At 51.8% G+C, this 141,795-nt stretch overlaps 3 protein-coding genes across 6 annotated transcripts; 2 read left to right on the top strand and 1 right to left on the bottom strand.

Moving 5' to 3' along the window:
- Positions 1-19,051: 19,051 nt before the first annotated feature.
- On the bottom strand, positions 19,052-30,513 carry LOC121442594 (tsukushi-like). 3 transcript variants are annotated; one of them, XM_041647544.1, is made up of 2 exons: positions 30,317-30,513; positions 19,052-21,482 (listed from the first exon to the last, which is right to left on the bottom strand). In XM_041647544.1, the coding sequence occupies exon 2, from the start codon at positions 21,472-21,474 to the stop codon at positions 20,410-20,412; it is 1,065 nt and encodes a 354-aa protein (XP_041503478.1). In that variant the 5' UTR covers positions 21,475-21,482; positions 30,317-30,513; the 3' UTR covers positions 19,052-20,409. The 3 variants fall into 3 exon arrangements, with proteins under 3 accessions (XP_041503478.1, XP_041504685.1, XP_041505467.1); XM_041648751.1 differs by lacking the exon at positions 30,317-30,513 and adding an exon at positions 29,347-29,580; XM_041649533.1 differs by lacking the exon at positions 30,317-30,513 and adding an exon at positions 26,732-26,762.
- Positions 30,514-82,105: 51,592 nt separating this feature from the next.
- Positions 82,106-124,313, top strand: LOC121452679 (guanylate cyclase 2D-like). Its single transcript, XM_041658872.1, has 23 exons — positions 82,106-82,112; positions 83,597-84,352; positions 86,854-87,149; positions 88,176-88,530; positions 90,442-90,526; positions 91,027-91,123; positions 91,211-91,339; positions 93,057-93,137; positions 95,346-95,522; positions 96,047-96,203; positions 96,431-96,580; positions 99,528-99,676; positions 101,588-101,751; positions 102,848-103,040; positions 107,663-107,837; positions 108,022-108,120; positions 108,877-108,971; positions 110,608-110,693; positions 113,082-113,133; positions 116,544-116,578; positions 122,504-122,818; positions 123,714-124,006; positions 124,099-124,313. Exons 1-23 carry the CDS (start codon positions 82,106-82,108, stop codon positions 124,311-124,313), a joined length of 4,161 nt encoding a protein of 1,386 aa, XP_041514806.1.
- Positions 124,147-136,157, top strand: LOC121453515 (transforming growth factor beta activator LRRC32). 2 transcript variants are annotated; one of them, XM_041660366.1, is made up of 3 exons: positions 124,147-124,256; positions 128,230-128,324; positions 132,439-136,157. In XM_041660366.1, exons 2-3 carry the CDS (start codon positions 128,238-128,240, stop codon positions 134,341-134,343), a joined length of 1,992 nt encoding a protein of 663 aa, XP_041516300.1. In that variant the 5' UTR covers positions 124,147-124,256; positions 128,230-128,237; the 3' UTR covers positions 134,344-136,157. The 2 variants fall into 2 exon arrangements, with proteins under 2 accessions (XP_041516300.1, XP_041516307.1); XM_041660373.1 differs by lacking the exon at positions 128,230-128,324 and having other exon boundaries at positions 124,219-124,256.
- The last annotated feature ends 5,638 nt before the right edge of the window (positions 136,158-141,795 follow it).

Below are 141,795 nucleotides of genomic sequence, written 5' to 3'. Positions count from 1 at the left end.
AGGGTGCTTGCAATGTGTACATGTGTACACCACACACACACATCACACACATACACATCACACACATATACATCACACACACACACCACATACACCACACACACATCACTACACAGACACCACGCGCACACACACACACGCATCACACATACACATCACACAAACACACCACATACATCACACACACCCCACACACATACCACACACACCATACACAGACACCACGCGCACACACACACACGCATCACACATACACATCACACAAACACACCACACACATACCACACACACACATACATCACATACACATTACACACACACACCACATGCACACACCACATACACCACACACACATCACACACACACACCACACACACAGACCACACACATACCACTCATACCATACACAGACACCAGGCACACACACCAAGGGAAAACGTTTAGTACGTAGGCTTCACCAGCCCCTTGTCTCTTCCATCCACCTTCCCTTCTGCACGGGGCAGTGGGAGAAAGCAGACAGGACGGCACACCAGACACCAGGGTCCAGCCAGTTCTTATTCTGCTCAGAGTCTGCTTAGCTTCATCCTTCTGAGGTCAAAACACAATTATTCAAACAATTAATTATCACATAGTGAAAAAGTATCCATATGATGAACTGGTATTTTCAAACTTCGTTGTATTTGCTAGGTTCAGCAATATCCCTTGAAATTTTGGCCTTCCCCTACCCTGGGATAGGATACGGGAGGCATCTGGGTGGCTGCAGCTTAGTGCTTGGCTTAGTCCCCACCATCTGTGAGCCCAGGGGCTCCGCACTCTCCACGACAGATAGGAGAAGGCGTTCCTGATGACATCACTTTTGTCCTGGGAACCTCCTCATGCTCCCAGATGTGCAGAGCTTCGGGGGAAATGCCTGCCCTGTTAGGTGGGGCTCCTGGGTCACAGCCCCATTATTGTGACCCAAGTCCCCTGCAAATACCCAGAGCTGCTTATAGCTTCGCATTCTTATTGGTGACTCACTGGGGTTAACTTACTGAGTGAGGGTTGATTGTGTTCTTGGGGAATTGTGCCAGACTAGCCATGGACAAAGGAAACCCCAAATCAAACACCACTTGGGGTAATGGCTGTGTCTTGGAACTGCGATGTTGGGACCACTTGGGGGAGGGGACAGTAGTGTTGCCATGCTGGGCTCTGAACCTGGTTCCCTGACCTAGGCCAGGGTCTGGTTTCACTGCTGTCTGCATCTGGGGAACCAAATACTCAGAACCCTACAGAGACTGCCTGGCAAGGCCTGGGTGGCAGAACAGACTGGCCCTGCATCTCCTGACATCTGCTCTGGGTGCCTGATTCTGGAATCAGTTGTGAAATTTCTTCACTGACACCTCAGGCCAGGCTACTAGGAGGTCACAGTATTTGAAGGGACTGAGAAATTCAAGATGGATAATATGGCATGGTGGCACACCCTTATAACCCCAGCACTAGGGAGGCAGAAGGGTCAGGAGTTCAAAGTCAGCCTTGGCTATATATCTAGTTCCATGATGACCATGGTTCCATGAGATTCTGTCTCAGATAAATAAACAAGCACAGTATAAGGCAATGGAATACAGTGGACTCCTTGTTAAAATTCCTCTTTTTATTAAGTAAGTCACGTGTATTGCTGGTAATGCAAACATAGATTAGGCCAAAGAAAAGTGTTTTGACCCTTCGTTTTGGTCTGTGGTATTAAAAAAAAAAGTCTACCATTCTATCTAGTCACAGGATTCCCAACACACACACACACACACACACACACACACGCGCGCACACACACACACACATGCACACACTCCCTAACCTCAGACAGCATAAAGAAACTGACTGAAATCTTAGGTAGAATGTCCAAACTAAGTTCTCCCTTTATCTGAGAGAGAGAACTGAGGGGCAGAAGTTCCCAATCCTCCTAACTCACAGCCTCTGGGAACAGAGGTAAAACCCAGATTTGCAGGCCTCACCCCAGGACGCTGAGTCAGTAAACCTAGGCTGAGGTTCGGGCTTTTCAGCAAGCACCTAGATGGCACTAACAGTAGCTGCCAGGGCGCCTCACCCCAGGGGACACTGTAGAGAAAGGTGGCAGAACACTATTGTTCCTCTGGAGCCTGCAGACAGCTGACCACAAACAAACCCCTCTCAGGGAGTTGGGGTTCATCAGACACCTGCCCTGCAGCCGAAATAAAAACCCTCTCTTCCTGGGAGTGTTTAGGCTGTGCTGACTTACTGTCTACTCAGTACTCACTGGGTCTACTCAGAAAGTTGGGAGATAAGTGACTACCAAGGAGGAAATCCTCCCTTTCCGCATTTGCACACGGGGCCACGTCAATATCCGAACGAGGGTCCCAGATTTCTGTGGTCGTTTCTTCTGGGCTGTTCCTAGGGACACGGTCTTTAATAAATCATAGCTGACAGGGCCGGCACTTTGAGCTGTGTGGTTCCTGCACGCAGGGATTTAAATATCCGTGGCCCCCCGTAGACTTCATGTTGAAAAATTTCCATCTATAAGTGTCTCCTGGTAGGCCTCTATGAAGGGATTAGGCCAATGCATCTCTTCAGATGCCACCCAGGAGGCTGAGGGGTCGCCAGCTCCGTGCCTCAAAGCCTCGCAAAATGAGACTCAGATGTGAATGAAGAAGTTGTACGTAAGCCTAAGTTACACACTTTCCCAGATACCTCAGGCTCTGACTGGGACTCATGCACTCATGAGTAAGTCGTGTGTGTGTGTGTGTGTGTGTGTGTGTGTGTAAGTCAGAAGTCAATGTCAGTTGTGTTCCTCAATCACTATTTTATTTGTTTGTTTGTTCGAGACAGGGTCTCTTGCTAACCCTGCCTGGAAGTCACTGATCCAGCTAGACTAGCTGGCCAGCAAGTCCCAGGGTTCCTCCTAGTCCTGCTCGCTCTGCTGAGATTACAGGCACACAGAGCCAAGCCTGGCTTTTTTTTACATGGTGCTGGGGCCCTAACTCAGGTTCTCATACTTGGCCGGCAAGCACCTGAACTGACTGAGCAATCTCCCCAGCGCCAGTGATTCAATTTAAATCCTTATCTCTCAGGCGAGGCCCAGGCCGGGAGCTGAAGCCGCAGTGGTGTGGAGCAGAAGGAACCAGGACGAAGGGCAACGGCTCAGAGACGCAGAGAGACGTCGGCTCAAATATCAGGATGACTAGACAAGAGTTGGTCCGGAAACTGTGAAGCACCAGCAAATCAAACTCTGCGGGGTGGCTAGCAGTTCCCAGGGCCGGCAGCTAGAGAGGCCGCCACACTGAGACCAGATAACACGAAGTAGGCAGACTTCCGGGAAAGGAAGAACATTATTAATAAAGCTTCTACCGGGAAGAGGGCTGGCACTTTTCACCAATTTCAATTAAGGTCAGAATAAACGCATAGACCTTCCCTAGGTGGGTGTGAGACTGCGCTCTGGGTCCGCAGACTAAGAAAGAAAGGCCCCCCTCGGTCGCAGAACTTGGCTGACTCTCAAGTAGCCTGTGTGCGTCTTACCCAACGGACCCTGTCCGAACCGAGCACCATTGATCTGGGGCAGTGATAACCACGACAAGGCATGGATCTCAGTAATTTGTTGGTTTTTCAAGACAAGAGTTTCTCTGTGTACCCTTGGAGCCTGTCCTGGAACTCGCACGATAGACCAGGTTGGCCTCGAGCCCACAGAGATCAGCCTGCCTCTGCCTGCCAAGTGCTGGGATTAAAGGCGTGCGCCTCCATGGCCTAGCTAGTAATTTCTTTCCGATTCTGTTTTAGTTTAAAACTGTTTGAACAAAGTCCCAGTGTATTCAAAAGATTCTCAAAATCGCTTCCCATCCTCAACCACCCAGCGGTCTTTCTGTTTGTTGGCGACAGAGGTGTGAGACAGGGTCTCAGTTGGCCCAGGTGGGCCTTGAACTGGTCTTCCCATCTCTACTTCTTAAGTGCTGGGGTTACAGGCATGCACCCCCATGCCTGGTTTCAGCAGGTTTACCGTGAGTAGCTACTGTGTGGTCCCGTGCCAGCTCAGATTACCTCAATTTAATCCTTCCTTTTCTGGACTTTCGGCCTTTGCCAGTCATTTTTATCCCGCCTGGAGTAAGTTTGTGAGCCCTTCTAGGTCAGAGGTCATGATGCAATTTATTTCTGGCTTTTGTCCCAGCTGGGCCAGGGCACGAGAATCCAGAGGAGTAGATTATCCGTGAGCCCACAGGGCTATCTCCCCGGTGGCTGTACACCCAGAGTGTAGGCATCTTCTTGGACACTTGTTCAGACCCTGCTATGAGAGACTGTCCATTCAGATTCCAAACCTTTACAAGTCTGCTACGTCAACTTCCCATTGGGGCATATGCTTTTTTGTTGTTATTTTGTTCATCTGTTTGTTTGTAGACAGGGTTTCTCTGTGTAGCCCTGGCTGTCCTGGAACTCGCTCTGTAGACCAGGCTGGCCTCGAACTCAGAGATCCACCTGTTTCTGCCTCCCAACTGCTGGGGTCATAGGCGTGCGCCACCGCCTGGCCGAGAGGTACATTCTTAATCTTTCTTCAAATCCCATCCCGAAACCACTTCCTCCATCAGGCAGACCTTGTGCTGTGCGGGCTGGGTTGATTCCATTTCTCCCCACTCCCAGCTTCATCGCCACTGTCATGAGTGCTCCTGGGAGCCAGGCCCTGGCTGACTTAGCTCTCTGACCTCTATCCAGAAAAGAAGGAAGGAAAGAAGGGAAAAGAGAGGAAGGGAAGAAGGAGGGGAAATTGAGGGAAGGAAGGGTGATCATTTTACGGAACAGTAGCCTCTGTCTTGCTCTCTGGTTTTTGTCAAGGGCCTCATTTTCTCCTGAGTCCTTTCCCACCCCTGATCCCTGCATCAGCTATGAAGTGGTTTAGGGTAGAGACTCGTCACCCTGCCAAGGAGGAAGCTGAGGTCTCAAGAGGAGAAGTGACTTGCACCAAGTTGCCTCTGGACTCCCACTGGGACCTTCTCCTTCTTCTCTCCCCCTCCTCCCCAGCTCCTCCGCACTGGCTTCTTTCCATCATGACCTTCTGTAACATGCTATGATCGTGGTGTAACATGCCATGGTCATGGTGTAACATGCCATGATCGTGGTGCAACGTGACATGATCATGGTGCAACGTGCCGTGGTCATGGTGTAACATGCCATGATCATGGTGTAACATGCCATGATCATCATGTCACAGAAATAGACACAGGGCCTGGGGGTGTAGTCCAGACTAGTCTAGAATTAGAAATCATCTCATATCTACCTCTTTTTTTTTAAATATTTATTTACTCATTATGTATACAATATTCTGTCTGTGTGTATGTCTGCAGGCCAGAAGAGGGCACCAGACCTCATTCCAGATGGTTGTAAGCCACCATGTGGTTGTCAGGAATTGAACTCAGGACCTTTGGAAGAGCAGGCAATACTCTTAACCACTGAGCCATCTCTCCAGCCCCTCATATCTACCTCTTGAGTGTTGGAATTAGATCCATGAGTCACTATGCCTGTATTGTAGCCTGCTTTCATTTCCAATGAAAACACGTACAAACATTCTAAGACCCTTACATACTTTTCTGCAGGTCTAACACTTTAAAACACCCTCTGAGGCTGATGAGATGCCTTCACGAGAAAAGGTGCTTGCTACCAAGCCTCGTGATCTAAGTCCAATCCCTGGGACCCACATGCTGGAAGGAAAGAGTGGAATCCCACCAATTTTCCTCTCCTATCCACATGGGGTCATGACACATGTATATGAGGGGACACACACACGCACGCACACACACACTCAGAATTATAAATGTTAAAAAATTCACCTTTTATTGAAGCATAAAAGAGTCATTAAGAAGGCTCATGTAAATATTGAGCCTGGTTGGACACGCGTGTAATCAATCTCAGCACTCAGGAGGTGGAGGCAGGAGGATCAGAAGTTCAAGGTCAGGGTTTGTGAGGCGGTTCGGCAGCTAAAAGCATCTGCCACCAACCTTGATGACCTGAGCTTGACTTCTGGGACTCGCCTGATAGAAGAAGAGACAAAAGAGAACACAAAAGTTGTTCTCTCACCTCCCCACACATATGTGCGCGCACGCGTGCGCGTGCACACACACACACACACACACACACACACACAAATGTAACTTTAAAAAAAGTTCAAGTCATTCAGAGCTACATACTGCTTGGGCTACATAGACCTTATGTCAAACAACAGCAATATCTAAACAAAAACACAAAGGGCTGAAGAGACGGTTCAGACACTAAAGGCTACGTTCACCTCCAAATGACAAAAACAAGCAAAGCCCAGCTCATGCGTCCTAAGCGTACAGCTCATCGCATCTTCATGAATGGTGTGACCAGCCCCTAGATCATCATCGCCGCTATCTTGGCTCACAGTCTCAGAGACATGAGCCCATCATGACATGGCCCTGTCTCTGGGGCCTGTTGTGAGACAGAATATCATGGTAGCAATCCCGGCGAGAGAAAACTCTTCACCCTTAACAATCACAAAACAAAAAGAAAAAAGAAAGGGGCTCGTACCCCCTTCAAGGGTGCACCCCCCCCCTTAGTAACCTATCTTCCTTTGAAGAATCTGCCCCTCTTCACAGCACCACGAGATGGCGACTGAACCTTCAACACAGAACACCTGGGGGGGGCGGTACTTAACTTCCAAATTAACATGGTTTTGATAAGGATCAAGGGGAGTTGTTTGATTTTGCCTATAGGAAGTTACATTTTTTAAAATGATCCACGTGACAGTTAGGTTTAATTGTCAGCCTGACACAACCTATCACCTGGGAGGAGAGATTTAATTAAAGATTGTTTACATTGTGTTGGTCTGTGAGCACATCAATGTGGATCGTCTTAATTAAGTTAACTGATGTGGGAAGACCCTGCCTGTCGTGGGCAGCACCATTCCCTAGGCAAGGGGTCCTGAGCTGTATGAATGGAGAAACCAGGTTGGGTTTGAGCAAGCAGGCAAGTATATTGTGTCTTCATTTCTCTCTGCTCTTGACTGTGTCTGTGACGGACTAGACGTCTGAAGTCCCTGCCTTGATGTCCCCACAGTGATGAACTGTAACACACAATTGTAAGCAAACCGTGATAACTTCTGACTCCTCAAGCTGCCTTTGGTCAGAGCGTCTTCATCACAGCAACAGAAACGAAACCAGGACAGGCTGTCCTTCCAATATGAAGTCTAAAAGGCTATTCTTGCTCAACCCTTGATCTTAAAAACTTTTTCCATATTTTTTTTCCCTAAGAGTTGTATTTTTATATAAGGTATGAGGTTTGGATCAAGGGGAGTTGTTTGGTTTTGCCTATAGGAAGCTAATTGTTATGGTTAGGCAATATCCTATCTCTATTGCTCTGTAAGTTACTTAAACAGTTATGCTACTGGTAAGTATTTAGATCATTTTTAATGTTTTTGTAAATAATGGAAATAAATATTCTTGCCACTAGATTTTTTTTATCTAGCTGTGATGGTTTCATAAGAAGAGGGTTTTGCTGTTTTTCTTTTCCTTTTCTTTTTTCTTTTTTTGGATTTTTTAGAGACAGATCTTACTAAGTTGCGCAGGCTGCTTCAAACACCTGGGCTCTCAACATCAACCAACTCATCTTTCCCAGTAATTGAATAGCTGGGACAGCAGGCACGTGTGTACCATGCACACGTGTGGAGGTCCGAGGACAGCATGTTAGAAGTGGCAATACCGTTGTCATTTGGGGACCACGGGTTCCAGTTTTGGAACTGCTCTTCAGCAGAGCTGTGCCAGTCCATGCTCCTGCTATCTGGGTCTGGAATCGCCTGCTCTCACCTCCATGTGCAGGGTGTTTCCTAGAAATGCAGGGAAACGCTGCAGATGGGGAACCCCGACTCCCAGCATCCCTCCGAGACCCCATCTCCTTCCTTCTTCCTGGTGTCTTTCCACCCACCGCTCTCAGAAGGCTAAGTTCAGGGCCCAGACCTGTGCTTTCTGCTCTCCTGTCTCTCCTGGTGTGTAACCCTAGACCACCAAGTTCCCTTTCAGACCATGGCTGGCCTCATCTACAGGGAGCTAGCAGAGCCAACAATGCTACTTCCTCACACGGCTTTTAGGGAAAATCAAAACCTATCATGGATGTGCAATTACTCTGCAGGAGACATGCCAGCATCACGGGTTTCCTCTTATATATGGAAACGAGATTTAAAATGGCTTCTGCGTGTGTGTGTGTATTTATACACATGTATCTGTTTATGTGTATGGACGGGTCATGAAACTAGAAAAGGATCACAAGAGACGAGGAAGAACTCTGGAGGGAGATGGGAAGTTCAGTGGGTAATGGGGTACGTGTCATAAGAAAGGAGAAGGGGGACCAACTTGGGGGAGGAAGGGAATGAGTTGGAGGGCGGAGGAAGATGCCCATGGTGGGCTGTGGGGGAGGGGAACCAAGAACAGTCTAATGACACAGATGTAAAGGAGGCTGCGGCGAAGCACGCGGCTTTTTGTGCTCACCTAAAACATTAAACAAAAGAAACAAGGTGGGCCAGGCCTATCCTAGCCCTTGGGAGGCAGATGCTGGATTTATGTGAGTTCAAGGCCAGGTTGGGATACATAGTGAGTTCCAAGCCAACCAAGGATACCCAGAGACCCTGTTTCAAAAGAAAGAAGTGGGGCAGGGGAGGGGAGAGGAAGGAAAGGAAAGAAAGACACCATTAACTGGAGTTACTTTTCATGCATTTTCCTTGCTCAGTTTCTCCCTGCATTTGGGGTAAAGGGTATTTGGTATTGGCACCCCCGCTGACTGTCCACAAAATAATGGCCAATCCTAACGAATCAGGGTGGGATATGGCTCCGTGTGTAGGGTGAGGTCACTGCATCTGAGTTCCCTTCTCCAGGAAGTGTCCCTGCAGGGTTGGCTTGGCTTCCATCCAGACCTCAGCCCAGATGTGAGAGCACCGAGCCCCGATTCAGTCCTGCGGGCATCCCTTATGGGCCTCTGTACCGTTCTGGCAGCATTTATTGCGGTCTTGTTGACATGTCCAGTCAGGGGACTACAGTGTAGCCCTTCCCCATTGGATGCCAACCTCTAGGACATCGGGTACTTTTGGTCACTCCTCTCTCCCCAGGACCCATCCCTGGGTCTGGGCACAGAAAACAGAAAAAAACCAACTATGTATTAGGAGAAGCTGGATTAATGTTTCCAGTTCTGTGAGACAGAGAGCGAAAGTTCTTGCAATACAGGGGATAATGTGACGGCAATGGAGTCCCTGGTAACTGTAAGCTGCTCATCAAACACGCGCACGCTCCTGAGTTTGCCCTCTGCTCTGGACCTCCTCCTCCTCACCTCTTGCTTCCACCAAGTCCGAGAGGAGAGCAGGACGGTCAGGATCTACCACCAGAGTAGGAATCACAGCGCCACCTGCCGGGCATCTGCTCCCAGTCCCGCCCTCTCAGACCAGGTCCTCTGGCTTCTTCACGAGACAGGGAGCCATGGGCCAGGGCTGAGACCGGCCTCTTCCTGGGTATCCAAAGACTAGCTGTGGGGTCTCTGCTATATGCAGGACTTTGAAGGCCGGTAGGGGAGGCATCCAAACCCACAGAGGGCTGAGCCCACCGCATCCCCCACCCTTCTGCCTTAAGCCATGAGTCACTCGTAGATGTCTGTCTCCTTTGTCCTGGAGTTTTATTATCCTCGTCCTCTCTCACAGGTCCACTAGAGAAAGGGTTTACCCTAAAGAGTTGACTTCCTGCAGGCTGAAACAAGAGCTTCTGGTCGACTGTCAGCTACATCATCTTAGCGTCCTCTATCTCCTCTCCCTTCTCTCTTCATTCATTCATCCTTCCTTCCTTCCTTCCTTCCCTCCCTCCCTCCCCTCCCTCCCTCCTTCCCCCCTCCCTCCCCTCCTTCCCTCCCTCCCCTCCCTCCCTCCCTCCCTCCTTCCCTCCTTCCTTCCTTCCTTCCTTCCTTCCCTCCCTCCCTCCCCTCCCTCCCTCCCTCCCTCCTTCCTTCCTTCCCTTCCTCCCTCCCCTCCCTCCCTTCCTCCCTTCCTCCCTCCTTCCCTCCTTCCCTCCTTCCTTCCTTCCTTCCTTCCTTTCTTCTTGCCACGTCACTCAAATCACTCTAAGGAGAGAAGAGGGAAGTTTGGGTGGGAGCTGACGAGTCCCTACCCTGCCTTCCTCACTAAAAGTTGTGTAAGAGCTGTGCAAACTCCAACTTCAACCACCCAATAGAATCCTCTGGATCTGTTTGTTTTAAGACCCAAACCCCGCCCCACTCCCACCCCATCCCACTCCCTCCCAATCCCCACCCATGGGAAAGTTTAAAGATTATGTAATCCTGCAGTTAACCTGCGAGGCTCCTGGGAAAATACAGTGGTTTCTGGGGCCTTCTGGTGACCGTGACGGCAATTGCTCTGGATTTGTTCCCTGTGCCTCTGCTACAGACAGCCTGGAGCTGGGGGATTACCATCCGAGCAGGAACAAAGATATTCTACCCTGTGCCCGCTCCCAGCCAGCAGATGATTGAAAGGATGGATTCCAAGAAACTAGAATTTCCCCCAAGAGTCTCATGCCGGGAAAAGGAAAAGGCAGGGGCCCTGATACTAGACACAGGAAGAACTTGTCCCCAAGAAGAGGCTTCCTTCAGTTTTTACAACTTGTCTGGTGATGTGGGATTCCCCTCTGTATACTGTGAATGTGTTTTGATAATGAATAAAGTGGCTTTGGTCCTATAGCAGGGCAGAATAGAGCTAGGCAGGAAAACTAAGCTGAATGCTGGGAGAAAGTAGGCAGAGTCAGGGAGATGCCATGTAGCCTCTGAAGGAGAAAGACATGAGCTACCAACCGTAACCTTACCTGTAGGCCACGAACCTCGTGGTAAAATACAAAATAATAGAAACGGGTTAATTTAAGAGCTAGCTAGCTAGCTTAAGTGATTGGCCAAGCAGTGTTGTAATTAATACAGTTTCTGTGTGATTACTTTGGGTCTGGGTGGCCAAGAAACAAATGAGCAGTCTCCACCTAGAAATTGGAGGGGCAACATGGGCCAACTACATCCACATAAAGCCTGAGAGAGCTTGATAAGGAATTCTAGACACACACACACACACACACACACACACACACCAGTTAAGCGCAGCTTCTTAGTAGCCCTATTTTTTTTTTTTCAGATGGGCTCTGTTTGCTGGTGGGGAGTGTGGGTGCTGTGTCTTCCAGGGGCTGGAGAGATGGCTCAGAGGTTAAGAGCACTGACTGTTCTTCCAGAGGTTCTGAGTTCAGTTCCTAGCAACCACATGGTGGCTCACAACCATCTGTAATGAGATCTGGTTTCCTATTCTGGCCTACAGGGATATGTGCAGGAAGAACCCTGTATACCTAATTAATAAATAAATCTTTTTTTAAAAAATATCTTTTTAAAAAAAGAAAAGAAAAAAAAGAGGTCTTCCTTCCAGGGGGCTGGAGAGATGGCTCAGAGGTTAAGAGCACTGACTGCTCGTCCAGAGGTCCTGAGTTCAATTCCCAGCAACCACATGGTGGCTCACAGCCACCTGTAATGAGATCTGGTGCCCTCTTCTGGCCAGCAAGCATACAGATAGACAGAACACTGTATACATAATAAATAAATAAATAAATAAATAAATAAATCTAAAAAAAGAGGGGGGGGGTCTTCCTGATTCAGCATTAGCAGAAAAAAAAAAACAAAACCCTGTATGGTTTCAAAACAGTGGCTTCCTGGTTTATGCTGCCAGCATGAACTCTGGCTCTTTTACGAGGCTGAGCATTTGAACGGGGTTTGTAAGCAGAGGGCTACTACTTGCTTACTGGCAACATAGACCTGCTGTGTGCCTGGAAATGGGGCTGTGAGCATGGCTCGCAGACTGAACAGACCTCCACCATGTTGGACTGGGCAGAACCAAAAGGCAAAGTAGCCTTAGTCCTAGCCATGCTGCTTAGCATTTTAAAAAGCGGTCCTGATCAGAAAAGGATTACAGATATGCAATAGAACAGATTCAGACATAAAAAAAAAACCCTGAATGAGACAACGTGTGTTAAAAAAATATATACATAGGTTTGGGACAGAGAAGAAAAAGAGTATAGAGAGTTATAAAAAGAAGTAAAGCCTTTAAAGAGACAGAGAGTCATAGATTAAAGGAGTAAAGAAAAAATAAGCCACACAAAGATAGAATATACACAAAGGGCCTGGATTATGTTTATTATTGTGTTTTCTTTACATTTTTGACTGTGAATGAGCTAAGTAGAGAGACATTTTATCATATGGGCTGCTACACTAAACCTATGAAATCTTGACTTCGAAATTTGGGTCTAAGGATATTTTGCTTTGGAAAAGAGGTTCTGCTTTTGTTTCCACAGAGGATAAAACCTGCAGATTTCTTACGGGCTAATATAGTCTGATGGAACAAGACCCCCTGAAAGGTCTCTGCGAACCCCCAAAATTACTTCACCCAACAAAAAGCAGAAAGCAGTTTGGAGAGAACTATTCCCTAAACAATTGTTTATAAATGTCTGTTTACATTTAAAGGGGGATATGCTTTAGAAATGAATACTTTGCATTGGTATGGATCTTGGTTTATTGATATAAATTTAAGGTCAATTTTGTTATATGTATATTTCTGCTCTTGATTAAGGTATCATGTTTCTGCAGCTCATTTAAAGTTGTATTGTATAATTAAGAAATACAGGTTAATAGAGAGTCATATATAATAGTCCAGCTTTGTGGTCATGTTAGTTAGGTTTTCTAGATGTACAGAGATATATTTCAGATAGATAGGAACTCTTCAAACCTTTCAAATACTAACAGAATATGGCATTTAAAATGTTTTAAGAACTTAGGACTTTTCATGACAATGAGAAACATCTGCTCCTGGCAGCACCAATCTACTTCAAGAGCAAGATGGGCACCGAAGAGGCTCCTTATGGAGTTTTTTAGCCATTTGGGCAAGAAACTGCCCTTGCCTGGACTGCTTGATGGTACGCTGTTTGAACTGGACACACAGGACCCACAGAAAAGTGACTGCTGGACTTTCCAAAAGATGAGTTGATCCTTCAGGGTTCCTGCTTTACAGAGGAAACTGCCAGACATTCTGCGGGACACAGAAGAAAGCAGCTGACGAACTCTGCCAGGATACGGCATAAGAGATCTTCAGAGTTCCTGCTCCATACAGTCACCTGGAACTGGAGTTAGGGGAGACTGCGAACCACCATATAGGTGCTGGGAATCCCTGGTCCTCTGTGAGAGCAACAGGTGCTCTAAACCGCTGGACCATCCCTTTGGTCCCTCTTGCTTTCACGTGTTTTTTTTTTTTTAAGATTTATTTATTTATAATGTATACAACATTCTGCCTCGATGTAAGCCCGCACGCCAGAGGAGGGCGCCAGATCTCAGTACAGATGGTTGTGAGCCACCATGTGGTTGCTGGGAATTGAACTCAGGACCTCTGGAAGAGTAGCCAGTGCTCTTAACCAATGAGCCATCTCTCCAGCCCCTCACTTTTTAGATTTCTTTTTATTTGTGTGTGTGTGTGTGTGTGTGTGTGTGCATGCGCGCAAACATGCAAGTGCCCATGAGAGCCAGAAGAAGACAGAGGACCGCCTGGATCTGAAGCTATAGATGGTTGTGAGGCACCTGACGTGGGTGCTGAAAACCAAACTCTGCAAGAGTAGGAAGCACCCTCAACCACTGAGTCATCTCTCCAGTCCTGCAAAGACTGGTTTCTGCCCCAAGCTTACAGTTCAGCTTTGGGAAAGCCACTAAACCTCTCTTGACCCCCACCTAACCACCAGCAACTGGTGTGTTTATTAATTCACCAGATTTGTATGCCACCACCTGCCTATGCATCAGGCATGAGTGTTAAGGGCCCTTTAGGGACTGACAGCGGCTGTCTTCAGTATATGGAGGAAGCTGGACAAATAACCAAAGAGTAAGTGTGAGGAACACCACCCTGCTGGGAGGAGGCGGCCAGGAGGCTGAAGCAGGAAAGGAAGGAACTAATCTGGCTGGAAACTTGTAAACAGTGAAGCACTCACTGCCCCTGACCCCAGACCTCACGGGGCTGTCTTCCTTCACAACGTGCCAGCGAAGTGAAGGTCTGTGTAGACGCCACCCCTGAACATACTCAGAGTGCAGAGCCCTTCCTCCAGCCGCACAGGTCACCCTCATGATTCTGGAGTGTGAGACAAACTGAGTGACCACAGGATATTCAGAGCTTGAGCTAAGTATGACTTTGATCCTATCTGTGGGAAGCAGAGAGGCTTTGACTTTGCCAGGGTGCTCTAGGAATGGCTCTGGGCTCTGACAAGCGCCCCTCCTCCCCCGTGCTCACTTGCTCTTTGTCCTGTCCGACCGCCAGGAGTCCCTCAGAAAGTCCCTGGGTGTGAGAAAATCTCTGGGCAGGGTGAAGACAGCCAAACAGAACAATGGACTCTGGTCAGCCTGGCAGGGAGAGGAGACAGATAGGGCGGGGCGAGGGTAACAGGTGCTCCGTCTGGAGCAGGGGTGGGGAGGGGCTGAGCTTGCAGGGTGGTTGTGATGTATGCAGGCAGAGGTGAGCCTCCAGCTGAGCTGGCCCCTGAGACACTTTAAGCCATCATCCAGGTATGGCTCTTGACGATGGCAATGTTCCAAGAGCATGTCCTTTTCACCTAGAACTTTCTCTGTATCTTCAACCACCCCCTTTCCCATGGCTACATCAACAGGAGGGCAGGAATGTGGCAGCAGGCTGGGGGTCTCCGGGGGGGCTGTGACTTGGGCTGAATTCATTATGGGCTATGCTAATTCAGCATCAGCCTAGAACAACAGCCACGTTATCTGCTTTTGATTCTGCAGCAGGGCAGGGATCCCCTGGTTGGCCCTTCGGTTTTTGCTGCCATTGGAATGAATTCAGCTGGGGCCTTCCACTTGCTTGGAGAGAAACTGAAGTTTCTCTTTCCCTTCACGTAGTTTTGGGGCCTTTCTATATGTTCTCAGTAGAATTTGCAAATGGCAGTCCAGGGCTGCCAAGGTAGCGAAGTCAGATCCTTTTAATATTTAGGTTTTATGCTAAGAATACACACACACACACACACACACACACACACACACACACCACACACACACACACACAAACACATACCACACACACACACACACACACACACCACACACACACACACACACACACACACACACACACGTATCAGTGGTGGGAAATTTGCATGTTCCAAGCTCCAGCTTCAATTCCCACAAAATTAAAAGTTAAAGATAAATAAGTAAGTAAGAAAAGACTTAGGTTTAACATGTACCTGCTTCTACAGCATCCTGCATTTAAAGTACATTACCCTGAGCCAGGCAAGGTGTCATATGCCTATACTCTCAGCACTCAGGAGGCTGAGGCAGGAGGCTGGTAAACTCCAGGCCAGTATGGGCAAGATCAAGTAATGAAACACGGGCCAACACAAAACTCAGTAGGGAAAGGTGGTTGCCACTTGACGCCCTGAACTCCATCCCCAGGACCCACATGGATGGAGAGAACCAGCTCTTGCAAACTGTCCTCTGATGTGTGTGAACACACACACACACACACACACACGTGAAAATAAATTTAATTTTTTGCAAAAAAGAAACAAAATGAAAATACACTGTCCTAATCAAAGCCATAGGCTCAGCCCAGATTCAAGATGAGTGTGAAGGCCTGGCTGTGAGACCCAGGCACCGGGGTTTCCTGGGACCACTGGTTGGATGAGGATATCTCATCGATAGGAGAGAGGCCATACGGGGACGTGGCCCTGTCATCCCACCACCTTCTCTGCGGGCCTGGCCCTCTCACCTCCTGTGTTTCAGTCTTCACCTTAGAAAGCATCTCTAGGAGCCGGGCGATGGAGGCGCACGCCTTTAATCCCAGCACTTGGGAGACAGAGGCAGGAGGATCTCTGGGAGTTCGAGACCAGCCTGGTCTACAGAGCTAGTTCCAGGACAGGCTCCAAAGCCACAGAGAAACCCTGTCTCGAAAGAAAAAAAAAAAAAAAGAAAAGAAAGCATCTCTAGGGACCACACACTTTGACAGGGGGCAGACACCTTTTTGGAGCCTTTTAAAAGGGAGAAGGACAGGGTTTCCCAATAGTCTAGCGCATAAGCTCGAACTCCTGTGCCCAACCAGAGAAGTCCCCACGTCTGGGGCTGCTTCCCATGTTGTCTCCCCTGGGCATTGACAGTCCCAAGAAAACACAAAGAAGGTGGAAGAGGAAGAGGAAAGTGAGGAGGAGGAGGAGGAGGAGGAGGAGGAGGAGGAGGAGGAGGAGAAGGAGGAGGAGGAGGAGGAAGAGGAGGAGGAAGAGGAGCAGAAGAAAGAAGGCTTATAGATTTGGCCAAGGTGTGTGTGGGGGGATTCAAAAGAAAATATTTCACAGATATAGCATCTAACCGTACTGCGGCGGATATAGCATCTAACCGTACTGCGGCAGCATGCTAAAGTTTGCCAACATGACCTCCCTAGCAGGAGCCACCATCACTTTTACAGAGAAGAGACTATGGCTAAAAGACAGGGTGGACGAATTTCTCCAGGACTCAGAAGTGCCAGGCTTTGAGGCCAGGTGACCTGCTTCTGGATCCCAGGAGCTACCCAGGTCCCCTGAGTCACTGTCCTTGCTTCATTGGGGAACCCAGCTTTTCTTTCCTCCTCTTTTTTTTTTTAAGCCCTAAGTGGGGCTTTCCACCCTCTGTCTTAGCAGGAGAGTCAAGCCTCCCTGTTTGTCACTCTGCTTAGTAACTGCTTCTAAGAATCAGTTAATTAGAAAATCATCCTTAACTTGATCCTTCAAGTCTTCAACCAGTATCTCTTCTGAGTCTTCCTGTATCAATGTACACAATCACCACACACGTGGTACACACACACACACACACACACACACCAAGAAGCGTGGCATATGCTTGTCTTCCCAGTTTGGAACATTTTGTCTAATGAGTATGTGACCTAAAAAGACAAACAGTGCTGGGAATCAGAGACTAAACACAGGAGGAATTTCCCCTCCAAGCTCCTGCTGCGGCACGGAACCCTGGCACCTGTTGCAGGACAGAACCCGGCTCCTGAGTCTGCACTTAAGAGCCTTCAGTCTCACATCTGTGAAAAGGGGCCAGGGGGAAAATGTCTGTAACTTTGACCTTGGCCTTTTCTGCTCTGATGGGACCCACTGAGAGCTGTATGATCTCCCTGATTCATTTGCAACAGAGAAACAGCTTCAATCTAGTGGCTTTGGGTGTTTCTCCTCTTGGACTCTCGGAGTGCAGTGGTCCCCCTCAGGAGCAGTGACAGACAAGGAGGGAATGGTGGTACCCGACAGAGGAAGCCAGCCCTGGGCTGGTTTCCTCGTTTATGTGGTGATAAAAGTACTCGGTGTGGTAAGGAGAGAAGAAACGGCACTTCCGGGGCATCTTATTTTGTGACCGGCACAGTTTTTGATCCTACACAAATGTGACTTGATTCCCTCTTGTGGACAGAGGCATTTTCATTCTCGTTTCTCAGGCTCAGGTGAGTCACACAGTTGGTTTGTGATGAATCCTAAGAATTCAAAACAGAATCTTGGCATGAAACTGGAGAGCGAATATTTTGAAGTTCTCCTCCTAGGTGCCAGGATCTCTGGAGGGAGAGTAGGACCCTGTGGGTGTTTCTGAATGGCGGAGAGCAGAAAACAGCATTCCCGGACCTGTTCTGCCCGCCAGCTCCGACCTGGGGTGTATGGCCACCAGGTGGCGCTGTGGGCCAGATGCCACGCCAGAAGCACTACCCGTGAGGCTTTGGGTCTAAGGCAGGCAAGAGGCTATATAGACAAAGTTCTGATGTCTCAGGTCACAGGGCAAGGCCGTCCCCTCTGTGTCCCCATCCTCACCCCAGAGCCTCCATCCCTGGCCCGTTTTTTGATTTTTATTTTGTCTAACGCATCGCAGGCTCACCTCCAACCTGGCTGCCCCAGACCATCACGACAGCCATGATCCTGGCTCTGCCTCAGGAGTGCCGGCATCACCGGTGTGCACCACCAGCTTCCCTGCTCCAGTTGCAACCCGAGTGCTGAGATCTTTCCCTACCCCCTAACCCAACCCCACATCTAGGCTTGGTCCCTATCTTTAATTTTTTTTATGTGGCTTTAAAAAAAATTTTTTTTATGAGGCTTCCCTCTTCCCCACCTGAGGAAATACAGGGACCAGGACCCTTCCTTCTCAGCTCTTTCTGCAAAGAGTCCAGAACAACAACGGGCATCCATCCAGGGAGTTAGATAGATATTCTTGCCAACGCAGTCACCATGGGAGATTTATTAACAAGAAACCCAGGACTCTGGGCCATTGACCCCTCACCCATGACCTTTCCTAAGTTAAACTTTTCTTTAACTAGGGATCCTGTGTGACCCCCGGGTCAGAGACCCCAGGGGTTATACTCTGCAGCTCAGTGCACTGCCTGGCATTGTAGGCATCAGCAACAGACGGCTGTCCGTGGAGATGACAGTGGTGGATACCTCTCTAGACTGGCCAGTCTCAAGAACCAACCTGCCGACAACCCAAAGCCCCTAAGGAGCCAGAAGTGAGCTGTCACTCAAGTGTGAGGTCACTGGAGGTGTGCAAACAGGAGTTAGAGACCACAGCAGCTCAAGGCCCGTGATGGCCAAAGCTGACAAGAGGGAGCTGAGGGAGACTTTGGAAAAGCTTCTAAGGCACGTTAGGAACTGGATGTCCTAGATGAGAGAGAGTTGAGGGACAGGATAAGGACAGAGTTCCACAGCTACAGCCGGAACCAAGACAAGGGTGTGTGCCAGGGCCTCACGGCTGAAGATGCATAGACGGTGGACAGGGGTGGGTAACTTGGATGGGGGTGGAGAAAGTGAACAGCGTGCAGGCTACAACGCGAGGGTTACCTACCCAAGTACCTGCCTCCCGTATCACCATACACACCCGACTCTGGAAGACTCTTGGCCTTTTAGGGAGAACAAGCTGCCCAAAGTGGGGTCTAGCTTGTCCTCGTAGCCCCAGTCCTGGTCCAGCGATCGTCAGCAAATTCCGGTGCAATGATGGGACAAAAAGCATTCTTTTATGTATTTATTAAACCAAGGACCACTCAGGGGCTGGGCAGAGCTAGTGTGGGAAGACAGAGCTCTCACTGCCTCGTGAGCATCTCCAGGGCCAGCCCCAGTGCCCACGTGGTCACCGATAGCTGGCTTCTTCCCAGTACCCCCAACACGAGCCCGGAAGAGTCTTACAAAAGTGAGCAAATCCGTTTCTCTTCGTTTCCATCCCTGGCCAGCAGAGGTGGGGGTTAAAAGTGACAGTTGGTGAAGAAAAGGCAATGACTCTTACAAGATGAAGAAGACAAAGGAAGAAACCCAGGGCTGGAGAACTGAGATGCGACCCCGGGGATAAACACAACGGGAAGGGGAAACCCTGTCTCTCTCTGCCCCACTCCTAGAGGACTGACGGGCCCTCAGCAAGTCCACAAGTCCCCTTGGAGCGCACGGCAGGACAGCCACAATTCCACAGACTTCTTAGGAAGCATCTTGAGGCAGGGTCTCTGGGGAGAGTCTGCACCTTTCCAGTCTTGATGCTATGGGGCCCCCACCTGAGAAACTGACGGGCTTGGGACTGGTGTGTCCCGAGCTTCTGAGGCTCTGAAGGGTGGACTGACTTTGCTCGTATCATAAACTGGCCACTGGACCTAGAGTCCCACCTCCCCCCCCCCCCCCCCCGTGACCTTGTCACATGAAGGGAAAGAGCACGGACAAGGTAACAGGGTGCCCAGCGAGGAGGAGGGATGGATGTCAGAGAGGAAGTACACAGCCCCCAACCTCAGCAGGAGGCTGGGCTCTCCATGCCTCTAAAGACCTCAGGTGAGCACATTTGCTGCTCCCGGTCCCTTATTCCCATCTGTCCTCCGAGGAGGCCGGATTTGATTTTCTCTCTAAACCCTTCTATATAATTAAGAGTCTATCCATGATTCCATGAGAATGGGGAAGAAGCTGGCCTCACGGGCCCAGAGCACAGACAATGTGAGGAGACACTGCGCTCAAAGGAGCCCTCAGTCAGACGACCCGAGTCAGCATTTGCAACGGTGGAGCCCACCCACCCTCTCACACCACGGGTCAGGTCAGCCCGGACCAAAGAGAAGGCACTTAGGGACAACTAGGGCAGGGGCACGGGAAGGGACCAGAGTCTGGTTGGCATCAATGTCCCTCTGCTTACAGTTCCGGGAAGTGAGCCACTAAGACAAACGGGAAGATTTCGCTACTGGGTATAGGCCCCAGGTAGTAACGCTATCCCTGGCCCACAGCTTTACTGAGATGACGCCACACAGGCCTGTGGACCCCCCACAGGCATTGGCACATTAAAATATAAGTTAGCTGGGACCTGAGCGAGCCCAGGACGACAGTCTGTCCAGTGGCCCCAGGCCACGCCATTTGTCACAAGATGTCTGGGCCCCTGGCAGCAAACTCCTGAGTGTCACCACAGTGTAGGACTATCTTAGGGCTGAAGCCAGGCTGCCGGGGGTAGGCACCCTCCCGCACCAGGCGCCGGCACTGCACATCTTGGCCCACACTGACGCTCTGTAAAGCAGGGAGGTGATGGAGCAGCATCTCAGGTAGGGGTACCAGGTTGGTACCCGACAGGTCTAGTTCCTGCAGCAAGCCCAGGCCCGAAAACACCTCGGCTCCTGCCCACTTGAGCTTAGGGTTGCCTGACAAGTCCAGGACCTGCAGGCCTGGGAGCTCCCGGAAGCCATGGGGTACTAACTGGAGGGCACTCTGTAGGCTGGCCAGGGACAGGTGGATGAGGCCCTCCAGCCCCATGAAGGCACCTGGGTTGATGGCAGCCAGGGGGTTCCCATCCAGGCTGAGGTAACGCAGGGGCAGGTCTCGGAGATCGGGCACAGCGCGGAGCCGGTTCCAGGCCAGGTTCAGGCTTTGAATGGTAGGTGCAGACAGGCTGACCCGGGGCTGATGGGGGAGCAGGCGGTGGATAAGGTTGTGGGACAGATCCACATGCAGTGCCCGGCCCTGGCTGTGGGTGGAGAAGGCAGATATGGAGACCTCCCGTAGTCGGTTATGGCTGAGGTTGACGTCACTCAGGGAGGTGGTGGTGAAAATCTCAGCCGGCAGGGCTGCCAGGCCATTGTGGCTGAGGTCGAGAGACTCCAGGTAGCGCAGGCGGGAGAAGGCAGTGGGTGCAATGTTGGCGAGGAGATTGTGACTGAGATCCAGGCCTGCCAGCGTGGTATAGCCCGGCCCCCCCAGCACCAACTCATTCACTGTCTCCAGCCGGTTGGAAGACAGGTCCAGGTGGGCTGTGTCCAGAGGGATGGGCACAGGCACAATGTGGGGGCCCAAGCTGCTGCAGTCCACCCGAGTCAGGCTGAAGCTGTCAAAGAGGCCGAAAGTCTCCTCCTCACACTGGCACCCGGGAAAGCATGGCCGGGTGGTCCGCACTCCGCCGGCAGCCAGGAGCAGCAGGAACAGGGAGCGCCACATGGCGGCACCTGGAAAGAGAGCCACGGGTGAGGGGTGAATGTGCCAGACACGCTCATCCTGCCCTGTAAGGCACAGCTGGGATGCACCCCAGCTCCTGAACACTCCTAACTCCTACCCTGATCATCTTTTTTCTGGCCTCAATCTCCACACCTGCAAGGTTAAAGGGGTTAGGTCAGGGGGGCAGATCTTCAGCTGGGAGCATCAGATGCAAGCGGCCTGCTCTGGTTGAAGGGAGGGTACCTGGACATCTTGCCGTGAAACCTGCTGATCCAGGGCTCAGAGGCTGCTGGGGACCCAGGTATGCCGGAAAGGCGTTCACAGTACAGGGGCCAAGTTAGGGGGGCTTCATTAGCTTTGACCGAAAAGATGCCACAGGCTAGGAGCTGGGTCACCTCAGGGCACGGTCTCCTCCAACCCTCACAACCATCTACAAGGCGGGGTCCTGTCTCGATCTGACAAGAGAGAACTGAGCCTTGAAGGGCTGGAGCAAGCCTGGATGCAGCTAAGCAAGGCGGTACCAGGTGGAGCAGACCTGGATGCAGCTAAGCAAGGTGGTGCCAGGTGGAGTAGACACAAGAGCCAGGATCCTTTTCTGTCAATGGCAGGGAATGAGCCCACTCCTCCTGCAGTGACTGCCCTTATACCTCCCACCTTAGCATCTTCCCCTCTTGGAGACCCGGTGTCTAAACTCCCAGAGAGGCTCGCGGGACACCCATCACCCTAAGCCCCTGATTTCCTGCCTGTGCCCTACTCCTGGCTAACAGCTGGCTGACCTCTCTGTCCCTTTCCCCTTTAACTGCGAAAGGCAACTGGCTTGTTACCCCACTGTGCAGAAGAAATGGGGCTCAGGAAGAACAAGGACCTTGCCAACAAACAAGCACAAAACAGTCTTGAATTACACCTAGGCCTGCTCAGTTCTTCTGCCTCAGTCTCTTGCCTCCAGCAGGCCTGGTGGGAAGCAGGGCAGAGTCCAGGAGGGACTTCCCTCACAGATGCTGCAACTCAACCCACAGACCCACCCCTCGACCTCAGTTCCTTCTGTGAGATTACATATGCCTGACACTATGTGTATGCTGTCACATCTAAGGGTTGCATAGGTCAGGCACACTCAAGGTCTGCGTTCACGTCTAGTTAAAGTCTTGCGGCACAGGTGCCGCTGTGAGGTTTTAGCATGGGCACGCACAAGAGGGTTATGCAGTGAGGACCTCTATGTGGCCCCCTCCTCTGCTAGGCAGTCACTCAGGAGATAGAAGGCTCTTCACTGGGTGGCCTGCCCTCCTGCCTGTTTCCCTTTCATGGGCCTCCAGGGAAGAAGATAGGGTGAGGTGGGAGGGGTGAGGACCTGCCCACCTTCTAGACTGGGGGCAGGGGAGCAGCTGGGTAACACTGCCTGCCTTGCATGAAACTTTAAAGGGGCAGACACTTGATCTGCACCCTGGCTCTGTCCTGGGCCAGAGAGAAGTGCAGCTGGGCTCTTCTCCCTTGCTCCACCCTGGGGCCCTTCTCATCCACCCCTTCCTTTCATAGAGACCAATTCGAGGATTAAACCCTGCCCAGGTGCATCCTGGGCCTGGTCCCAGCCAAGGCAGGACAGAGCGTTCCAATGTTTGCACCATGAGGAAAATATTAAGTTGCTCCAGGCCCCTTTTGTTCCCCAGGGAGCTCTTCAAGTGTTCATTACCACCACCCCTACCCCGCCCCCCAGCTAAGCGGATCTGTTCTTACCCACCCTCCCTGGGGGTTTAAACAAACAGCACAAAGGGTCCAGAGATTACCCTTTGGTTCCCAGAGGTGGTTATACAATGTGTCCACAGAATGCCAAGCTGCTTCTCCCAAACTCTAGCTTATATAACCGGCCGGGCAAACAGGGCACAGATGTTTCTCTCCTCCAGGCCCCAGCCCTGTGCTCCACACGGGACGGCAAGGTCTGTCCTGCCAGCCACACACAGGTCCACAAAGCCCCGCACACCGTATCCGTGAAGAGCCGAGCACATCCCTCCCGGATGCAGAGGTCCTCGTGCTGAGATAATGGGGGCAGGAGCACAAGCGGAATCCCACCTGGGCCACTTGGCTGATACACACACTAGGCCAGGGCCTTGCTCTGCTGTGCCATGGACATCTCCCAGAGCCACCACTGTCGTACTTAGACCCTGGGGAACTCTAGTGGGAAACAGGAGGTGACAGCCAGCCGCTCTCACAAAGTCTGCCCAGTGAGACCAACTGTCCCATCCCTGGTTAAAGGATCCGAAGAGTCACTTACTTGCCAACCTGTGTGATTTGGAGACCCTACGGGGGCAGGGGTGGATGACAGTTCTTCTAAGAGCTGCCGTAAGCACTCTGTGTCTTCCTACAGGAGACATTCTCAGTACAGCCAAGGCACTGACGGATATACAGAGTGGGCCGCTGCGTCTCTCCAGGCTGGATGGCGGACCGAGAGCACCGCCCACCCATTCTCCTCCCACCCCCACCCCCCCACACACCATGCTTCGCCACACTCCATCCAGGACTTGCTGGTAACATAGCAATGGAGCAACTGTGTCGGGACAAGTCCAGTCACTGTTCCGCCTGGACTGTGGCGGTCACCAGTCCTTTCCTCTCTAAGAAACTCTGTTTCCCACCTTCACAATGAGGGGTTTAGTACTGATCCTAGCACAGACCATGGGGCTAAGCCTTGTCAGGGTGTGAGTGGGTAAGAATCTTAGGGCCCCTATTCATAGCAAACGCCATGAACATCTCGAACCCGTGAGGCTTAGGTTTCTGAGACGTTCACAGTTTTATTTCCAGCAGTTTGATCCCCTCATCTCTGTCCCAGCATGCCTGCGGCCCAGCCTCCAGTCTGGGATCTCTACTCTGGGAGAGAACGCAATGCAGACATTCAGGCAGGTGATGCAGACAGGCGGCCACCAAGGATGCCTGGGGGCCAGAGAGACCTCTGGTCCAGAGATCTTTTCTACAAACCTCGCTCTGCACAAAAAAGACAGTCAAAGATCAACAGAACTAGGCAAGATACTTCACACAGCTCCAGCCTGGAAGACGGCGGGCCCTGTGAGGCCCAACCATGAGCTATTAGAGGCCCACCACGTCAAGTCCACAGTGACCGAAGGTGGAGCATGAATGGCGTGAATGGGATGGGTCTGGCAGCTCCAGGGGGCTCTCTCCACATCACATCCCGAATCTGTCATGACTGTTTGCAAGACGACTGAGATCATCTTCTCCCAGACAGAAGGCCTCTGGAAGCTGCAGATGCCCTTCTCCCGTCCCTGTCTGAATCCTCAAAAGGAATGAGCCCTCTCTGTCATCTGGGTAGCAACTTCCCCAACACACCCACGGTTGTTCATGCCGTCCACAGACGCAGGGAATTCCAGGCCCTTGAGCTGCAGCGCCCTTGGAGATGATGGATGCCCGAGGCCCAGGGGGATGCAAAGGAAAGACATTAGGAGGACAAGGCCCAGGAACTGGAACCCACCACCTCACACTGCCCCGTGCATCACACACACCTCCCCACCCATCCCTGCCCGGCCCGTAGAACAAAGCCCTCTCTGTTCGCACAGTCTCCCACCACCCCTCCTTCCTGGCCTCTCGCACCTCAGGCTACCAATAGGCCTCCTTGAGAGGCAACTGAGAAAATTCAAATTTCAAACATCAAGTGTGAGCCGCTCCCCTCCTTAACCTAGGCTTCCTTCCCCACCTGGGGTCGAAGTCAGACCTGGGCGCCAGGAGGCAGCAACAGAAACCCAGCAAGAAGCCACGTGGGTCAGCTACTAGACCAAGGGCCAGCTGGGAATCCAGCCCTGCCCACTGGAGCCTCAGAGTCCTCCACAGGGACAAGAAGTGATGGCTGGGGAAAAGACAGTGACAGTGTATCCTGCTCCGTAAATGCTTAGACCCTGGCGGCCACCAACAGCCATGATTTTCTAAACTTTCTGGAGGTGGTGACTTATCCTTCATGTTCCACCAGGTTCCTGTACACAGAACCAAGCATCCCGCGGGTCCACAGTTCACACTGACCTCTCAGACACAGGTCTGCTGGTGAGGCCCCAGCCACCCTCCTCTTCTGTAGACACCTCTCTGGGATTAGAGGCTGAAGTCCAGGCTTTCCCTGGGTCTGCCTGCCAGGCCCTGGTACAGGGTGCCATAGCACTTCTGACTTACAAAACTTTCTAGCTTTTGCTAACATCTACATGGAACCTCTGGTGCAGGAGCCAGATGGGCTGGGGAATCGCTGTGGGTGGGCCCGGTGCCCAACACCCACCTAGGACGGGGCTTTCTATCAGCTGGCCGCTCCTCAACCCGATGCAGCCTTGCCCCTCACTCCCCTCAGTTATGAGCATCCTGACAGCAATGACATCCACAGGGAGAAATTTCAGAAGTGTCCTGCCCTCCAACCACGTAGTTCTGGAAATTAGAATTTGGGGGACATACTCAGAGCCTCCAGGGCAGGCTTTCTCTACAGAATCGATATGGCAAGCACATCAGCTCCCCGACAGCCCTTAACCGTGGTGATTATTATCCCCACTGCACAGGCAAACAGCAGCACGCTACTCAGCCAGGTAACAGAGGGACCAGACCTAGATCTGTGAGCTTGGCCTCCACTTAGAAACGGGCAGTGTGGACAGGCCCTCAGAGCTGGGAAGGCTGGACTGTAATGACATGTTTACCTTCCAGTCCTCTGTGGGCAGGGAGGGGGGTAGGATTTTTTATTTTTTCCCCCTGGATCAGGTACTATATTAAGATACACCGAGTACTGACTGGGTGTGGTGGTGTCTTTAATCCCAGCACTCAAAAGACAGCGGCAGGAGGAGCTCTCTGAGTTCAAGAGTTCGAGGCCAGCCTGGTTCACACAGAGAGTTCCGCAGCAGCTGGGCTCTATAGTAAGACCCTGTTTCAAAACAAAAAACCAATCAATCAAACAAAAATGTCTATAAGATCTATCAGGCACACAGACGGAGACACTGTTACCAAAGGACACCTCAGCCTGTCTCAGGAATCCTCAACTGTTAGCTTTGGTCACCCTGCGAAAACCAGGAAGTTAGATGGCATTGCACTTGTCTTATGGCTGTTTAAAGATTCTAGAGAGGTTCAATGATTTGTCCAGGGTCTCACGGTCAGTGAGGAGAGAAAGGCTGGACCCACGTATTCTGAACAGAGCACCTGGCCTCCCTCACAACATCGTAGTTACAGGTGGGGCCTGGAACTTCAGCACCCTCCCACCCAAGGAGTACCAGCTGCAGGAATATAGACAAGGCTCAGACGCTACCTTCTCCTTCCAGCTGATCTTTGGGAAAACTGCCAGGATCCCACCAATCTGAAACAGCACTTGAGAACACAGAGAGAGGCTGCACGGGGCAGAAGAAAGGTTTTGCAGACTGGGTAGCAACCTTGCAGGCTTCCAAAGACTGTGAGGACCGAGTCTGGTCTTGCATCATAGAGAGGAGCCCCCATGCTGCTCCCAACCTGGCCTGTTCCGACTACTTAGGGAAGCAAGAACTTAGCCCGCCGGCATCAACAGGTCTCAGTGCGTGTTCAGTCCTGCCTCTGTGGGTGACTGCAGGGTCAGGAAGGAGATGCTAAAGACACACAGGATGGAGAGCTCAAAAGCCATCCTTAGAGGCCTTGGAATCTCTCAGGGTCCCACGACCAAGCTCCTCTGGGATCTGGAAGTCATGAAGGCCAGAGGAGGCTGCAGCAATGGTGCCACCTATGACCGAAAGGGAATCTGACATCAAAAGAGCAGTCACTCCTGGGCAAGCAGGGTGCTGTGTCTCTCCTCTTCCTCAAGGTGGGTGGCCACCCCACCCTACCTAGGTCAAACTCAGGACACCTCTGTAGCCACCTGCCCTCTGGCCTCCACCTCTGAACACTGCTATAGCTCCGAACCACTGCACTGCCATGCTGGACACCAGCGTACAGACAGCTTCCGATTGAAGATCAAGACCCCACCGCCCACCGCGGTGCCCCATCTAAAACCCATTCCACAAAGACAGCCTCTCAGGCTAGAAGCCTATCACTCCCCGGGGACCTCTGCCTTTGCATAGGCTATTTCTTTTGACAAAGATGGCAAAGCCCCACACCCCTCCTTTTTTGGTCTTCCACAAACTCTCAATTGTTAGACTCAGAAGCTACCTGTTCTATGAGGCCTTCCCAGCCTAACCCAGTCCTCATCCCCTCCCCCCAAAGGCTCACTGGGCTGTGACTGTCGAGGAACGTGTCTGGTGTCCAGCTCCAGTGTGGATACTAGCCTGGGCGGGAGAGGGAGGGGGACTAGAGGAATAAAACGCCATGGGCAGAGAGGACTCCTTCTGCTTCGGGGCCTCCTGGAACTCAGAATTCGGCTTAGTGATAAAACCAGGTGTAAGATTGAGACCCAAGCTATTTCTGCCTCCACTGTGTTCACACAACGCAACCAGACACCCCAAAACCACATCTCAACTTATTAGTGTGTGTATGATCTGCTATGCTATTTAACATCTACAACCTATCAATCCATAACTCCCTCCGAAGGAGACTGAGAATCTGACAGGAGACAGAGGGAGGAAGCCATGGAGCAAGGACACAGCTCCCAGACTTTCTGACTGGAAGACATGCAGACTCCGGCACCATCCGAAAGCCAGGGCCAGGCTTTATACTGACCAAGGCCACCCCTTCCTCCAGGAGTTCTCTGCAGACAGGTTCACTTCAGCCCAAACTGATGCTCTATGATTCAGCCACTGCCTCCCCTCCCAGCCTCTGAGTAACTCCCATGCCTTAACACCCAAACCTTGCCTCCCTGCCCCCACCCCCCCACAAACAAAGGCAACCACCTGTGTGTACCACTTCCAGAACATGCACAGCCCTGCATGTACTGTGGGAGGCTCTTCCTGGCTCGGCTGTGTATTGGAAAACTTCAAAACCCTAAGTGGAATCATGCGCCCTGCCAGGTCCCTCCCGTGGCCCCTCCTATGGAACCTGGAACTTCCAGGGTGGGCCCAGACCTCTTCAGGAAGTATCCCCAATTCCTAGGCTGGGTGTCCTGAGGAAGGATGGTTGAATTCCAACAGGTACATCAGTATGTATGTAATGACTAAGAGAACTGGTCTGGACTCTGTCTCTTGACCAGTCTGTCATGTAAAGATAAGCAACATCAGCTTTGGCCTTTACACGGGTCAGTGCAACAGGGTGGGTGGGAGTCCTGTGGACTCAAGTTCCCCAAGACAGCGCATTCCAGCTCTTCCTAGGAACAAATTAATGCCTGGGAACACAATAGTTTCCGGGCTCTGGGATCACAAGGGAGTGATCACAAGGCACTCAGTACTCCCTCTTTCAAGAGGAAGGACTAGAAACGAAAAAGAAAGTGGCCATCCTTGCCTCTTTCCCAAGTTTGTGGCCAGCTCGTGTCCCTCCGCGCTCTCCTCCCCAAACCCTCTCCCCCCGCCCCCCCCCCCCGCCCCCCCCCCCGCCGTAGTACTGGACAAAGTTCTTGGTTAAAGATTGTGGGGAGGGTTGGAAAAGAAGTGTTTGGCTTATCTTTGCCACCCAGGATCAAAAGCCCAGGCAGGACGGCACCCCTCCCACTCTGAGGGCTTTGTAAGTCTAGACTTATCCTAAAGGATAGCATGGAGCAAGGAAAGCTCTAAGTATGAGTCAGTCGCCTCTGGCCTGGCCAAGTGTCGGCGGGCGCTGGTCTCAGCTAAGCTCCCGGCGCTGGTTACCACCACTGCGCGCTCTGCTCCAGAGGCGGCAAGGAGTTCTTACCCCCATCTTAACAGTGACCGGATCTCAACGGGGCTTGCCCTACCCCGTGGAAAGTGTGCAAGGCCCCCCTCTCCCCAGAGCCCATCCGGGGTTAGGGGTCGCCAGCAGGCCGAATGCAAGCAAGCTTTTGGCCTTTCTCACCTATGGGATCGGAAGCTTGGTCCTCTCAACCCTGGAGTCCGGATAAACGCACAGCGGTACTCGAAACCAAGCAAGTCTCTCCACCAAACTGCCAGATTCCTCCATCCACACTCACTCTGTCCCAGAGGCGCTGGTAGGACATCGGCCAGCAGCGCGCTACTCCCGGGTCTCCAGCCTCAGGCCGGAGCCCAGACCAGCCGCGTCCCTCCCTCCTCCCACTAGGGTCCTGTGAGAGTGTCCAGCATGCTCCGCCCAATCCTGGCCCGGGCCAGTCGCCAGGGACTGCCGATCACCCCCGACCCACCAATCCTATCCCACTCCCTGGCTCCTCGAAGGACCTCCGGAGGTGAGAAAGAGAGAGGAGGGCTGCCAGCAGGCGTTGCCGGAGGAACCCAGAGAAAAGTTTGAAGCCAAGTCGGGGGGAAACGGTGGACAGCAGGGGAAGCGGAGAGTCGGGGCAGCTCAGGCTCTGAGAGCGCACACATGCCCCACGGACACCCAACCCAGACACGTCGACAGGCACAGACCACGTATGCGGACACACGCGGAGCGCCCACCGGTCCCCACAACCAAGCGCCAGGCTGCGGAGCAGGGATACTGGCGCGAGACAGCCCTGCCAAGCCACGCACACACAAAGGCACCGGCAGATGCTGGCTTCTGAACCCAAATCCACCAAAGACCCACTCTAGTGAGATGCACGTGTTCCTACAAAGACCCTGGAGGCGCCGGCCCACGCCCACGGCCCCCAGACGGAGTCTTTGTCTCCTGAAAGCCCTCTCCCCTGCTGCTCCCCTTCCCCCGACCCTGCGCCGCTGTGGCCCGGTGTCCCGGGAAAGTTGAGGGGCCTCGGCGGGACCCGGAACCGCCCCTCGCGCCAGCCCGTCCACGGGACGGGGCGGCGAGGTTGGAGTCCGAGGCTCCAGACATCCCCAGGCACGCCGACCTCGCTGCGCCTCGGAACAGCACCCACCTGGCAGGTCCACAGCTGTCGCCTCGGCACGCTCACCTAGGCGGCCCGGCGCTGGCCGGTGGGCCGGCGCTTTTCTCCGCGCCGCACGTCCCGCCCCGAGTCCCCGCCCGCCGCCGGGCTCCCCTCGCTGGGCACCCAGTGGTTGCCCGGGCTCGCCGCCAAGAGGCTCAGGGAGCGTCGTCAAAGTGCAAGTCTAGCAGGGCGCTCTCGCAGCCCAGCCCCCGCCCGCCGGCCGAGCACGGGTTCCACCCTAGGGAGCGTCTCAAAAGTGCGCGGTTCCCTCCCACTCCACTAAGATTCTCTCTCCGAGCTTCCTGCAACCAGGATCCCTGCCCCCTCTGCCTTCCCCCTTTGGCCGGCCCAGTAATCTCAGCAGATGGCCGCTGGCTTGGGAACATCTGGAGGTCGCCGGAGTGTGTGTGTGTGTGTGTGTGTGTGTGTGTGTGTGTCCGTGCGTGCGCGCGCGCGCGCGCGTGCACACTGAGTTAGTTGGTAAGAATGGGTGGATGAGGATTTTCTCTCAAAGTCTCCGCTCTCCCACTAAAAAAAAGTTTAAAAAAGGGTCTAGAGCCATTAATGTGTGTGTGTGTGTGTGAGAGAGAGAGAGAGAGAGAGAGAGAGAGGAGAGGAGAGGAGAGAGAGAGAGAGAGAGAGAGAGAAAGGAAAGAGAGCTTAAGCAGAAAGCTGGCAGACAGCAAGTGAAGGAGAAAGCAACAGACATAACAGACTTATTTTTTCTTTCCTGGAGGGAATGTCAACTTCTAGCTGCATTTCCAAGAAGGGAAACTGCACTATAGTAGCGGCTTAAGACTTCCCCTCCCTCTGCAGCCTTCCTCTCCAGCCGAAATTTATGCAAGAACAATATATATACATAGATATACGTGTGTGTGTGTGTGTGTGTGTGTGTGTGTGTGTGTGTCCAGACGATGCCAGACTTCAGGGAGCACTTCCCGATAAAGGGTTGGTGGGAGGTTTGGTATTGATTCTGGACCCCCAGGAGCTTGCCACTTTGGAAAGGGCCCCTGGGTGGGGGAAATCCAGCAAGATTCCCCTGCCATGGCCCAAGCTTGTTTCTTTCTTCCTTCTTTGAAAACAAAAATCTTTGCTTGGGCTTGTTTGTGTGTGCCTGAGGAAAAGGAAGCTCTTAGTCGGTAAAATCAGGCTCACACTCAGAAGAAAGCAGATTTTCAGACCCTTGCCTCGTTCGGGGTCAGGGTGTGGCTGTGGGGACTCATCTGGGTTGAACCCAGCTCCTTAGGGGCCCACCTCTGTAAGTTTCCCTGTTTTCCCAGTACTGGGGAGATGGAGGCAGGATAACTATCTGCTTTTAGACAGCCTGGCTACAGAGTGAGACTGTCTCAAGAAGCTAAAAGAAGAAAAGAAGAATTCCATCGTCCAGGGGATTTCTGGGGGCTCTTCTCGCTGTGGCCTAGTCTGAGATGCTTCTGTGTGGGCAGGGTCACCCTTTCAGGTGGGCTGCTGGAATTTAGTGCTGCACCCTTGGTGTCCCTGGGAAGTCTGAACTCCTGTACCTAAAGAGTGGGGATATAAGGGGAATGGTACGGGGTCGGCGAAAGAATTCACCATTATACCAAAGTACACTGGGAGAATTTAAGGGAAGGAGGGAGTAACAGAGAACCATGTGTCTGCAGCTACACTTTATTTTTAAAAAAATAAAATTGTATATTGTATTTCTTTCATTGATCACGGAATATACCTGTCTGTGTGGAGGTCAGAGGACAGTTCGTGGGGCGTCATCCTGTTCTTCCACCACGTGGGCTCCAGGGATGGAACTCAGGTCACCAGGTTTGAAGGAAGGTCTCTTACTCACTGAACCATCTCACCAGTCCACAATCTTCTTTGATGAGGGTGACTCATCATGCCATTCCCATCACACAGTTTCCACCACACAAACAATAACAGTTCTGATGGCTCAGTGTTCGATTCCAGGGGGAGGCGGACTTGAGAGGGAGCAGCTCTGCAGCCTTCTGTGGAGGCTGGATTTGACTGGGCATGCTCGCTTGGTGAGAAAGAGTCCAATTCAGGGCTGTGATTGTCTTGATGACCATTAACAGTCTCGGTGGTTGGTTTCTGAGATGTAACATACTGGCAAGATGTTGAGTGTCAGGGCCTAATGAAAGATCTGTCTGAAGGAATGGCCTCTTCTACATAGCACCTTAATGGGCTTGAGATGGGTCTCTGTTCAGGAGTGATAGGAGACCTCAGGAATGCCACTGAGAGGAGAGTTAGCCAGGACTGTTGAGTTTCTTGTATTAAATTATTTATTAAGGGGCCTCTTTAATGTCTGAACCCTCCCTGCCTTCTAACGGCCGTGTGTATCACACAACATTCAAGTTAGACTTTATTTGAAGGCCTCACTAGTCCCTTGTGTCTTGTTTAAGATGAAAGCTGAGCTATTTATCATCTGACTATCAAGAGGGAGACCAAAGTTGTAGCACGAATTCTAATTGCTATTAATAATAAAACTCAGAGTCAACTATCTGGGGGTGAAGGCTGAAAGATCAAAGAAGCAGAGTGGCCAGCCACTAGAGTTTTAACGCTACCAATGCTCAGACTGAAGGGGCAATCCTGTCCTCAGACTGCCTCCTCAGACTGCACTGAGCTCCTGTCTCCTCCCACCTTATATCCCTCTCTCTGCCTAGCTACATCACTCCTGTCTCTACCTCCCTAGTGCTGGGATTAAAGGTGTGTGACTCCCAAGTGCTGGAATCACCTTTGTGTGAACTCTGGTTCTCTTGTAAACTAGATCGATTTTGTGTAACCCAGGGTGGCCTTGAACTCACAGAGGTCCATCTGTCTCCTGAGTCCTGGGATGATTAAAGGTGTGTGCCATCACTGCCTGGCCTCTAGTGACCTAGCTCTGCACTCTGATCTTCAGGCAAGCTTTATTTGTTAAAACACAAACAAGCCGGGTGATGGTGGCGCAGAGGCAGGCGGATCTCTGTGAGTTCGAGAGCAGCCTGGTCTACAGAGCTAGTTCCAGGACAGGCTCCAAAGCCACAGAGAAACCCTGTCTCGAAAAAAAAAAAAAAAAAAAAAACCCACAAACAAAATATCAGTACACAAAGAGAAAGATTACATGTTCAAGTGCTGTTGTGCTCTTCATGGTCTTTCTAGACTCAGTGGGAAAGGCTTTTTATACAGCCAGTGCAGGTAATTGCTAAGTTGCCCATGTGCCTCTAAATAACCTTTCACCTTTGCTTCCATAAGCAGCCTTGATTAAACTCACTGACTCATTGAAACAAAATAAAGGGGGGGGGGGGCTAGCTGGGAAGAAAGAGACTAGCAGGATTCCCTATGGGAATTCATGTGTGCTAAGAGCGTGTTTGGGTTCAACAGCAGGCAGGGACCACAGCCTTGTTGACTCAGGTTTTACACTAACCGGCAACTGCTGTCAGGTCTCTCACTACCAGTGTGGGATGTCACAAGGGAAGTCACAGGGGCCGAGTAGACTGGCGGATACACCTGGACTTCTCGCTTGAGGGAAAGGACACCTGGGAAAGTTGGAAATTTTGAGAAATGTTTTGTAGAAGCATCACCTCCACTTCACAGACGTGGAAACTGGGATTCTCCTTGCTCCTCCGCGGTCACACCACCGAAACCCCTAATTGGCTCCGTGAGAATTCACAGTCCTCCTACTGTAAAACCCGGTGTGGGCTCCACCAGTACCTCAGCCGTCACTGTGTGATGAACACTTCTCCCCTCCTGCCAAGCCGAACGTGTCCCTAAATATTTCTCTCCCTCTCTCTCACCTCCACGCCTTCCCCCTGTCTGGAAGACTTTCTCAGCCCAATCTGCCAGCTGCGGTCCTTGCTATCTTCTGAAGCTGCCACCTCCTTCGCAAAGACATTTCCATTTCCCAGTTTCCCTTCCCCTACATTGGAAGCGCTTGTTTGATGCAGACTGCTCTTCAGCTCTGTCTGCGGCCTGCATAGTGTCTCGCCTGGGCACAGCTTCTTGCAGTTTGACAGATGCTGGTGTTTGCTCTTTCTTTCTACAGAGCCCCCCATGCCCAGCTCATCTCTTAACTTTTCAGGTAAACCTCTTTCAGGAAATCCCCCACCCCTGGCACCCCTACCCTTCCACCATGGAGAACCCTTCCTCTGCTGCCACGGGGTGCCAAGGATACCTCTTTGCAAACACAACGATAAGGCGTGGATTCTGGAGGCAAACACTTCTCAGGTTTGAATCTCAACCTTAGAGCAGACAAGTTTCCCACAGCAGCCTCCCCATCCCCCCATCCCCTGCCTTATGTTTCTCTTCTGTAACGTGAAGAAATAATGACCCGTACTTGAGACGTTGTAGTAAGGATTAACGGATTAATTCATGTTGAATGTGTGGATCTGTGCCTGGAATATAGCAAGCTTGTGATGAATATTAGCTACTTCTCTTTGATTTATTAATTCATTTGACAGCACTGGGAAAAAAATATTTGTAAAACTGGACAGGAAAGACGATTCTGGGAAGCCTGCAGAAGAGGAAGCACCAGAAATCTATCTCCCAAATGTCACAACAATTGATTGTTGGATTCTGTCTGCCTTGCCTGCTGTGGAAATCTGGAGTCAGTGGAATGCTGGGAGCTCTCGGGGGGGGGGGGGGCGGGACGGGGGCTGGGGGGCTTAGTTGCAAGCTGGTTGATTTCAGTCCATTGGGCTGGTAATCCGGCAGCAGCGACCTATAGCCCGGTCTTGTGGTAGGCAGCTGTGCAAGCCATGACCTGTACGTTGCTTAGAAAAGGGATGTAGGTTCTCAGAACAGGCTCAGAGTCCTGAGCCGTTTCTCTTTGTCACTTCAGAGGTGGGGACACAGGCAAAGACCCCCTCCCAGCCTTTGTTAATGCCCCCTCCCCAGCTGAAGCCCCTACCAGGGGACTTCAAGATCTGCCCCCTTGGGAGCCACACACTAAAGATCATCTCTTCCAAAGAAGCCCTATAGACGGAGGACCCCGCACAGCCAGGGAAGGGCACAGGCTCAAGATGATCCAAAAAGACCTGTTTATACCCTAGGCTGATCCTCTGATCCTTGCCATAGCTTTTGTTTAATTTTTATTTATTTATTTATTTATTTATTTTTGAGACAAAGTCTCACTGTATAGTTCAGGCTGCCCTGGAACTATATAGTGAGTAACACAGAACGGCCCAACACGTGTATCCCCCTGCCTCTGCCTCTTCAGAGCTGAGGGGAGCGGTATGTACCCCAATGTCCACCAGGACAGCTGTCTGCGAAGAACGACCAACCAACTAACTGACCACCATGAACCCTGGAGTGGGGAACACCAAATGTGCCCTATTTGAAGAAAAAAGGGGGATGGGGTGAGATGACTCTGTGGGTAAAGCGTGAGCCTGGTGACCTGCAATCCTAGTAAAACATGTAAAGGTGAAAGGAGAGACTGGGCCGTCTTGTGACTGGCACATGCATGTCATGACATGCACACACACCCCATACGTCATCAACATGCACAGCAACACCAATACAAACTGTAGTGATAAGCAGAGAGGCCAGGCATAGTGGCGCATTAATCCCAGCACCAGAAGGCAGAGGCAGACAGAGTTCCGTGATTTCAAGGCTATCCTGGTCTGTGTGTAGTGAATTCCAGGCCACTAGAGCTATGTAGAGAGACCCTGTTCCCCCCAAAAAATGAAAAATCAAAATTAAAGAAAAATCAGCATTAAATGGAAAGTAAGAAGGAACCGAAAACAGATTTCTTCTAGAAAACTTGAAAATAACCAAGGGGAAGTCAAGAAAGCGATGCATGAGCCTTAACAAGCAGGAAAAGATGTAAAAACCTCCAGGGGAACCTGGAGCTGAAGACACAGCAGCAGAGCTGGAAACTTCCCTTCAGGGATGCAGGAGGTGAGAGAAAGATCCAGCAACCCTGAAGTCAGAACGGAAACAACAAACAATTAGACAATGTAGACACCCCTCAGCCAATGAGAGGTGCTTCTGCTTCATGAAGTCTGAGAGGAAGGGACATGGGTAGAGAATTATGTTTGGAGAAATGATCCTTAGAAATTTTGCAAATTTGATGTAATTTCAGCCAACTCCAAGGAGGCCCTTGAGCAGGGCCCGCCTGTGCTAAGACATTATAATCAAATCATCGAAAGCCAGACATAATCTTGAAACTCTTGACAAAAGCAGCCTAGAGAAGCAGCTACAGGGGTTCCCAGAGGGAATCTCAGCTTTGAAGGCCAGAAGCAGGGATGCTGAGTCAGAAAACTAAGAGGGAACCAAGCACAAACCTGTCAATCAAGAATCCCGCACCTCGCAAAACTTCAAAAATGAGAGGGACGAATTAAGACATCTCCTTCCTGTCCCGCAAGAAAACTGAAGGGTTTCCCTAGGGTGAAAGAAAGGGATGGGGCAGCCACTCAAGCTGTAGGCAGAAGATTCCAATAAGGATAAACGCGCAGACAATTATAAACACTAGTGTTGCTGTAGGGGTGACTTGTAACATCACTTCCAGTTTTCTGTGTTGTTTGAAAAGAATTGTTTGTTTAGTTTTTGAGGCACATAGTGAGTAAATGTGTAATTTTGTGATTTCAACAAGTAAAGGGGATAAGGAAAGGCTGTTAAGGGACTGTGTGTGTGTGTGTGTGTGTGTGCGCGCGCGTGCGCGCCTGTGCATCTGAAGCTAAGCTGTTGTTATAAATTCAAATTAGAGCATTGTACCTTTAAGATATTAAGCATAATCCTACAGCTCACAAAGAAGACAGCTATAGAATAAAAATGAAAGCAAATGAGGGAGCTTTGCTGCCAAAAATCAGCCAGACATAGAAGAAAACAGAATGCAGGAAACAAGAGACAAAACTACAAGACATGTATAAAACAACCAGACGCTAGAGTAAAGCCTCCACACCAGTACAGACGTCATCCTTCTTGGAGCTAGAAAACATCATACTGAGGGCTGGAGAGATGGCTCAGAGGTTAAGAGCATTGCCTGCTCTTCCAAAGGTCCTGAGTTCAATTCCTGGCAACCACATGGTGGCTCACAACCATCTGTAATGGGGTCTGGTGCCCCCTTCTGGCCTGCAGGCATATACACAGACAGAATATTGTATACATCATAAATAAATAAATATTTAAAAAAAAAAAAAAAAGAAAACATCATACTGAGTGAGGTAACCCAGACCCAGAAAGACAATTATCACATGTACTCACTCATAAGTGGTTCTTAAACATAAAGCAAAGAAAACCAGCCCACAAATCACAATCCCAGAGAACCTAGACAACAATGAGGACCCTAAGAGAAACTTACATAGATCTAATCTACATGGGAAGTAGAAAAAAACAAGATCTCCTGAGTAAATTGGGAGCATGGGGACCATGGGAGAGGCAGGGAGGGGAGCAGAGAAAAATGTAGAGCTCAATAAAATTATATATATATACAAGTGGAGGAGGATATGCTCCAAGAAACCCCCCCCCCCACACACACACATACTGCAGAGGGTGCTGAGCCCTATACAGGCTATGGTTTTCATTGACATCCACAACCGTGGGAAAGCTTAACTTATAAATCAGGTGCAATGAGAGATTAGCAGACATAGTTAATAAAACAAAGCCATGGAGCCCTCACAGCAATATACCATAACAATGGGCAAATATTTCTCTCTCTGACACAGAAGGCATTTATAAGGATTGTGTTATATAATGGATACAATGGATTATATAAGGATTATATTACAGAATGGAGAATCTGGATAAAGGGGATATTTGTGTCCTGGAGGGGATAGAGTGGGACAGAGCAGAACTGGGTGAAATTTCATCTTGCTACTCAGAGCAATTTAAATCTCTTGAGTTATTTCTGGAATTTTTCATACCTTAATTGACTTTGGGCAGTTTAAATTGTGGGAAAGAAAACTCTGAACAAGGGAAAGTACTGCAAATACTTTATCATTTTTATTTACTTTTAGAGACAGGGTTTCTCTCTGTAGCCCTGGCTGTCCTGGAACTCACTAAGTAGACCAGGCTGGCCTTGAACCCAGAGATCTGCCAGCCCTTGCCTCCCAAGTGCTGGGATCAAAGGTGTGTGTCACCAAGCCCAGTTCCATTTATTTATGTAGAATCTCAATTGTAGCTGAGACTGGTTTGGAACTTGCAATCCCTCTGCCTCAGCTTCTCCAGTGCTAGGATTAGGGGTGTGAACCGCCAAGGCAGGATGGACAGACAAAAAACAGGGTTCCAACGACAGCTGCTCTTTATTTACAACTGGTTATGAAACAATACACCCACTTTAAGCTGGAATACCTTATTAGAACCGTGCTCACACACCTAATCCGGGAGGCATCTTGGTTTAGTACAATGACATACTGGAGGGGACAGGTTGTACTTGTGTCTGGCTGACTGGAGCCTCCCAGCATTGTAGGAGAACTGTCGGACATATTATCGGTAGCTGGGGAAAGGCACAAAGCGGGGCTCCTGCTGATTGCCTATAGATTTTACATTACGCTGTGCCAATGTCAAGTGAAAAATAATTAAGTCAAATCAACGATTATGCGTCGGTTATCAGAGGCACAAAGGGAACCTCGAGGGACCATGGGTAGGGGCTTCCCAAGAGACAGTTACTTTAGATTCAAAGACAAATAGCTCTACGATGAAAGACTGGCAAAAAGATCTTTCAGGCAAGTTGTACCCAAGCGTGCCGGGGTGGCTGCAGCAGTATTACACAAGTAGATTTGAACTATAAACAGTTTACTCCAGGGACAGACCCCGCTGACACAGTGAGGGACTGAGGAAATGACAGACAGACAGACAGCTGGGTTCAGGCCGTCTGAACTCTTGGATGGAGAAACCTCACTCCGAGGTGCAGTTTCGGTCTAACAAGATAAAAAGATTTAGAAGGGCGGTGTAAGGGCGGCACAACCTCCTCCTTTCACCAAACCAAACACTTACAAAGGGTTAAAGCTGGGGGGTGGTGTTCACCTTCAAGCCCAGCACTCTGGAGGCAGAGGGAGTCCAGATCTCTGTGAGTTCAAGGCCAGCCTGCTCCACACAGCAAGATCCTGACTCAACAAATAAACAAATAAACAAACTGTTAAAATGTCCTCTCTTAACTGCCTTCTGGACTTGTGACAGCTCAGAAGAAGCAGTTGTTGTCACCTGCTTAGATCCCAACCTCTGTGCTCCCCAATTTGGTTGTGGTTGGAGATTAGAGGCTGTTCTCCAAGTAGTTGTCACACTGGTCTCTTTCTAGGGGTCTGGACACACACCTGAGACACTTGAGGCCCTCCCCTCCCCTCCCCCCCCTCCCCTCCCCTTTTCTCCCTTCCCTCCCATCCTCTCCCTTCCCTGTCTCTCTGATCCCTGCATCCAGGAGCAGAGTTCTCCTTCACTCCAGACAGCAGGCAAAGTTCCTACCCCTATGGCTCAGACATGGGAGCTGGAAGTCCTGAGGATTCAGTAATCATGAGGCACTTTATTCCCCATTTGCCCCTCACTCCTCAGGCAGGAGTCTAAGGCCCAGAAAAATGCATGACTTGTCCAAGGCCATAGAACTAATAAACAGGACAGCTTCCAGACTCCCAGGCAAGGGCTATCATTTCTACCTCTCTGCCTCTCTCGGTCGTCTGTCTGTCCTGCTGTCTTTATTCTCTGTCCGTTTCTCCACCCGTCCACATGTTTCCCGGAGGAGCCCCTGACACACGTCTGATCTTGACTGTGCTCTGGGAGTTCACAGTTGAGGTGGACTTGCCGACACAGGCCTAACACGGATCCTGAGGAATTTAAATGTCTGCCAGCAATAGAGAGTCCGTATCCAGAGCAGTCAGGGAAGTTGTCGGGGGCAGGGGCTGAAGGAATCCTCTTGGGCCCAGAAAAAGGGATGTGGGCTTAGCAAAGGAAGAATATAACCGAGACTGCAGGGGAAAGAGTGGAGCAAGCAGTGTCCAATGTGGTTGAAGAACAGGGAATGAGGGACTTCAGTGAGGTCCGGCTGGAGAGAAGACGGGGGGAGTAGAGTCTTGGGGAGTCACCTACGTGATTAGTCTGCTGGTCTCTCCACAGAGGCCTGGCAGTTCTCTTGCCTTTCCTGCCTCCCTCTACATATCTTCTTACTCATTCTCCTCACCTGAGCTCTGTCATTTCGTTCTCTCCTGGGAGCCTTGTGGGGAGTTGCTAGCAAGGCGCCCCCTCCCACTCATCCCCTGTCCCATCTCCCTGCTGAGAACCTGGCCATGCCCTTCCACTAGATTGTGCAGGCACCCGGTCTTCAAGACGGACCTGGGATTCCTGGCTTTGCCACTGCTGACTCTGACGTTAACGTGGCCACAGGAAGCTTTCTGGCCACCAGAATCCTTCTGGACCATTGTTTCATTGGCTCCCTCTGGATCACCTGGGTATGGAAAGAGTCCATTGATAGCGCTGTCATCCAGAAATCTGACCAGATTAGGTATCCCAGATTGCCAGTGGAAACTGGGGACCTCTGTTATCTTACTCAGGGTGATAACTCTGTTATCGGAGCTTTGCGTGCAAAGGGCTGTGTACTCGGCTTATTACTTTCTTTCCCAGTGTAAACAGAACTCTGAAACTTTACAGTCTCAAAAGGTCGATCTCCGTGTGTGCTAGGGGCAGTGGCAGCCAAGAGCAAATGGGTTTTATCCAGAGATTTTTAGATGATGATACATGATAAGAAACACATAGTACACAACTGGCCACTCTCTCTCTCACACACACACAGAGAAAGAGAGAGAGAGAGAGAGAGAGAGAGAGAGAGAGAGAGACAAAGCCCACATTTGAAAGAGAAGTTCTGTAGCAGTGGTCTGGACCTCTAATGCCCTCTGATGGCTTCTTTTCTGCCCCGTTTTGTTAGGAATAACAATGATGGTCACAACTCTACGACCTGATTTCACATCCCATCAACAGTTATAATGGGAAATGTGGAAACGCTGCTTTAGTCTGTCGTTAAAACAAAATGAGACATGAGGAAAGAATTCTTTCCCAGACTCCTTGTTCAGCTCAGAGGATGAAGGGCAACAGGCACTCATCTTTCCAGCTTTCCCACCTGCCCTTCTTCCTCTGTAGAAAGGCACAAACCGACCTCTGCTCCCTCCGTGCTCTGAGGCGGCATCCTGGCTCCTACCCCGCCTTCCCTTCCTATCCAGGCACTCCCCACGTTTGTATTTACACACACAAACACACTCTCACAGGGTTCTTGCTCAGGGTACTCTCTCCAGTGGTGGTGCACGCCTTTAATCCCAGCAGAGGCAGGGGCAGTCGGATCTCTGTGAGTCTGAGGCAAGCCTGGTCTACAGAGTGAGTTCCAGGACAGCCAGGGCTACACAGCGAAACCCTGTCTCGGGAAAAAAACAAGAAAAGAAACTCTCTCCCCTCCTGTCCTTGCATACGGTGTTCATCAACAGAACCTCATAGCTCACTCAGCTCACAAGAACTGGGAACCGAACCCCAGCCTCTGACTCTGGGGCCCCCACTCTTTCTGCTGCTCCGTACAATCCTCTTATGTCTCTTTCCTACCTCGTGTCCTGGAACCTGGGCAGAGAAGCCCGATGGGGGAAGAGGTGGGAGTGGGCCCAGCTCTTCGGCAGACACTCGGCAGACACTCAGCTTCACCACTTTCCCGGGGAGCTGTTTGAAACCTGCTTCCTTTTCTGCAAAATGAAGACAATTATTATCTTGCAAGGTGGCAGAAGGGACTCCTGGAATCATATGGAACCCGACACAATCCTGGGTATGGCAGCAACTGGGTGGTGTCTTAGCAGTAACAGAGGCAGGGTTAGGAAACCTTGTGGAACAACAGGGGTGACCCCACTCACCAGTTGCTTCCAGAGCAACGGGAAGGCAGTGAGCAGGAGCCCGGTGGTGTGAAGAGTCTAGAAATCCTTGAGCGCCCGCGTTGAGCCAGGCGCTACACAAAGTGTCGCAGCTGCTGGTGTTGACCCCGAGTGTTCACGGCAAGGAGCACTGTGCTGTCTGGTTTCATAGGTGGGAAGCTGAAGCAGAAAGGGACGCAAGGTTCTGCATCCCATGAGAGCAAACACAGATCCACACCGTGGGCAGCTGGACCTGAGAGTCCCAGGGCAGCCTCCATGTTTACAGATATGTTCCCTCTCTGCTCAGAGGCCCACTCGGTTATCTTTGTTGGGCCATGCTGGGTCCTCTGAGTGGGTCCTGGTCCCAGGGGAACACCGACTATCAGAATCTTCCCAGCACCTCTTCCATTCTCTATTCCCCCATATTCCCGAGGATCACCATGTAAGGTCCTGCCTGCCGTCTACTCTACTTCCCTCTTCAGGACTGGCTACTCCCAGTCCCAGACAGTGTCCTCTCCTACTGAGTGGGATTGGAACCTGTGGTGCCTTGGATGCTCTCTGTCCCTTTTCTCTTTCCAGTTCACAGAATGTCCCGTCCCTTTAGCCCTGGAGACCGAAATCCGAGCGTTTCCAGTTAAAGATGCAAGAGCTGGGAGGCCAAGTAAGTTCTGTTCTTAAAACTGGGAGCCTGAAGGGAAGAGGGGAGGGAGGAATGAGAGGAGAGGGTCAAGGGGCAGGCAAGAGCACTATTACACTGTGTGGGTACTCAAGCACCCTGCTGTCCAGAATCAGGACCCTGCCAGGTAGTGGAAGAGCGTGATCAGCGTTGGCATCCCAGGATGGATTTGACAGGAAGGTTGTTCCAGTCCACCCACAGAAGGTAGTGACCTGCCAGGGGCTAGTGAGCTGCCTGTGGCTGAAGCAGGCAACTCCCTACCCTGGCAGCCCTAAATGGTGCTTTGCAGCTGCGGGAGAGAAACTGCCACTCAGGAAAGGAGAAAGGATACTTGTCCGCACCTGTGGTTTTCGTCATTGCTGGTGGCTGAATGTCGGGAGCGTTTTCTAGACTTCATGGTGAGGCAACACCTGAGGCCTGCGGTGACCTTGGGGGGTGAACTCCTACCCATTTTACAAATGGAAGCTTTGGGGGAAAGGAAGGGAGTGCAGGGATGCTTGAAGTTAAGGTTTTACATGGTCAGCACCTATCATCATAACTGGAGCTCCCGGCAGACATGACATAATTCTATTCTTAGTCTTCTCAGGCCCACAAGGAGAACCCCGTAGTTATTGCTCCCCTCTTCTGAGGGAGAAACAGACAAGACAGCGTTAGCTGCCTCCCTCGGCTTCCAGAGCAGTAACGGGAAGCTTTGGATCCAACCTTCTACATCAGAATGGCTACCTTTAATGGCTTCTCTCAGAGTGTTGGGGAGGGAAGTCTGGAGGAGACCCATCCACCAGGGAGGGAAGTCTGGGGGAGACCCAGCCACTCTCCTTGTACCCTCACTGATGGGTGGTGGTGCATCAGGCTCTTCAGCCAACAGCACAGTGAGCTGGCCTGGCCCCAGGGGCAGGTGGACTGAGGGCTAGCTGCCAGCCTGGTTCAAGGCACTCCAGGTTGGGGTGCCCTAGACATGGTAGGTGACCTGGGCCAACAGTTCTTATCTCTAGGAACACAAGCCAACTGTGAGTCTGTTCAAACAGTAAGGCCGCCGTTGCTTGCTCAGCTGAGGCAATCAGATGATTGGGAGGAGAGGCGAGGGTGGTAGGGCAGGACTGTAAATCCCAGTCTCCTGAACCTTGACCCCTCCCCAGAAAAGGTCAAGACCACTCCCCCAGGCTATTTAAACTGCTCCCCAAAAAATAAACTCATGGTTTTCCCTCTTTCCCCCGGTGGTCATGTTGGCAGCTTTCTGGTTTCCCTTGGGGCCAACCGAGAGCGTAGGAGTCCAGTTAAACCTGGATATCTTTTAATTTGGTCTGATTTGATTTGATTGGGATTATTTTGGGTCAGCAGAGAGCTCATGTTAGAAAATATTCCTAACAGGGACACTATAGCTTGTGTGTGCTCCAGGGCATTGTAGAATCCCGAGGACAGTGAAAGAATTTCCTCAGAATCAGTATCCTGGGGTCAATTTGTTAAGAAGGACATCCAGGCCACAGCAGGCAGAGTTTTCTGCTCTGGCCAGGAGACCTGGATTGATAGAACCAAAGACTCTGGAGTCTTAGGGAGCGGGGGAGGGGGTGCCCTTCCATGGAAACAACTCTGCTCCGCGGGTCCTTTTCAGTCTGGCCTTCCCACTCTGCATGCTGACTTAGGTGAGACTCACTCTTCAAAGACAGGAAACTGTGGCCACGCTTCTTAGAGAGGAGAAGTCCTGGCAGCTTTTGAATCTCCACGATGATCCTCACCGCTCAAGGAGCTGAGGACGGTAGGAGAGAAGCCATGCCGTCCAGACATGGGCACCAGAGCTACAATTATCCGTAGACGTCTCCACTGACCAAGGACAGAAGCCTTCTCTGCACTTGCCCCCCCCCCCCCAGTCTGGGCTTCCCAGCAATCTAATGGCTCATGCATGATGGGCCTCTGCCCAGTCAAGGCACCATACCCCGACACTGCTGAAGTGGACACTGTTAGGAATATTTCCTAACGCGAGCTCCCTGCAGACACAAAACTCCCAATCAAGCCAAATCAAGAAATATCCAGGTTTAATGGGAGTTCTGCGCTCTCGGGTAGCCCTGAGCTTGGGAAGGAAAAGGGACCACGTGTTCCTCTTTTGGGAGCTCATTTAAATATCCTGGGGAAAAAGTGGTCCTGCTCCCACCCCCAGGGAGGGGTCAGGATGTGGCCTGCTGGGATTTGGAGTCCAGACCAGGCCTAGGGGCTGGAATAAATGCAAGGGGCTGGGGACTATGCTCCCAACTTGACAAAAGTGCAGGGTGGTAGTGGGTCAGGTTCACGCCCTTCTGACTCCTGGTGTGAGCATGCCCCACCCCCCAGCCTCACAGTCCTGGTGCTCACCCTGAGACACCTGTGGATGAAGTCACGTGTATGGGTTTGACACACGCGTGCAGGCCAGCAAGCAGTGTTTGGGTACAAGGGAAAGGGGGTGGACCAAAGAGGAATCTAAAAGACCCATGGTCAAAGCCTGGCTGTCTCTCATTATTATAGGCAGACTCCCCCAGTCTCTCTTACAGGTCCTAGAGTATTTTGGAACGTGACTATCTGGGGAGAGGTACAAGTGACAATGAGTTGAACGGGCTGGGCCTTGTTTCCGTGTTGCTGGTGTCCTCCTAGGGCAAGCAGATTTGCATGTGGATCTACGTGTTGAAAGCCATGTAACTGTAAAGGTGGCGTCTACATGTCATGAAGCGAGGGCTCAAGAAACCAAGCTGAGCCCTGGACTCCTGGCCCTCCAGGACAGTAAGGTAACACAATTCTGTTGTTCAAGCCTTCAGGTACACAGGGACAGGAAGGCACTTACAAGCCAGACCGCCTACGTGGCAACTCCTTCCACTCTGCATTGGCAGAGGAGGCCAGAAAATGCCTAAGAAGAGGCCTGATGAGTAGCAGGGCCTTGGCGAAAGTTCCTCGTTTGTGTCCCTAGAACAGGAACAGCAGATGGCCCTCTGGGGAGAAGAGACCTGGAATACTGCAGAGTCATTCTGGATCAGCATGAATCCATGATCCCCCTAGCCTCGACTCCACCCTCATCTAATGCCCTGACTGGCAGCTAACCCTGCCCTCAGCCCAGCCCTGGCCTTGGACCTGGGCTTCCAGCCAGGTCAGTTGGGTGCTGGGTGCATAACTGCCTTCACCTATGCCCAAGTTCAGAGCAAACCTATCATGGTTCATAGGCCATCTTGGCATAGGGCACAGTTGTCATGGAGAGGTAGAGAGGACTCCTGGTGTGACATGCCCCCCCCAAGCTTCAGGAGGGGCTAATGTGCATCCCACTCAGGCAATCTTGCCTGGGATCAGCACCTCGCTATCCAGACACACCCTGACTCTTTGCACCACCAGACTGCTTACAAGCTGCTCCAAGTCTTAGGGAGGCTATAGGATAGGGAGACAGTGGGACCCAGGAGTCAAATTTTAGCTGAGCCATGGATGGTCTGTGTGGGCTGTGTGACGTTGGGCCCTCCTTCAGAGGAGACTAGTCAGGCTCAGACGGACAGAGGCTTCTGTAATGGGAAGGTCGTCTCCACCCATGGGGCTCCAAAGGCCCTCCATAATGGTATCTATTGTGATGGGCTCACAACTGACTCCTCAGAATGGTTGCTGAGTCAAATTCCTGGAGAGCCAGGAAGTGTGCTGTGGGCAGGGGCTGTCTGGCACTTCCAGGGACCAGAGAGCTTCCTGCTCACAGCGTCCCCGTCCCAGCCTGAGAGGATGGGGAGCAGACCTGAGCCCGAAGCCCTGAGTTCTCCCAATGCTCTATACTTTCTAGTGTCTGTTACCACCCAAATGTGTCAGGATTTTCATATGTTCTGTGGTCTCTCCTCCCCTTCCACTTAGGAGAATGATGACCATGTTGCAGGAACTCTGTTGATCACCGTTCTGGGAACTCCCACACCCAGAACAGTTGCCTGGTGCTGAGACCTTCCACAGCATGGGTCCTGGAACTGCAACCTAGGGGTCACAAAGAAAATGAAGGAAGGGTAGACTCATGAATTCATGCACACACAATTACATGCACACATAGATACATGTACACAGAAAAACCCTCAGGTAGGGAAGCCACAGCACCCTGGCAACTCAGCCTGTTATTATAAACACTCTAACAGGGAGGCAGGTTTATAGCATATAAAAAACAAAACAAAACAAGGGGGCGGGGTTTAGGGTGTACAGCTGATCGAGGAGGCTGGCTTGGCTAATGTCGGGGAGCAGTCTGTCGGGGAGCAGTCTTCAGGCTGCACATATCTTGGTGGGGACAGAAAACTACGGTGGACATTTCCTGTCCACATTATCGGTATCCACACGCACATCAAAGGGAGGCTTTGCCTCTCGCCTGGGACTGAGGCACTGGTCCTTGACATGGTTTTGTCTGTGACAAACAATGCACACTCACATAAGACTTTACCCTCTTCCTACAGCCTGGCATGTAGTAGGTGTTCAGGCAGTCTTTGAGGGAGGAGGGGAAGGAGGAAGGGAGCCAAAGATCCTTTGTAGTCAGCCTTTAACACATCAGGGACTATTGCTTTGTGTCGGAGCTCACTTCTGCCTTCTAGAGACTTCTATCTGATGCAAGACAGAGACACAGACACAGTGACTCTTAGAGTAATCTGGTCCTTGAGAAACACCAGGCTGGGGACGCGAGAGCTGGCAGCAGCTGATGACTTTCGTGGGAAGCAGAGAACCCTTGCTGAGAAACCAAAGAGGAGCAAGAATTAGAGGCACAAGGCAAGGGCAGCTTGTGGGTAGAGGACAGCACTTGCAATGGCACCTTGTGCGTGGGGTGGGGTTGTGTGGGGTTACAGGCACATGATGCTGTGGGGGGGTACGGTTCAGGAAGGTGCTAGGTTAGGGTCCCGTGGGATGTGCAAATCCAGCCCGTGGCTTCTCTGGACCCTCAGAGGCCTCCTGCTGATTGAGACTGAGGGCTGTCCAGGGACAAGCAACTGTTGCCAGGGGTCTGCCCATCCAGAATTTCCCAAGTGAGCTTACTCTCCTGAACTGGTGTCTCTGTCTCTGAGTCTCTGAGTCTGGGGTATAGGCCCAGTCCAGCCCAGCCAATGTAGCTTTGGGATCTTGGAGTAGTCACACCTACCCTGAGGCAGGATTTCCCCTCAGACAGGCAGCGGGGGTCATGGGGCTTTGCCTGGGGCTGGGGCAGCTGAAGCAGAGGCAGGGCAGCAGTTGGTAGAACCATCTTTTCACCCCAGAAGACTATGGGACGAAGTCTTTCTGCTGGGCTTGGTTCAGGATCAGGGTGAGGTCCTTTTCCACGGTTTGTCATTGACACTCCTGGTGACCTCAGTAAATCTTCTGCCTCCCCCAGGTTTTGCTCCTCTTATCCGTAAGACAGTTACAGCTGTCCCTTCCTCCATCTTCAGAGATGGGATACTTTCTCAATTCATGCTGGGCTCCAGGGGCATAGAAGACTCATCCCTGTCTAGTGAGGACCAGAACCACAGATGAATCCACCATCTGTGTCTACTCCAAACGAAATAATAATGCAACTGACATTAAGAGCTTCTCGCCCCAGATCTCGTGACCCAACCGAATGCCTTCATTGCTTTTCTTACCGAGTGTGCGGGACAACCCTGCCAGGTGATAGCTCGCACTCCCATTGTGTGGAGAAGAAGACTGAGGCTCTAGTAATCAGATATTTCTCCAAAATCCACACAGTTGGCACAATGGCTCCTGATTTCAGTGTGGACGGAAGTCACTCACGCACTCCGCTGTCCCTCGTTTGTGCGTCTGTTGCCTCTGTGGCCAGGAGTCTGACGTTTTTCAGGTCCACCCCTGACTAGCTGTGCAGTTTCTAAGTCAGGGGAAACAGAGCAGGGTTTCCCGTTAGCCACCTGACTGTGGGGGCTGACTTGGGGTCAGAGGCCTCACCCCTGGGGTCTCAAGATCCATTTTCTCCGGAAGATTCTGAGTCTTATGGTCAATTTTTGGATGCACACTCCTCTGAGTGAGGAGACCCCAGCTCAGCACCCTCCGATTGCTCATTTCTGCCAGTTAGCTTGGCAGGGAGCCCAGACCCCAGGCTGCAGCGCTGGCTGTTGCTGGATGGGTCATGTGTTCTTGCAAAGGTCTACCCTTTGGGGTTCATTTGCTTGTTTGTTTTTGAGACAAGGTCTCATGAATCTCAGGCTATAAACTTGATGTGTAGATAGCCAAGGATGGCCTTGAATTTGTGATTTTCCTGCCTCCACTTCTGGAAGGCTGGGAGGGTAAGGTATATCGCCACCCCTGACTTTATGTGGTGCAGGGTTGTGCGTGCTAAGCAAACATTCCACCAGCTGAGGTACACCTTCCGCAAGTTCTCTCTGTGAGATGGCAGATTCCAGATTTGCAGACATGCAACGTATAATATGAAGTAATTGCGGATGAATCAAACCCTGTCTTGGTTGGGTCTGGAAGGCTGGATGTGGTTCCGAGTGGTCTCCCCCACCCCTCCCAAGGCCCCTCCTAGATCTTGCGGCTGCTCACATGGCTCCACCCTGTATGGAAGATCATTTAGGCAAGCAGACAGTGATGTAAGCAGGAGGGACCCAGCAGGGCTGAGGTCACTGTGGCTGGCTGCCCAAGCATGTGTGATGGAGGGTGTCCTTGGATCTTTCCCACCCTCTAACCAGCCTCTGCCTTCCATTCTGTAAAACAGTGATAACAATAGTGCCTACCTTCAGAGGGTTGTTAACAGTGAGCATAAAATACGGACTGACGGGAAGCATGTTTGAAACACACATGGCATCGAGCCTGGGACATAGTCAGCACTCAGAGAGAACGATTTGGCAAGACGATGATGATGGTGGAGACGGCAAGGAAAGGGAGAACGATGACGTCAACCACAACGCTGTCTGGCTCCACCCGTGGGCTTATTCCTGGATGCCTTTCTCTAAGACATCCCACCTTAGTACAAACACATCCAGAGACACCAAGTAGCCAGGGCCTGCCCTGTGAGTTGGGAAGAAGCCAGGTGCTGGCCCTCATGGACAGATCAGTGCCCCGTGGCTGTGTCCTGGGCATGCAGACCCTTAGCTTTGAAAGAATTAGCAGAAGTCTTCCCAGGGGAGGCAGGACTGACGGAAGAGTAGGAGCGGGCTGATAGAGGAGGAGAGGATTTCTCTTTCCCAGTTAGAGGCATCCCTGAGATGAAATAACAGGAGCAGAGGCAGAGAGGTGTGAAATGGCCCTGCCGAGCCTGGAAAGCTGTGAGAGGCACAGCGTGGTTAGACAGTTGAGAGCAAGTGGCAAACAAGGCTGTGAGGGAGGAGGGGAGGATGTTTGGGGCAGATCTCACAGAGCCTGGGGCACTAAATCACGCCTGACCTAGCCTGAAGGCCGAGCTGTTTTGTACATCACGCGATTGACTTTCCAAGTTTCTGTTCAACCCCCGGCACTTACATGGTGGTCACCATGAGTACAGCCCAGATGCCTCTGCATCCCCAGGCTGGATCCTTCCTTCTTCAGTTGCTGGGATTTCCAGTGGTTGACTCCCCTCCCTACCATTACCTCCCTTTCTTGTGTCTGGTAACTGGTTCGTAAGAAGCGTGGGGGGCCAGGACTCTTCCCTCAATTTGGGACAGTCGTGAGAAGTCAGTTAGAGGCTGAAGAGAAGGTTCAGTATGAAAAGTCCTTGCTGTGCAAGCCTGAAAACTCCTGGGTGTGGACCCCAACATTTGTGTAAAATTCAGGTGCAGAGGCACATATGTCGTGTGTGAACCCAGCGCTAAGGAGGTGAAGACAGGAGGGTCGGAACTCCCTGGTCAGTCAGCTCGTTCAAATGAACTCTGTGTCTGGTGAAAGACCTGGTCTCCAGAAATAAAGTAGAAGGTCAGTGGGATGGTTTAGTGGTGAGGTGGGGCTTGCTGCCAAGCCTGACAGCCTGAATTCGATCCCAGGACCCAAATGGTGAAGAGGGAGAAGGGACACCCACAAGCTGTCCTCTGATGTCCACATGAGAGACATGGTAGAGCTACTGAGCACACACACACACGCACACAAATGAAAACAAACTTAAATGGGGAACAATTGAAGAAGACACCCAATGTTGACCTCTGATCTCCACAAACATGTGTTGCACCGGCACACACTCAATGCATGCACTCACGGGAACACATGTATCTTAACACACACACACTCCTGTGCACACATAGCCCTTTCCAGCTCCAGACCTTCAGGAGAAGCAGGCAAAGGCCTTTGAGGGGTTTGCTTTGAAGTCCAATCTGTCCCTCTGCCTGGTTCTACTTTATCTGCTCCCCATAGAGACCAATTATGAGAGAACTCCCCCAAAGAGCATTCTGCCAGCGAATCTTCCTCGTGGTCTCCCTTCCCAGGAGCCCCACCTGCAGCAACCAGCACACAGGGAGGGTCATGAGGGGTGACATCTCATCAAGGGGTGATGAGGGACTGTGCTTTTTGAGGGCATCTTTGTCCAGAGCAGGAGAATGAACTGGAAGGACACATTGGAATCTGGAAGTCAGAGAAGACATGGCTGTTGCAGTTTAGCTGATGTGGGCATGAGGTGGTGGAGGCGGCAAGAGGGGGGATCTGAGGGAACCTAGAGAACAGGGGAGACTGATCGGGGAAAGGACTCGGAACCCTGGAACATAGGGGCAGAGGTGGCACCAGTGCCTGGGATGACAAGAAAGATTTAACAAGAGAGACGGTTCAGTAAGCACATGGGCTACCAGACCTCTGGGTGGAGGGGCCCTGGAGGTGTTTCAGAGGCTGTGACCTGGGGATGCAGAGGTGGGGTAACAGCAACTGGTGGTTCTAGAGCACTGGTTCACCCATTGTGTCTGTTAGCAGTCAGAAAGATCAAGTGTCCTGGAGTGTCTTGCTAGGTTGGGTGCAGGGACACTCGCTCTGTGGGTAGCAGCTTCTTACAAAGCAGTGAGCAGTATCCTCAAGGTACTGCAAGCCCTGCCCCTCCCTCTGAAATCCTCCCGAGAACCCGCCAGACAGATACTTCAATCCTCGTCACAAAGAGGAAGCCAGGGCTCAGTGAGGCTCCTGCGTTGGCAGGAACCGGGCAACTCCCAACAGCAGAGCTGGAGTTGAATCCAGGCTCATCTGGCACACGCCTGTAATTACAGGAGGGGAGATCGGGACCCAGAATGCTTGGCTCTTTAATCAGAGCCCTTTCTCCTTGCTCAAGTGGCCGCTTCCTGTGGTGGATTCCAGAACTTTTGATCACGAGCCAACTTCTTCCAAGAAACGGAGCTGAGAGTGACCGATTTGTGGGGATTTGAGGTGGGGCGTGTAATTATTTTAGCAAGAATTTCCAGGCCTGGGAATCCCCCAACTCCTGGTCTAGAGGCCTGACACATATGGGAAGATCTCTATAGCAGAGGCAGCAGTAGTCTCTCCTGTGGATGTCACCTCCCCAGCGTCAGGGGCATGGGGCCCCTAAACCTTCCTTGCTTGGGCCCATCACCTCCAACCTGTGCACGCCCATGGGAAAACAGGCTCTCTTGAAGCATCTTTTCCCAAAGTATTTCCGTAGAGCCTGGCTGTTTCGTTGAACTGGGAACGACCGTAGCCTCCCTTCTCCATGGTTTTGTGTTCCAGGGCTTCCGTGACCCACTGTCCACCATGATCCAAATACATTAAATAGAAGCAAGTTCTCGCAGAAGCCTCTTGCAATTCCAGCCCTAGGGAGGCAAGGGCAGGAGGACGAGGAATTCCAACTGCACAGTGAGACCTTGTCTCAAACAAAAAAAAACAAAACCAATTTTCAAATGGAAAAATTCCAGAAATGGTTTCTGACCTTTACGTCACACGCAGTTGTGAGCAGCATTGTGCTCTTTCTATGTCTCGCCCAGGAAGCGAGCCATCTTTGTACATCATACACCCTGCACATACTGCCTGCCCACTGCTCCTCAAGGAGACACCGTAGTTAAATCCTCCCAGTGGAAGGGTCAGACAAACACCCCAGGGAGTGACAGAAAGCGCAGGGTGTCCATGGTTTGCTCTTCTCACCCTGGAGTGGCCCCAGCCTTGCTCGCTCATACACAGGTCCAGAGAGAGTCACAGCAAGAAGACAGTTGAGTTGAAGCCTTCGCATCACAGAAATGGACAGAGTGGGGTCCAGAGAGGGCAAGGACCTGCCCAAGGCCACCCAGTGCTCTGGTGTACAGCCTGTTCCAGCCTGAGTGTCCCAACCGGCAGCTCAGTGCCTTTCCGTGTCCCAAATCAATGTGAGTTGTGGCGTCGGGCCAGAGGGTTAAAGGAATTTGGAAACTGACTTGATTTCAAGGTCTGGCTCTGCCCTGGGCTTGCCTGGAGATCCTGGCAAGTCGCCAATCCCTCAGCCTCAATTTCCTCGGCTTTGAAATCAAAATAATGACTTCTTCCTTAGGCAGTGCTCGTGTGAATGTAGAGAGAAGAGCGTTGTGGGAGATACACAGTGGGCTTGAGCAGCTCCAATTAACGATCATTTTCATTAATACCGACACAATCAACACCCGCTGAGCACGCTCAGACACAGCGCTGACTCCAGTCCCATCCAGAGCACTGGAAACTGCCGGCGCAGCATCCACAGAAGGCTCCACACATGACAGATACTCACTAAAGCTTGGCGTCTCTCACTCTGCCTGCAGTCCCTTCTGCTTCCATGGGTTGCTGCAGGGGGCCTGTCTCTTTCTTGGTAACAACAACCCAGTAGACGAAAAGAGACAAAATTGTGATTGGGAGAGGAAAAAGAGTACGGAGCCAGCTTCCAAATCATCTTCTCATGGAAGTTTGAAACAAAGCCGCTTGTGTTTTAAAACCTGGCATAGCTCGAACCTCTCTGGTCACACCCAAGACTTCTACAGGCCCTAGGGAAGGACCCAGGACCTGAAGGTGATCTCTTCCTCTAATCTCCCTGGCCAGCACTGTAAAAGAAAGTTTCTGTCCCACCAGGTCTCACAGCCATTCAGTCCCAAATAAACACATAGAGGCTTATATTAATTATAAACTGTATGGCCTCTTGTTCAGGCTTATTACTAACTATCTCTTACAACTTAAATTAACCCTAAATTCTTCTTTAGCCATGTGGCTTGGTACCTTTTCTCAATGAAGCATTCTCATCCTGCTTCCTCTGCTTCTGGGTGACTGCGTCTCTGCCTTTTCCTCTTCCCAGAATTCTCCTAGTCACCCCACCTACACTTCCTGCCTGGCTACTAGTCAGTCAGCATTTTATTAAACCAATATGAGTGACAAATCTTTATAGTGTACAAGAGTATTATACCACAACTTTTCCCTTTTTCTTTTCAAAACAAGAACTCTGAATCTAATCTCCTTTGTTTACCTTTTTCCCTAACCATTATCCATAATAACTTATAACCCAATACTCTAAATAAAGGCAAATATCCATAATCCATTTTTGGGGAATGTGGGCATAGTTTTCTAGGCTACTTCCTGCTGATTGGGGGTGCTGATAATCTTATGGGGACCCAAAGAAAATGTAGGATTATGGTCAAGTCCTGACTGGAGTCTTCTGTGAGGCTGGATCATCTCAGCCAGCAGTCTTGAGATTGTTTTGGATGCTTTCGGCGTCCTGAGAGGCCATTAAAGCCGCTGCCTCCTGTGTGCCGTGACAGAGCAGATGTCAGAGGAGATAGGAGCCATCCAAGCAGCCAAAAAAGAAAAGAAAAATCCATCTACTGAATTTACCAACTGGCCAACAAACCTTGAGACACGTACAGCTTTGGAGACAGGAGACTAGTCTTGCTGATGAAGGGTTCTGCATGGGACCCACCTGGGACTGGGTAATCTCATGAGGAAACAAAGCCCCAGCCACAGGGGCTAAGTCACACACGGTCTTTGGATTTCAGAGTCCTGAGGTATGGGGGCGGGTTGTGGGCATTATCAGAGGCCTGGCTTCAGTTCCAGCTCAACAGGGTCTCCTCAAGGAGCTGGACCTCCCTCTGGGCCTCAAATCCATGCACGGAGGGGCTGGGACATGGGATTCTAAGACTGTACACGTTCCAGGAGAAAACCACAGCAGGGTGTGTCCCCTGTCCCCGTGTCCTCCCCCAGAGCGGTAACCTGCCCCTGCATGAACGCCTCCCCAGCTTCTTACATCCTCCAGGACCTCAAGTTCCTTTCCTGCTTCCTTGCCCTTAATTATCCGGTTCCCTTCCACCCTGACTTAATTACTGCATCGGAGCCCATTTGAGCTCGTTACCTCTGGCTGCTCAGACTTGCTGTGAGGTTAACGATGCCGGCAGTGCCGGGGTTCCAAGAACGGTGGGGCCTCTGGGAGCCCACTGGGAGGCTGAGAGTTCTGCCCTTGTAATACACCGACCCCTGCACTTTGTGTGTCTGGCACTGTGGATGCTTGATGCTCACACAGCTGGGATCGGACTAGGTGGGGATGGGGGTTTAGACTCTTCCTCCTAGCTCAAGTAGGGCTTGTTTGTTTGTTTGTTTGTTTAGGTTAGTTAGTTTTTCTTTTCCAATTTTTCATTTCATTACAATTTTTAGTTATGTACCAAACGATGGGTTCTATTACTACATTTTTATACACATGTAACATTAGTTATTGTACCAAACGATGGGGTCTAGCAGGACATTCTTACACATATAGCATTGTGCTTGGCTTGTATCCATCCCCTCACAGCCCTCTCTCCCATTCTTCTTCCACCCATTCTTGTTTTTTCCCCTTCTACCCAAACTGAACCTCTTTACTTTTACGTCATACATATTTATATCTAGATTCTGCATGTAAAAGAAGGTATAATATTTTATCAGCCTTTCCCCTTGTGTTCTCTCATTCCCCCAACTTTCCCCCTTAGTTCCCCTCCACTACTAGGCTGTCAAAGTCATTTCTCGCACGATAACATCTATCAGTACGTCTGTATGTCAGTTTTCATGGTCTGTATGAGCCCCTGAAGTTCAATGCCCAGGTCCTTCATGACTGGATCTGCCAGTTGGAAATGTGGGCTCAGCAGATGCCTGGGGAGAGGCTGGCAATGAAGACCCCCCCCCCATGGGATGTCAGTTTGGAGACAGTCACCCCAGGCAATCTTCTGGCATAGTACCTCTGCCTCCCTCCAGACCGTAGATGCCCCAGGCAGAAGGGCGACCCCCAACACAGAGCCTGGCCAGCCAACCACAGACTTAGACACTGAGGATGCACTTCTGTGCCTAGCCCTGATACAGGCCAGTCCTCTGCTTCTGGGGCAAATACACAGTGTATTTAAAATTCTAGTAGTGTCAGATGGTCTCCAAAAAATGTTGTACCAACGTATATGGCCAGCAACTCTATTTTCTTTTAAAATATGTATTATTTTTAATTATGTGTCTACATACGGATATGTGAACATGAGTGTGGGCGCCCGTGGAGACTAAGTCACAGGTGGTTGTGAGCCACCCTACGTGAGTTCTGGAAACAAAGTAGAGCAGAGGATTCTCAACGGCAGCCGAGTCACCTTTCTAGCCCCCGCGTGAACTGTAACTCTTATCAACACTGGATGTTGCTATGGGTTACTTGTGGTTTGGCCCTCAGCAGTTCGTGAAAACTCAGTCGCTAATGTGATAATGTTGAGAAGTGGCATGGGCCTCTAAGAGACAGGTGCTAGGTGGGGATGTCCTTGGCCATTGAGGGCTGTGTTTGGAAAGAATTGTAGGCATTTCTCTCTACTTAGGACCCTTCTCTCTGGCTTCCTGTATGACAACAATGTGATTACTTCCTCCCATCCTTGCAACCATTGCGACGTCATCTAGACCCTTGAGTCCCCAGAAGTGTATTATAAAAAGCCTCAGGTGTTTCTACAGTCAAGAATACAGGCATTGTCAATAGTTCGTCAGTCTTTTTTTTTTAATATTTATTTATTTATTATGTATACAATATTCTGTTTGCGTGTATGTCTCCAGGCCAGAAGAGGGCATCAGACCTCATTACAGATGGTAGTGAGCCACCATGTGGTTGCTGGGAATTGAACTCAGGACCTTTGGAAGAGCAGGCAATGCTCTTAACCTCCGAGCCATCTCTCCAGCCCTAGTTCGTCAGTCTTATGGATGAAAACTGATCTCAAGCAATGCTATTTCAGACTTGCATCCACAGACAAGCAGCAAGGAGGACATGGTCACACGCACGAACCCTTCCTGTCCCCCTCTGTGACATTCCTATTGAATGCTTTGCCCAGCTTTCTGATTTGGCTTGCTAGTTTTGTGGGTTCTCTGTCTCCCTCCCTTCCTCCCTCCTTCTCTGTCTCTCCCTCCATGATTCCTGGGCCTCACCAGTCTGGCAAAGCGCAGCTCTCAGTTTCCCCAAGTCCCTTATCCATAGGCCTGAATTCCACCTTCACACCGCCCCCACGGGTCCGCTCCAGGAAGGTCAGTGAGCTTGTGTTTGATGTTACCATTTCCTAACACTGCTTTGTTGAGGCAATGGGGTCCTGGGAGGGTATTGCAGGTTGGATGGCAGGTGTAGATACTATGACTCACGGGTAAGGTCATCTGGGCCTTTTCCAGCCTAAAGCCGTCCCACCTCTACCCTACCTAGGCAGCCTGGCCCCCTCCTGTCTCTAAACAGCTCCAGTGTCCTGGCCAGGAGCAATTTCCTTTATGAGGCTGCATTTAATTTCCCCAGAGGGCTGCTTGCCTTGGTCACCTTCATCTCAGAGTCTGTTGGGCCATTAGCCATCTGAGAGGGGTTAGATTCCAAGACACAGGGGTGTAAGAGACCCAAGCAAGAGGTGTCAAGACAGAAGTAAGAAGGGACCGAGGTGGGAACTGACTGGAACGATTCAGCCCTGATGGATTCTGGGATCGGCCTTGCCGGCATGTGGAGGGGGTAGTGGTGGGGTCTTCGACAAACTGCTTCCTGATCCTAGTCTGTTTCCGCTCCTGAAGACAGAATAGAGTTCCCACTGTGCAGTGTGGTAAAACGGGAAGGTTATGTTACAGATGAAATGTCCAACATGGGAGGCTCGCTGTAAGTTTTACTTGAGGCAGAATTGAAAAACGCTAGACAAAGGAATAAGCTAGGAGTCGGGGAGCGGGGTTTAAACCCCATCCTTGCCTCCTGCGATTGCCGCAGGGAGGACGTCCAGAAGAAAGTAAGTGAAAAGAGGAGAAGACGAATTGTAACCAAAGGCAGTGGGTTCACATCTTCGTGAGCACAACACGAAAACCCACAACTGGGACATAAAGTGGAGAGAGATGCATCGCAGCAAACTGGGGAAGCGCTGGGGTGATTTGTGAAGAGGTGCATTCTGGGAACAAAGGAAGCGTGGGGATTTAGTGGGAAGCCTGTACGTATTAGTGTAGGAAAACCCTGTGGAGGCAGGCACATCTCTAGGCACCATCAGTTCAAAGGTCAGGGAGCGCACATTCAGAAAGAAGATAGCGGCTGTGAACACTTCTGGGCATGCGCACTCCGCACTCCGTTCAGGATTGCAGCGAGCCAAGTTGACTCTAGACTGCCTAAAAGAATGAATCAGAATGACTCTGTGACCTTGGCTGGTTTCTGGTAAATTTCTCCGAAGTCTTTCAGCTAAACGCAAAAGGGAAGAACGAATATCTTTGAAGAAATGTTAATACTCTTCCAAAGGGATAGCAGCTTTCCCCGAGGAGGGGTAGGAGTTAGACTATAAGGGTACCTGCCTCGGGCAGCCGTTAAATGATTGAATCTCAGTCGCTGATCAGCTGTGGCGTTGCGTACACCACAGGTCCTCGGGAAAGCCGAGATGGAACATGCGTGTACACTGCAGTTTGCAGGAGAACGAAATTTAATGAAAAACCTCAAAGTGCGTGATCTGTGCTCAAAAATACTAGTCCGTGTATAATCTACAAGTTCCGTAGTACAAGACTTGAAATGCAAAATTCATCATACAAGGGACGAAACGCAATACAAAATGGTGGGACGGTGGCCCCATTTAGGCCTGCACTGCCAAGGATCTTGGGAAAAGGGCCCAGCCTGTCCACAGTGGCCCTTAGGTCCACAGCAGTTGAGAGAAGGTGCCTGGAGATTATTCTTGCAGGTTTTTGATCAAGTGCCCAGCGAGCTGCTGAGGAGCCAGCCGTCCAGCCCCAGGGGAACTATGATTGGAGCAGGCACATGGAGGCTAAGGTCAGAGGGACGGTTCTGCTGATGAGGATGTAGGCCCAGGGGTTCGGCTGTTTCCATGACTACGGCTTTATTCTTTTCTTGTGGTCGTGATCTGGGCACCAGGCTCCTGTCCCGCCTACCAGGGGCCAAGATCACATACTAGGCAGACAAGCGGATTCCTGATTCTGGTTGCCCTCAGACGTACCGCATGCCATAAGTCTGTGCCTCAGCTCCTGCCGTTCCTAACGCCAGGGTCATTGCAGTTTGGCCTTCTCTTCCTGCTGATAGCCTACCTACCCTCAACTCTACCGTGAACCCTAAGATCAGGTCAGAATGACTCATTACTGACTCTGGGTTACCTGATCAGTGAGCCTCAGCTCACTTGCTTGACGGATGGAGTTGTTTGTCCCGACCTGTGAGCCTTACGACCATTAGGGAGACGATTTACATGAGATTATGACGCTGGCCCATGAATTCATCCCGACACTTTCTTCGGTGGAAATGAGTCTTGCTTTCTGCCTTATGTTGGTTGGCATACACCCTTCCTCAGAATGAGAAGTCCTTGAGGACCGGGTCATTCGTACCCCTGATGCAATCACTTAAATGCTTAGTGATCATCTACGAGACACGAGTTCTGTCTACAAGCTTGGGTGACATCAGGGAATAAAAGTCACAGGCCTCATGCCTTCTGGTCGAGGGGACAGACAACCATCAGCGATGGACTTCAGAAGGTGACAGGGCTCTGGATGGAAATAGATTGCTGCTGGAAGCGTGGTGGGGAGTGGGTGGCAGTCATCGTGGGCCACCACAGGCTGGAAGGAGAGGAGGGCGTTTTCCAGACAGAGGTCAGGGAGGGAGGGGGTGTTCTTGGTCAAGGGCAGCAGGGCAAAGGCCCTGAGGTGGAGCCTACCTGGCTTGTTAAGGTGGAGCTGGCAGCAGAGGAGTCCAGGTGTGATGGATGAGGGCACAGTGCAAGAGACGCCTTAAAGGCCATGGGGAGGACTTTGGTTTTCCCACGACTCGAGCCTCGAGAAGCTGTGACCACAGAAGTTATCCTGTTCATCATTGTTTTAGCAGGACCACCCCCACTTGGCTTTTTCATGGGCCCCAGGCCCAGCTCCCCCTTGTCACTGTCTCTGTGAGTGAGTGATTTCTCCCCCTTGCCTCACTTGCCTCTGAAAAAAGTAGATTAATACTATGCACCTCCCAGATCCTTGGCAGAAATTCCTGTCTGCTTCTAGACCTAAGAATAGCACTCCTTCTGAGCAGTTGGTCGGCTTCGCTCATGAGCACAGCGTGGCTCATGCTTCCTTGCTTCCCTGGAGCCCAGAGTGCAATGCTCGGCTCACAGCAAGCGTGGCCATCTTCACACAGCTCTGACGTGGCTTCTGGACTTGGCTCTTTCACACCGACTTTAAAAATACATTTTAAATGTTATCTCCTTTAAATAACGCTTTGCAAATCACGTTTTCCCTCAATTACAGAAATAAGACTGTCACTGTTAGATATTTTGGAAAACATACAGGAAAAGGACCGTGAATGAAAATATGTGTAACTCAAAGATAGTACTTTAATCTTTCTGTAGTCTTTCTCGTCATTGTGCGTGTGCGCATATGAGTGTATGTGTGAATGTGTGGAGTGTGTAGCCAGAAGAAAATGAAGCTATTAAACATTTTCCACCCTTCCCCCAGTCCCCTTAGCCTCAAGCCCTTGGTTTTACTCAGCTGTTGGGCCTGATACCTCCATGCTAGGGTGGGTCTCATGCAGTGTGGCTGGACCCACTTGGCCTTTGTGGTTGGAGGGTCAGCCACTCATTCAGAAGGCCTCATGAAGGGTCAAGCCCTCACATTCTAAAGCAGACAGCATTCTGAGGGAGGGAGAGCTGGAAAAAAGGTAGGGGCTGGCTGGGTACACCTCACCCCACTTTGTCCCAGAAAGAGAGATGTGGAAAACAGCTTCCAGAGGCAAAAGGCCGCCGTGGGCTCTGAGAGCAGGCTGTGCCTGTGGCAGAGGCTCAGGCTGGAAAAGCAGAGGCAACTGAGGAGACAGACCAAGAGAGCCTCATAAACGTCCCTTGCCCTGGGAAGGTTTAGAACAGCTGAGAAAGGATCTGGGTCCCTGGAGTGTGGACACAAAAAAAGCGACCTGCAGGCTGCATGCTGAGCAGCTGAATCCGACTCCTGAGGCCGTGTGTCCTTTCATCATTCTGGGAGCCTGGAGCTTGAAGTTGGTGTCAGAAACTGAACCAGTGTGTTGGCAGGCTGCATGCCTCTGGAGCCTCTGGGACAGGCGTTTCCCTTCCTCTGCCAGCTGCTGGTGGCTGCCAGTCCTCCGTGAGGGGCTGCCTTTTCCCCCCGGGCCTTCTGCACACATCTCTGTGTGTCTGTCCATCTCTCACGATAGGCCCCTCCCTTGAAGAGCATCGTCTCCACCAGCTCTTTGGCCACATAAGGTCACAGTTGCTTCCAGAGCTTTGCCACTGAAGGTATCTGTGGGTAAAGACATCACAGTAGCCAAGAACACTGCTTGGAATCAATAAACCTTCTGACTGGAGACAAGGGTTAGCAGAGACTAGTGGGAGCTGGGTAACCAGGGCTCAGACGAGATCGTGAGATGTCGTCTGTCTTAGGGCGTGCCACTGCAGACAGGTGACATCTGAGGATTTTCCTATCTAAATAAAAAAAGGATATGGGGACAGGGATCTAGGAAAGATTGAACCTTGTAGAATTAGCTTATCATAGAAATCAAACTGAATTAGAAAGATGAAATTGGCAGTTTTTGTTTTCTTGTGTGATCTACAATTGTAACTCATTATTTTCATATATGTGAACATAAGTAGGTATATAATCCTTAACCGCCAAATGAGTTTTTATCAGTAAGTATTAACTTGTAGGCTAAGCATTCTAACCCAATAAAGACCTTTAAACAATTTTCCATGTTGTTAAATGTCCTTGATTGTGACGGCCTTTGACAGTCCCACTGATAACTGAGTATATAATCCTTACACACCACACTGTCTTGTAGGTTTGTGAAATCTTAGCTGGGCCACAACACCTGCAATCCCAGGACTCAGGAGGCCGAGACAGGAGGTTTTCAAAAGTTGAAGCCAACCTGGGCACGTAGTGAGTTCCAGGTCATCCTAGGCTATAGAATGATACCCTCTCTCAAAAGATCAGAGAGACAGAGAGAGGAGAGCCCTCTAATAAGCCACACTGAATCCTGCTTTTCTTTTTTGACAAATGAGAAATCAACATATTTATTGAGTTGCTATGAGGTTGCTATGAGGATTAACTATAATTCTGTATATGTAAATTTTAGAACTGAATTTTTAAAAATTCAATCCAAGTTGAATTTTAAAAATTGGATTTAAAATCCATTAAAATTGAAATTTGTCAAAAATCCATTCTCTCTCATTGCTGGGAAAGTGCTGTCCAAATTGGAAACCCTCCTTCTCCCACCACCCTGTGTGTCTAATCATCGCCAGCTCCCTCCCTCTCCTTGTACTGGGGACCTCCTCAGGGTCAACCAGTTCTGCCCACTCTCGTGGCTTTTTCCTGATTCAAGTTCTGCCGTCCCTCCTCTCTCTCAGCCTCCCCCTGGCTATCTGCCTTTGGGTTGCCCCCAAAAGCAGATCCTGAGATGATTGAGGTCACATAGTTTATTTAGAGGGTGCGTGATCACAGAAATAAGCAAAGATCGGAGAGAGTGGGGAGAAAAGGCAATAAGGTAGGGAGGGAATGAGCTCTGGTTGCCGGGGGACCCCGAGGTACTCGTAGGTAGCATAGGCGTCTGTGAAAGCCCCCCTCTCTCTCTTCATGGCTCCAGAGGCAGGAGGTGGAACTCAGTTAACTGTTTCCTGAAACTAGGAGGGGTCTTTCCAGCTCCCCAGTGGGTATCACAGCATCTGCCGGCTTATGTCTCCTACCTCAGTCTCCCTCTCTAGAAGATGGCTTCCTGAGGCTGTGGGTGCAAGGCTGTGCTGTGTGAGCATGGGACAGTGGTTGTCAACCTTGCTGATGCTGTGCCTTTAATATAGTTCCTCATGCTGCAGTGACCCCCAATCATAAAACTATTTTCGTTGTTACTTCATAACTGGAATTTTGCCACTGCTATGAATTGCAATGTAAATACCTGATGTGCCACCCGTGAGAAGTGGGTGTCTGACCCCAAGGTTGAGAACCCCTGGTATAGAGGGCCAGGGAGGGGGCAGACCTTCCTTGGATCTGACTGGATTGGAAATCAGGTGTTCTTGGCTTCAGGTTGCAGGGGGTGGGAGAGGGCAATGAACCGTATGAGATTGCACCTTGGCCGTGACCAATCCCCCCCCCCCCCCAGCACAGAGTCTGCCCTGTGCCTCAGAAGAAGTCACAAAAGGGTTAAAGATGTATTCCAGACTGCGTAGATGCCACTTCTTACCTTATAAACTCCCTGCAGATGGGGAGGAGGAAGACTGCTCCCGTTGGAAGACTGCCAGTGTCGACAGTGAAAGGGACGTTCGTGTCTATGTGAGGTCTGCTGAGGGACCAGCTGTCTGGATGACTGACGGTCCCCAGCACCTCTGAGACATGGCACCTACAAGGAACTCCCAAAGAAGCTTGGGGACCAAATCCCGAGGATGGCTGTAAACAGGCCCTATGGCCTACGGCAGAACAGGTCCTTCTGGGTCCTCTCAGAAGGACAGATTTTGTTATATACTGATTAAATATCGAACCCAGCAGCTACTACGTCCTCACACGAGCCAGCCAAGAGCTTGGGTCTGGAGTGCACAGATGGTTCCCACATGGTTTCTACTGACAGAGACGCTGATGATCAAGACAGGACGTCACTTCGATGCCGAGATGATGGTGGCCACCATGAAGAAGACGGCTGCAGAAGATGCCAGGATCGCTTTTGAAGGACATCAGATAATAAAGCCATTGGCACGGAATAGGAGGGGCATCCCAGAGCTAAAGGAAGAAAGACAAACAACGCCAGAATTTACAAGCTGCTTGGAATGGCATCAGGCTCACACACGATGACTGTTTAATGATACCCTGTCAGACAAGAGATGTTTTCATTAGCTGTTCTCAAGAAGAAACCCAGGACATGTTAGAAGCAGCAAAGAAAGTTTGCAAGAAGAAATGGATGCTGTCAAAACCAGCTTGGCATCCATTCAAATCTACTTCAAATGGCATGGAAAGGAAACTCATTTTGGGCTGGCATGATGGCTCAGTGGGCTAAGAGCGCTTGACACTTTCCTAGAGGATATCGGCTTAGTTCCTAGTACTCACAGGAACCTGTCATTCCAACTCCAAGGGATCTGGCGCCCTCTTCTGGCCTCCTTGGCACCTGCACAGAATCTGGCGCCCTCTTCTGGCCTCCTCAGTACCTGCATCCACATGCACACACATAATGCCTACTTTAAAAACGAATCTTTAAAGTCTTTCATTTATTTGATCGAAACTTGCCTGTTTTCACATTTTGATTATTTATTTTTATATTTTTTTGAAGAAGACAATATTCATATATGTATTTTGCATGATGATTAAGCCAAATTTAGGAGCTTTGTGTTATGTTATAAATAAAAAAGCAAACAGATAAATGAATAGTCTCGTATACCAGGATGGAAGGAGGCACAGGCCACACAGTGGCTTGATGAGATGAAGGAAAAGGAAGCTTCTGAGACAAGGTGACAAAGAGGTGAGCATTGATGAACAACTGAGCAGGAGTTTGTTGAGTAGGTACATTGTGGGCATCCCTCCAACTCTGTTTCCTTATGTATATGGTCTTTATGAAAATGATACATACAGGAACCTTGGGGCTAAAGAATCTGAGACCCAGAAAGGCAAAATGACCTGCTCTGTGTCACTCAGCACTTGGAGACGGATCAAAGGCTTCAGCTCCCTGGGTCCAAATCTTTCCTTACAGGGTATGACTCCAGAGGACAGACAAGCAGCGGTGATAGCACAGCTTCCTGCTCTGAGCCTCCGAGCATGCCGGTGCACCCACGCTGACTCCACTGCACAAGTAAATAAGTCATAGTCCTTTAGTTCCTGTTCTGTTGTTCTCTCCGCCTCTCAGGCTGGGCGGATATCAACATTCAAGCTGAGCCTTCCTGCAGCCCGTGTCACCTGATTGGGATGGGTGAGCACGCAGCACGCTACAGAGTGAACCTGTTACTTTCGCAGGGCTGTGACTCTGACCTCTGACAGAGACAAGGAGGGAGGGCTTATTTTGGTTCACGGTCCCTCAAGGCATCACGTTCCCCAAAGGTGCGGCCTTCACAGGGGAGGGAACAAGCGGAGTTGTAGGCTATAGCCTTGTAAGACCTACCTCTAGTGCTAGGCACAACCTTAAAGGCCCCACAGTCTCCTAGAATATTGCCACCAGTTGGAGAACAAGCGAGTCTATGGGGACAGTTGACAAAGAGGACGGGGGGCTGAATAGTTGGCCTTTTATGGCCTAATTTCAGTAGCTGCATGAAACCCTGCCGGCTACAGCCTATCACAGCCTATCACGTAAGGCAGTCCCCAGTATCTGAACAGTTCCAGGGTCCTGGGGATGAACCTTCCCTCTTCGCTGGGAGTGGCAGGGCCCTCGGGAAGCATTTAAGACAGGTGTTGTCCCAGCTGTTTTTGGAAAATACAGCCCTGCCATGCCCAGTACACACCTGATTGCTTGCTGTATGACACCGTTTCATAAACAGAGCTTCCAATCGCTGCAGTAACCGAGTTTATTACAGGCTCTTCCTTTCTGTTTGCATCTTTAATTGTCTTGTTAGAGTTCTTCCTCACCTCAGAGTCAGTTGACAAAAACAACCAGCTGACCCACGTTAAAGACCTCGATCCACCTGGAACTGGTTTTTGTGTTGGTTGTTGAGCGTGGATCAAGTCACAGCTTTTCTGCAAGGACAACCAGAAGTGTCCGTGCCATTTGGGGGAAGGGCTTTTCTCCTCCTCCTCCTCCTCCTCCTCCTCCTCCTCCTCCTTCTTCTTCTTCTTTCTTCCAGTGCAGCTGTCATTATCAGGTTTCCATAATTTCCATATGACCTGCGATCCGTCTCAACAGCTAGTTGGACAGGCCTGTTAACGTATTTTTCCTTTGGGGAGAATATCTTGGCCTTTTGCTAACTCATTTAACAAAAGAAGAAGGAGGAGAAGGAGGAGGAGGAGGAGGAGGAGGAGGAGGAGGAGGAGGAGGAGGAGGAGGAAGAACCTATTTTGTGGGCTACGGACGGCTCGGTGGTTAGAAGCCTGTACTGCTCTTCTCTAGTGAATTCAGGTCCATTGGGTGGTCCACTCATAGCTCCAGCTCCAAGGGATCCTATGCCTTCTTTTGGTCCCCAAGGACACCCACACATAATAAACATGCACAATTAAAAATAACTAAGTTAATCTTCTTTAAAAGCCCATATACAAGTGACTTACACAGTTCTCCAGGACAGTCACTAGAATTTGGATTGGAAAGGCACATAATCCATAAATCTACACCGATAATTGATATCTTTCAGTATATGGATCTAAAATGTCTTGCTTCTTTATAGGTCTCTGTTGGTGCTTCTCAACAATGTTTAAAGTTTTTCTCATAAAGTCTTATTTGTCTATTATTAAATTTGTTTCAAAGTACATTTTAACTTCTGTTAGTATTATAAATACATCTTTTAAAATTATGTTTCTGAACTTTGTGGTGTCAAGATATACAATGTGCCTGTTTTGATACATTTATCTCATACCCATGCACCTTGCTAAACTCTTATTTTAATTATGTGTGGGTGTTTATGATTTCTATGTAGACAATAGTATCCTCTGCGAACAAAAGGCTTTAGTTTTTTTCCTTCCATATCTTTATGTCTCTCATTTCTTGGTGTTGTTTTATTGTGCTGTCTAGGGTCTCCAGGGGGAAATGCTATAGAAATTATAACAGCAGGAATCTCTAGCTCCTGTGGAGTTCTAAAGAGGCTTTAAACAACAAATTCCCCCGGTGAACCAGTGTTTGCTCCTGGGACTTTTGCAGGTGTTTTTTCTTTTTCATGAAATCAAAGAAGGTGTTGTCCTTTCCAAGTCTGCTGAGTTATTTTTAGAATCATGAGTGGACATTGAACTTTATTGAATCCATTTTTTTTTCATTTATGAGATGAAGTATAATCTTTCTCCTTTAACTCCCTGTGGGTTGAATGCTAGGATTGGGTTTGGCTGCAAATGACTAAAAACCCCAAAGTATTGGCTTTCCCATGAGGGAGCTGTCTTTGTTAGAGACAAACCTAGAGCAAACAGTACGGGAGGAGTTTGGCAAGCAGGCATCAGGAGGAACAAGGTCCTCCCTCTGCGTGCTGCACCTCTTCCCATGAGCTGACGCTGTTGGCTCAAGGTGGTACCCTGGCTGGCACACCCTTTGTCCCAGGGCAAGCAGGAGGGTGGGACACGGGCAAAAGGCTGGCTCACCCAAAGAAGGGATCCTGGGAGCCAGTGCCTGAGTTCTCATGTGTGTTATTGGGATTTTCACATTCATGCTCCTGGAAACATGATTTTACTTCACATATAGACTTTGGTTTAGATATGGCCGAGTAGTGAAAACTAGGAGTTATTCATTTCTAGAAAGTTTGGTATTGTTTATGGGAAAAACCCTCTTTGGGAGTTTTATTGTGTGCACACACACAGAAAGTATTCAAAGGTGCAAGCTGGACAAACCATTGTGACCGACAAAACAAGGCCGTTTCCCTGTATACAACAGGACCATCAAATCAAAGAGCACAGTGTGAGTGTGGATGTGTTATCCCCGTCTGCTTCTTAGGCTCTTCGTGGGTTTCTTCAGCTGTCCCAGTGAAGTCCTTTAGAGCCAGTGATCCAGTTTAAAGTCTCTCACCGCCCACCCCTTAGACTTGAAATCAAGGCAGAGCTGCAGACCTGACCTGCCCTTCGTGTAAACAAAACTCTAGAATATGACAGGCTCGCTCCCTGTAGTACGATGCAATTCACCGTGGCTTTGCCTGGTGGGTCCTTGACAGGAAGGGTCCAGGTACCGCTGTCGTGGCCTCCTGTCAGGGGCACATGACGTTACCCTGTCCTAACACTGAGGGTCTCTGCTCTTTGGTCTCTTGAAGACTGCTTGTCAGGCTTCCCCACTGTAAGATCTTGGAGAGAAAGGATCCTTTCCCATCCCGTGCACAAGGAACAGCATTTTGCAGGAAGGTGTTTCGAGCGCGTGTAAATATCCTATGCACCATTGAGTGTCCCTACCTCCTTCTGCCTCCAATAGCTTGGGCTCCTGGTCTCATTATTTTATCAAGGTCTCATTTATTCTGAGGCACAGAATAATCCGGCTTTGCCCTACGGGAACCCTTTTGGGTTCTTTCTGAAATGTCCCATAACCCTTTGAACGTGAACTTTCTGACATCTCAAGCTGTTCCAGGTTTGTTGTGTATATTCCCTACTCCGGGCTTGGAGTCAGTCATGTCTGCAAGAGGCTTTGACTCCATTGCCTTTTAGGGAGGGGTGTGCTCCCCAGGCCCTGATGGCAGAGAAAGCAACAGAAAGTTTCCCTCCATGGGTTTATGCCTCCACCCCCAATTCTATGCCAGCACCACGGGATTCATTCTCTCACGGTCTTCCCATTCAATCATATAGAACTCCCCCATGACCACAGGCCCCAGTGTGGGGATACCCTCTTTTAACTGCCGTAGGCTGACGGCTGCTGGACCCTGCCTCCTCGTGCCCCAGGACCTGGCACAGTGGAGACAGAGAGAAGTGAATGTTGCTCTCACCCTCTCGGGGCTCAGTCTGACTTCAGAAAGTCAAGGCTTATGTTCTGAGCTTGTCTTTTAGCTAAGCACTGCAAAGGAAGCATTTGCTTTTGTAACCGGCAGCAGCTCCTAAGCCCCACCCTGCCGCACCTTCTTCCCTTCCCTTTGGGGCCGCCTGCCCATCTCTTTCCTCCAAGTTTATTTTACTTGGCACTCTGAATCTTGTGTTTGCAGCCTGATGCTGCCGCTGTACCGGGGACCCCTGTCTCTCATCTGAGACATGGGAGAGGGCTCACCGCTGTGAATACTCTGCCTTTCCCAAGCACAGATCCCGAGCGCCATCCTTTATTTGCTCCTGGTCTATTATTGCATATTATTTCGTCTGCCTCTCGTTCTCTTAGGACCTCCCTCCTCCCTCCTTCCTCTTTTTCTGATCTCTCCACCTCTGCCTTCCAGCATTTACTTCCTGTCTTAACCTTCCTCAAAAATCTAGCTCTCCTCCTCTCTGCCTTTCTGTATCTCCCTCCACCCTTCTCTCTTTCCTGTCCCAGGCAGTTTTGCTGTTAATCCTTCTCTGACCTCATTGCTACTTGGTTCCTGCCTCTGGCTTCCTCCCCACCACTGCCGTCCAGTCCTTCCCTTGCCCAGGTTTCTGGGTTCCTACTCATTTCACTACCTCCGATCAGAGCCCCCTTCCCAAGGCACCCTGACTGAGGACTGAGAGTTTATGTCTCACAGCTTCATCTCCGCCCTACCCCCGGAGCAGTAAGGGCCACTCTGAGGCCAGCTCAGGGAAGCATGCAGGTCCAACAGGCTGTCTCTGTCTCAAGGGAGGCTTCGTAAGCCAGCAGCAGCACTCAGATGGCAGAAAGTCCGTCACAACCCTGAACGCTAAGAGCAGACATCAGCTCCACCAGCAACCCCAGCCCTGGTGGGCGATACAATCACACGCCATGTATACACGCACGCGCACGCACGCACGCCTCCCCGCAGCTGGGCACCAGCCTGGCACTCAGCTTTCCTGGAAACCGCTGCTTTTGTTCAGGTTCAACTTTCTCCCTCCCTTTGGGGTTGACTCCAGCCTTAATTGCCAGCTCCGGCTCCAGCCTGGCCCCTGAAATGTTCTCCTCACGAGTCAGTGGGGAGGGAACAGGGGTGGGGCCACCCGCAGTTTAGGAGCCGAATCCGGCTCGTGGATTCTGCACCTTGTAGCCTGGCTTCCACGCTTTCTTTAAAACTCGGATCTAACACATGACATTCGCTGCGTATCTGCAGCTCCAGGCGGGCCAGTCACTTCCTAGGACCTCCATCGTCACCCTGCAAGACAGGCACCATTGCCGTCTGCATCACAGGTGTGGCAACTTAGGCTCCAGAGGTCACAGGTCAGGACAGCCCAGCTCTGGTCATATTGTCCTCTATCCAGTGACAACCACCAGACTTGAAGAGTTGGCTGCGGCAGCGGGGTGGGGGTGGGGGTGGGGGTGGTGGGGTCAGCTGAGTCAGCAACTGGACCAGCTTTGGGAAAGGCTCCACAGAATGAAGCATCTCAGACCTGCTATCCCAACAGGGACCATGCCAGAGTTAGCCAGGATGAGGCAGTAAGTGAGGACCGGTGCCTTAGAGTAAGAGCTGGGGGAATGGGCACATCACAGTCCCTTCAGAAGGAAGAGGGTCTGGTTTATCAGACAGAGGACCTGCTTCCTCCCTGGCTCACCACTCAGGGCCAGGGACCACAGAAGGGTCAGCATCTGTGCTGTACACTGTACAACTCCTGAAAATACCAAGTCAGGTTGGCCCTGCTGGGACACTGGCCAGGTAGGGAGAAGGGAATGGACAGGTGTTTAGGCTCCAAATGTTTGCACCCCAGGCCCCAGGGCACTGCCGGGGCTCAGTTCACATAAATGGGGCTCCCTTTTGCCAGACACCATGGCTCACAGCGTCTGTATCTCCCACCTTACGCCTATTTGCTGCTAGCTTTATGCAGGTGACGGGTCCCCTGCAGCCTGCCCACCATTGCTTCTGTTATTTTAGCTGCAGAAGGGGGTGAGCTAGCAGAGGGGGGGGGGGGTGAGCTAGCAGAGGGGGCTGAGCTAGCGGGGGGGGGGGTGAGCTAGCAGAGGGTGCAATCACCCGCACAGTCACCAGAATGGAGGGGCGGGAATCACCAGGTCGGGGATCCCCTTCTCAGTTGCCCTCCGCCAGGTCCTAAGGGTCTGCCTTCTCCACCCAATGATGGCAGTTGCCCTTGTCTGCTGACGTCCAAACAAAGAGCAGAGTAGGACATGGGGGGCAATGCAACCCACACGTGCATAACAGCTTCACAACAATCAGAACTGGTGGATGGGATGCACCGGAGAACTTTATGAGGGGTGGACACAAAGGAAAGGCCCCATGAGCCCAAGACGGGGTACAAATCAAAACAACTCTGAGATTCCATCTTACACCTGTAAGAATGGCCAAGATCAAAAGATCCTCCATTGCTGGTGGGAGTGCAAGCTGGTACAACCCCTCTGGATGTCAGTGTGGCAACTTCTCAGAAAATTAGGAAACAACCTTCCTCAAGGCCCAGTAATACCACTTTTGCATATATACCCAAAGGATGCTCAATTGTGCCACAAGGACATGTGCTCAATTGTGTTCATAGCAGCTTTGTTTGTCATAGCCAGAACCTGGAAACAGCCTAAATGTCCCTCGACCGAAGAATGGATAAGGAAAATGTGGTACATTTACACAATGGAGTATTACACAGCAGAGAAAATAACAATAGCTTGAAATTTTCAGGCAAATGGATGGATCTAGAAAACATCATATTGAGTGAGGAAACCCAGACACAGAAAGACAATTATCACATGTACTCACTCATAAGTGGCTTTTAGACATAAAGCAAAGAAAAACCAGCCTACAAATCACAATCCCAGAAAACCCAGACAACAATAAGGAACCTAAGAGAGACATACATGGATCTAATCTACATGGGAAGTAGAAAAAAGAAACAGGATCTCCTGAGTAAATTGGGAGCATGGGGACCATGGGAGAGGGTTGAAGGGCGGGGGGAGGAAGGGGAGCAGAGAAAAATGTAGAGCTCAATAAAATCAATTTAAAAAAAGAGTTCCTAAATCCAACAAAAGACAAAAAAAGCTGCGTTTGCACATTGCTAACATACAGCTGGTGATCACGGTGGCATGGGAAGCGCGCACTCGACATCCTCCCAGGAGGCAGGATGAGTCCTTTTAACTCAGCACCATGTGTTTGCAATGACCTTCCCCAGCCTCAGAACATACCCCCCAAAGCGCGCGCGCGCGCGCGCACACACACACACACACACACACACGCACGCCCACTCCACTTTCATCAGACACTTCACTTTCAGAGAAGCCGCACTGGCAGTGTTTAGACGTTGGACAGCTTATTTCCCACCTTGCTTGCTGGGTGGTCTCAGGTGACTCCGAGTTCCAAACGCTCCACACTGCGGTACATTCCGCTCACTTCTTAGACACGTGTGGAAGACAATTACATCACTATTTCCCCTCGGGACTCCACGGCAGGTGGCGGGTGGCACTGAGTATCTAGTTTGTGCTTTCTGTCTCTGTTCTGTGCTCTGTGGACTCTGGCTTGGTCCTCTGCACCGTGAGTCCCTCCTCTCCCAGGCGCACTGTCCTGAAGCTCAGCTCTCACTACAGGTGAACCTGCTGGCAGGAGGTGGCTCACTAAGAACTCTAGCGGAGGCCAGTGAGCGCAGTTCTGGCGCCCTCTGCTGGCAGAAATGCTGTGACCGCGTTTCTAAAGTGCTTTTAGTCCGCCTCCCTGTCCTCGTTGACTCGCCTACTCCCTGTGTCATTCCGCTAGTCACTCATCCATCTGCCTATCCGGATACCAATCCTCCATCCACCCATCCACCACAAATCCTTTGATCTTCTCGTCCACAAACTCCTCAAGCTACCATCCACCCATCCATCTACTTACCATCCATCCATCATCTAACCATATATTCATCCATCCACCCACCCATTCAGTTATATCTATCGATCCATCGATTCATCGATCGATCGATACATCCATCCATTGATCCATCCATCCATTGATCCATCCATCCATCCATCCATCCATCCATCCATCCAAGCATCCACCCACCCACTCATGCACGTATGCACACAGCCATCCATCCATGCATGCATCCATCCATGCATGCATCCATATGTACATTCATGCATGCATGCACCCATCCATGCATCCATCTGTCCGTCCATCCACCCACCCACATCTGCCTACAAGCCCCTGGCTATATCTATACGCCTACTCCCACAGCCACGATCGTTCCCCCGACTCCCGGTATCACTTGTGTCTCAAAGACACCGCCCCTTTCCCTGGGCTTTTCATTGCAGTATCCCCATGTCTTCCTCTTCATTGGTCCCGGCATTGGCCTCAGTGCCACAGAGAAGGATAAATAGAGTCTCCATCCGTGGGCTTCTTTCCCACTTTCTGTCAGCAGCTCGGAAGCCTTAGGAGCCCCACGGACCTGATGGGGAACTGGAACACGGCATTGCCCGACAGCAGAACGTTAGGAACACTGCAGACAGGGAGCGGCCACACCAGTCAATCTCGGGCTCTCTGAGCCTTAGATTTCATCGGTAAAGTTAACCACTCAGTGACTATTTGCTGGGTGTAGCATGTGCCATGCGTGGCCCTGGGACCCTCTTAATTTTGCGCTGCGACATCGTGAAGCTCACGTGACACAGACACGAGCCACCGTCTCTGTCGTCACCACTTCTGTAAGAACGCAGAAGGGAGCGACTGGCATGTTTCAAGACAGTTCCCATGGTTTATTATTGTTCTTACGTGTGTCTGGAGTGATGTTCTGCCTCTCACCGACCCAGAATCAACTGTGAGCCCCAACTGGTCTTTCTTCCCTGGATGGTTTTGTCAGCCATTTGGTCAAAGCAACAAAAAACTAATGGATACAACAATTCTCCCTGCCCAGCCATTCCCAAATTACAGATGCGTGAGCAAAATAACCGGGGGGTTATGTTAAACATTCACCTCTCAGGTATCTGTAGCTCATTAGCTAACTAATGCCGTACTCCACTCTTCCCCTTCAGAATTCAGAGAGACACTTCTAGAACATACAGCATGTCCTCGCACGGCTGTGCCTTCTGTGGGTCTCAGTTCCCTCATCTGCAAAATGGGACAGCAGTTGTAGCGTCTGGAACGTTCAGACTAAGCCACACCACTCCACACAGCTTGCTTTTCATTTTGCTGCGGTCTGGTGCGACTTTTCACCAGAGGCCACAGCCTCTCCCCAGGCAATCACCTGTCTGTGGGGGCTCCTGAAACCACCCTCTCCACAGCCTGAACCTGTCTTTAAAGGTTTTTAAATTATTAATGAATTTGTTTAGAGTGTGTGTATGCCAGAAGAAAACCGTTGGAGTTAGGAGTCTCCCTCCTCCATGTGGGTCTCCAGGACCGCACTCAGGTGGTCAGGCTTGACAGCAAGTACCTTTACCCACTGAGCTGTCTGTCAGCCCACTACCCCCATCTTGAGCATAGACCTTTCTGAGTAAGGGCCTCTTGGAGTTGCACAGTCTGGCTGTATGTTTTCTGTTTCAATCCTAGGTTTAGGGGTGCTGGGAAATGACCAGCCCAACAAGACAATGGAGCTGATTTGTTGGAACCAGAACTATGATCTGGGACAAAGCATTTACCTACGCAGAAGGCCTGGGTCCCATTCCTAGAACCATAAAATAAATAAGGAGTTGAGTTGTGAAATACAGGTATATTCCCCTGTATTTGTGCAATACTAGAATAGTCTTTTTGCCGAGGGAGAAAGGGAAGAAGCAAATTGTCCTAGGTGGTAGAATGGGACAGTACCTATCCTGGGATGTCACAGGGCTCTGGCACTAAGCCCCTGTGACAACGATAACAATTGTAAGGATAGTGGCGAGTTGAGACAACATACTTACGGCCACATGTTCCTTAACAGGGATCCAGTCTGGAGAGCACACTGCTGGGCACTTGTACTGCTATGTGGCCGTCAGAGCCTATATGTACAAATTCTGATGGCACACAGCCTTATGCATGCTTAGACCACACAATCACACCCCCACATATGCAGTCTGTCATCGACTGCTATGTGATGTGTGTCTATATGTGGGAAATAAAGGATGCAAATTATCATCACATAATTGAGGGCTTCCATGACACCCAAGTCCCTCACGCCCTGCAGGGACAGTTATGGCACAATGGAGGCCCAGACTCAGGATCCGATGACAGCATTCAGTCATGACCTCTTGTACTCCAAAGGATGGGATCCCAGCCACATGGGACAGACATTTAGGGACCAGGGATGGGTGTAAGAATTCTAAAGCTTCAAGTTGTCTTGAACTCCTTGCAGCAAAGGCAGATCCTGCAGGTCTTTCTGGGCACCCCTCCTTTGCTCCCCAGACCCTGCAGGTCTTTCTGGGCACCCCTCCTTTGCTCCCCAGACCCTGCAGGTCTTTCTGGGCACCCCTCCTTTGCTCCCCAGACCCTGAAGGGCTTTCTGGGCACCCCCTCCTTTGCTCCACAGGCCCTGCAGGTCTTTCTGGGCACCCCTCCTTTGCTCCCCAGACCCTGCAGGGCTTTCTGGGCACCCCCTCCTTTGCTCCTCAGACCATGCCCTCATCACTTCACTGCTTTCAGACCACAGCCAGGGTTCCATCCCAGCACAGTCTGGAGAAGCCCAAGGTCCAAACTACTAGCAATGGGTTTCAATGTTAGCATGCAAAAAGCTGGGTCTGATCCCCGATGACAGAGTCAACTGGTTATGAGGCAAGGGAGGGGGAAGGAAAGGCTTTATTACCATGAACTTAGCTGACTGGAAGATGGAGGACCACCTTGTCCCGGAGGGTGATCTTCCTGGGAGGCTGACTTGGGGGTGGTACGAAATGAGGGTCAAGTGAGAGGCTCCGGTACCCAGCCTCACATGCAGTGAAAGACTTTGAAGTCCACGCCAATCCCCAAAAGTTTAGATCAAGAGGGGGGAAAAAACGCTAAAATTAGTGTGGGCCAAAATCACTGACACGGGAGCTGGTTTTCGGGATCAAATATTTTGCCTTGATCACTCGGGAGTCTTTTCATCTGCTGGGTGGATGAGCTGGAGTTTGCATTCAACAAAGGCCTTCCTCAGAGAGAAGAAATGTCAGAACGTCTTTGGAACAGGGAGAGGGATGCATCCGGAGGCCGAGGGGAGCAGACACATTGGGGAAGAGGATGAATATAGCACTTGCTAGCCTCCTAGGAGAAGCAGGAGCACGCTCCCTGCAGCAGAGCAAAGAGTAGGGCCCTGCTCATGCTGAAGACTTCTGTGGGGGGAGGGAGAGGTGAGGTCAGTGTGGACAACAGTAGCCCGGGAGTCTAGATAGGGAAGAGCCCCTGCCCATCAGAAACAAATGAGTGGATACAATCGCCAGAGTGAGGCAGTCCAGACTTACCAGTCCAGAGCGATTGTGGAAGTGTTTCTGGGAGCTGTGGGAATTTCTTACTAATCGTTGTATCCCTGTCACCACAGGCAGGATGTTCTGGCATGAAACTAATGGAGATAAGATGGGGAAAAAGGTACCAGGTCAGACAAAGTGACTTGGGCGTGTAGCTGGCTGGCAGAGTCTTGCCTAGCATGTGCAGAGGTTCAAACTCTAACTCTGCAAAAGATAAAATCACTTTTGAAAACATAGACAAGATTTGAGTGGGGCGTAGGCTTGTGAGTAGAAGTGAGCTAGCACTGCCCAAAGAGGTAGCTGGACCTGCCCACTGAGCATAGGAAAGGATACACGTTCCTCTGATCTGCTGCAGTCAGATAAGCTGGGTATAGTTTCAGAAGATGGTTTATCTTCTCATGTACAAACATCTGGCTGTGAGGTTTGCAAGCTAACCGAGTAGTTATATTAACCCAGGAGAGGCCAAGTTACTTCGCTGTGGACACCAACATCTCTCATGGTGCCCTGGCCTTTAGTGTAGTCATGGCCCTGTGACAGAAAGAAAGACTTCCAGTGTTTGGGCTACTGAAGAGGCAGCAAGGTTGCGAAGAACACGTTCCAGCCCCAGTGGGCATTAGGCCAAGTGAACTCTGCATGCTCGTTCACGCACAAAACATCGTAAATAAGCAATGTGCTTCTACATGCATGGCCAAGTAGAATCCGGCTCCCGGGGCAAGATGGTAAAGGGTCAGACGCACACTATGAAGACAGACCAGGGCAAGATGTCAAAGGGACACACACACTCTGAAGACAAAGATCCCATGTCTTCCACCTGGTTAGTCCTCCTTCAGACATACGTGTATATATGAAGGATATATATATATATATATATATATATATATATATATATAGTCTGTGTTTTCAGTGAAAGTACTTGTTTTCCATGGCGATGATAGCGTGGAGCTGAGACTGTACCACCCAGAGACAGGGCCTCAAGATTAGTGATTTTTAATTAACCAAAAGCAAGAATTGTCACTAGGCTCAGACCAGACATCTGAGTCCATTCTTGGGGTTTGCCATTCATTTCATAAGATGAATTTTCCCCTTGGTAGTGATTTCTACCTTGCCTCCATTTACTCCTTGATCATGAGGGATTTGAGTGAAGCCACCCTGAACCTCACCGGCTCACGGGTCCCTATAAACCTCCTGCAGGCGGACCTAGCCTTCTGTGTCACGTCTGTTGAGAGGGAGCAAGGATGGAGCAGAACTGTGCTTAGAGTGGGTGGCCGGTTAAGGACTCAGAGGGTTTCCCCACTTTTCTCTCCTTGTGGGGATCCCTGCCGCATCCACAGGGAGAAAGAGGGCAGCCGTCTGCAGTTCTGCTTGAGAGTCAAACACTATCTGGAGTCCCCACAGTGAGGATGCATTGCTTCACAGTCAGTCCCCTGCCTCGGAACCTCACCGAGGAAAGATGAGGGTGGACACTGGGTCTCTTTGAGCCAAGTGGACACTGAGTCTCTTCCTGCATGGAGGAGGGAAGCTGGAGGTTACTAGACACAGACTCTGACCACTGAGTGTTAGCTGCCAGGAAATAAAGAGCAAGCAGGGCGCTCTTGGCCTGGGCCTTCCCCATGGAGGAAGCGGTAGGTATTCACCCAGTTCCAGAAAGACTTGATGGAAGTGGGCATGTACAACAAGCAGACAGGTGGCCATCTGGAGTCCCCGACCTGGAAAAGGAGGGCTCTGGAGGAGGGAATATGAAATGGGAGCTTCGAGACCCCTGCCCAGAGAACACAGCCAGAGCAATACTCCATCCCTGAAGGCCTGAAGGGGAATGCCTGAAAAAAGGGTAGTCATTCTTATTACACCTCTATTAGCTTGCATTTCTTTAAAAAAATAGTATTTTATTATTATGTGTGTAGGGGTGCTCACGGAGACCAGAAAGGAGGCCGGATTTCCTGGAGTTGCAGGCTGTTGTGAGCAGCCCAGCATGGATTCTGGAAAGTCAACTTGGGTCCTCTGGATGAGTGGCAAGTATTTGTAAGTGCTGAGCCATCTCTCCTGCAACCACACTGGCATTTTGACTGAGGAAAAGAAGATGGATGGGTCCTTGGGGACAGAGACGATTGTCACCCATGCAGCCTGAGACAATGCCGAGGAAAGCTTCTAACCTGGCTGACTTTACTGGACGGGTCAACGGTCTCTGGCCCCAGCTCTGTGGTTCTTGTCCTAGCGAATGTCTTCCATCCCATTCCTCAGGAAGTCCATTAGGAGCGGTGTGCAGGACACAGAGGTCTCTATTGTTTTGTCCCCAGAGCGATCCAGCGCTCCAGTTCTCTGTCATAACAGGGCTTAAGGGACCTTGGCTAAGCTGGCTGTCCCACGGAGTACTGTGGCGGTAGATTGTGTTGATGCCGCTTTGCTAATTGGACCTGATGCTAAGGGGGGTAGCTGGAATCCTAGATGTCACCGTGGTAAGAGCTAGGAGAGCCAGCAGTTCAGGAGGCTGTCACCCCAGGGCCCAGATGGCCTAAGCCACCTTGGAACATCATCCTTCCCTCCCTCCTTCCCTCCCTCCCTTTCATTACCTTCTCTTTTCTTTCTGTGTGTGCATATTCATGGGGGGGCTGTAGGTGTGGGCACAGTTGTGTTGGGGTTGGGTTGGAAGTCAGAAGCCTACCTTGAGCATTGTCTCTCAGGAACTATGAACCTTTTTAAATTTAATTTTTTAGATTTAATTTTTAAGAAGAGTAGAATTAATGTTCCATTACCACTTATCAGATGGCAGTTGGGTATAAATTTCTGTACTTGATACTTCTTCACAGATTAGAAAACAACAGGTTTTAACCAACTGGTGGCTGGTTTTACCTTTTCAGAACAAGGTTAGGCAAATCCATTAACAGAGGCTTCTAGGTTTTCCTTCTTAGCCCCAGAAAAAGCCACTGGCCTTTGGACCCACATATAAGACTTGAAGGTCAGCAGGCCTGTGAGTTCACTGTTCGCGGCAACGTCCTGACAGTCCTCCACAGCCACTTCAAGGAGTGTGGCATGCTGGATACTTCTCAGAGGGGAAATGAAAGGGGCTGATCCTTCTGCAAGGTCTCCAGTCTGGGAGAGCCAACATTCCAAGCTTACTTCCTGCAGCATCCAGGGCCTCCTGCAAAGCTTCCATGCTCTTGATCAGCTTCACCATTTGGGCTGTTGTGGGAAGGCACCTGCTGAACTACTGAAGAAACAGACCTGAACCCCCAGACAGAGCATGCGCTAAATTTAATATAATTTATTAGTGTTGTGTGTGTGCATGTCCTTAGCACTTCGGTATACAAGATGACCTGTGGCTCTCAGTCACGCTTCTCCCATACCCTAGGGCTCCATCAATAGGTGGAAGAAGCCTTGGGAGCCAGAATGTAGCCTACACAGGGCAGTGTGAACTTCTATTACGGCTACGCCCCTGCTGTGTGTCCAAGCAGCGAACAGCAGAGGGCGCTGCTGAGCAACAGTTCCCGTAGCGGGGAAGGTAACAACCTGGAGATTAATTCTACTCTCCCTCGGGGAAGAGAAGATCCCTTTCCATACAAAGAGTTAGAAGCTGGGCTGCACATGTGTCTGTTTCCCTCACCTCCAGCGGTTTTGCTGAAGCCATGATGGCAGGTCACACAGACCTTTTGCTATTGTCGAACGACTCCCCTGCCTGGAGGGGGTGTTTTATTGCTAGGGCACAGGAGCAGGGAGCTGGCTGGCTTTACCTCCTCTGTCACCCAGCGCCTTGCTGATGGGCTAGAGAAAGGAATTGCTAGGGCTGAGACAGGGTCAGTTGGGGCCGTGTCGTAGGATGTATGTGGATGAGGGGGCGTGGGCTAATGGCCGGATGTACCTTTCCATAGTCAGAGCAATGGGCCGGGAACCAAGCAGTGAAGGTGGGGTCGGTGGGAGGGGGTCTTTCACTTCCGTCCTGCAGATACACTGCAGGAGGGCCGCTGGTTATCTGTTGCCCGTTTTTTGTCGTCTTGGACTTGGGGTTCTGGAGCAGCTCAATCTAGCAGCGGCTCTCAATCTCCCTAGTGCTGCAAACCTTTAACACAATTCCTCTTGTGGTAGCCCCCAACCATAAAATTAAATAACTATAATTTTGCTACTGTTATGAAGCATAATGTAAATATCTGTGTTTTCTGATGGTCTTAGGCCACCCCTGTGAAAGGGTATTTGGTTCACAAAGGGGTTGCGATCCACAGGTTGAGAACTATTGCTCTAGCGGGTACAGAGGTTTCTCCTGATGAAGTAAGAAGAAAACAGAAAAACATAGTTCAGAATTTTTTTAAAAATATTTATTTATTATGTATACAATATTCTGTCTGTGTGTATGCCTGCAGGCCAGAAGAGGGCACCAGACCCCATTACAGATGGTTTTGAGCCACCATGTGGTTGCTGGGAATTGAACTCAGGACCTTTGGAAGAGCAGGCAATGCTCTTAACCTCTGAGCCATCTCTCCAGCCCCCAGAATTTTTTTTAAGTGCCATGTAAGTAAGAAAAAGAAAACAAAACCTAACTTATTAGTGCTGAGGAGTGAAATTCATAGCCCTACATAGTTTGTTGATATTATTACTTTAACTGATGAACACTTTCAAATACACACAGAAATACAAAGAAGTGTAAATAGCTCAAAATATACCTACAGAGTGAGGGGGAGAATTTCCCAGCTTCTCCCTTTCGCTGTCCTCCTGATGTCTGTGAGTGTCTCCCATTGGCTCAAACCAGCCAGCAGCCATAACAAAGCATGCTGGGAGTTTCTGGGTTGTCCCTGCAGCGAATGCAGAGTCCTGGCTTTCCTCCCTTGCTCCTCCCTCTGAGTTTAGCCCAGCAGCCTGCTGAGGGTTCAGAGAAGGGATATGAGAGCCAATGGGGCCCACACCTGGCACATCGACAGAGGCCCTGAAGCCCTCCCGGGCTATATAAAAATACACAGCCCGAATAACTTATGACATATCTGCTCTTTCTTGACTGTTAAAATCATGCTAAAGACTGTGTAGTGATATAAAACTCTTGTGCGAAATTATGTATGTGGTAGTTGATGCTCATTTGACAACATCCGTCTCCTCTCAGCAGTAAAATGACACCTACCTACTTTATAAAGTCCCAATCCTTGATAGAAAAAGTCTGTGAAGAGCAAAAATCTTTGTTCTTTCCGTATGATGATGGGACCTAATTATCTAGGGAAATATGTAGGAGGAAGATGAGTTTGGGGAAAAGGGTGGGAATTAGGGGTTTAACAGAGGGAAGCGGGGGAAAGTGGCTTCGACTCACTCCAGACAGAACTGGGAAATGAGTGCTTAGTGATTTGCAGCTGAATGAATAATGTGACAAAGAAAACGAGACACATTTTCCACTCGACAAAGTTGTCTAAGTGGTGAGGCGGGGCATAGTGCCAGCCCTTAGCAGACACAGGGCCCTCAAGAAGAGCTGGCTGCCCAGGTAAGAGGGAACAGGTGGAGAAGGGATGCGGGGAAGCCCACTGGAATGAAGTATTATCCAAACCAAAAGGAGGGTAGAAAAGCCCCCTCATTCATGACCAGCATGGTGCCATGTAAGGAGAAGCCACTGACTGGTTCTGTACCCTACCAAATTGCCAAACTCTCTGGATCAGACTTTGTTTATCTCTAAAGTGAAAGTAATAATAGAGCCTCTGTGGGTAGAATGAACTGTGCTCGGCACATGAGGGATGCTGACTGATGCTGGGTCCTGGGACTTGTCCACACTCCCTGCCTCCCGGGTGCCCCAGCGGACAGGAGCTGTCCACAGTGCTGAAGCACACACCTTCTCTCCCCTCCTCCTATCCACAACTTTCCGTTCCTTTCTGATGTGGCTCCCCAGAGCCCTGGGGTCTGAACAGATCCAATTTTCCAAATGGTTTCTCTGGGCTCCTAAGGGGGACAGGAGGGAATGAACCATGTCTGAGGCACTCCCCAGGCAGGAGTCTCAGGAAGCTGGCACACAGCAGGAGCGGCAGGGCAGCCAGGACACCACGGGAGGCCCTGGGCCAGAGAGCGCTCAGACAGTTTGACCTCTGAGGACTGGGTGTGGGGACCTCAGGACTGACAAAGATGCAGTGTCTACTCTAAAGGCCACCATGGCAGGTGAGTATACTGGGAGCATGCCCCGAAGAGAGGGGTGGGGTAAAGGGGGTGACCCTGGGCTGATGGGAATTCTCCATCCTTGTCCTGTGGGCTGCTATCACTCTGGTTTGGTGTCTTCATGCAGACAGACTTCTCCATCTCTGAGTTCCAGGACTCTGATGAGAGCCTTTAGCTCCGTGTTCTTGGCCTCATAAACCAAGCAGCAGCTAACCCTAAGGTCATCCCCAATTCTAAAAAAAAAAAAAAAAAAAAGTAAATCCCCTCCCCACTTCAGGGTGGCCCTTTCTGTGGCCATTACAGTGGGACCAAAGGAGCTTACGCCCTGGGGGGATATTTAGAAGAGAACATGGGTAAGCTTAGAGACAGAGATCCCTGTCTCTAGGTGTTCTACCAGCTCATGGAATATCAGTGCTGAAGGATGTTTAGAGACTTGAGATGTGCACCGAGCTCTCTTTGCACAGTTGAGGAAACCAGGGCCCAGAAAGGTGTGGACCATGTGCTACAAATCAGGACCAAAGCTGTAGTGAAAGGCTGCCCTGCCGTGTCCTACGACAGGCCACTGGCTGTAGTATTATTTAGGGACTGTGTCCTACCAGCAGGAACTCAGGGATATGGACTCTGTGTCCTGAATCAGCAGCAGAGCTCAGGTGAAAACCAGCCATTGCCTTATTCAGAAGTGGGCCTGTTAGGCTCTTCGGCTCTTAGGGTCCCTGCAGGTCACTGGCTACAGAACTCTTGAGATGCTGAGTCTGCCAGCAGGGAATTTTGCTGATATTCTGTAGGACAGAGAAAAGTGTACTCAGAGGGAAGTCCAAGCATCCTGGTTGAGAAGGTCAAATTCTGGGTGGAGCCTCCAAGCTGGATAGACTTGGGTCACAGCTCATCTTCCTACTAACTTCATGTCAGTTCCCCTAGCTTCTTCTTCTATACAGTGGGCTAGAGAGGCCGTTTAATCCAAGCAGGTCTGTGAAGGATGCCAGGGATGGAACACATAGGTGTAGCATGAACACTGTAACTCCAATTCTCTTGGACACACCCAGCACATGAGCTACAGCACTTGACACGTGGGCTTTGTTCCCTGGACCTTCGACTCTGCAGCCAGGACCTTTGGGTGGAGCTAGGCTTGAGGTGAACAGCGACATGGCAGGGAGGGCTTGGTCCTCCTAAGGACAAGCGAAAGAAGAAGCAGCAATCACAGGGTAATAGAGGTGGGACATTGAGTCCCACCATACTGAGACTTCTGAGGAGTTTTGCTGCTTATATTCTCAGAGGAAGAAGACAGACTTGGAGGCAAGGGATTGGGTCTTGGTGTTATTTCTGTAGGCAATATCCTGTTTGAAGTCCAGCCTGGGGCTCAGCTTGTATTCACAGTTCTGAGCCAGTCCTACGGAGTCCTTCAGATCATGGCTCCAAGTGTCTTATGTACCAATATGAGAAACGGCCAAAAGGCTAGACAGTGAGGCTCATTCATGCTCCTCCCCCAGGACTGCAGCAGGACCTGAACCTTGAATGCCAGGACTGGATAGCACCACACAGGAAGACCCGACTTCCCTGCCAGAGCCGGTGGGGGCTCACTGTCTGTCATCCGAGGAAAGCCTCTTCCATATCAGTTCTCACTGTGGTATTTTGGGGTGTCCTGTGGGCTGACTCCCTTTCCCCACCAGCATGGGCAAGAGAGACCTTCATCCTTGGGGTCCTGGGTCCCTGGGACTGTGACCCCATCTTTGCTCAGGCACTCCCCAGGATGGCTGCCCAATTGGCTGTAGATCGAGTCAACCAGGATGCCTCCCTGCTGCTGGGCTCACATTTGGATTTCAAGGTCATACCCACAAGCTGTGATACCCCCCATGCCCTGGCCACATTCGTGGCCCACAAGGACACAGTGGCTGCTTTTGTGGGCCCTGTCAATCCTGGATACTGCCCAGCGGCAGCTCTGCTGGCCCAAGGCTGGGGCAAGTCCCTCTTCTCCTGGGCCTGTGGAGCTCCAGAGGGAGGAGGTGAGTTGGTGCCCACTCTGCCTTCTGCTGTCCATGTGCTACTGTCTGTCATGAGATACTTCGGCTGGGCCCGCTTGGCCATCGTGTCCTCTCACCAGGACATCTGGTTAGCCACAGCCCAGCAGCTGGCCACAGCTTTCAGGGCCCACGGGCTCTCCATTGGACTGGTGACCTCTTTGGGACCTGGAGAGAAGGAGGCCACGAAGGTTTGCAAACAACTCCACAGTGTGCGTGGTCTGAAAAGTAAGTATGCCTGGGTCCACCCTGCTGTAGGCAGCCGGGACGTCACATGGTCACAAGGAGGCCCTGTCTATACCAGCTGGACTGAGCTCTTGTCAAGTCTCCATCCTTGCTGAAGGCTTCCTCTGGCAGTCCAGAGAGTGAGGAGTTTGTCATAGTATTCTGGCAGAGCGTCAGGATCATAAGCTTGGTCCAAATGTGGGTTGTGAAGTCCACGGCATTCTTGGTGGTTGTCTTTGAAAGTTTCAGGAGTGTAACAAAGATCTAATCGTGGCTAGCATTAAAGAAAAAGAGAGGAAGAAAGGGAAGGAGGGAGGGAAGGAGGGAGGGAGGAAGGGAGGGAGGGAGGGAGGAAGAGAGAATAAAAAGAATAGAATTGAGAATAAAATAAAATAGAACAGTGTGTGGTGTGTGTGTGTGCATGCGTGTGTACGTGTGTATCTGTATGTGTGGTGTATGTGTGAGTGTGTATTTGTATGCGTTTGCATGAGTGTGTATATGTGTGTGCATGTGTGTGTATGTATGTGTGTATGTGTGTGGGTATGTGTATGAGTGTATGTGTGTGTGCGTGTGTGTGTGTATGAGTGTGTGTGTAGCTCTCAGAGCTACTTTCTTTGTATCCCACAGGTTCTGATCTGCTGTGTTTTCATTTTCATTTGATTCTAGAAATTTAAAAGTTCACCTTCCAATTCTTTGACAACTCATTCATTATTCAGGACTGCGCCGTTCAGTCTCCAGTTTGCACAGGTTCTCTCGCTATTGATTTATGGTTTCAGTACACTGACATCAGATACAATAGATAAAATTATCTCAGGTTTTTTTTATTTGTTCAGAGTTGCTCTGTGTCCAAAAATGCAGCCAGTTAGTCGTCCACTCTTACTGTGCTGAAATCAACTGGCACCTTTGCATCCGGTATTGTTTGTTTCATGAAACTGGGTACCTCAGTGTTCAGTGCATATATGTTCATATTGGCAGTACCATCCTAAAAGACCATTCCTTTAACCAAACACACTGACTTTGTCTTTTCTGATTTTTTAAAATTTGAAGTTTATTTAGCCAGATATTAGAATTGCAACACTTGCATGCTTTCCATTAACTTGGAATATCTTTTATTATCCTTCAAACAAAGGCTGTCTTTCTTATAGACAACAAATAGATGGGTGCTGTTTTTGTTTTTTTTTAATTCTTTGATATCTAATCCAATAATCTATGTCTTTAATTAAGGAATTGAAACTGTTAGCATTCAGGATTTTTATTGAAATGCATGCATTCATTTCTGTCACTTTGTTATTTTTGTAATATTTGGTACTTTCCCAGTCCTAAATGAGTTACATCTTTCTTGTGTAGTTTATCCTTTTTTGTCTCCTTATGGATGTGTTTATCTTTCTCGTTTGTGTCATGCTAGCTCAGTGGTCATGAATGTCTTTGCTTTTGTTTTATATAGAAGGATAGTGTGAGGAATAACTTTGCTGGGAATAGTAATCTGCGCTCTCAGTTAATTATCTTTCAGGGATTGAAGTACTGTCCATGACTCTTAGGATTCCTGTTGAGCCATCTGCTATTACCATGCTAGACCTGTTCTGGATGGGACTTGGCACTTCTCTAATGCAGCTCTCAACACAGACCCTTTGCTCTGAATCATCAGTGTTTCAGCTGTGCTATGACACGGGGCTGTCTTGTCTGTCTGACATGCTAAACGCCTCTTTATCTGGATAGTCCCCTAGGTTTTGGAAATTCTCTGATACTCTTATTAAATGTATATTCCATGCATTTCCTTGGAATTCTCCTTCTTCTATGTCCATGGCTCGTAGGTCTAGCCCTTTAATGGCACTGAATTGACCTCATGTGCTCTGTTCACACTTTCTTGTCTTCACCACTGTCTGAATATTGGAATTCATGTACTTTGACTTCAAGACCCGACAGTCTCTGTCTAACGCTTGATTCATTTTGCGCTGAGGTTTTCCACTAAGTTTTTTTATTGAGTTATTGAACTATTCACCTTCACTATTTGAACTTGACCTCCAGTATCTCTTTTGAAATCAGTAATGATGGTGATGATGTGTGTATGTATGATGATGTGTATTATGATGTGAGTGTGTGGATGCCCATGCTATGGAACACAGGCGTGTTCTGGGGATTGAGCACAGGCTGTCAGATCTGCAACATAGTGGCAAGCATCTTTACCCACTATCCTCTTCTTCCAGTGTTTCTTTGTATGGAATCCCCTTCCATACAAATGCTGACTTCTTCCATTTGCTGCTTGTTTGTGTCCTCTTTAGTTCATGCAGTAATTTCTTTGCAGCCTCTTTGATTTTAGGATTATAGTGACCTCAGCCATAATCACTATGGAGTCAGACTGAGGTCACCTCTCAACTCATACCCGGAATGCTTAGGGGCTGGGACTAGAAGTGTGACCACAGATTTGGGGAGCTCCGAGGGCCTCGGGATTTGGGTTTCCGGCAAGTGCTGAAGTGTGAAGGTGACCCTGTCCTGTTCACCCCCAGTTGTGGTGCTGTGCATGCACTCGGCGCTGCTGGGGGGCCTGGAGCAGAGTACGCTGCTGCGCCGCGCGTGGGAGGAGGGCCTGGCAGACGGGAGACTCGTCTTCCTGCCCTACGACGCTCTGCTCTTTGCCCTGCCCTACCGCAACCGCTCCTACCTGGCCCTGGGTGACCGTGGACCCTTGCAGGAAGCCTATGACGCGATTCTCACTATCAGCCTGGAGTCCGGTCCTGAGAATCATGCTTTCACCGCTACCAAGATGAGTGGAGGGGCTCCTTCCCTACTGGAGACAGAGCAGGTGGGTGTGTCGGTTCGCTGCAGCCTGGAAGGTGGGACCCTGAGTCAGAATATGGGCACACTGCATCCACTACAGACCTCTGCCTGGGCTAGGGACCCACTGGGATAGCCAGCCCCACCCCACTGTGGCCACATGACCTGTGCCTGCCTAGCCCGCAGGTGCTGGCTTGTGCCCGCCCCCATCTTCCTGCCTGCTATATAACCTCCAGGCATGGTGGACTCAGTTGCACTTTCTCTTGGGGCACCCCACTTCTCTTCCATCACATCTCTCTAGCGGGCTGTGGAGACTAGAAGAAGGTGTCGGGAGTGGGTTTCTGGAGGTCACCACTGTGAATCTGAAAAGGACTAGTGGTGGTGGGGGAGTGACTACTGGCATGGTTTTGGCTTATAGGAGTCAGCCGAACCCCAGTGCCTGCTTTGAATGAAGGAAAACAGACTGCCTTGAGGTGGTGACAGGGATGCAGGAGCTGATGGAGGTTGTTCATCTAAAGATAAGAACTGAGGCTTTTATGTGCCATCATGTCAGGTGACAGGGGGCTGGTAATAAAAAAGACAAGGTTCATTCTACTGGGGGATGTAAACCAAAACCAGGAAACAAGATAAACAAATCCAAACAGTGATCATTCTGCCAAGAAGGTAGACCAGGACCGAAGGATGGAGAGAGGTTAGAATAGGGGAATGGACAGTGGGGACAGGATGGACCAGAAAGACCTCCATGAGGAGAAGACTCTTGAGTGGAGCCCTGAGGGATTGGGAAACATTCAAATGAGGACCCAAACAAAGAGCAACGAGGTAGAAACTGCTAAAGCCAAGAGTTTAGCTTTTGGAAGGTTTGAGATGCCTACAAGACTTCTGAGATAGAGGAAGAAGCATAGTGTTGGCAGTCATGGAGGCAGTGAGGTTGTTCAGTGGGGCTGGGGCAATGTGTGTCCAAAGAGACTGTTTGGGGGAGAGAATGACCATCTAAACAATCCTGCAAGCCCGTGAGATGTCCAGGGTGGTAGGATGAAGACTTTCTCTTCCACAGGTGTCCCCACTCTTTGGAACGATCTACGATGCTGTCATCCTCTTGGCCTATGCCCTGAACCGCTCTGAGAACCATGGAGCAGGGCTCTCAGGGGCTCACTTAGGGGACCACACAAGAACTCTTGATGTGGCTGGTTTTAGCCAGAGAATCCAGATGGATGGGAAAGGCAGAAGGCTAGCCCAATATGTTATCCTGGACACAGACGGTGAAGGAAGCCAGTTGGTTCCCACCCACATCCTGGACACAAACACATGGCAGGTACAGGCCCTGGGAAAGGCTATACACTTCCCTGGAGGGAGCCCTCCAGCCCGTGATGCCAGCTGCTGGTTCGACCCCAACACACTATGCATAAGAGGTAATTCACTGCTCACCCACTAATCTCTCATCTGTCTAGCCATTCATCTGCCCATCCAATCCATACACCTCTTCCATCCATCTGCCTAACCATCCTTCATCCATCCATCCATCCATCCATCCGTTCATCCACCCATCTTCTCACTGGTCTACCTATCCTTCTATCCATCTGTCTACTCATCCACCCATCCATCCATCCATTCTTCCATCATCCACCCATCTATCTATCCACACACCAACCCATCTATCCATCTACCATCTTCTCACTGGCCTACCTATCCTTCCATCCATCTGTCTACTCATCCACCCATCCATCCATCCATCTATCCATCCATCCTTCCATCCATCCATCCATCCATCCATCCTTCCATCCATCCCACATACCCACCCATCTATCCATCCACCATCTTCTCACTGGCCTAACTACCTTCCATCAAGGTACCACCAACTCTATTCACCTATCTAGCCCAACCACACACTCGTTCATGACTCTATCTTTTCTCTCCAACTGTTTACAAATCCACCTTTACTAAAACTCTCTACGTGGATAGTTCTGTAAAGGGGGGCAAGAGAAAATATAAAGAAGAGCTATGACCTTTAAAAGGAGGTGTGGCCAGTAGCTAAGAAACACCAGGAGACCAGCAAGGCCTCCTTTGGGTGATCAGGGCTAGGATGCCCCCAGCTCACAGATCTCCTAAAATTCCCACAGCATTACCTCCCATAGACAACATTAAAGAATTGAAGTTCAGAAAGTCTTGGTGACTTGCCAGAGTCACACAAGAAGTCAGTGGCTGAGCTCATGCTGGACCCAAGTCTGTTGGCTCCAAGTACAGGATTCATTTTCCTTATGTCCACTGGGGGCTGCGGGACAAGACACCCACACAGACTGATTTCTGTCATTCATCCATCCTGGCCATTGTCCTTTATGACACACGTGACTATGAACGCAGGGAAGTGCACACATGTGCATACAGTCACATACATGCAAGCACATCCCCTAAAGCACACATGCTCACTGTGGCAGCAGTGACAGGTGGACCAGGCTTGGGTATGTTCCTGTCTGTGCCTCCTTTTGTCCTAGGCTTGGCCAACCCTGTTCTTCCAGACCAAATCTGTAGACACAGCAACTCTTGCACCCTCCCAGACACATGCCACCCCATCAGGCCTCCCTTGGCAGGAATGCTTGGGTTTCTGACCCCAGGGCCACCTCAGCTTGCTTGAGCACATCTGCTCTGAGATGTGTGTGTTCCTCTCATAAGTGAGCACTCAAGCCCCGAGCCACATCCCTGACTCCAAGGTCCTTACACATCAGCTCCTCCCGAGTTTCATGCACACAGCAGGGTGCCTAACCAGGCAGCATTGTAGCTGGAGACTTTTCTCTAGCCTGCCTGCTCCCGCTGGACTGGGTTTCTCTCCCGCCTGCTGGTCCCTGCAGCTGCTTATAAAATAATCACTCGGAGGCTTAATATTAATTATGATTGTTTGACCAATGGCTCAGGCTTCTTACTGGCATTTGTTTACCAATGGTAATAAAATGGCATACAGAGGGGCATCCCACATCACGGGATTATCCTCCTTGCAGACGGAATGTGAATACCAAGAAGCCTTCTTGGGGAGGGAAGGGAGCTGAAACCCTCACCTGCCCATCTGCCCCTCTTTTCTTCTACAAATAGCAAATCCCACCTCCTGTTCTGCCACTGCTCACTCTCAGGAGGAGAGAGCAGAACATAGAGCGCCCTCCCGTGGATACTCTTGAAAACAAAGGCCTCCAGGGGTTTCAGCTTGTGACCCGCAGGAATGGCTGGAGACCTCACAGGGCAGGGACTGGAGGAGGCAGTAGCCGGGCTGTGAGGGGATGGTCACTGCTTTAATGACACCTGCCTCTTTCCCCCCTCTTACCCCCCCCCCACAGGTGTGCAGCCACCAGATGGCCTCCTGACTCTGACACTGGCCTGTGCCTTGGCACTGATTGGGGGAGTCCTTGCTTACCTCATCAGGTAAAGCTGACAGACCCGGCTCAAGCTTTCTGCATCCCGTCCAATGGGGTCCTGTCCATTAGCAACCGACAGGGGCTTTCCCCACCTCTACTTCCTGATCTCAGGGCCTACAGCCTCCTAGGAGCCCTGGTTGCCTCCTGAGAGCTCTGCTTGAGACTTGCGGCAGAAGCCTGTGGTTCTGGATGAGGCTCTGCCTCTGAGCTTCAGGCTCCTGTTTGTGCAGTGCGGGACTAGCCAGATCCAGCCCAGGGATTCCCTCAGCGTTACAAACTCTTCTTCCCTCTGTGTGCCTGAATTCAGAAGCTCCAAAGCTCTCACCTCTAACAAGGAAACGGGTGTAGGCATCAGTAGGCCCATCAGGGAAGTGGCAGACCTGATCCCAAGGCCAATGGTCTGAGTACACAGTATTCAGTGCTCACCAACCCTGAAGCTGACACAGGAGGAGATGTGGAAGGCAGGGCTGAGAGTCTGACCGAGGCCCTGCTGTCTCTCACTTCTAGGTTAGGCCTCCAGCAGCTGCAGCTGGTGCGGGGCCCCCATCGAATCCTGCTGACAGCCCAGGACCTCACCTTCCTCCAGAGGACTCCCAGTCGGCGGGTGGGTGGGCAGACCTGGGCTGGGTGGGCAGGTAGGCAGAGGGGCAGGTTGGGTCTGACATCTTGATCACCCCTGCTCCTGTCCCAGAGGCTGCGTGGGGATGGTGGCAGCGAGCCAAGAAGTATGGTGGAAGGTGGGAGCCCAAGGTCGGTGATTCAGGGGTCAGCAAGGAGCCTACCGGCCGTCCTGGAACATCCCAACGTGGCCCTGTACCAGGTGAGGGCTGTCGCTACCCTACGCCAGCCCTGCAAGACTGTCTTTGGCTTCTGGGGTCTCCTTCTGTTGCAACTTTCCTGGTTCCCCTAGCACACAGACATCAGCCCCAGAACTAGGAAACAGGACACTTCCCTCCCATCAGCGTGGTTCAGGGGCTGACCTTGGGAATCAGTCAGTCTCAGCTGCTTGGCTTTTTTCGGCTTTGGCCCAGAATGCCCACCTGCTCAAGCAGTGAGATCCCCAGACCCTAAAACCCAGGTGAAGGCAATACCCAGTCACAGGCACCTCCAGCTCACAGGGAATCTACAGAGTCAAAGGTCAGAAAAGCCTTATCACGGTTGCTGAGAACATAGCCATTTTCCAGAGGCCATTAGTCTCAAGTACAAGTATTTACTAATATATGGTTCTTTGCCTATGGCTGCTGTGCTTACTGAACTTGGCTAATTGTTTCCATAGGAAACAGTACAGGCTCTTGTGGCTTATTTTCCACCTTCTCCCCGCCCCTCAGCAACCCCACCTTTTTGTTCTAAAGCGGGGCTTTTATGACACACAGAGCACAATAGCCAGCAGGCTGCAGGTGAGGCTACGCGGAGGTGACCCGCTAGGGACCAGCGAGCCACTAGGGACTGTGGGGGCAACCCGCTAGGGACCAGAGCTGGGGGTGGGGGCTGGGACCACGCTGGGAGCTGGGCCTTGTCCTCTCACACCCTTCTGGAATCCCTAGACACAACTTGAGTATCACAGGTGCCTGAGCCCTGCATGGTAAAGCTGGCCTCCAGCCAGGACCTGCTCATTGGCTGTACCTCATTAGTCCTCATTGGAAGCTGAGGCTCGGACTAGATGTTATCTACCTAGGTCTCAGGGTTCCAGGGAGGTAGAGTGAGGAAGGGTCCACCAGTCAGAGCCTTGCCCCCCCCCCCCCCGAGTCTCAATAAAGTCTGTGTAGTGAGGAGCGGCAGGCTGCTGCCCGGCTCCTGAACAGCTAGCTTATGCCCCGAAATAGTTACACGGAAACTGTATTCTTTTAATCACTGCTTGGCCCATTAGCTCTAGCCTTTTACTGGCTAACTCTCACATCGTGATTAACCCATTTCTAATGAGTGTAGCACCACGAGGTGGTGTCTTACCAGGAATATTCTTAACCTGCGTCCATCTCAGAGAGGAGAGCTAAGGCGACTCTGCCTCACTTCCCTTCTTCCCAGCATTCTGTTCTGTCTACTCCGCCTACCTAATTTTCTGTCCTATCAAAGGCCAAGCAGTTTCTTTATTAATTAACCAATGAAAGCAACAGATAGACAAATGACCCATCTCCATCAAGTCTGCTTACTGCTCCCATTGACAGGGTATGCCCCGCTCAGAACGCAGAAGAAGGGGATGTATAGGGTAGCAGCTAAGTGCAAGAGATGATGGATTGGCTTGAGATGGCCCAGCTGGTGAACTAAAGCGGGCAGGCTCTTGTTCTTATGTTCATGTCTATTTATTTATGTTTTCTTTAGCATCCCGACCACAGCTATCCCTCTCTGCTCTCCTCCCAGTGTCCCCCTTCTCCCCGCACCGATCTACTCCTTCACCTCTGTTTCTCTCCAGTCCTGGAACTCGCTCTGTAGACCAGGCTGGCCTTGAACTCACAGAGATCTGCCTGCCTCTGCATCCCAAGTGCTAGTGCTGGGATTATAAAAACAAAACAAAACAAAACCCTCTTGTTTTGCTTAAACAGGGAGACTGGGTGTGGCTGAAGAAGTTTGAAGCAGGCACGGCTCCTGAGCTGCGGCGGAGCAGCCTCAGACTCCTGAGGAAGGTAGGACCATAGACAGAGGGGTGCAGGGGGCCAGAGAGGCATGTGCTCAGGACACCCCCACTGTCTAGACTGGTCCCTACTCTCTGGGCAGGCTTCTGGCCCGAGAGTCATTGCTTTCATTGTTAGCACTGCCCAGTGACATGTCATCATCGTGGTCACCATCACACACCAGCATCCCGCAAGCCATGTCGAATACTAACATAAGCCTTATAGCTCTCTGGCAAACTCTTCCTCCCCCAGCAATGGAATCTGGGTACCACCAAGGGTCCTCAGTCTGTGCCTGCTTCCCTGTATCCATCCCTGTATCTGTTGTTTACTCATAAGCCGGGCAGAGTTTGGGGCTTAGGAGAAGAGGTTCTGTTTCCCGAGGGAACTTCAGTCACCATCAAGGACCGTATAAGCACCTTCTCCCAAAAATATCACCATCAGAGAGGCACAGGGGAGGGAAGGCAGAACTCAGGAAGATCTCCTGGTGTCCTGCCTCCGTGGACTACCTGGTGTCCCCTCCCTGTAAGACAGAGCCAACACTACCCAGCCCAGGAGAGCTGTGAGAAGGGCAGGGTTCAGGAAGATCTCCTGGTGTCCTACTTCCCTGGACCACCTGGTGTCCCCTCCCTGTAAGACAGAGCCAACACTACCCAGCCCAGGAGAGCCGTGAGAAGGACAGGGTGTATACAGAACAACCCAGAACTGTCCCTGGCAAGTGGCATGCCTTTGAGAAATGGGGGATTTCATCAGATTGTGGCTTTAGTTATTTTTTATTATACCCAGCACTGGCTATCTGAAATGAAATTCCGAGAGATTACATGACAGGGGCAGTTAGGCACTTCCCTTGTAGCCAGTGTGAGCAGCATCTCTGAGAAAGGTCAACCAAGTTTGGGGGCTGCTTCAGGGTAGCCCCAGAACTTCTCTGAGTCTTCACTGTGTGCCATTCTGACTATCCATTGGAGTATAACAATGTACTCCAAGACACAGTGGTCAAAAACAGCAGTGCTTTTATGACTTACACTTTCGTAAGGAATTTGGTTAGGGCTCAGTTGGGTGATTCTGTTCAGTTTTATGATGGGTGGAGATCAGCGTATGGGGTTCAGCAGTCAGAACTGGGCGAGCCGTGACCTGTAGACCAAATCCGACCCATTGCTTATCTTTATAAAGAAGTAGGGACACAGCCATGCTCTCTCCTTTATGTTTTGTCTCTAGCTGCGATCCCGTCTCCCTGGCAGGGTGAGTATTTGTGACGGAGATGTGCAAAGCCTAAAATATTTATTACTAGAACCTTTTTAGAAAATCTTGTGGTTTCTTGGTTCAGAGGGCCCAAAGATCTCCATTCATGAGCAAGGCCAGTGAGGATGGAGTCTGGTGTGATCTGACTTCTTTCTTAAACTCTTAAAGCTGTCTACTGGTCTCTCCGGATTCAGGGACGGTCTTGGGGTACTGCAAGAGATGGGAAATAGGAGCTGTCATTTCCTAAAACCTGGACCCCAAAACATATAAGACTGCCCCTGCGGTGTTCAGTAATTCACGGTAGTAACAGGGCACACTTAGGGAGGGACAGAGGTCACCTCTCCATGGCAGGAGTGGGAACGGCTTTGAGGCTGTTCTTGGGGCTCTCAGAGGAGGGAGAACATGCAGCCACCCCTCCCCATTTAGTTGATCTCTGAGCCATCTTTGTGAAGAAGGCCTTGCCAGTCAAGGGTTTGATCTGTCCAGTTTGGGCCCTGCGTTAGGGAGCTGCCTTCCTTCGCTGCAGTCAGGAGCCTTCCGATCAATATTGTAGGCTGCTGCAGAGAGGATTGATAGGATTCAGATCAATGGTATCAGTCAGGTGGAGAAACAGACCTAGATCTGACTCTGGAGGTTCCTACATCTTCTCCACTCATCTATCAATGATGCTTTCATTCATTCATTCATTCATTCACTCATTCATTCATTCTTCTACCAATCTGCCCTTCTATCCATCAATGTGTCTGTCTGCTCATCCCCCCACCTCTTCACCCATCCAATCCCTGTCCGTCTATATTCATCTGCCTGTCAGTCCATCCATTCAATTATCCACCCATCTACTGGCCATCCACCCACTACCCCTTATCTATCCACTTATCCTCTTGTTCATCTGCCCATCCATCCACCCATCAGCTCACACCATCCATGCACCCGTCCCAGGGCCTTGATGCCCAGGGGCCTCTAAGGTGCCGTTTGCCTCTGCAGATGCGGGAGATGCGGCATGAGAATGTCACTGCCTTCCTGGGCCTTTTCGTGGGCCCCGAGTTTTGTGCCATGGTGCTGGAGCACTGTCCCCGCGGCAGCCTAGAGGACCTGCTTCGGAATGAGGCCCTGAAGCTCGACTGGACCTTCAAGGCCTCCCTGCTGTTGGATCTGATCAGAGTGAGAGGCTCCCCAGGAGCTAAGAGTCAAGGGGGTGGGGAGATGGGACACGCTCAGATTTCCCACAGCTTTGTGTAAATGGAGACCCCACTTTCACTTCCCAGCCCCCCCAGACCCCAATAATCACACAAAAACTATATTAACTACAACACTGTCTAGCCAACAGCTCAGGCTTATTCTTAACTAGCTCTTACATCTTAGCCCATGTCTATTATTTTACATTTTACCACAAGGCTGCCTCACCTCTTGCTTCTTGGGCAGCTATGTGGTGTCTGTCTGACTCTGCCTTATTTCTCCCTCTCTGTTTGAATTTTCCACGTAGCTACAGTCTGCTCTGCCATAGGCCAAAGTATCTTCTTTATCAACCAATGGTGATAAACATATTCACAGCATACAGAGAGGAATCCCACATCAGCTTTGAAATCTGACAATATCAAACACAAGTTGAGGTCAGAGGCCTCTGGGTCCCGTGGACGTTCTATGGTCCTTCTCACTCCTCAATGACCTCACATGTCTCCTCCCAGGGTGTGAGGTATCTGCACCATCGGCGGTTCCCCCACGGGCGCCTCAAGTCCAGGAACTGTGTGGTGGACAGCCGTTTTGTGCTCAAGATCACTGACCATGGTTACGAAGAGTTCCTGGAATTCCACTGTTCTCCCAGGCCACAGCGAGACCCAGAAGGTTGGCTGGGTTATGGTAGGGGGCCACCTGTAGGGTGTGCTGTATTGGCATTTGTGAAGCAAGGGGAGGGGGAGGTACCCATAGTTTTTGTGTTGGGACCTGGAATTGGTGGGTTTTCTGTTCTGGAAGAACCTAAGGCCCTTGACCTGGGATTGCAGGAGAACAGATACTCCTAGGTCCTCTTGGGCGCAGAGTTGGCAGCAGGAGACCCTTTCTTACAATTGCAGAGCTTCTATGGACAGCTCCTGAGCTGCTGCGGGGGTCTGGGGGATCCGGGAAGGCCAGCTTCAAAGGCGATGTCTTCAGCCTGGGCATCATCCTGCAAGAGGTGCTTACCCGAGGCCCACCCTACTGCTCCTGGGGACTCTCAGCAGAAGGTACGTGTCCTCCTACCCCATCCCACTGTCCAGTCCCAAAGAACTGTCCTGCAGATTTTTGGGGTATCTCAGCCAGAAAGGTGGGGCAGAGGCACGCCGAGCTCTTGATGGATGGCCTTTTAATCCATAGGGGCCTGACTTTTGCCTTCTTCCACCAAAGTCCTGCCCAGTGGACACTGCCCATTTCAGGCCTGGGTTTAGAGAGTCAGGGAGGGGCAAGGTAACAGATGCAGGGAGCATTTGGTCTCTGTGCCTCACATCTGGAAGACCACCCAGATAGGCTCTGTAAGCCTTGCTTCCAGGTGAGGCCCTCCAGGTAGGGCATCAACCTTTGGGTGAGAGGATCAGAGACCTTCAGATGGGGATCAGTCCAAGCCTGCTTCTTCCTGGAATGTGCTTTCTCCACCCTTGGAAAGAGCAGAATCCAGAGCTTAGCTTTCTGAACTAGGTCTAGAGCCGGCTCCTCAACCATGCACCCTGCAATTTTGAATAAATCTTTTTTGGGTCAGTCTCAGTTTCCTTGCCCGTAAAATGGGGACCAGTGGGCCTGCCTCATAAAACCACCCTGTGTGCAGATTTGCACACAGATCCAGGGCCTGAAACGTGATAGGTGCTCAGTCAAATCTGCCTGGGTGCTTTGGGGATGGGCTAATGGGGGGCTCCCACATTCTCTCCTGTATCCCACATTTTGGAGGATGCCTGTGTGCATAGGGCCCTTTGTGGTTTCCCAGGCACTCTCTCTAGCACTCCGTCTCATGCCCTGGTTGTAAGGGATGACTTTTTCAGAGAAGATTTAAGTATTACTCAAAGCAGGGCAGGGGCTTCTCAAGTAGGCAAGTGGGATTTGGGTGGCGCTCTCCCCATCCAGGCATGGTGTGCTTGGGGACCAGGTGAGCAGCCTCCTACACAGAAGCCAGCACTGTCGAGGTCAGTGTCGAGAGCAGTGGGTGTGAACAGTAGACTTGGCACTGCAAGAGGACCCGGGGACCACCCCAGGGCTATGTACTCACCATCCTCTAGGATGCTGAGACCCAGGCCTGGGGGAATGGCTCTGTCGGCAAAGTGGCAAAGTGTTTGCCGTGCAAGCATGCAGACCCAAGTTTGGATCCCAGAACCCACGTAAAAAGCTGCATGTGGTGGTGCAACACCAGAAAGGAAGAGACAGGGGGACCCCAGGGATTGCTGGCCGGACAGCCAAACTGGCAAGCTCCAGCTTTAGCGAGAGAGCCTGTCTTTAAAAGTAAGATGGAGGTTGATCAAGGGAGACACTTGGCATTGATCTCTGGCCCCTACACGTGTGCCATCTGCGCACACGCACCCCCAACACTCCCACACACACACCCTTACACGGAATGCCGGAGCCTCCACACTGTCCTCAGCTTTTACTATCTGATGACAGACGCTGCTCAGAAATCTGCAAAGCTTTGAAATGGATTTACATCTCATTCATCACAATGCAATCGGCGGCGTGCTTTTAAAAACACAGCTGTGCATGTGAGCGTGCTCTGCATCACTTCCATCTGCGTGCTGTAAGCACACCGCCTCCCTGCGTCTGTGGTCTGAGGCCCTTGGGTCTGCTGCCTGAGGCTGGGACCCTCTAGATGAACTGAGTGGAAAGCCAGCCTACTGTCATGTCTGCTCTTTGCTGGCCTGTAGAGATGTTCCCTTATGCTCTGAGCCTCAGTTTTCCTGTTTGTAATACTGGACATTAATAGCCAGTGTGTGGTAGCACAAACCTGTAACTTTAGCATTTGGGCAGCGGAGGCAGGAGGATAGCGAATTTGAGTACAGCCTGAGCTGAACTGTGAGTTTCAGACAAGCCGTGGGCTGCCCTCTGCTTCAAACCTGCTTCAGGAGCACAACAACCAAGGGCAAGGGATGGCGATCGGGACGAGCACCCAGGAGAGCCGTAGCCTAGCATGAGCAAAGCCCTTGGTTTGAACCTTAGCATAGCATAACCAGGTGTGGTGGCACACGTCTGTAGAACTGGGATCAACACTTGGCATGCATGAGGATCAGAAATTTAAGATCATCTTTGGCTATGTAATAAGTTTGAAGCCAGCCTGGGGGAGATCCTATCTCAAACAAACAAACAAACAAACCCCTACCCCAAACCATAGAGAGATGGTAACCTCTCACCATCCCCAACAAGGCGGCCAATCTAGGGTGGGGAGAAGGGGACTGTAGAGGAAGAGAGGAGGGCCCTAGGCCTCCTCGGAGGTTACCCTGCTATGGCCCAACCTGTCCAGATGACCGATGTCCTGCGTTGACCTGCGGGCTCAGAGTCTGAGCACAGAGCCCAGCCCCTCTTCTTCTCAGTCTTGATGATCTCTTGGCTTTGCCAGAAGCAGTTGTCTGGGGTGGGGTGTGGGACGCAGGCATAGGTGGCAGAGCCAGAGAACTCGAGCGCTGGTCCCTGTGGCCTCACCCGGTGGAGCAGGGATGTCTTGGATGTCAGTCTCGTGAGGCGTGCTATGGTCTCCGGGTGTTGAGACCGGTATGGAGGGCTAGGCTGTCAGGTTTCAACCACAAGGCTGGGAATCTCCAGAACAGCAGCCTTGGGAGAGCCTGCCACATGCCAGGCACTGCCTTCTGCACCTCCTACCTCAGCGCCCCTCAAGAGGAGGCCCCCTGATCCCGTTTCACAGATGAGGAGACTGAAGGTAAAGGGATTTCCATCTTCTTTGCCACCCTATAGAGAATGGTAGCAGATTTGGAACTGAATCCCAGCTCTCCTAGTCAAAGGCTGAGATCTTTCCTCTGGCCACAGCCTGAGGCAGACCCAGGAGAATAGCAAGGCTGTGTGCCCTGACCAGCTGTGCAGGAGACATGGAAAGTCCTGGGAGAATCCCTGAGGGCCCAATTCTCCCTTCCCTGCCCTACCACAAGACCCGTCCCATAATCCCTCAGGGCATTTGACTCAAGGTATCCATGGGATTTGCTGCAGAGATCATCCAGAAGGTGGCGTCTCCCCCTCCTCTGTGCCGGCCACTGGTGTCCCCCGACCAGGGACCCCGGGAGTGCGTCCAGCTGATGCAGCAGTGCTGGGAGGAAGATCCAGATGACAGGCCCAGTGTGGACCAGATCTACACGCAGGTCGGTGCTCCCCAGAGGCGCAGGGCCTTACAAGCACTCCTGTCCACAGGCCTGGCTCGGCCCAGGGCAGGCCACATGCATCTCCAGGGCCTGGAAAGGATGGGTTGTCAGGGGACACACGTCAGCAGTACCACTCTGAGGAGGACAGTCATAAGAGAGGGCCATGTGTGCCGTCCTGCCGGTCCAGCCTTTTCTCAGCCACTCTGTCTTTACGGCAACCTTCTGAAGCACACTGCCATGGTCTTGGCTCTGTAGAAGATACAGGAGGCAGAGGCAAGCTCCCAAGGGACCTCACCAGGTGACTGGTTGTGTCCCTGAAGAGCTGCTGAGGAGCCGCACCCAGGACCAGGCCTCCCAGCAGCTGAGCACAGGAGACTTTAGTCACAATGGAGACAGTCCTGGTCCCCGAGTCAGTGAGGGTACTCAATGAGCTCTGGGGTCCCCCTAGCCTGCTTTGGGATGGCAGTTGGAGGGCTGAGGCAAGTCTGCACCTAACTGAACAGGATAGCTCTCCCCCAGGGCAACCCATCAAACCCAGATCTACGTCCTGTTCCAGTCTCATCGTCCCCAGCCACAACACCAAATTACCAAGGTGAAGTTCAGCATCTCAGACAGGCAGGTGAGGAGAGACAGAGGCAGCATGGCAGACCCAGACGATCTACAGGGCTCCTTGGGACATTGGCACATACCCCACACATACTGTGGCATCATGGGGTAGCACCCGCTTCACAGATGACCCTCTGGATTTCAGAGTTAGCAAACTCCAAGGGCCACGATGATGGCGGGTAGATGAGTTAGGACGATCAGAGATGGCTGAAACACCAGGGTGATATCTCCCTGGGGAGGTTAGAGGTCATCCTGGCTAGAAAGCCAGGGGAGGAGGCACTGGCATTGCTATTCCATATCTGTGACTGAGAAAGACCCCTGTCTGTGGCCCATGGCAAAGAAAACTACGGGCACACACTGTGCTAGCATGATGAAGGTGGGATTGCATCCTGCCTCAGAGGGCAGGGTCAGAAGGCCTGAACAGCTATGCCAACTCTCACCCGTTGTTTGGGGTAGCTAACCTCCCCTGTTCCCTTGGCCTTTTTCTATGAGGGCTGGAAAGAGGTGTCACTTGTGGCCACAGCGACCTGGTATGAAGACCCAAAAGAGGCTTCTCTCCGCTTGGCAGTGGCAGTAGCTGTTTTTCTTTACAACAATGGGTTTAACCCTCTGCTGTCTGCATGGGCATTGGTGGATCGTGTGATCTGTGTTTCCATTTTGGTTTCGTTGCTAAGAAACTTGCTTCCAAACACTGATCAATTTCTACATAGAAACCCCACTCCTGAATTTAGTCTTTTTTCCCTTAATCTTTAGTTTCCTTTGGTTCTAATGCTCCTGGATACTTAGAGAGGGAGAAGAAAAACAGAATTTTATATTTTCTACTTATCCATTTTTCCATCCTTCTATCCGCCCATCCATCCATCCATCCATCCATCCGTTTGTCCATCTGTTTGTCCATCTGTCCCTCTGTCCATCCATTCATTTGCCCACAACTCATCCATTCATCCATCCCTTCATCAGGCCCTCATTCATGCTTTCACCCATCCGTAACGACTCTGTCCATCCATCCATCTGCCTTGGAAAAGAACACAGATTATCCTGTCTACAATGTTACTGTGAGACCACATGTAATTGAGTTTTACAAACGTCGATGATGATGCTTGTCCGAACACAAATTCCTCTGCTAAACTCATCCAATCCAGATATTCCCCCACCTCCCTCTGAACTCCTGTGTCTTCCTGATCCACACATCTGCCTTCACTTCAACCCATCTCCCCAGCCGGGGGCTCCGCCTGGCTACTCCCAAGCTGTGGGCAGGAGGTGTTGATCCGTACGAGTGAAACTGAGATCTTGTTCTTTCTCCAGTTCAAAAGCATCAACCAAGGCAAGAAGATGAGTGTGGCTGACTCCATGCTGCGGATGCTGGAGAAGTATTCCCAAAGTCTGGAGGGCCTGGTCCAGGAGCGGACTGAGGAACTGGAACTGGAGAGGCGGAAGACAGAAAGGCTGCTCTCACAGATGCTCCCTCCGTGAGTTTCCTGTGGGTACCATGGGACCAGCCATGGGGGGCAAGAGGGCAGCTTGGTGCAGCACCACTCAGTAGCCCGCGGCAGCTCATACTTCGGGAGTCTGACCCGAGTCGCTCACTTCAGGCTTTTTGAAACACAGAACGATCTGGCGAAAAACTGTTCTAGCAATGAGGAACTCAGTCCTGCGTGCACAACAAAGCTTGCCTGAATCTCTTTGAGGAACAAAACCAGCTAAATACAGATCAGACCCGACCACGTTGAAACTCTTTGTAAAGAGCATGTGACATCTTTCATAAAGATGGGTTCTGTAGAGTGACAGAGAAAGACATTAGGAAAAGGGTCTGAGGGGGTCAGGTGCCGGCTCTGGCCACACAGATTGCACAAAGCTCACCAGGCTAGGAAGAAAATTATGGCGGCTCCAGCCTTCTGGGTGGAAAGCGGGTTTTGTATTCTTTTCCTTGAAGGAACAACCCTGTGTGTTGATGTTCTAGGTTCCCCTTGTGCATGTCTGTGAGCACAGCCGCTCCGTGCCCCTGCACATGTTTCCATGCCTGAGCACACATGTGTGCGCATGTGTGTGAGCACAGAGTTCGGCTCAAGTGTTATTTCTTAGAATACCTTCCACGTTGGTCTTTTGAGGGAGAGTCTCTCTTCACGGTCTGTGGTTTGGCTGGGCTGACGGGCAACCCCAGAGCTCTTCCAGGCTCTGCCTCCTCAGACTGGGATTGCAAGCATGCATACAACCCTGGACTTTCACGTGTGTTCTAGAAATCAAATCAGGTCCTCACTGTTATACAGCACCCTTACCAACAGATCCTTCCACCCCCTCTGCTGCCACCTCACTGCTTCTCATTTATCTGACTTAGCCTTCTAGCCTTTCCTCATGCATTGGGCACTGAGTTATTTATACCGGTGTTGGGTTCCTACTGCCCATGCCCTGGGAGCAAGGAGTGTCCACAGTGCTCCCCATCACTTCCTAGGAAGTCAGGACAGGTCTGCTCAGCATAACTGGTACACCGGCCAACCAGGGACTTCCTCCCTCTCATATCTCCAGCTTCCAAACGGGGTCCTCACCTGGCCCCTCCTGTCCCTTCAGGTCCGTCGCCAATGCTCTAAAGATGGGGAGGACCGTGGAGCCGGAGTACTTCGACCAGGTCACCATCTACTTCAGCGACATCGTGGGCTTCACCACCATCTCAGCCCTGAGTGAGCCCATTGAGGTGGTGGGTTTCCTCAATGACCTCTACACTCTGTTTGATGCTGTTCTGGACAGCCACGATGTGTATAAGGTGAGGACAGTAGGAGACTCTCCTCCTCTCCCTCCCTCTGCAGCTGCGAGCTGCAAATCTGTTTCCATGCACATATGTGTGCATCTGCATCAGTTAACTGCAACATTACACAACTGTTGCTGTATAAGGAATGATCTCAAAGTCCAGGAGCATACGGAGAAAGCGTGGGTTACAAGCCTCAGAATGGGCTCACACACACACCTCTGGCTAGCTAGCTGCGGGCAAGGTGGGAGCTTTGTGATCTTAGCTTGGTTCTCTGTCTCTGGAACCTTGACTTGAGGGATTCAGCTCTGACCTATCACTCTCTGAGATAGTTTACATGTGTGGTTGGGTTCTAAAAGAGGGCAGAGGCGTGCTGTGCTGGCTTCTTGAGTTCTTACCTGAGCTTGGCACACTGCTTTCCTTGACAGACTCTGTTGGCCAAGGGAGAAGATATGGCCAGCTGGAAGATGGGGGAGGAGCAACACCAGATGTGGATGGAAGTCATTGTAGCCACATTGCAGGGATGGGAGCCCTTGCAGTCACCTTGCAGGGATGGGAGACTTTGTAGCCACATTGCAGGGATGGGAGCCCTTGCAGCCACCTTGCAGGGGTGTGGCTCCAAGGAGGGATGGAGAGTGTCATCGGGGTGTATTTGTTCACGATGCTCACACGTCCTTCGTCTGTCTGTTTATCCTTTATCGTCTTCATGGGCAGGCCCTTTTGTGTCTGGAGCATGGATGTAGAGACAAGCCAGTCCTAGTCCCACCCTGCAGGGACTCTCAGTCCTGTAGGTGTTAGATGGCAATAACCCTCGTGACCGTGACAATGGCCGAAAGCTGAGGGAGTGAAGAACAGGTGTGAGGATAGTAGGGAGGGTTCCAGAAGAGGAAACTTCTCCCCAGCACCGTCCAGCTTGGGTAACGCCACTTCAGCAGGCCATGGGGCCCAGATGGGTCACTGTGGTGGGGCACAACATGGGCCAGCAGCCGCAGAGAGGGGACAGGCTTCAGGGTCTTGGCAGAGGCACCAAGACCTTCTGTGACCTGATTCTAGTGTCTCTCTAGATCCTGGGTTTCGTTCCAGAGTGGCCAAACGTGTTGCTTTGGCCAAATATCTTCCCCTCTCTGGGCCTGCTTCCTTGTCTGTGGATCAGACAACCTTTATCCTGGCAGTTTACATAGAAGCACGTGTCAGCTGCGATTGGGAGAGCAAGGGGCTCACTGATTCCTCTGCAGCTCCACTGTGCTGTAGAGACCCTCCTGCAGCCCTGCCTCCCACCCCCTGCCTCCTGCAACCCTGCCTCCTGTAGCCCAGCCTCCCACACCCCTGCCTCCTGCAGCCCAGCCTCCCACACCCCTGCCTCCTTCACCCCAGCCTTCCATACCCTGCCTCCTTCACCCCAGCCTTCCACACCCTGCCTCCTGCAGCCCAGCCTCCCACCCCCTGCCTCCTGAAACCCAGTCTCTTACTATTGGTCTAGGAGCTGGTGCCCAGGGCAACTCCAAATGGGACAGAGAAAGTGGGGAAGGGGGTTCAGGTGTCATTCTACTCCAGCTCTGTTGGCTTTCATCCCCCTGTGTGGTCTTTGAGCCATAGCCCTGGGAGTGGCAGGGGGAGGTGGAGTAAGGCAGGGGCAGCTTCTGGAAGGAGTCAGGGGATGGGTCGGGCAAGCATGCTGTTGACTGCATTACTTGTAGTGTCTGTCCCAGCATTTATGGAGCACCTACTGTATACAGGATGCTGTGTTAAGGGCTTTGATCTGTGAGGAAGGTGCTGGCCCCCTAACTTACAGATGAGATGGTGTAAGCTCGTGGTTTATGTGAACCCGAGGCTTGAATTTACAGTTGGGTCCTCAGCCCCTTGTAGGACGTTCACCCTCTTCATGACGAAGACTCTTTTAGGATAACGTGGCAGGTCACAGTGGTTCACAATGGAGTCGACCCACCTCTCCTGAGTCACTTGCCACTCCTCCTTCTCTGTGGACCTTCGTATTTCTCTGAGGGTTTGAGTCTCACCAGCTCCTTCCCCCTCCTGGTTCATCCACCTCTTCCTCTTTGCCTGCTCCAGACTTAGCCAGACTTCCAGGCTCCCATTGGCTCCCTTACCTGCTAGACGCTGTGAGGTGTTCTGCTTGGTGCTCTCAAAATTCCCCCTGGCAGAACTTGGTGGCTCAATCCTGAGCCCCAGAGAGGACGGAGGCCTGCCTGCAGCCGCACAGACAGAAACAGAGCCAGGAGGAACCCGAGTGTCCTCAGGGTAGAAACCAGCCTCTGCAGACATATGGTGGGGACCCACAGAGGCCTCTGCTCCTGCCCCTGGAGTACTCGGAACCCCCCCTGCTGCCGGGGCGGGAGGGGGATTCCATGGCTCCAAGTGGTGTCTGGCAGCCCACACCTCAGCCTCCTGTGAGTCCCACAGGTGTCTCCCTGGAGCCCCCTTCCTTTGATCTGCCCTGAGTCACCTTGGCCTGTCTCTCCACGCCTCTGCTAACCTTTCCTCACACTTGTGCCCCTCCCTGCTCTGAATCATGCCTTGGCTTCTTCGCTCTGAACTCTGGCCAAGAGGCCTGCATCTTCCCGGCAGAGGGAAATGAAATCAAACAAGGCCTGCACACCCCTCCAGATGTGGGGAGCAGCAGGCCCAGTCCCTGTGATGTGTGACGCTCTCATCACTCATGACATCTGCCTTGGTTTCCCTCCCGTCCGCAGCAGGATCTAGTTACAGCTTTGGATCTTTTCTGGCCTGAAAAGCAGCCATTCAAACAAACACATGTGTGGGGATCGGGGTGGGGTGAAGGGGGGAGAGTGGTAGCGGTGGGGGTGGGGAGGAGGGGTGGGGCGGGGCTGAGAGGACCACCCCAGCATCAGCATGGCTGAGTAAGCTCTGCTCTGACTGTAGTGTGGAACTGAGTGTTGGGGCTCAGGGCCCAGGACAAGGCATGGGACAGAAGATAGGGGGATAGGGGACAAGGGTGTGACTACCCAGCTTGGCCTGGAGTGTGGAGGTGTGAGGCCCTGGCCACCTAAGCTGTTAAACAGCCCTGAAGCTTGCCTGCCCTCCCAGCCTGAAGCTCCTGTTCGAGAGGCAGGGTTGAAGAGCCTATGGCTCAGGACACTCTGCTGATTAGCAGAGAAAGTGCCGTCTTTCACCAAGTCACAACATAATGCCAGCACCGGCTGCCTCAGCTCTTCCCCACTCCCAGCCTCCACTGAAAACCTGGAAGGAAGAAGCATGCATGCTGAGCAAGGACCTTAGGAGGGAGAACTTGACTTGAAGGTCTTCACAGCATGCCTCTGATTTAGCCCTCGATACACACGAGGCTCAGAGAAGACAAGATCCCTTGTTGAGGTTACACAGCGAGTCAGTGGCCCAGTTAGACTCCACTAGAAGGCCTCCCTCGATCTCACTTCTCCTCTGCGGTGACCCTGCCCCTTCTGAAGGAAGCATATATATGACAAGCAGCCACAACCTCACTTACAGGTGGCTGTTCATCACCAGGCATCTCTGGGCACACCAGCTCTGAAGGAAGAACTGGGCTGTGGGAGGGACAGCCAGTAACAGCCAGCATATGTGGCTGTGTGATGTGTGGCGGGGGGGGGGTATCCTGAGAAACAAACAGCTCTGACAGTAGGGGGTGCAGTGGAGGGGGCATCACACTGACCTCAGGTCCTGAGGTTGGCAGGGGTTCTGTGGGGCAGTGTTAGAGCTGGCTCTGTGAACACATTCCACTCACCGAGAGAAAGCTGAGCTGCAAGGGAAGCTGTAGCTGCAAGGGAAGCTGTAGCTACAAGGGAAGCCCTCTGCCTGCACAAGCGGCAAAGCTGGGGTGGAACCAATGGTCTGTCTAGTTCCAGAACTTTCTTTCCTTTATCTCCTCCTCCTTTTTAGTTGTGTGTGTGTTTGTATGCATGTATGTGTGAGTGTATATGTGTGTGTAAGAGAGAAAGAGAGAGAATGTGCTTGTGTGTGTGTGTTTGTGTGTATGTATGTATGAGTGTGTGTGTGTGTGTGTGTGTGTGTGTAAGAGAAAGAGAAAGAGAGAATGTGATTGTGTGCCTGTATGTGGAGAATGAGGACAACTTGTGAGGATCAGTTCTCTCCTTCCACTTTGAGGATTCTGGGGATCAAATTCAGGTCATCAAGCTTAGCTACATGCACCCGTACCCACTGAGTCATTTCAAACCTCCCCAAGCCCTTCTCCTTTGGAGTCAAGGTCTTACTATACAGCCCAAGGATTGCTGGCCTCAAACTTGCAGCAATCCTCCTGCCTCAGTCTCACGATTTCGAAGAACACAGGCTGTTACAGGCTGCCCTAGAACCCACTTTCTTTCCGGTATCCATGGAAGCCACTAGAGTCAGGACATCAGATTGCCCCTGATAGGTGGCACCTTCAGATGAAGCCCTGGCTGGCTGTGACCTAATGCATATTGCTCCCTGGGTCTGCTATCAGAGACAGACAGTCACCTACCTTATAGACATCGGCTGCCTAAATGGCTCAGTGCTGAGTGCCTGGGCCCGAAGGCTGGAAAGGCTGCAGAGTATATGAGATCTAGAGGTGGGGGATCTGGGGGCCCCCTGATTGGTGGCACGTAGGTTTGGGTGCAGGAAAGGCTGTTCCAACACGAGATTGTCATCTGCAGGTAGAGACCATCGGGGATGCCTACATGGTGGCATCTGGGCTTCCTCGGCGCAACGGGAGTCGGCATGCGGCTGAGATCGCCAACATGGCCCTGGACATACTTAGCTATGCAGGAAACTTCCGGATGAGGCATGCACCCGATGTGCCCATCTGCGTCAGGGCCGGTCTGCACTCAGGTAGAGAGGGCTAGGGGCTACGGCCAGGGTGGTGGGTCAGCCCCAGGTGCTGCTCCTGAGCCTCTGGCATCCAGACTCTCTGCAAGAAAAGCTCTGTGACCCTTGACTGCCCTATCCCAAAGGCTCTGGGCACTCAGATTCACGCCTTACTTGGTTTAAGACTTTCTGCATATTTGGGTTTCAGGGCCCTGTGTGGCAGGTGTCGTGGGTCTCACCATGCCTCGGTACTGCCTCTTTGGGGACACTGTCAACACTGCCTCCAGGATGGAATCCACAGGGCTGCGTGAGTATCTTCAACTCCTATCCCGCCTGGGGGAGTCTTTCTCAGCAAACCCAGACTGGCTGTGTGGGAAACAGTACTTAGTCACCGTGTCCCCAACTGGTGACAGCACATGCTAGGTGACAGCAAAGGGAACAGAAGGGAGGGGGTGTGTATTCTTTAACTGTCCATGGCGTTTTTATGATGATCTCAGGGGAGAATTAGCAGAGAAGACAATGATTCAAAAGGGCAAGAAACCTAGGTCTTCCTCCTGGATCTGCAACTGACTTGCCCAGTGTCCTTAGCAAGCTCCGCCTGGAAGGCCTTGGTATTCTCCTGTTACAGTGAGGTGACCCCGCCCCTTCCAGTTTGGGATTTTATTTGGCTGCATGCTAACTCCTGTTATGCTAGGTCAGCTCCAGCACCGCCATGGAGACATCTCTAACATTTTAGGCCCTTACTTTTGAAGGACCTGGAAAAAGCCACCCCAAACTGCCAGGTCTTAGGGCCTCTGCCTTGGGTGCACAGAAGGCGCTGTACGGGGCACACACTGTGTAACTGGGTGTGGTAGCCCCACAGGTAAACATCGTGTTCCAGGGATCTCCCCTCCCAACACTTCATTTACGTGGCTTGTTTGTTCTTCTGGGCTCTTTCAGTGACCACCTGTCTCCAGAACGAGAGGTTTGGGCCTTGTGAGGATGACTAGGGCCAGAGTCACAGGCTCTTAGAGAAGTAGACGCTGCCAGGGAGCTGTGGCTTCATTTCTGCCTTTCTCCTCAGCGTACAGAATCCATGTGAGCAGAAGCACCGTCCAGACCCTGCTCAGCCTTGACGAAGGCTACACAATTGATGTCAGAGGCCAGACTGAGCTGAAGGTGAGGGACTGACTGCCCTAGGGAACACAATCAATGTCAGAGGCCAGACATTGATTGCCCTGGGGACCAGTTTCAGCAGGCCAGTTTGTGTGAGCTGGGCATAGGAGGTGATTCTCTCTGCTCCCCAAATTGTGAATCAAGAAAAACTTCTTCCTGGGAGCCATTTGTTTCTTTGCGAGAGTCAGGGGCAGGGCAGAGAAGTTGGGGCTCTAGTGAACCACCTGTGCAGCGCCCTGGTGCCCAACACACGCAGCACACGAGGCCCTCGGAGCAATTGTGCAAAGAACAAATCAGCCTCATGTTACACAGTTGAGGAAATGCAATTAGCAAAGCAAAGGCCCATCCGGCGAAGGCCCCCAGCCTGTGCTGTCTCTATAACACTCTTGGGCTTCTGTGCACCCTCAGAACCCAGTTCAGACTGCACTTTTCACTAAAACCTACCCCGGCCCAAGAATATCCCCACTTTCTCCCATGGCTGTCATAACTTCCCTGTGCACCCATAAACGGCTTTCCACAGTGTGACCCTGGCTGAGCTTGCCAGCGAGTGCCCTCCTTCAAGGCAGAGAAAAGCTGTGAACCCTGGATTTCCCTCCTTCCCTCATTTCTTCCTTCTTCCTTCCTCCCTCCGTCCCTCCATCCCTCCCTCCCTTCCTCCCTTCCTTCCTTCCTTCCTTCCTTCCTTCCTTCTTTCCTCCTCCCTTCCTCTGATGTGGTAGGTGAGCTTTGTTGTGAATATGTTTTATTGACATTGGTTAATAAAGAAGGCTGTTTTCAGCCAGTGGTTTAACAGAGTAAAGCCAGGCTGAAAGAGAGAGAGAGTAGGTGGAGTCAGGGAGAAGCTATGGAGTGCCAGAAGAGTTAGCTAAAGATACGCTTAAGCTATTGGCCAAACAGTGATTTAAATAATATAGTTTCTGTGTGATTATTTCAGGAGTCTGGCCGCTGGGAACAAAGAGCCTCTGACAACATCCCTCCTTCCCTGCCTCCCTCCCTTTCTCCCTCAGTTTCTTCTTCTCAATCTCCCCATCCTGTCCCCTCCCCCAGTTCCTCTGCTAGGGGTATGGCTGACTAGGAGACAGGGACCACCTAGTTTAAAGGTCCCTGGGCTATGACTGGACCTCAGAATCAGGCGGGCTCTGTGACTCACCTCCTGACACTGTGGATGATGTCTCAGCAGGAGGAGCAGTGGTGGGAGGCCTTCCCCAGCTCCTGAGGGCCAGTGTCTGCCTGTGTCTTCCTGGCCTTGACAGGGCTGGAGCAGGCTGTGGGGGAGGGTGTGGACTGTTTGACTCGGGGACATGGTGTACCCTGAGAAACTCAGAGGGGTGGGATAGCACACCCCAGAGTCCTATAGCTCCTTCCCACATAGTCCCAGGGGAGGCTGCAGGGTCTTCCAACTGGAAGGAAGTCTACACGATGCCTGCCTCAGGTTTTAGCATTCCAGGTCTGCCTCCATCTCTCTGACTGGTAAGTATATCATTAAATCCTCACAGTGGCTTTAGGGAAGAGCAGAGGAAGCACAGAGAGGTGAGGTAAGTTAACCAAAGTCACACAGCTGTCAAGAGGCAGAGGCAGGCTTAGCCTCACCTGGAGAGTTTCCTCTGGGCCTTGATCTCTCACCTCTTCTCTGTTCTAGGGTAAGGGCTCAGAGGAGACCTATTGGCTGACAGGGAAGGTAGGATTCTGCAGGCCCCTCCCTACACCTCTGCCTATCAGACCTGGGTGAGTCCCCAAAGCCAGAACATGTCCCCATTAGGGATGACCCATTATTTTAGATTTTCAAAGACCTAATGAGACCGGAAAAATACATAATTTGCCCGGTGCTAAGAGCTGTCTGCATTGCTGGGTGGTAGCTATCTCTGCTCTACAGCCTGGCTCAGCCAGTCCATTTGGGGAGCACTTGGGGGGTCCCAAGATGCCCAGTTGGCCCGCATGAGAGAGCATCCTGAATCCCCACAAAATCTGCATAAACAGGCCATCTGTGGGGACAGCACACAGGGGCTTGCCGTGCACTGCCAGCCCGAAGGGTCTTTCTATTCTGAGCTGACCAGCTGTGTCCTGGGTGCCCTCTTCCACAGTCATGAGACTCATATTAAAAGGACACCAAAAGGCTGCATAGGGAGAGACCTCAGAGCTCGGGCCTCTGAGAGCATGCTCTCTGCCCTGCATCTTTGGGGGTATCATGTCCCTCACCGAGGGCCGTGTGGAACAGTACTAGGTTCCTCCAACAGGCTGTCCCTCGTTCCCCTGCCCACATAAGAACCTCCACAGGCAAAGGGAGCAGGCACAGGTATCCTGGAACCAGGATGGCCAAGGGGCTCAATCCACCAGGGGAGGTTGGGCTGGGAATGTATCCCCCTCCCAGGTGACCCATCATTGGGTTAAAATTCTCCCTCCACCAGTGCCTCTAACCCAGTGGTTCTCAATCTGTGGGTTGCAACCTGTTTGGGGCTTGCGTGTCAGATGTTTGTATTAAGATTCATGGCAATAGCAAAATTACACCTATGAAGTAGCCACGGAATAATTTTATGGTTGGAGGAGGGTCACCACGGCATGATGAACTGTGTTAAAGGTCTGGGCATTAGGAAGATTGGGAAGCACCGCTCTGGTTGGCTTAGCCACTTCCAGGTCTGCCCTACCCAGCACTTGCTCTGCTCACGGGCTCCTGGGCTGCCTCCCAGGGCACACCTCAAGTCTCCCTGCCCCAGGGCCTTTGCTCTTGCCCTTGCTATGGCTTAAGAAGCCCTTTGTTTGTTCGTTTGTTTCGGTCGTCAAGTGTTTCATCTCTTTTTAGCACTGACTGGGACTCCACTGAGCCACACCAAAAGCCCCTTTCTGCACCCAGGGCTCCACTCACAAGCCCCTCTGTGCACCCGACCTGGTCATACCCTGATGATACCCCAGTCCCCTCCCCCAGCCAGGCTCTGTCCATGTCCACACTTCAGGGAAGGTCTCTCTCTGCCCCCGGCTACCCTGTCCCAGGACTGGGGACCCTGTAGGCCTGGCTCCCATTTATCAGCCAGAGCTCCGGTGGCTGATGGCTTTTCCATTCCTAGACAGAAACTTTAGAAAGTGCCAGAAATGTTTTCATCTCCTGGCTCGGGGGGGGGGGGGGGGGGGACCGGAGATTAGCTGCAAGGAGCATCGCCTGGCCCAGAGCCTCAGGCAGGCAGTCAGGGGGGCTTGGGGGGTCTGTGCTCAGAGCCTGCCCATGAGCTGGCAAGGCTCTGCACTTGTGTGTGCGCGCACACACACAATAACACACACACGTACTCATGCATGCACACACGCATGCACACACACACTCACGCATGCATACACACGCATGCACGCAAATGCACTCAAGCATGTATATGCTCACACAGGCACTCACGCACTCACAAAGCATCTGTTTGCACACACTATTTCCATCAAAAGTCAGGCAGAAGTCAGGGACAGAAACCCTGCCCTAACCATGTGATGGCATAGCCACCGACCCAAGGTGGCCGGATTTAGGGAGTCCCCTCCCATCACACTTCAGGGAGACACCCCACAAAGCTCCCTTTCTCTCCCTTCTGCCCTTGCTAACTACCATCAAAAGTGTCCCTAACAGCTGGGAGTATGGTTCAGGGGCAGATTGCTTACCTAACATGTCTAAAGCCTTGGGTTTTACCCCGAGGGTTAACAGATGTCCCCTATGGATTGCTGTGAAGTCTGGGCTGTCCCTCAGATGTCTGCTTCATTCTCTTGACCAAAGCAATGCCTGGGCTGGCCAGTTCCAGGCACTATGGGCAGAGCATGAGAAAGTGAGCTGGATGTGTCCAGGGAACCCCGCAGCCCCAGGGTCTCCCAGAGCCATATCCCAAGTAGGACACAGAGAGGCGGCCACACGGGCAGCTGAGGAGCCACTGGTGGCCGTGGAGAAAACATGACATGTTTGAGCATTTCTCCCACATCGCAAAGGTGGGGATGATCAAGCCCGAGTGCCCAGTGTGCCCAGTGTGCCCAGGACAGGCTGCTGGGTGTCAGTAGACATAGAGTGAAAGGCGTGCCTGCCACCTTTAAAGGCCTCAGCCACCTCTCATCATTGTCCCCAGTTGTTTATGAGCCTCCTCTTTCCATCCTCCTCAGAGACCCATGGCATGACCGCATAAACCAAGAAATCCGGACCGGCTTTGCCAAAGTGCGCCAGAGTATGGCTGAGCCCGGGAGGCCAGGGGAGGCTGGGCCAGGTCCCTGATAGAAAGTCAGTGAGCAGACCTGGCAGCCAAGATGCCCGCCACTACCCCCTGCAAGGAATGCCTAATCAGCTCCCTGGAGATCTTCCACCCACGAGTGACAGGAGCTGGTGTCTTCCCTAGTGGCTCCCGGGGTGGCCTTACTCCTGCCAGGGAAACAATAAAACAGAAATACTCCCTTTGGCCCTGCAGTTATTCACTCTGTTGGACAAGCCATTCTGATATAGAGAAGTCATTGTTTCCAAGTCCCTGGTTCCTACGGCGGTCCCCACCTCATGGCTAAGCAGCCAAGGCCAGAGAAAGGCACAGTTCTTCTGAGAAAGTAAGATGGGGAGAGGGCTCCCCAGGCTGGAACAGCGCCCCCACCCCCGTCACAGCTTGCAGAACCCCAACACACAGAACCTGGGTCTCATCCTCTCTAAGAGCATCCAGAGGACTCAGACTGCTTAGATTATTTCCGTGGTGCCACGGGAAGGGCCCAGCCCCGCCTACTCCCCTCCGCTGCCTCATCAGAACCAGCCCACAATGTCAGCAGCTGGGAGCACTATGCCGAGACCCAGTGGGTGCTCCCGGAACCTCAGGGTGTAAAACTGCAAATTCCTCGGCCATTAGGAAAATGAGAGCTCTCTCTTTCAGAAGAAAGCCTGACTCATCAAACTGCGACCCATCAAAGAACGCTCCCCGAATCCCTGTGGGTGATTTCAGAGCCAGAGAAATCAGGCATACACATGTAACTCATTTCCCCACCGAGGGGAGAGCCCTGGGATGGGGGTCAGGTTAAACCACTAAACAAACTTTCCTTCCAAAGATCCCTCGGGAGGGGGACTGTAGGACTGTGAGGGTTCTGGGAAAACCTGTATAGGGTCACTGTGTCCAGATTCTCTCCACCAGACCGCCCTACCTGCACAGCTTTGGGTCTTAATCTTGTTAAGCAAGGATCACGAAGACATCCTGTACCACCCAGCCATCCTGGACTTTGGCACTTGAGTAGTATGCAAAAGCAGTCAGCCAACTGGTCACCCAGGAGATGTCCCCATGCTGGCTCAGGCAGCCGCTCTCAAGTTCCTGCACAGACCCCTCTGGGAGAACCTGGGAGCTTGGGGGAGGGGGGTGAGGTAGCTCTGGCTCCAAACTGGCCCACTAAACACAAGTGGGCATGTAAGTTGCCCCTCTGAGGTCCTTTGTCCTACCCTTCCCTGTCATTCAGAATTGGGCAGGGGTCTGTACTCCTCCCCATGCCCTGCAAACTGCCTGCCCCCAGAAGACAGAAAAAGTTTGGGTGTGGGTAGCATGCCCTCTCCCTTCCCCAACCTCTGCCTCCTGAGGTGTTAACACTGCTAGAGGAGCCCATAAAAAACAGCCATGGTCCCCAATATTCTCCCAAGGAGCTGCCTCAAGGACCATGGCTCTGCTCTACAGAGCTGGGAGGCCTTCAGAGCTGGGCACTGAGGTTCTGGAGAGGAGCCAGCCCAGTGTCTGCGTGAGCTCACACACATCCTCAGGTGGAGCCTGAGCCTAGCCCTATGTGGGCATTCAGATGGTGACGGAGAGGCCTTCTGTCCCACCAGCCTATCCTTTGAAGTGGGTTCCCAGTGAAGGGCCATCCTGGCCCTCACTAGGAGATGGGGCCACACTTTGGCAGAGGGGGCCTGGTAGTGCCAGGTGATTGGAATCACTGAGTCCTACAATCTGCAGCTGAGCACAGTTTTGGGCGGAGGACTTGGAAAACTGCAAAGGCTTTAGCTTGGCAAACTCTGTACCTGCCCCCACCACAGGCTCCCGGAACCCCCAGACTCTGTACCCGCCTGTTCCACCACAGGCTCCCAGAACCCCCGGACTCTGCACCCGCCTGCCCCACCACAGGCTCCCAGAACCCCCAGACGCTGTACCCGCCTGCCCCACCACAGGCTCCCCGAACTCCCTGTTCGTTTGCTTGGCACACTCTCCACTCTTCCCCTGACCCCTCAAAGATACCACATCTTTACTCCTGCTGCTGCCTACCAAAATGACCTTGGCCCTTTCCAAGGCCCAGTAAACCCCTACACACCCGTCAAAACTTACCTGAAAAGCCCCTTTCTCCTCCTCTTGCTACAGACCCCTCTCACCCGTCCTGTGAAGGAATTAGCAGATGCTATGACCGCCATCACTGGGGCAGCAGCCATATTCAGCTCATCCTTTAGCTCAATGCCTATGTAGAAGCAGTTAGAAGGGACAGAGCTACTGAGTGGACAAGGGGCAAAGCTAAGAGGTTCGTAGGCTTCTTACGACAACCCTTCCCCGGGATGCTTGGACTAACGCTCACTCGGGATCCAGTGGTTTCGGCTCTGCCGTGGGTCCGCAGGTCTCAGCCCAGCCTCTGCTCAGTCCCTCTGAGCCTCCAGCTCTGCGCCAGCCTGGGTGTTTCTTCCCAGATCCTGGCTTCCACCCCTCCTGACAGATCCCTCCTCTTCTTCCAGTCTTTGCTCGCTGATACTTCCGACAGGAAGCCTTCCCTGAAGACTTTCCTCCCTGCCTCTCCTGGCTCCTCATTCCCAGCCATTCTGGCTGTACGGTTCTCACTGTGAACGCTTCTACTGTGGAGTCCAGGCTTCCTGAGCATGGCGGGGTCTACATTTTGCTTTTGTGTCTCTGGTGTCTGGTCAATAGGTGTCTGGAGCTTAGGGAGGCAGCAGAGGTAGAGGCAGCAGTGGTCAGGTGAGCATCAGTGCCGGGATACTCATGTGTGGAGCATTGCTCCAAAGGGAGAGGCTACATTCCGGGGGAGACTGTTAAATGTGGCAGCGGAGGACACAGGTTTGGGGCACACATAGTCTCTGGGAAGGCTTGAGGTCCTGGGGAGAAGAAGTCAAGGTCCCCAAGCCAATCCTGGCTTCCTACTGAAGGGTCTGCCAGAAGTCCCTGCTCCCGGATCCTCACACACGTCTGCTTCAAGGTTCCAGTCTCAGCAGGATGGGTCTTAAGACATCCACTAGGGGGCAGGCAAGGCATTCCAGGAACAGACGGACTTTTTCGGCTACAGGCTCCCGGCTTGACTGTCCGACCTGAAGAGGGGGGGTTCACTCAGCTGGAACAACCTGCCTGGGGATTCTCCTGACCACTGAAGGGCAGTGAGCGGTTGCAATGTCCTGTCACCGCACAGACGGCCTGGAGGCACTGGGAGGCGCGTGTTAACGGGTTTATAGGCTGCCATTCCTTACACTTGCGGGACTGCTCAGTTTGAGCACTCTCCCTGGCTCACGTGGCTTATTGTATCCTCTCTCCGGGGGCGGTCCCAATTGACTAGGTACTCTACCACCGAGGGCTCTGACCTTCCTTCGGGGCCCCAGACTACAGACATCTCCTCGGGGAGTCCCAGATCTCCCGACTGTGCACGGTCGAGACAGACCTGTGGTGTCCCTGTCCTCACCCTGTGACCCCCTTCTCTCTGCCACATACCAGCCACCAACCCAGCCAATCCACCAGAGTGCACTCCACCCTTTTGTTTTTTGGCAGTGCTGGGGAACGGAACCCCGCCTGAGCACATGATACCCAGCAATCCTCCCATCTACATTTTGCCATTGCCTCAATCTCAAAAGTCCAGCTGTTGTAAGGGCAGAGCCTCTCTTGGTCCTCTTACCATTACTGCAACCCTCAGACCTGGACCCCTTAAGGCATTCTCCTGGACTGGGCACACTGCGAGGCTCTCATGGATCGTCGGTAGAACATCTTTTATGTCACCAAAAAAGGGAACTAACAGGGATGGGGTGTGTGGAGCTCCATCTTCTCCACAGTCCCACAGGGTAAGCAGGGGCCACCTTTTTAGATGAATGGCTAAGTCAGTAACATGCTTCCCATGCAAGCACAAAGACCTGAGTTCTGATCCCCAGACCCCCTATACAAAGATGGATGTGGTAGTGTGAACCTCTCATCCTAGCAATCAGGCTGGGTTCAAGGTCACCCAGGAACCCCATGAAAGAACTGAACCTCAGCTCCAGAGCCACCTGGCAACCTCACAGGCTGCAGAGTTGTAAAGTGACGTCAACAGCTCTCCCTCCACACACAGAGAGAATGGGATCCCAGCAGTGAGAATAGCACTCTGGGATAAAGATAAAGGGGGAACTAGTTAGTCCTACCCCATGCCCAGATGTCTGCATGGTGGAGAGAGGAACTAGGAAGGGCACTGAGGACAGGGACAAGCCAATGGTGTGTGAGTGTAGGGCTGGGGGAGAGTAAAGGGAAAGGCCAGAGACCCAGGCCGCTTCAGGCTTCTGTTCATGTGCAGTAGCAGCTTCCATGGTGTGGCCCTCTCGTCCTCTCACGGTGCCCTTTCCTGACTCTTGAGATCAGAGTCAGGACACAAGGCACCCCTTTGGGCCACTTTTGCTCGGTCAGCATGGAGCCCACGGGGACGTTTCTCCAGCCCTTGCCTCTGGAATTTTCCATGAGGCGGTGGGGAGGGAAGCTGGAGAGGAAAGAAGGGTGACTGGGGAGGGCTTTTGGTGGAGATAACCAGGCGGGTTAGAGAGAGCAGGAAGGAGAGAGGGACAGAGGGCATGTGTGGGTGTGTGATTTGGAGGGTGGTGTGAGCAGAGACAGGAAAATGGAAAGGGTGGTGTGAGCCCCACCCCCAGCGCCATCATGAATCTTCACGCAGCGGGTGGTCTCGTCCGTGACTGCCACAGGGACCCTGGACTAGAAAGCCATTCTGGGGAAAGGTTCCAGGTTCAGAGAGGAGGTGGGAAGTAAGAGAAGACAGAGGCAAGGGTGCAGACCCGTGGGTGAGGAGCTGTTGGACAGAGTCCATCCAGGGTGGCACTGGCCTGAAGGCTCTGAGGAGCTAGAGGCAGCAGTGGGAGACAGGGGAGCAGTGGACTCTCTTCTAGGTCTGGCTAGGAAGGGGCTGGGGATGAGGGCTCTGTCCTTACTGGTGGAAAAATACACTAGGAGGAGAATTGTCTAGAAAGTTCCTCCTGCAGGATCTGTGTCTGGCAGCAGGCAGCACAGACAGACTGCCAGGAGGCTGGGCAGACCTGAGAACCACTTGGACAAGGTCAAGTTTGTTCTGGAAAATGGAGTTGAAACATCAAGCCCCGGTGTCCTGCCTGCCTGTCCACACAGAGGAGTGGCATAGCAGGAAGACAGGAGTCACTTAGCCTGGAAGAGGTGGAGAGCAGAAGTCCTTCAGGCCCAATAACCACATCCAGACTTTCAGATCTGGAAAAGAATGGCTTCCGGAGGTCAAGTGTCCACGGACACAGTCCAGCCTCCTTGTATCTGCCTGGATTAGTCACGGGATCCCCAAGACTGCGGCAGTTTGATGTCAAAACTCGTCTGTCTACCCCGTTCCTTCTTGTACCCCAGGAATCAGCCCCAGTAAAAGGTACCTGGTTCATGTATGGTCTAACACTGAGAAAATCTTGTGGGCCTGAAAATGCAGCCCAGTTTCTATGAACTGTGCACTGTATTATAAGTGTGCCTGTGTGACTGCGTATGTGTGTGTGTCTGTGCACACAGACGAGAGGCTTTTCTCCATGTCCCTGGTGTACAGTCCAGCGGTTGGGGGAGTTGGAGCATTTTATCCCTCTGTACACATATGATGTGAGCCACATTTTGCATTCTGTATCTCCTGTATGAGCATGCATTATGTGTGTTCCTTGTATGTTTGTGGTGTGTTCTGCCCAAGTCATGTGCATTTGTGTTGGATTTGTGTAGGGTGTGTATCCATGTGTGGTGATTATGTGACTTATCTCTCTTCTGTGTGATGTAGATGTGTGTACATGTTTGTCCGGGTGCACACACATGCTTGCATGTGTGTGTGAAGGCCAAAGGTCAAGGTTGGGTTGGTTCCTCAGTCACTCTCTACCTTCTTTATTTATTCATTTTAGAGACAAAGTCTCTTGCTAAGTATGGAGCTCACTGATTCAGCTAGACTAGCTAGCCAGTGAGCTCCAGGGATTAACCTGTCTCTTAGCTTCCTCCATCCCCCAACTCCCACAGCCAGCCCAGCCCAGCCCTAAAATTAGAAGTGTTGCCACCACATCCAACTTCGGTTCTGGGGATCCAAACTCATTCTTCACACTCGATCAGAAAGCACCTTTTCCACTGAGCCCCGAGAAGGCTTTTCAGGGCATTCCTATGAGCTTGAGGGGTTGGTGATGCTGTGTGCCTATGTGACATTTTAAGGACTGTCGTGGGGTTGGGCGGATTTGTGGCACAGCACAGGAGGCTGGATTTGCTTGTTAACTCCTGATTCTGTGATCTTGAGCTGGTCACTTACCAACAGCACCTGTCACCTTCAAAATGGAGATGATGGTGATGAAGATGGTGATGATGGTGATGATGATGATGATGGTGATGGTGGTGATGATAATGGTGATGGTGGTGGTGATGATGGTGATGATGATTTATAAACCTGTCTCATTAGGTTACTGATGCTTGACTGGGCTATAATCAAAAACTACCTAGCTCAACCTTCCCTTCCCAGCTTGGAATTACCCCTAGCAAGGAAGACCGGTGATCTTGTAGCAGGCTGTATGCTCCGTCCCCTTCCTTGTTTCACCTCTGCCTCACAGGTGAAGGCTGCCTGGCTGTAAGGATAAGGGATGGGGCACTTGCAGTGTCTCCCCATTGTCCCTTTGCCCCATCGCCCACTATCCCCCATCACACACTAAAGCCATCTTAGTCTAGGTGCCTCTCAGAGGGCAGTCCATAGACCAGCAACCTCAACACCACCAGGCTTAAGTGGAGGTGCAGATTCTAGGGCTCACTCCAGCCTATGGAACCAGACTCCCGGTGGGGGCGGGGGGGGAGCAGCACTCTACTTTAACAAGTTTCAAGAACTCTTATGAAGTGGGGAGCAGGAATCTACCTTCTCTGAAGAGGCTGCAGTGTGAGTCTGGAGGCCCCATGTCTAGTGTGAACTAGATCAAAGAGAGCAGGCTGGGTTGAGACAATTGGACTCTTCCCCGTGTGACCACGGGCTGTGTTCCCACTTACTGACCTGGGAGAGGAGGCAGGTGGCATTCTCTGAAGTGTGGGAAGACGAACCTATCTGTGGTGACCAGCCTGGCTCATGGGAGCCAGTTCCCAAGAGGCTCTGCCAAGTGTGAGACTTCTAGGCTCTGAGGAAGATGGAGCCTGAAGACTACAGCAAACAGGAGCCTGGCATCCAGTCTCCATCTTGGGAAAGAGCCTCAGGAAGCTGCCAGGACAAGGTGCCCACTGTGAGAACTTTGCCACAGCCGCTCTCCCAGTTGCTGGGTGCATGGAGCCTGAAGGGCAATGTCTCCCTGTTATAGCTTCCCCCATATCAGGCCTCCCAGGTCCTTCCTCCCTGCTGGGACTCCCTTCCTCCCATCACCCGCAGAACTCAAGCTGTCCCATGAAGAAGATGACACTACCAGCCAGAATGACCCAATCCTATGTCATTCTCTTTCCCTAGTGCCATCAGGCCCCCACCACCCCTGAAACTGGGCTCCATTCTACAGAAGCTGATCTTGAGTCTACAATAAGGATGCTGAGCTGGGTATGTCCCATTCCCCTCTCCTCCGTGTGGAGCCCAGTTCCCATGCTATACCACCCTCATGATCCAGAAACACCCAGGGACCTGACCTTCAAACGGTTAACCGGGAAGCCTGTGAGCTGGGTCCCCCCCAGTTCCCAGCAGTCCCCAGCCGCAGTATTGTGGTTTCACGGTCCTTGGCTCAGCACAGATGCGCTTGGAGTTTCATGTTTGTCTTAAAAGTTTTCGCTTGGCACCTCGCCACTCCCTGGGGGCCTGGGGAGCCTGCAGGGGGCTTAGTCAAGGTGCTCACTGCAGGGACTCAGAGCCTGGAGCCCCTGTGGAAGAGTGGAGGGAAACCACGCCTCAACACCTCCTCCTACCCCTGCCTGGATGTCTGACTACCACATATTCCACTAAGCACAGAAATCCAGCCCTCTGGGGTCATCCAGGCTCAATGGCCTGCAGGCTTCAAGATGCCCTGCCCTGCCCATTGCACGGTTATGGCCAGAACCCCTAAGACAGTCCTGAAAAGAAGCGTGATGACCACTAAAGAGGAGAACTCCAGAAAGGCACCTACCCTGACCTCATCCCAACTCCCCAGTGCCCACGACACACCTGGTCCCTGTGCGGGCTTGCTTCCCTGGCTCCTCAGCATTGGCTTTCGGCTTCAAACTCCCTTCTCTGAGACATCTGACATCTAGCTGCAATGACTGGACTTTCTTATTGTCCCTCCAAGAGCCATGCTCAGAGCCACGTTCCTCAGCAGGTGTGGTCAGTGCCCTCTGTGTTTAAGGGAAGATAAATAGGGGAAGAACTGGGGAAGCCAGGGTTCTGCTCCAGCAGTCAAGACCCTGATATCAGCTGATGGGGAACTCCCTGACTCCCAGGAGCCCATACGGGTGCTGGGCAGGGGCACAGAATGAAGACAGCCAACGCTGAGCACGAGATTCTTGTGTAGAAAGGAAGCCTGGGATTAGTTGCTGACCCCGAAGTTGTATGGCTTGAGACAGTTACTAGGTCTCTCCGAGCCTCACTTACCAGTGAATGAGAATAAAGACACTGTAGCCATTTGTAGCCATCGTTACTCTGGGACACCAAATAAGGATGACTGGCCCAGAGCGGGTGCTCAGCCTAGAGCGATGGAAGCTAAATTAGGGAACCGTGTTCTCATGCTCCTTCTCACTCTAATCAGTTGTCAAACAGGAAGTCAGAGAGGTCTAGCCCTCTGCTCCAAGTCCCACACGCTATAGACACCATTCATTGGCTTTCTGGATCACTAGCTCCAGCCTGTGTCCTCAAGTGTCAGCCTGCCTGAGCAAAACCCTCCCAAGGAGCCTTGAGCAAGACTCAGTGCCTGAGAGACACGCTCTCAGAGTGTGAGCAATAAGGGCCCAGGATAAGAAGTGTCAAGATGGAAGCATTTCCACTAAAACAGCTAAGTTGGTGTCTGACCTGCCACCTGATGACCATACTGAGAACACCCGGCTTCTGGTTTTTTTTTTTTTTTTTTTCTGGAAGGAAACTGTTCTCCGTGGGCCTTAGAATAAAGCACCCCACAGTGACCTTGTAAATCAGACCCTGCTTAGATTCTGGCCTCTGTCCCCTGCAGACTCCAGCTCTGCCTCCTGGATGAGACCCTTTACACCTCAGGATCAATCCACCTCCTTGTTCTCCCTCAGCCTCACATCTGCCCACAAGAGAGGCAGCTGAGAAATTTTATTTCCCAACAGGGAAGGGGGTCAGGCTCCTCACTGGGTTTCTAACCAAGGCCATCTTATGTTTTATGTTTTATAACGTCTCCCAGGCAGCACAACCATTGTCTCCCTCCACAGCAAGCCGCCTTCCCTGCCTTCACACAGCATGACAGCTCAAGATGGGGCTGAAGAGTTCCGGTTTGGTCCTCAAGCCCAAGAGACCTCTGTAGCGGTGGCCATGCTTGGCTGCCCCTATATCTCTTACCTCTTGGGGAGCCCCATCCGGGCACTGAATACGATAAGGCAGAACTTCATGTGCTTCCTAACCACAACCGCAGACTCTGGGGGCACAAGGGAAGCAGCCACTCATCCTGTAGCCCTGATGCCAGTCCCGCCCTGCCCCCACCTTAAGCCAAGCTCTAGGGCAAGCAAGACAGCCTCAGGCCCTAAGAGGTGAGCAGGCAGGGAGAGCCCCAGCCTGCCTGAATCTCTTTGTCCATCCCTGTTCTGATCACTCTGCAGAGTAGCCACGAAGTCCCTTCCTCTAACCGAGACCCCAGGGAAACGAACCTGGTGTCCGCCTGATTGACGCTGCACAGGAAGGGCATTCTCTAAAGCCCCCTGGGTGCTGGCCCCAGCCTACATTCCTTTCTTCCCATTCCGGCACCACGGCGCCACAACCAAAATGCAGCTCTTGACATCCCCGCGTTACAGAGAGAGACTGAGTTCAGTCTGACTAGATAGTACAGAGAAGTGCGGAGGGATGAACCAGGACTCTGGGAGCCCCAAGGTGGCTGGGCGGTGGGTGGGGGAGCCGGAAGCTTGCCTACTCTGCCTGACCTTACTGCATCCTTCACCTGCAGCCCCAGCCGACTCCACTCCTCATAGCGACAGGCGCTGCCTCCTTCTCGAAGCTTTGCTTGACCTCAGGCTGAGTCAGGACTCTGGGCACCATGAGACTTGCCGCTACTCCTTTTCACGCTGTTAGGATGGGGTGGACGTTCTCCCAGCGCTGTGACCATCAGGGAGAACATTGTGACTGAGGAGCCAGGCCTGGAGGACAGTGGCAACATTCTCCTCTCAAGAACACCTGTCTTTCCAGTCGGTGCTCCAGGCAGGGTGTGGCGCCAGTGACTGAGAAGGGCCAAGTATCTCTTTGAGGAAGTCCTAAGACTCGATATGCAATTTAACCTTCCCGAGCCTCGGGTCCCCCAACTATACATGGGGGCCTGGCTAGCCTTAGCTAATTGGTTTTTTTTCACATGTATTTACGGTCATATCACACCTGCCCCCCACCCCGCAACTCCCAGCCTCAGTTTCTCCATCAGTTATCTGGGAACTTTGACAGGCTCGGAGATGACTTAAAGACAGGAGAGCTGAGGTACGGGGAACCCCCCTCAGGGCCGTCCCAGGGCCAAAGAAGGGTCACTTCCTTCCGTGCCGGCGGTTGTCAGTCACCTCTGGGTGGCCGCCGCCCGGGTGTAGCGGCGCCAGGATTTCCTCCGCGGACCTCGGACTCCCTGACCCCGGGCCTCGCGGGCCCACGGCTGCACGTGCGGCTGCCCGAGCAGCCTAGGTTCCTTCGATTTCCTCCTCCCTCCCGGGGTTCTTCCAACCCTAGCGTGGGCCGGGCAGTTCCAGGTCAGAGGGGATGGATGCAGACTCCGTTCCCAGATGTCGCACAGCTGGAGAGGCGGCGTTAGGACCCCGAGGCTCGGAGTTCCCCCCCCCAGGGGGCGTGGCAGGGCGGGGAGGGCGATTTAAGGGGCGGGCGCCGCCCCCTCGCGGCCGGCGGGAGCGGCGCTGCTGCGGCCGGGGCTCGGCGGGCTGGACCCCGGCGGGCTGCGCAAACGATGTGCCGAGGAGCCAGGCGGCGGCGGCGCTGAGCCAGGTAGGGGCGGCGGACAGCGGCAGAGACTCGGGAACCTGGGCCGGACCCAGGTCTTAGTCGAACTCCCCCGGAAGGGCTCAGATGGGTGGTCCCATTTGACAGCTGGGACAATCAAGGCAGGAAGTCCTGGACGTGCTTAGGAGCACACAGTAGAGCTAGCGGAGGAGGGTTTGAATTCAAGTCTTCCCGAGGCGGACATGGACTCTCCAGAGCCCCACTGCTATTTTTGGAGGGGATACCCCAGGGCTCTTTGGAGAGACTTGAAGCAGACCTGCTTTGAGGGTGATAGATGGGAGGCATCCCCGCTCCACCTCCTCACTGACATTCCGCATCAAAGCCACATTCCTTTGGGTTAAGGTCTGATTCCCCTGAGATGTGGGATGGCTCCAGAACGGGGCTGCCCTAGTGATTCACTGCCCTGTGAGTCTCGAAGCTGCCCTCCCAGGCCCCCTCTGCCAGTACGTCAGAGCAGACCAGAGCACTACCGCCCAGTGTGCTCGAGAGAAGTCTTGGCAGCTCCTTTGGAGACAGAGGGGCTGGATTCTGGCTCCCTCTCTTCTATTTACTGTACAAGTGACTTTGGGTAAGTCATTTCTCCTAATCTCCTGTGCTCCAGGGGGCCAGTGGGGTCAGTGCCGCTAGAGACCACACAGCAGGAAGGGTCTGTAGATCTGTGCGAGTTCCCTGCCCCACATCTAGGGGCTGGGGATCCGGCACTTCGCCTTCCTGTGCCTCAATCTTCTGATCTGTACATAGGAATTGCAGTAACTCCCTCCCTTGGTGGTTATGAGGATGAAAAGACCTGAGATCAGTCAAGGGCTTAGGAAAACGTGTAACCTCCTTGCAGAGTAGGGCATTATCTCTATCTGTCCTTTTCTCTCTCTGTCACGCACAGAGACACACACAAGCACGTACACAGAGAGCCTTTAACACTTCTCCAAGTCAGAATGCAGTCACGTGCCTGCAGACCTCTGTTCCTAGTGTACCTCACCCGGGATGCTCAGCCCTATTGGTCCCTGTACCATCTGGGAAGGACACTGTGGTGTCCTGGTACTTCCCACCTGGGCTAAGGGTGGACAGTGGTACAATGGGAACTGGTGTGTGTCGCGGACAGCAGACGGATTGCCCAGGTAGGAGAGGTGAAAGAACTTGCCCTGGGGGATTCAGACTAGCTAGTGATGGAGCTGGACTGTGAGCCTGGATTCTAATGCCCCTGGTCCTCCCTGTGAGAGGCTGAAGGGGAAAGGCACAGCCATGGCTTCTTTCTACCATAGATCTGCGGTGCAGTGGGGGCTGTCCCTTCTAGACGTGCAGAACCTCACGCTAGGGCAGAACAGGATTTGACAGAGCGGGGAGCAATGGAACCCCTGGGCATCTCCTCCTTAACCCTGGGTCTGCTGTGGGAGCTCCTGGGTCCTAGTGTCCTTTTGGCAGCAGAACTTCTGCCCTTGGTCAGCCACTTGTTTCTCGAGAGAACTTTAGTGAGCATCTACTTGAGGAACAAAACAGATGGGTGTCGGGGAACTACAATACAGTGGAGCCTGAGCAAGAGCATTCTGGGTAGAGGGAGCACAAGGCAGAGCCCCAGGCAGGCAGTGAAGGTACTGGGGTGTGACTGAGGAGTTGTTGGAGATGAGAAGGTGGTAGGAGGAGCTGTTGGGAGAGAGAGTGAAACCTGGATGCTCCTGGAGATTTCAAAGTGACTCCTGAGATCTGCCGGGTGATTTTGAAACATTGCTGACCGCCATGTATGGAGCTGGTTGTCCCGTAGTGGAGGGAAGCGAGAACTCAGAAAGTATAGTTGGCTGTTGGAAAGTGAGAACTCAGAAAGTATAGTTGGCTGTTGCACTGAAGGTTGGCAACTTTGAACCTGGTGGGATATGGAAGGATGGGGGCAAGGGGACACAAGGAGTCGGGAGACCTCCCCTTACCCACATTTTCTGCACTGGAGACTCAAATGTTGGTGTGCGTCTGGGGTGCTTTCCTTTCAAGGGCTGGGGAGCATATTGGGGTGAGCTCCGCGCTCCACACAGGGTTGTCCAAAGCTCAGCAACTGTAAGAGTCTGAAGAACACAGCCCAGGGGAACCAGAAATGGCTTCCCAGAGGACATGGCATCCAAGTCACGGTCCGTGAGGTGGGGAGGTAGGTATTCAGCCATAGGGAGAACAAAAGAAGGCAAGGCTTGGGCACTGAAAGTACCCAGAGGTCCAAAGGAAATACACGTATTCAGGACCCAGAAAGTTGGCGGGGGGGGGGGGGGGTATGATGATAAGAAGCCAGAGATGAAGACCAGGGGTTTTCATTTAGTTCTGAGTATGCTAATGTTCAAAAGCAGGTGGGGACTGCTTTTGAACCAAAAGAACAAAATTTCCTGTGAACTCACGACCTGCAGTGAAAGGAGAGTGTTGTGGGGCAGGGTTGGGCCCTGGGGGAGTCAGGAAGGAGAGTTAAAAGGGCCACACTGGCCGGGCCATTGTGTGTCTCATCAAGATGAAGGCAGAGCAACCTTCATGGCCGGTGGGTCCTGACACCACGAAGGCCTGCCGATCTCCCGAGGCCACCCTCAGAGAGGTAGCTCTTACACTGAGCACCCTCTGTGGAGACCTTCAAGTGTAGAGGTAGCACAGACCCAGAAGGTAGCCTTCCCCTTAGCTGTGATGCCTTAGGTGTGTGTATGGCTCAGCCTTTCTGAGCCCTGGTTTTGTTTTGTTTTAGTTTTTGTCATTTGTTTGGTTTTTCCCCTCTTCTATAAGAAGAGAAGTGTAAGAAAAACGGAACCGAGTCCTTGTGGGGACTGAAAGAGTTGGTAATTGTCAGGCTTGACAGCAGAGGTCTGATAAGCTGTGACACTCCCGTAGACTATGTCCCGTTTATCCTCAGCAGAACTTGATGTGGTTGTCATCTACCTCAGGGAATAAGGTCAGAGAGATGATGGGACCTGTATAGGGTCACTCAGCAGGCACCTACCAGAGAGGAGGGAGCTGCCAGGTGTTCAGCTCTGAGTCCCGTGGTCCCTTCTTGTGAGCTGGCTGTGTCCAGGCTGTGATCTCTTCAGCACATGCTCATGACTGTTTCCCAGCACAGAGCTAGATGTGAGGTGACATCCAGCATGGGCACAACTGGATTCATTCATTCGTTAATTAATCAGATGAATTGGCTGATCTGTCTCCTCAGCTCGTGGCTCAAGGATTCACCCCTACTGAGGGCCTCTGGGGTCCTCGTGGGCCCCCACCCTGCTTACACGGCAGTGGTCAGTGAAAGTAGAGGGCTGGCAGTGCGCTGGGGTGGGGCTTCCTGTTAGTGCCCTGGCCAACCCCGAACAATGACAAAGTCTGAGAATTCCAACCGAAAGAAAAAGGTCAAAATGAGGGAGCATCTGGAGCCTATGAGGCTGGGCTTGGGGCCTGCCTGGGACCTGGGGGGAAGCCGAATTGAGGTTTTCCTCCAGCCAACCCTGCCCTAGGGTCCCTTTTTGTCTTGAACACCCCTAATTTTAGCACTCTTAATTTTCTTCTAGTTGGTTGACCTTTATAATTTTTTTTTAAATTACATTTTCTTGATTTGAAGGGAGCGGGTACATGTGTAGAGATTAGTGAAGTCCAGGGGCCAGTTTTCTCCTCCCACGTGGGGGTCCCAAGACCAAACTCAAGCCACTTAGGCTCACTGGCAAGTGCCTTTAGCCCTGAGCTATCTCAATGGCCTCGGGTGGGCCTTAGGTAAACCCAAAGCAAACAAGTCATGCATTGCTTTAAAAGTTTTGCTTCCTCTGAGTAAAGACTCAGCTTGGCCTCAAAGTCCCAATCTCCAGCCCCAAAAGTTCTAGACACCACTACTTTCAGCTCCCCTGAGTCGCGAAGCCCGTATGCCTCTTGCTCTTAGCTCTGGTCTAGAAGCTTCGAGGGAGGGCAAGTGGGTGCTGCCGGTAGTGCAGGGAGCAGTGGCCTCACTATTCCTCTTTCCTCTCCTCCATAGGCAGAGCCATGAGCCACCAGATCCTGCTACTCCCGGCCATGCTGACTCTGGGCCTGGCTATCTCTCAGCACCGGGACCAATTGCCCTGCAGGACGGTAAGACACCATGCAGGCAGAGTAAGGGTGCCTGTCCCATCCTTGCTGGGTGAAGGGTGTCCCACAGCCCAGCACAGGAGCAAAGGTTGGAGGACCTAGGAAAAGTGCGAGTTTTGCCTTGGTATTTGTTGAGCATACCCTAGACTGTTCAGAAGCCTGCTTACCCAATGCTCTTGTTCCTTGTTTATATAAGGAACACAGGTTTGGGGGAGGTTAGGTGACTTAACCAAGATCATTAGGCTAGGGACAGAGGGACACCCACCCCCGGCTCTCTGTTCCCCATCTTCTGGGAGCTACTGGGGAAAGGTGCTGGGGAAGAGACAAACTGGGAAAGACTCTCCTGTACTGATTCTCCTGGGCACAGATCCCCTTCCCAGCTGGGCTCCTGGACTTGGCCTGCCTGCCGGTTAGAATTCCCTCACTCAGTATAGCCAGGTCAAATGCCACCTTGCCCAGAAAGCCTCCCCTGGCATTGCTGGCCGACTCCTTTGGCTACTTCTCTTCCAGCTTCATGCCCTTCCACCCACCTCCATGCTGAGCAGACTGAGGATGTGGGGTGCTGGGTGCATGGCCCAAGGCTATCCTACCCGGTAGACCAAGAGCCCCTCGGGGACAGAGGGCAGGCTTGACCTATTTCTGTTCTTTTCCTATTCCAAGCCGGACAGATGCTAAAGACATTGTGACCCTGTGAAGGATAAGGAAATGACCCTTTAGGTCAGTGTTTCTCAACCTGTGGGTCATGACCCCCGCAGGGGTCTCTGCAAATCAGATATTTACATTATGATTCATAATGGTAGCAAAATTATAGTTAGGAAATAGCAACAAAAATGAGTTTATGGTTGGGGGTCACCGCACCATGAGAGACTGTATTAAAGGTCACAGCATTAGGAAGGCTGGAGCCACTGCTCTAGGACATTTGTGAAGCAGACTTGAGATAGGAGAGGCCACCACCAGCTGCACTTGGGCACAGAATCACACTGCTTACAGAGGCCAGAAATGCCAGCAGCCCTTTCCTGGGGTCTGTGTGCCCTGCGGTGGCCACCACTTCTTCCTTGGAAGCCTCTTATGAGTCTTACAACCAAGAATAACAGCAGGAAAGGCTTCAGATATCACCCTATGCCCAGGGACTTGGAGGGCTGAGGCCCTAGATGGTGAAGGGTTTTGACCCAGCAGATAGAGGGCTCGGGGCAGAGATGCCCTGAGAAGCTTTCTATGATAGACAGGAAAGGACTTTCTGAACCATCACAGAAAAGTCCTGTATGCACACAGCAGCAGAGAAGACTTGTGGCCCTGAGAGTAGAAGTGACAGGGTCGCAATTCAAATCCAGCTCCGCCTGCACGGTTCATGGCCAGTGCTTCTCCTTACACAGGTTCTTCCTGTGTGTGTGGATGGGAAGAGGAGTTGGAAAGCATGTCCTTTTCCCCATCAGGAAGAAAGCAGAGCAGTGGTTGATACTGCAGTGTGAGTAGGGATGCTAACCCGTAGCCAAGGCCTATTCCCTATCATCTCTGCACCAGAGACTCCTGGCAGTCCATCACTGAGATGGGATTCAAGGATCCTTCTGCCCCAGGTGCTCCCTGGGCCTCTGCAGTACCTGATAGACAGTCTCAGGCTGTGCCAGCTCCTGCCATGGTTCCTCTGGAGCTGGTGTCCTGGAGAGCTTTTGCTCATCCAGAGGGGAGGGTATGTGGGTGTGGGCTGACAGGGGAGAGTGTGGTGTGTGCACCGCAAATGAAGGGTAAATCGTACATGGTGGTTGTCCAGCTAGCCTGGGTACCTGGGTGTTGAGAGCTCAGCTTACACAAAAAGAAATTCATGCTCGCAATGGGTCATTCTGCTGCAGGTTACAGCAGGGTGCTCCTGTACAGGAGGTGGCAAATAGGTATCTAATTTCTGTGGGCGAGGAGTATTGTTGGGTCTCCTAGAATCTCATTTGGCAGCTTTTCCTGGAAGTGTAAGGCTAATCAAGGTACTTTACACAGAAGGCGTTCACACCAGTGCCCATGGCCAGACAGTGCCTTGCCTTGCCCCTCACCTCGGGGTCATCAGGAGGAGCCTCAGAGCTAGACCAGGCAGAGGTCACGGACTTGTGTTTCTTCCTGGCTACCTCAACCACTGGATCCCTGTAGGGCCCAGGCAAGTCACTACCAGGGCAGGCCTTGACTTTGGCATATGGATAGCAGGTGGGCTGGTTCCCTTTGCTCTGATGTCTCCCGTGGCTTTAATGTGAATATCCGAATTAGCTCTTCCTCCCCCTACCACCCAGGATTGATTGGATCAAGGCCCCAGCCCTTTACTTAAACACAGATGTCTGCAACTCATTCATCAAAGACATTTCCAGAGCCCTTCTGAGGGCCAGGTCCGAGACATCCATGTCCATCAATGGAGTCCTTCTTTCTCTGCTCCAAGATTACTGGCTGCAGCTCCCCATTTGGCCTTTGTTTAGGGGTACCAGGCCATAGGGAGAACACACAGTTGGAGGTGTTGGGTTCTCCGCGTGGAAGTCTCATACAGATCTGATCCACACGTGTCCAGAGATGGGCGTGAAAGAGTGTGGGAGGAGTGGCTAGGTAGATTGGACTGAGGCCAGCGGACAGGTTGGGCAGAGTCTTGATGGATTCCGCTCCATGCTAAGGCCAAGCATACCGTAGGCAAAGTGGGTTTTGAGCTGTCTCTGGGCATTTAGGTGGTGGGTAGTTCAGTGGTGGGGGCAGCCGGTGGAGACAGGCAGGGACAGGGGTGAAACTAAGCTGGCTGGTTGTAGAAGTCTCACTATTTGCTAGGGAGGACTGAGGGACCTAGAGTGACAATCTGGGAGCAGATAGAGGTATGCATTTACATATGACCCTTAAAGACGTGCTTTGTGGATGGACAAGCGTGGCAGAAAGACCTATGTTCAAATCCCAGCTCCTTCCACACCATCTGGGTGATCCTGGACACTCCCTTATCCTCTCTGACCTGGGCTTTGATAAAAATGTGTAATTCCATCAGATCACCCCTATACCTGGGGCTGTAGTTGACAGGGTGACCAGTCAGAAAACCCTGATATATAAAGTAGGTGCTGGGAATGACAGTTAATTTGGGGTAAGGAACTGGAGGGTTGCTGTGACTTGGTAGCGGTCACCCAGCTATCATCAGATAGTGCTGGTCGGGCCCTGGCATTCCTTTCCCCTGCTCAGTCTTCTCATTCCTGCCACCTTCAGGGTTCCGTGCTGGACCAGGCCACCAGAAGTGGGGCCACTGATGGGGAGGAGGTAGAAGCTGCAGAAAGTATTGTGTCCAGAGCCTACTCCAGGTCATAAGAGGAATGAGATCTGAGGCTGGTTGGACCAAATCAAAGCAGCTGGTGGAACACCCTGCAGGAGTTCCCAGCCCAATGCTGGGACTTTATCTGGGATGTGGCCACGACCCAGCTGTGGACCTGGAAGCTGTGGCCATGTTGCACTCTGAGTGGAGCTTAGCTTAGTTTCCCGTATAGCAGGACAATAATCAGCACGAATCTATTCTTAGATTCACCTACTATTTCTGTCTACTACCTCCCTCCTGCCCAGCATCCACTAGACTGCCAGAGTCAGGGCCAGAGAGAAGGCTGGTGTCATTGTCTGGGTGAAGAAAAGGCTCTGGCATCCTGGGAGTCCGTGGGGAAGCCCTTGTCTTAGTTAGGGTTTCTATTGCTGTGAAGAGACACCATGACCACGGAAACTCTTACAAAGGAAAGCATTTAACTGGGGTGGCAGCTCACAGTTTCAGAGGTTCAGTCCATTATCATCATAGCAGGGAGCATGGCAGTGTGCAGGCAGAGATGGTGCTGGAGCAGGAGCTGAGAGTTCTTACCTCTTGACACAAAGGCAACAGGAAGTGGTCTGAGACACTGGGCATGACTTGAGCATCTGAGACCTCAAAGCCCAACTTCACAGTGGCACACTTCCTCCAACAAAGTCACACCCCCGATAGTGCCACTCCCTATATGCTTATGGGACCAATTACATTCAAACTACCACCACTCCCTAGCTTGGAGAGAGTTAGCCATCTTTCCTAGAGAACACTGTCTGTCCTGTTCTACTGTCTTGCTCCTATTAATGCCAACTTCTCCGCTACCCTTGCTCTCTCTAGGTGAACAAGGAGGCCTTGTGCCAGGGCCTTGGCCTCCTTCAGGTCCCCTCTGTGCTCTCACTGGACATCCGAGCTCTCTCCTTGTCTGGCAACAGGCTACAGAGTATCCTGGTCTCCCCCTTGGGCTTCTACACGGCACTTCGTCACCTGGACTTAAGCGTCAACGAGATCAGCTTCCTCCAGCCGGGAGTCTTCCAGGCCCTGCCCCACCTAGAACACCTCAACCTAGCCCACAACCGGCTCGCCATGAGCGTGGCACTGAACAGCGGCAGTCTGGGCCGCTTGCCCCTTCTGGCCTCCCTGGACCTCTCCGGGAACAGTCTGTATGACAGTCTGGTGGAGCGGCTGTTGGGTGAGGCCCCGAGCCTGCGCACTCTCTCCCTGGCAGAGAACAGCCTCACTCGCCTGGCACGCCACATCTTCCGGGGCACGCCAGCCCTGGAACAGCTGGACCTCCACAGCAACATACTGATGGACATCGAGGATGGTGCCTTCAAGGCCGTGCCCCACTTAACCCACCTCAATCTCTCCAGGAATTCCCTCACCTGCATCTCAGACTTCAGCCTCCAACAGCTACAGGTACTTGACCTAAGCTGCAACAGTATCGAGGCATTCCAGACGGCCCCAGAACCCCAGGCCCAGTTCCAGCTGGCCTGGCTCGACCTTCGGGAGAACAAGCTGCTCCACTTTCCTGACCTGGCCTCATTCCCAAGACTTAGCTACCTAAACGTATCCAACAACCTCATCCGGCTCCCGGCGGGGTTGCCCCAGGACAGTGAGGACCTTCATGCACCCTCTGAGGGCTGGTCAGCCTCTCTACTATCCAACCCCAGCCGGAACACCAGCACCAAACCCCTCTCCCAGCTCCTGAACCTAGATCTGAGTTACAATGAGATCGATCTGGTTCCTGCCGGCTTTCTTGAACATCTGATCTCCCTGCGCTTCCTTAACCTGAGCCGAAACTGCCTGCAATCCTTTGAGGCCCGGCGTGTGGGCTCCCTGCCCTGCCTGGTGCTTTTGGACTTGAGCCACAATGTGCTGGAAGCGTTGGAACTGGGCACCAAAGCCCTGGGGTCCCTGAAGACATTGCTCCTGCAGGACAATGCCCTGCATGAACTGCCACCCTATACCTTTGCCAGCCTAGCCAGCCTGCAGAGACTCAACCTAGGGGGAAATCAGGTTAGTCCCTGTGGGGGCCAAGCAGAACCAGGTCCCCCAGGCTGTGTGGATTTTTCTAGGATCCCCACCCTTCGTGTTCTGAACATGGCAGGGAACTCAATGGAGATGCTCAGGGCCGGCAGCTTTCTCCACACCCCACTTACTGAGCTGGACCTCTCTGACAACCCTGGCCTGGATGTGGCCACTGGAGCCTTGGTGGGCCTAGAGGCATCCTTGGAGGTACTGGAACTTCAGGGCAACGGGCTGAACGTCTTGAAGGTGGACCTGCCATGTTTCCGCCACCTCAAGCTCCTTAACCTTTCTGAGAACCGCCTCAGTCACCTGCCTGCCTGGACACAGGCTGTGTCCCTGGAGGTGCTGGATCTGCGGAACAACAGCTTCAGCCTCTTGCCCGGCAATGCCATGGGTGGCCTGGAGACTAGCCTCCGGCGCCTGTACCTGCAGGGAAATCCGCTCAGCTGCTGCGGCAATGGTTGGCTGGCAGCTCAGCTACACCAGGGACGGGTAGACGTGGACGCTACTCGGGACCTCACCTGCCGCTTTGACTCCCAGGAGGAGGTGCCCCTGAGCCGCGTGAGTCCTGAGGATTGTGGGAAGGGTGGGTTCAAGAACATCAACCTCATCATCATCCTCACCTTCACACTGGTCTCTGCCATCGTCCTCACCACGCTGGCCACCTGCTGCTTCCTCCGCAGGCAGAAGTTCAGTCAACAGTACAAAGCCTGAGGGATCTACCTCGGTGTGGTAGCCAGAGGGGCAGAGAAGCTGGAGGTCTGACTCAGGTTACACAGTGACCAGAGGCTCAGCATCCTGAATCCCACCGCATAAACAGGTAGTTGCTTCCTAGGCTGTGTATGTGGTCCAGCTGTGGCAGTTTACAGAACAGAGCGTACCAACAGCTCTCCACTGAGCATCTGCTTCAGGCCAGACCCTGTCCTCTGGCAAGAGAGACTGTCACAGAGCCAGTGACCACACAATGTGGTGGGCCTGAGCCCCCAGACCTGCAGTCCCCAGCTGGTCATGGAGAGCCCACCCTGGCTGGCTGTGTTTGGGCAAGAGAGAGCCCAACCCGAGAGATGGTTTGTCTGAGCCACTTCCACACAGAGCTCTGTCGCGTCTGCCGATAATGACTTTCAGTCTCTCGGCAAATGAAGAATTTGTGACCGGAAGAGAGAGCCAGAACCTCCCGCAAAGGTCTTGAATCTGGACTCCTGCGCCAGATTCTGATGTTTCAGCTGAACCAGCGTGGACTTCCAGCCAGACCCAGGTCGGTCTGTGTCCTGCCCTGGACAAGCCCTTCACCCCAGTGTGCTCTCCTGTTACAGACACTGACCCCAGTGCTGCCTGGATTCCCAGCCCCCTGCTCTGGCCTCCTTCCATCCGAGCCCCACCCTGGCTTCTGAGCCAAGAGGGAGAGAGAGCCTTGGCTATCTGGTTCTATTTTGCACTCAGCTTAGCAGCTGCAGAGGCAAATTCAAGCCAACTCTTGGAGGTTTCTGTGTTATCTGCCTTATATGCAAGAAGAAAACAAGGTTCCTTTAAGAGTCTGTGGCTGAGAGAGATGCCAAAGCCAAAAAACGAATCAAACCTTCGTCCTCCCATCTCCAGGACCTGAGCCTTGCCAGCACAGTGCCTGCAGGTGGTCAAGTGGACTGGAAGTGGCCCTACCCTAACCAGGATCCGAGCATCCTTGCTGCACACTCCTTCTTCTCAGACAGGCTCCTACTCACCTTCTGCTTTTCTGCCTCAGGGCTCCTCATTTGCACACCAGTATGAGTCTCCCTTTCTCATCTTGCCCCCACAATCCCACTCTCCCTCCATCCAGCATACCTTGGGGTTTGACACTATCGAGTATAATCCCCACCACTAAACAGAAAAGGAAAACAAAGTTTATGGGCTTGCTCAGGGTCGCACAAATCAGCGGCAGGAACTGTGGGAGGAACGGGAGAAGGCCAGCTGGACTCTTGCTGGTAGTGGTAGAGCGTTGGCTTCGCACGCCCAAGGCCCTGAGCTAGGTGCCCAGCAGGGTCACCTGTGTGGTTCCTGACTCACGGTGCCAGCTGTCATGCCTATCCTCACCAGGCATGGAAAATAAGAAGCAAGACCCCCTCAGGCTCCCCACTCATTCTCGTGGGCTGCAGGGAGAAAAGGGAGCCTTGGACCCAATCCTAGAACCTGCTTCATCAGCTTCGCTGTGCCTTGGCCCACAGTCTGCAAGCATGCTCGGTAACGTACAGGAAGATAGAAACACCGTTCTCTCTGCCCCCCTTTACAGATGAGGAAACTGGGCCCAGAGAGGGTTAAAGGCTCAGAGAATGGAGGAGCAGTCTAGGGCTAGCATCCCCACCGGCGCAGCCAGTGAGGTCTAGGTGCTACTGCACACAGCACTCGGCCTGGAGGCCAACGCACGGCCCCGGTGCCTGAGCTCTGGAGACATTTTATCAGGCTGCTGTCACCTCCCAGGGCTGGCCGCTGCCAGGCCCTGGGACCGGCTCTTTGTATAACTCACATGAATGTATTAAAGTATAATTTTGGAGAAACTGTGACCTGCCAGTCTGCTTACTTCGGATACCCCAGGCCCGTGGCATGCACTTCCTCATGAGGCACCTCGGGGGACACCGACTCTCTCAGCTGGCTCCACCCTGCTCCTCAGCCTCCTTCATAACCCTGCCACATCCAACGTCACCTTTGCCCCACCCCAACTCTCAGGAAGTAGTGACTGTGACCCCTCCCACCCGTCTGCAGCCATGTGTCTGTGTCCCCAGCCCCCCCCACCCCCGCCTTTGTTTAAAGATTGGAGGAGGATGGGTACAGAGAAAGGCTCTCCCTCACCATCTTAAAGCCAGTGGCAGAGCCTTGTACACTCTCCCATTCCACCTTTCCCAGCTCTCTATGGCAGATCCCCTCCATCCATTCCTCAGCCCACCCCACCCTGTCTTAGCTGAGGTCTCCCAAGGCCTCCTTATATAAGATCTGCATACTTTCAGAGTCATGTCTTTGTGCCCGGTCCCCACAGCCGTCCACCTCACCCTTGGCCTCCTTCACCCCATCCATGAAGTTCTCTCCTCCCTCAGGTCCTCTTTCTCCAGCCACCTCCAGATGAAGTCCCATCTGTCCCTCCCAACTGAGGTCTCCGGGCCTAGAGGGTTACAGTCTCCTAGGGACTAGGGAACCCAGGGAGAGTTTAGTCAGCAAGCCATCAAGATGCAGAATCAGATTGAACTTGGAAGCAAGAAAGTTTTGAGGAAGGGAGGATCTGCCTCACCGAGGGCAGCGGTAGGGAGGTGGTCAAGTGGGAAGTGGGTTCAGAATCTGGAGGGTGAACAGCAATGCCTGTCTCTTTACTTGGCTTGCGGCACTTTAGCTGGTCTCTCGGGCCCAACTCAGTACAGCAACACTCAGGCACTGGCCTCTGCGTCTTCCTCCCCAGCCCGCCCCTCTTCCATCCCAGCCTTTTCCCCGCCCTCCAAGCACCTGGAAGCAATCCCACAGCCAAAGTGGCCACTGGGCCCTGGATAGACAGCCTTGCCTTCTCCTGAAGATTCCTTCAGTAACTTCTCTGCCTCCAGCCTCTCCCGCGCATCCTCGGTCTGCACTCTCACACCCCTGAGAAGACACAGCTGTTTCATAGGACAGCCCTGGGCTTGGGAAGGCACACTGGGCTCCGTGAAGGCATAGTTGGACCAGGCCATTGTATTGGCTGGGTTCTGTGGTACCTGTGGGCCTCGCCTCCAACAGGACCCCACCAGGGCCCTGACCCCCTTTCCTGGCAAACAGGGGAGCCTGCTCACCTGGCCGAGATCCCCAGTGGGACAGAGATTCCTGTTTTCAGGGAAATGTGAACACGGCTGCCAACTAGGTCATCAGAACATCCGGTTTACTGAACTTTCAGCCAGTTCTAGGAGAGGGGGCCCCTCGTGTGCTATGTCACAGGCACCTGGGGTGTCACGCTCAACCCACCCAGTTCAGTGGGCTCTTAGGGTGCCCCACCCTTCCAGCTGCCTCACCATCTCACTCCACCAGACCCAGGGTCCTGGTCAGCTGCCCACGCAAACCCCCTTGTCTTCCAGACAGCCTCCACGCCCCTGGGAGGTAGTGACAGCTCCTTTCAGCTGTCACCGTCTCTGTGGACCATCCAGCTAAGCCCAGGCTGAGCAGTTGATGGACCTTCTTCCTACAGGGCTTGAAGAGATTCCTGTTGTATCTTGAGATTCTAGAGGTGAGACCTAAACCAGGTTCTTCCCTCTCTGAAGCCAGTGAGTTTTTTCTTATTGGTTTTTGTTATGTTTTATTTATTTGTGTCTGAGCCCACGTGCATGGCGGTCAAAATACAACTTGTGACGATCAGTTCTCTCCTTCTACCACTGCAGATATGGAGGCTCGGACCCAGATCATCGGGCTTGGCAGCAAATGCTTTTACCCACTGCAGCTATCTCTCCTGCGTCTTGTTCTTTGGTTTTTGAGTCACGGTATCCTGTGGTCCAGGTGGACCTTGGATTGACTATGTCACAGAGAATGACCGTGAGCTCCCCATCATCATCCTGCCTCCTCCTCCCACGTACAGGGATGGCAGGTGTGCACTACCACGCCCAGCAACGAGCTGATGACCTTGACTATTGGTGACCCTCACAGCCCCAGGCTCACCCCTCCCCAACAGGTCTGTCCCCCCCCCACCCTGACCCAACCACAAACTCCTGCTGCCTCTGTCTGACTGGACCACCTCCTCCGAGGAGACGGCCTGGGTTCCTTCCTCCTGCTGCCTGTATCCCCATGGACCCCTCAGCTCTAGCACTGGGTTTCTGTCTGACCCATCATCAGATCAAGAGCCCTGGGAAAAAAATTCCTACCCAGAGTCCCCTGTGTGTCCCCCGGGAATGTGAGCTCAGAAAAGATTTCCCAAATTAATGGACCCTGCCCTCCAGAACTTATGAACTCTTGGATTTAAATCCAGCCTTCAGACAGGCCCAGGGGATCCAGAGAGGACAGAGGCAGTGGGTGGTGGGATGCAGACTATTCAGGGGCAGCAATAGCGCCATAAGCGTGCCCTCTGGCCGGCTTCTGTTGTCCTCCGGCTCCCCTCGCCTTGAGGATACTCTTATTTTTGTCCGCCCTGTCTTCTCATCCCGTCTCTCCACCCCACAGCCATCTCTGTCTCCCTAGAAACAGCTGTGCTGAGAACAGAGGGGGCTGGAGGGAAGGAGAGAGGGCTGAGCTGTTTATAGAGCTGGAGGGGCTCCATCCATCACCTCTGTTTGGAGTACAGACCAAGCATAATAAACAGATTGGTCCCTCCACAGCTGTGCTTTCCCTGAACTTGGCCCTCCCAACTTCAAGTCTCTCTAGCCAGCTGGTTCTCAGGACCCAGCTCCCACCCCACCCCTCCCATTGGGCTGGCCTGGAGGAAGCTCTGCCTGTGAAATCAAACTCAGAACCGGGGCCACTCTTGCTCCGAGGGCCACCTTTGCTCTGGAGGTGAGGGCAAATTGCACTATTGCGTCTCCAGTTGTCCATCTGTATAACGGGGCTCATATGCATGCGTATTTGTCATGCCCGACTGCTTGGGCATCCCCGAGATTCTGGGTCTGTGGGAAACATGGAGACAGTTAGATAAAACCTCTGCTGTGGGAGGAGAGGAGACGCGGGCTGTCAACTCGGGAAGCTGTCAGGGGTGAGGGAGGTTGTTTGCAGCTGATCACAGGCCTCACAGCTGGAGGACTGAGTGGGCTTGGAAGGCATCTGAGCTGCCTACAGGGACAGCAGGATTACAGCATGAAGCGGAGAGGTCGAAGGGAGAGCCAAGCTCTGGCTTGACCTGGCTGCAGGACAGCCAAAGCTCTTTGGGCTCTCATCCTTGAGCTCCCTGGTCCTCCAGTATTCCGGGAACCTTCTCTTCTCAGCAGGAGACCTTCCAACTTGCCCGGGACCACTTTTCCAAGCTGGGGATGCCTCCCCCGGGTTCTGTTGTGAGTCAATCCCTCCTCCCCCAACACCTCCTACTAGGTGGCGGGCTCGGATAGTGAAAACCTACTGATCACCAGCAGCATGTGCTTCAGGGGAGAACTGAGTATCCGTGTGGATGGGAGAAAATCTGCCATCTGCCCAACATGATCTAAACATAGACTCTATTTGTTGACATAGAAAAATGATCAAAACTCAGTGTCTTACTTTCCCTGTTGTCGGGACAGCTACCTGCCAAGGCCACTCCAGTGACCCACACTCACTTATAAATACCACCCACATATAGTTAAAACAGTAAAAATAAATAAGCAAAACAAAAAACCTACACGGCTCAGTGAGAAAAGGTGCTTTGCCACCAAGCCTAGCAACCTGAGGTCAATCCCAGGGTCTCACATTTGGAAGGAGAGAAGGAACTGACCTCCAGGTGTGCTGCACACCGCGCCCCTGTGTCTGCACTCTGTGCGCTGGCACCCAGTTACCTAGCTCGGGCAAGGGGGCTGGAGGTTAAAATACACAGACACACACACACACACACACACACACACACACACACACACACACACAGAGACAGCGACACGGGTCATCCTTAAATTCCCCAAGAATGCCCCCTTTATTGTGTTCAGGGGCAGATTATATAGAGATAGCCACGCCCCAGCCAAACCCACCAGAAACCACTCTCCTGCCATCAGGAACTCCTGAAGGTCTCGTGCTCAGAGCAGCTGTAGGCACTCAGATCAGGGGATTACAAGAAATTCAGGATCTGGGGTCTCACTGCTCCCAATGCATGTGTGTGCTATGCCACACAGACCCATATACACACCGCAATAAATAATGAATTAATAAATTCAATAAAAGTTTAATTAAAAGTAAAATGACTACAAACCAGTCAACAATCAAACTGACCTTTTCTCCCTCCCTCCCTCCCTCCCTCTCTCTCTCTTTTTCTCTCTCTCTCTCTCTCTCTCTCTCTCTCTCTCGGAGGCAGGGTCTAGAGTAACCCAAGTTGGCCTTGAACTTGCTATGTGCCTGAAGATGACACAGAATGTCTGGCCCTCCTTTCGGTATCCCCCAGGTACTGGGATTACTGTGTGCACCACTATTCCAGATTTATGGAACGCTGGGGACCAAAACCAGGGTTTTGTGTATGCTAGACTCTACTAACCCTGGCAGACATTTCATCCTTGTCTTGTCTCCCAACTCATGCTCACAAGGGATCTAACCTGTGCCCTCGCTTGCTGGAACTGCCCTGCATGGCCTCACCATGATCCATCTGTTTTCCGTAGAATACCTTTCCCACTCCCCTGCATGGTTCCCCAAATCCACAGCTCCCATTGCCACATAGTCGCCCAACTGAATGTACCTTCAAGTTCCCCCAACAGTGTGCCTCAACATTTCTGATGCCACCCTCTTGCTACTATAGAGCCTATACCCTGGCTGCCTGCGACTGCTCACACTATCTGCAGTCTTTCCCATGCCTCCCTTTCTTAGTACTGCCCATCTCAACCTGAATGGGCTGCCTGTGTCTGGAGGGCTTCAGGCCCTTTTCCTGAGTGCCTACCATGGGCTGGCTCGGCTCTGAGGCCAAAGACACACCCTTCACCTTAGTGCAGGCTCTCCACTGCGGAAAAAAAAAAAAAGCTGGCTGAATACCGGAACAGATACGCGAAGGCCATATGCAAATGAGGAGAAAGCATTACATCTGCAACAGGAAAAGAAACTGTCTCTTGGATTCTCAGATGGTGTGCTGGCTACTGTAACAAAATGGCAGAAACTGCAAGGCTCGTGGTTCCGAAGGCTGGAAAGCTCAAGATCGAAGCATTAGCCTGGCTTTGTGCTTTTAAGCACTAGAGAGGATCAATTCCAGACCTATCTTTTAATTTCTGATGTTCTAGCCTGTGACGAAGTAACCCCACTCTACACACGGCCTACTGATATACATGTTTTCTACCCAAAATTCTAAAAATGCACCAGGCACTATATTGTATGCCTACCCTACGTCATTCAGCATGACTTCACCCCAGCCAGGCTCCATCTGCAATGACCCCAATCCCACAGGGTTCTGGGGTTAGGACTGCAACACATGAATTTGGGGGAATGAGTGGAGACTCCCCTTCTAACAGACAGTCCCAGACCCAATGGACGCGGAGGCCCGTGAAGGAAGGACGCTTGGCTTCCGCCCTCTGTAGGGCAGTGAGGGGCTGAGCTGCTGATGCATTGGCC

This window comes from Microtus oregoni, unplaced genomic scaffold, assembly GCF_018167655.1.
Source record: "Microtus oregoni isolate MIOR12 unplaced genomic scaffold, Mior012 000000F_ref0000247, whole genome shotgun sequence".
Lineage (NCBI taxonomy): Eukaryota > Metazoa > Chordata > Mammalia > Rodentia > Cricetidae > Microtus > Microtus oregoni.
Note: the sequence above shows the minus strand (reverse complement) of the source record. Positions and strands in the feature narration are given on the sequence as shown.

What these genes read in the sequence shown, in the direction of transcription:
- LOC121442594 (XM_041647544.1), bottom strand. Translation starts at nt 21,474, where the DNA reads ATGTGGCGCTCCCTGTTCCTGCTGCTCCTGGCTGCCGGCGGAGTGCGG.
- LOC121452679 (XM_041658872.1), top strand. An exon ending in CCAACGTGGCCCTGTACCAG is followed by an intron (nt 91,340 to 93,056) that starts GTGAGGGCTGTC and finishes TTGCTTAAACAG; the next exon opens with GGAGACTGGGTGTGGCTGAA. An exon ending in ACAGCCTCAGGCCCTAAGAG is followed by an intron (nt 122,819 to 123,713) that starts GTGAGCAGGCAG and finishes GAACTTTGACAG; the next exon opens with GCTCGGAGATGACTTAAAGA.
- LOC121453515 (XM_041660366.1), top strand. Translation starts at nt 128,238, where the DNA reads ATGAGCCACCAGATCCTGCTACTCCCGGCCATGCTGACTCTGGGCCTG. An exon ending in ACCAATTGCCCTGCAGGACG is followed by an intron (nt 128,325 to 132,438) that starts GTAAGACACCAT and finishes TGCTCTCTCTAG; the next exon opens with GTGAACAAGGAGGCCTTGTG.